At 36.9% G+C, this 111608-nt stretch overlaps 3 protein-coding genes across 6 annotated transcripts; 2 read left to right on the forward strand and 1 right to left on the reverse strand.

The window, feature by feature from the left end:
* Positions 1-837: 837 nt before the first annotated feature.
* On the reverse strand, positions 838-2609 carry LOC120767282. The gene is made up of 3 exons (XM_040093158.1): positions 2011-2609; positions 1784-1952; positions 838-1718 (listed from the first exon to the last, which is right to left on the reverse strand). The coding sequence occupies exons 1-3, from the start codon at positions 2104-2106 to the stop codon at positions 1030-1032; spliced, it is 954 nt and encodes a 317-aa protein (XP_039949092.1). The 5' UTR covers positions 2107-2609; the 3' UTR covers positions 838-1029.
* Positions 2610-8759: 6150 nt separating this feature from the next.
* On the forward strand, positions 8760-86103 carry LOC120767279. 4 transcript variants are annotated; one of them, XM_040093153.1, is made up of 12 exons: positions 8760-9436; positions 44792-44880; positions 68200-68726; positions 77900-78639; positions 80931-81395; positions 81455-81555; positions 81619-81805; positions 81874-82419; positions 82503-82917; positions 84024-84175; positions 84250-84376; positions 84443-86103. In XM_040093153.1, exons 3-12 carry the CDS (start codon positions 68401-68403, stop codon positions 85545-85547), a joined length of 4164 nt encoding a protein of 1387 aa, XP_039949087.1. In that variant the 5' UTR covers positions 8760-9436; positions 44792-44880; positions 68200-68400; the 3' UTR covers positions 85548-86103. The 4 variants fall into 4 exon arrangements, with proteins under 4 accessions (XP_039949087.1, XP_039949088.1, XP_039949090.1 ...); XM_040093154.1 differs by lacking the exon at positions 8760-9436 and adding an exon at positions 9677-9737; XM_040093156.1 differs by lacking the exons at positions 8760-9436; positions 44792-44880; positions 68200-68726 and adding an exon at positions 74252-74551.
* Positions 86104-102015: 15912 nt separating this feature from the next.
* LOC120768488 lies at positions 102016-105704 on the forward strand. The gene is made up of 5 exons (XM_040095204.1): positions 102016-102307; positions 104524-104829; positions 104915-105027; positions 105117-105413; positions 105477-105704. The coding sequence occupies exons 1-5, from the start codon at positions 102247-102249 to the stop codon at positions 105561-105563; spliced, it is 864 nt and encodes a 287-aa protein (XP_039951138.1). The 5' UTR covers positions 102016-102246; the 3' UTR covers positions 105564-105704.
* The last annotated feature ends 5904 nt before the right edge of the window (positions 105705-111608 follow it).

The raw sequence follows: 111608 nt of genomic DNA on the forward strand, positions 1-111608 counted from the left end.
GACAAAATAAATATTGATAAATAATAATAAAAATATTGATAAATAATAATAAAAATATTGATAAATAATAATAAAAATATTGATAAATAATAATAAAAATATTGATAAATAATAATAAAAATATTGATAAATAATAATAAAAATATTGATAAATAATAATAAAAATATTGATAAATAATAATAAAAATATTAAATATTTTGCGTTTTATTTACAATTTTGCTTAGTTGTAGAGTTTGTAGAGTTTTACGTGTACTGTGGTAAAAATGTACACATGCAGAAAATGTTACAAATATATGTATGTATGTATATTCATAAACTAATAATAATAATGCAAATATGTATATTGTAATAAAGCAATCGCTTGACCTCAGAAAAATTTAAAAATTCCGTAAAAAGTTTTTCTGATAAACTGAAATAAATTTAATGCTAGATTTTTTACAAAAATCTCCAGTGTTGTAAACAATGCCACGAATAAGACTTATGGTTTCTAAATTATTCAATAATCGTTTAATATATTATATTATGTATTAAATTATGCAAAATCTTTGATGATTGCCCTGGCGCTAGCAATTGCTTTGGTTTCCATATTCTACTTCATTACTCCGTATAACTGAATACATGTATTGCTGAAATGCATTCGTTCGAATATCTCTCTACACAACACATTCTACACAATAACACCGATTTAAAATAATTCTCAAAGATATTTGAGACTTTTGCAATAGAAAATATTTATGTTGTTATTGGCTAACGCATTTAATTAAATTTTGTTTGTAATTCCGAAAATCTTAATTAAAAATAAGTTTTAAGTCTAAATACCGGTCTGAAAAAAAATGTTATCACAAGCATATAATTAAGAATTAAAAAAATATATATATGTACATATTTTACATTTATAATTTTTTGGCGTTCCTTCTTTGTGTAACTCTAAGAACAAAACAAAAAAAGTAGGTTATACAACAAACTTTCAAAGCAACATAAATTAGACAGGAATAAAAAAATTTCAACCCAGAAAATGTTCATGACCACTAATCTGAGCGCAGACTATCATTGTGTCCATTATATTTCAAATTCAATTCATATTTAGCGATTCGTTCGCTTTTCTCAATCTCCATGAGTTTTAGCTTTTCATTACTCTCTATTTCCATTTTTCTTAATTCGAGTTCTTGCTTTTTCAACTCCATTTCGGCTTCGAATTTCTGTTTGACAAATTGAAATTCCTGCACGAATTTATATTCTTCAAATTTCAATCGTAGCCGTTGCATTTCATTGCGGCTTTCCTGACTTTGACTTAAGGCGGAGAGTGAATGTCGCAGCGATTCTTTTTTTACCCGCTTTGCAATCGTTTGTTCGTTGCTCGCATCTTTGGCGTTGGGCGAAGTTTCTGCAGCTGCCGTTTCGTCTGCAATTAACTGTTCATGTAATACATCGCAGAGTGCTGGTGTAGAATTGGTTGACATTTGAGTAATATCCACTTCTGGGCTTAATTTATTTTCAAAATTCATGCTTTCAGTTTCATCTGGACGAAGGTTTTCAAATGCATTGTAATCAGCGTATACCTTTACATCCACCGCCATGTCATTATTTTCCTCAAATTCATCAATATAACAATCGGCAAATGAGTCGTTCGAGTCGAGAATCTCCACAACTTGCGCTTGTTTCACACCAAATATCTTTCGCAAACGCTCATAGTTGGGACATATTTTCTGTATACGCTCTGAAATATAATTAATTTCATTATAAGTTTTCTTTTCAACTTTAAGTCTAAGACTCTTTATTTACCAACAACCAGTTCCTCACTTAGTGATTCAGCTTCGGGAGAACTTAACCATTGATTCGCCTTTGCGTACAGTGTTTTCAAATAACGCACCTTCCATTTTATTAAATCCCAAGTTGCATCGATCGGCGTAATTTCTAGGAATGTATCATAGTATGCTCGCGCTGTTGGTTTCTAAACTCAACTTTCGTTAGTTTAATTAATTACGTGATAAAAGTTTAAATGTAAATACCTCCAAATTTCCATGCTCTGCCATATAGTCAATAATTTTACTTATTTCGCTTTGTGTCCATCTTTTAATTCTTTTTTGTTGTAATTTCCTCTTCATATTTTATTAAATAATTTGGACAGCACGCAAATTTTTGCACGAATTCAGTAGTAATTAAAAGTTCTACAATATTGCCATATTCAGTTAATTAGTGCAAACTCTACGTTGTGAATGTTGCAATTTATTTAACTCAGTGTTTTTGAGTATGGCAGCACTGATGATTAATTTTGCACTTTTGCAACGCAATACCCCGTTCTTAATAACCGGATTTTTACCTTGTACTGCGAAGGTGCAAAAGCTTGCTTTGTTTGCAATATCCAATACTTTCTTTATTCTTTATAATTTTATATCTGTATAGAACGCAATTCACTGCATCTTCCAATTGGCGTTATACATACTTACATATATTCTATTTTCTTTTCTTTTATAGATGAATGATAAAGAAGTTTACTGTGTAAACCATAGGTAATGATAATGCTTGAGCAGTATTTGTTTACAATTTCACTCATCTTCTTCACTTTAGTTTGCACAGAACCTTTTCTTAATTGCTTTTTACTTGTAATATTGAGGGCACAGCAATGTATCAGCTGTTTAAATGAAAATACATAAAGGTCTGTTCACATACGTCTTTCTTTATTATGCTTGAAATTTCGCAATTTGCATTTTAATATTTATGAGAATTTGCTTTATTACAGGAATATTAAAATACTCCGATTTAACGGAAACTTTTTCTAACTTTGTTATAGACATAATACAACCTGCAAAAGCAAATAGACACAATTTGTCTGTATAAGCTAAATTCTTTTTAGGGTATGTCAGAATGAGCGCTCTATTTTCCGTCATAATCGTTAATGAAAACGGCGGTTATTGGATGGTAAAACAGAAAAAATAATAATTGTTTTGTTTTGATGTGAACGTACGAACGAAAGTCAAAACAAATGTCTGATGCACGGCAAAAGTTCTGGGTGAATCCATAAGGGGATTCTCTTGCTCTTGCAAGATTGCACAATGACACAAAATGCAAAAACCCTATAACGAAATTTGCAAGGATATGAAAGCACCCATTGCAGAATCTAGTGAACCAATAACGGCTATATCGGTCAATTCATTGAGGCGCACATTCTGTATTCATTTTGAACAAAAAACTATAACAAATTTTTATAATTTAAATAGAAATTATAAAATCTATTTAAAACCTTTAAACAATTTAATGGTGTAATATGTCTTTATGTAAAATGACAGCTAAAACAGGGTTGCAATTATATTTTTACGTGTCATTACACCAAAATAAACGTGGGTTTTGGTTTGACCTATTTTACAGCCATTGCAAATATTTTTCCTTGTGTGTTTGTTGTTGTGCCATTGCACCAAGTGGAAAATTCTGCAGTTCGTGCACCGTGCAAGGATTTTGCAAGATCAAGAGAATACCCTTGCACGGTGCATGAATTGCATATCTTGGTGCACCGGCACAACAACAAACATACGTCGAAAATTATTTGCAATGGCTGTAAAATATGTCAGACCAAAACCCATGTATATTTGCGTGCAATGTCACGCAAAAATATAATTGCAACCCTGTGTCACAATAATTTGACCGAATCAGCTGTTCCCGGTATAGGATTTTTGCATTATGTGTCATCGTGCAATCTTGCAAAAGCAAAATAATCCCCCTATTATGTTGCTGATAAAGTTTTGGTTAAGCGCTTAAGCGCTGAGAAAACACGCTTACACGGTCTTTATCTTTTCTGTAAGTAAATTTTCAAAAATTCCAGGTAAAGGGTTTCATATACATACATATATAAATAATCAGGATGACGAAAAAATTTAAATCCGGGTAACTATCTGTCTGTCTGCCCGTCCGTTCGTATGTCCGCGCAAGCTGCACCTTGAGTAAAAATTGAGATATCTTTATGCGAGTTCAACTACTACCAATTTTTGAATAACGTAATCATAGGTGACGAGTCATGGATTTTTGATTATGATATCGAGATTTTTTTGTTCCCTTGCCTGAAAAAGCCAATGGCAAGCATTTTGAGACGACAGAGGGATCCAAGCAGCGTGCACCTCGGCTCTCAAGACTATACCGGAGCATGCCTTCCGTGACACCTTCAATGCTTGGAAATCGTGCGAGCTCGCTGAATCGACGCAGAAGGAACATATTTTTAAAGTTCTTAAAGAATTGTAGCTATTGTTTCAATAAATTTTTTGAAATGGACTCAGACCGCTGTAGTATTTTTCAATAACGAGTTTTGCAGTTTAGGAATTTAGCAATGGAATTACTGCTACCTAAATTGCATGTAGTGCAGTTTCTTTCAGAGAGGTGTGTATTAAATCTGAAATAACGCAATCGCTAGAAACTGATGAGCTTACAACAAAGGGCTCCACAGGCCTGTTGCCTTTTGGCAATGGCTCTGTGAACATTATGTGAGCTTTGAAAGCATTGGTTAACCAGCACCACCTGTGCATCAGTTATATTTTTCTGGATCAAAGCGGAACATAAGAGGCCTGTTTAGCAAGGTTGACATCGTCGAAAAGATGTGTGTCCTAACTGAACACTGTCTTATTGGGTCTCACGCGGTACAGCGTCCATTGTCCAACTGGCTGAAGTACCTCAGTAGTTACCTTCTACGAACCAGGCAAAGTGGCTGGAATTGATATTTGTCGCCTCAACAAATTTTTGGCAGCCTTACGACGCTTTGTTGATATGCGACGATCGTTTAATTACACTGAACCCACGTTCTAGCTGTCCAGAAACGTTCGTAATTTAAGGAATATCAGCCTGATAAACTAACCTAATTTAACTTGTGGAATTTGATTGATAATGAAATCTACTAATCTATCCAATACCAGTACAACCTTCGCCCTGAAACCTCAAACACATATAAAATAGTCAATAAAAGTATTAAAATAGAGCATCAGCAACTTCAAAAGAATTGGAACTATCCCTGAAAAGCCTACTTCTAATCCTTTGTAAGTTGAAGCCATTACTTTCAAAAACTCTTAGAGCACGACTTATGTTCATTCCAGAAAATTTAAATTTTTGGAAAATAAAATATTTACATATCAGTTGAAAACAAGAGTTATTTGCTTCAACAGCTGTTTTATGGCAAATGTAAAGTTTTCAAAATAAACTAAATCAATCGGTTTCTGGGATATGCCCGCATATTTTATTATTGCAATTCCTCTCTTCCTTGTATGTATATTTCTATATCGTCACCTAAAATGCAAAATAACGTAGTTTCGAGGGCTGCTATATATATTCTTGCCTAAGGCAACACTAAGTGTTGCCAGGTGCAATCTGACATTTCCATTGGAAAGTTTGACATTTTTTAGCATAACATCACTCAGAACGTTTTGTCATTTAATCGTGAATTGTTTTATTTACAGGGATTTAAAAAATTCATCTCGGCCAAAAAATGGAAATTACTCGTGAACATTTTCTTGCGACTATTTTTCACAACTTTCGACGTGGATTATCACGACAAGAGTGTATCGATGAACTAAAATCTTTGTATGGCTATGAAGTACCATCCCATAGCACTGTGAAAAACTGGTACAACGAATTCAATCGTGGCCGACGCTCGCTCAAAGACGAATTCCGTGAAGGTCGTCCAAAAACAGCCGTTGTGCCAGAAAACATCGATGCCGTACGTGAACTGATAATGCAAGACCGTCATGTAACATACCTTCAGATAGAGGAATGCCTATGCATTTCTCCCACCAGCATACATTCGATATTGCATGAACACCTGCCCGTAAAAAAGGTTTGTTCTCGTAGGATCCCGCACAATTTGACAATCGCTCAGTTTTAACCAATATTTAAATTTTGTTTCACTTATGTTTCATTTTATTACGTGTTTCATTCCTTCCTCTGTAAATTTCCGAAAATGTTGTTACGTTATTTTGCATTTCAGGTGACTATATGTACATACTTATGTATATATTCGTGCGTTGTCAAAATTTTATTCTATGCTTATTCTATCACTTGAATTCTCGACGAAAATGGAAAAATGTTATTCTCATCTGTCAGAATTTTTATTTTTTTTACTGTAAATGGAAATATTAATGCCATCGATGCCATTTGGATGAACTTATATCTACATGCAGAGATTTTATGCCCTTGAAGCATCGTAGATTTTTCTCAATAACAAGTTAAGTAACTAAAATTTAAATAAATTTCACTGTCATTATGACCGTTGTAGTTATGACAGAGAACTTAAAAGTGAGTGCTTTTATGTTCTCTGGTTATGATATTCTGTTTATTGATTTTTATACTCTCGCAACATGTTGGTACAGAGTATTATAGTTGTGTTCACCTACGGTTGTTTGTATCACCTAAAACTAATCGATATAGATATGAAATCATACATATATATTATAAATTATCAGGAATGCGAGACGAGTGACTGCCTGTCCGTCCACTCGTGCCAAATTAAAGTTGTATGGCTGTTCCTTGCCACAATAAGTCTTTTACGCCCTAGCTTTTTATCGACAATAGCGGTGAATATTTGAGGTCTAGTATTGATATAGGGAAAAAATAAATTTATGATATAGGCATACCTTGTGCTAAAAATGGATGAAATCAGGTCAATACTTTCCATAAACCCATATTCCTAATATCAAGAATTTCGAACTTCGGGTTGGCTTTATACCGCATAATCGGTTAATATTTAAGATATCTTAATAGTCTTGGTGACTAAAATGAATAACATACCGTCCCTAATATAAGGATAGTTTGGTAGTGAAATTTATCGTGCCGTATGAAGAAACAGCTGTTCCAACATATGTGTAAACATGCGATATATGGCGCATTTTGCTTATTTTAATAGTTTTGAATTGTAAATCCATTGATAAATTATAATGTGATTATTAAAATCAACATTTTGGTATTTTCTTGCTTCCTAGTTTTCCTTTTTTTTACTTTTTCGTTATTTTGAAATTTGTGAGAATATCCTAATAGCTAGCTGCTCTTAGTAGCTATGATACACACGAATTGTAAATCGTACATATTAATAAACATTGGTTCTCTTCTGTGAGTCTGGAACTGTCGGAGCAAAAAACTGAAGTTTTGCTCATAAGCACCAGGAAGGTAGAAGAACAAATAGAGCACACCATACGGGAGTGCGAAATTACTTCGCAGCACCAGCTGAAGTATCTGGGAGTAATATTAGATTCTAAATTAAAATTTAAAGAACACCTGGAGTATTCCTCCAGTAAAGCAAATAAAATTTACAATGCTCTATCGAGAATGATGACCAATACAGGCTGTGTGCGTTCCAGCCGGCGATTCTTAATAGCGAAAGCAATGAGCTCCGTAATACTGTACGCAGCACCAGTATGGATACAGGCAATGGATATAAAAGCGTATGCTAAACAAATGATTGCAGTGCATAGGCTTTCTGCAATTCGAGTAATAAGTGCTTTCCGGACTACATCAACTGACGCTGCTGAAGTATTAGCCAGCATGCCGCCCATTGACATCCAGGGAGATGAACTCGAGCGTTTATATATTTATATATATTTATATATTTATATCAGCGCCTAAAACAGTATCGGCAAGGACAGAGGAGAGGGACAAAAGCATTAAAATGTGGCAGGAGCGGTGGAATTCCTCATCCAAAGGGCGTTGGACCCACCGACTTATACCGGACATGCACTCGTGGATAGACAGACGACATGGGGACCTAGACTTTTATCTGACCCATATACTTAGTTGACATGGGTGCTTTAGAAGCTACCTTTTCAGATTCTACAATGTCATAAGTCCGAACTGTCTGACACGTACAGAGCATATAGAAGACTCTGAGCATGTACTATTTTATTGCCCTCGATTTTCAAAAACAAGGGAAAAACTAAAAACCACACTCGGTGGTGGTTTTACGGTCGATAATTTAACGACACTCATGTGTCAGTCGACTGATAATTGGAAAGCTTTCAGCGAAGCGTTAGCATCCATAATGACAAAACTGAGACAAACTAGGCGTCCGTCAGTCCGCACAAGTAATACTTAGTCCCTCCCACGAAGTAATACTTAATCGGTGGTTCCGTGGGAGAGCCTTGAGTTGGGAGTAGGTGAGGTTTAGCAGAGTAAAGTTCCGCACTCCGGTTTTCGATGCTTCCCCCTACTATAAAAACAAAAAAAAAAAAAAAACATACTAATAAAAATGTAAACAAGAAATGCATTAGAAAAACATAAATGCTTTTTTTTTACATGTTTGGATTAAAAATCTTTTTTCATAAGACAAAGCACGCTCCGGAGTAGCAGAACCTCTATATGGAATTAACTGAAGTTCTATATAGTTAAATCATGATTAAAATCTTGCCTTTTGACAATTCACATCTCGCCAAAAAATTGCACTTGTGCTCTTATTTGTGTGACGTTCAATCGTTTTAACTTTGAACTCATATACTCGTATTTGATCGATTTCTTACTTTAACGTCAGATTCTTTATAAATAATACGGAAATTCTCAACACTCAACCCTAACTAATAGTTAGCATTCATATAACGATTACAATAAATTTTAAACAATTTCGTTTGCACTACTCTGTGCAACTTGTTGTGAATATCCCTTTTATATTGTCTCAGCTGTTAGTTGTCGTACTCTGAACGCCGTATTATATTGTTTTGCATAGTGCGCATGTGGCAAAATAAACAAAACGGAAAGTCAATGAGAAGAGGAACAACAAAAATGGTGCGAATTGAAATCTAATAGGAATCTAGTGTACTGCTACATACAAAATACAGTTATTTGACTTATTTTTAATGGATATTAATTTCACATTTATACAACTAATAAAATACAGCACGTTATTGGAAATAATAAAAGCGCGAATTTATGCTTACAAGTATTTATATTTACTCGGACAAGTCGCACGATTCACCAAATGTTGTCAGCACAGGGTGTTTCAAGTGTTAACTAAACGTTAGTGTGAAGCTAATTGGACGTTCATAGCATCGTTTGCTTTGCCAGTGATTTTAGTTTAGTGTTGCAAAGTGTCGGTGTCGGTTGTTTCGTGTACGCGTCCCGTAGTGTGAATTGAATATTGTGCGAGACAAGAGTGCGGAAACGGATACCAAGCAATAACAACAAACCAATACAAAAGAACAAGCGCAGAAGAAGTGTTGTTTTTTTTTACAAAATAATTCGCAGATACATATTTATATACAAAAATAGTTACGTTGCAAAATATGTGTACAAAATGAAAAGACGCGTGTGAGTGATGTTGCCAAGAGTTAAGCAATAAAATAAACTAGAGCAGAGAGCATAAGAAATAATAATAATAAACTGATATTGGCTAAAAGGTCAGTCAACCGATTTTGGCAAGTTTATGAAAAGGTTAGAAGAAGGCAGCGATAGTGGCATAAAAGCAGCAACAAATATTTCAAAGTAAGCAGTGTTTATATTATAAATTTTAAGTGAAATTGTAAGAAAGTATATAAATAATAGTGCACTGTTAATGTTTGTGGTGTGTGTGAGTGTGTGTGCGTGATGTATAGTTGAAAATAATATGTAATGTAAAGTAAACACAAGAATAACACGTGAAAACAAAACAGAAAAATTACGAAAAACATTATGAAGAGCAAAACAAAATTGCATACATGCGCTGCACAAGCATAAATAAGTATGTCTGTGTATATGTAAGTAGAATGCATATATCGAGTAGCAGAGCAGCTTATGGACCGATATGGTATGTAGCACTTAATGGCTTAAGTGCCAGCAGCAACGCAAAGATATATGTACATACGAATATATATACATATATAAACGTAAGCGTGTGCGCGTTGGCCAAATAGCACTTAAACGTGTTTCGGTACTTGTTTTCCACCGCAGCCACGTCGCCCACTTAAACGCCAATACCTTATTTGTTGACTGCTTGCTGGCTGCTGGCTGCTGCCTGCTTTGCTCCCCCACAGCGGCGTAGCGAGCAGAGCAGACGACAGCGAGCAACTAACTCAGTTTTTGCACCATGCTGTGTACGCACACATGCATAAACAAACAGAAGTATGCATTTATTAGGTACATATGTTTGTATAGTATATGCATATCAGAAAAGCTGAAGCTGCGGCTGCGGCTGCGGCGACCGCGGAATCAAATGTCAACGCTGCTGCATTTTACCAATGCGTTGTTGTTATTTTTATTGTTCGTGCTATTGTAACAGTTTCATATTGTCATTGTCGGTCGCAACGATACGATTGCATGCATCATCTCATTGTTGGTTCGTTTCGTCAACCATTTCCAGAATCGGCTAACAAAGGCAGTTTATTGGAGTTTAATGAATTTAGTTGCACACACACACACACTCACACAAACGCAAACGGGCACAGAAACACGGCAAAGCAATAAATTGTATGGCATGCGTGTCGTATATTTGGTTTGCGTGTGCAGTCACCGCTTAGCTCGACCACTCCACCTCCTGCTTCACCAATTTCACTGAACTTTGCGTGCACTGGTGTGTCGACATCTGTGCATCTCATGCCCAGCAAGTCGGAGATTATACATTCACATTTGCGGTTTGGTTGTGCGAAACCGCTATGTGGCGTACATTGTGTTAGAATTGCAAAAAATCGATTATAACAACAAATCAGCTGATGAATTCCCGAATTCAGAAGGCATTGTTATTGTTTGATTGAGTCCAATGTGTTTGGTGTGGAAGGCTTACAGGCTTTATGCGGTAACTTTTAAGCATTGCAGCAACAAATTTAAAATTCTAAAAAAAATTTTGCTGCTCGTGTGTATATTTGACATTAATAAAGTCACTCGAAAATCCGGTATCGGACGAAAAGCGCATAATGCTGCCATACCATACAAACTGAACCATCGGAATCAAGAGGTTGTATGGAAAACTTTTTCATTTGACACGATGTCATTACGAAATTTGACGATTTAAGACAATACTTACAATAAAGAAATTGTTCATATCGGATCACTATAGCATATCTACATATACAAACTGAACGTTCGGAATCAAGTGCTTGTATGGAAAGATTTTTCATTTCACACTTTGACAAATTTCATTTTCACCAAATTTGGCATGTCTTATCTTCTAAGCTAATAGTTTCATCTCCGAAGAAATTGTTTAGATCGGTTCACTATTGCATGTAGCCGCCATATAAACCGAACGAATGGAATCAAGTGCTTGTATGGAAAGATTTTTCATTCGACAAGATATCTCCACGAAATTTGGCATGCTTTATTGTCTAAGAGAATAATTCAATCTCCGATAAAATTGTTCAGATTGGAGCACTATAGCATATACATACATACGTAGTTTTCCAAAAATAATGCAACACGATTTGTCAAAATGCCCTGTATTTATGCTTATGACCTAATTTAAGCTGCCTTAATCACTATTTATAGCTTACTTTATTGTATAAGTATTTGCTTTAAAACTTTTGTCCAAAGTACGGTCTCTGATTTGCTTCGCATTCCCTCTTGATATGCTTTGCTAATAGACTTTGTCGTCACGGTTGCAGCGGTGATGGCGGTTGCTGTGGTTTCTATCGCTATTAAAAGTAAAATGCCAGACAAGAATTTCATGTTATATGAAAAAATTGTAGCATTTGTAGCATTTCCTCGTTTTCATGTACTAAATAACACATGTGTGTACATATATATATGTATGTTTACTTACATACAGACATTTGTGCGTGTTATATATTTACAATATTTACACAATATTTATACAGCGCCACAACACAAGGTATATAGACTTCACAATAATCACAATGACAGTGTTACATAATCAGTAAAAAATATATGTACGTCTGAACCACTATGGGTTTATTTGTACATATAAGTATGAATACAGTTTGATAGCTTCGTAAAATTTCATAACCGAAAAATCGTACAACGATGTATTTCTCAAAGTTTTTGCTTCCGAACGAGTTCTAGTGTGAGTTTTCGGAAACAATTAATTGCCAATTCAGAAAATTTGGTACTCGAAACTCCAAGAAAAGTGTGATAAATATTTCCATTTATGTAAATTAATTATACCCTGAACAGGGTATATTAAGTTTGTCACGAAGTTTGTAACACTCAGAAGGAATCGTCGGAGACCCTATAAAGTATATATATAAATGATCAGTATGTCGAGCTGAGTCGATTTAGCCATGTCCGTCTGTCTGTCCGTCTGTCTGTCCGTCTGTCTGTATATATACGAACTAGTCCCTCAGCTTTTAAGGTATCGTTTTGAAATTTTGCAAACGTCATTTTCTCTTCAAGAAGCTGCTCATTTGTCGGAACGGCCGATATCGGACCACTTTAACATATAGCTGCCATACAAACTGAACGATCGGAATCAAGCTCTTGTATGGACAACTTTCACATTTGATAAGATATATTCACGAAATTTGGTACATATTATTTCCTAAAGCAACAATGTAATCTCCGAAGAAATTGATCAGATCGGTTAACTATAGCATATAGCTGCCATACAAACTGAACACATAGTTACTAACAGAAATGCACCTGTGAAGGGTATTTACCTTCGGTGCAACCGAAGTTATCGTTTTTTCTTGTTTTTTTTAATACTCTGCCTGGAAAATTAGAAAATCTGACATACAAGGTTATCGTTTCTCCACAAAACGAAAAGAATTCAAAACGTCATTAAGTCAAAGTCAAAAAAGAAATTTTCTGGAAGCCTTTATAATAATGTCTAGAGGTCGAATAATGTATTTTCTCCTTAGTTGGTTTGTTCTTTGATATACCATCTTTAAGAAACTCACCTCAAGCTATTTATATGGCATTTATCTAAGCGATGACCTATGTACGTGATGATGCCTATAGATAACTTTTTAGATAAATGTTCCCACTACTTCGTCTGTTGCCATTTACCCGATGCCCGCTTTTGTGTACGAGTTTAAGATACAATTACGACGAATCACTTCACAACGATAAATAATAGAATACCGCCATCCTCTGGGTTAAGGTTTAAAATGATATTTTCAGGTACTTTCAGGTTTCATCTCCTTGAGATCTTGCGTTCTACCACTGGACCAATGAACCTCGCGTGCGCTTAGCAGGCTCTGATTGACGACCCTCTCCTGTGCGATTGTAAGCTTCTTTTGATCGTCGGCTTTGCAGTTTCCAGGAATTCCGCAATGATTATCAACCAAACGAGTTTGCTTATGGAGTACCTTGGTGATACTTTTATTGAGAACAGACCAGCTTTGAGCGCACAGTTAGCCAGCTCAGCTACCCTTCCATCTTTACCTACTAACTTCGAACCATGCGCGAAAAAGCTCAGTGCAACTCTTCTCCAGCGACTCCTCCACATCCACACATCTTTTTACACCAAGTTAGGACTTAAATGTTACCTGAAACTTTCTTTAGAATTTTTTTCATTGCCCATCAATTGCTTTTTCTGCAGGGTACACTAAACGTACCTACACATACAGCATGTCTTCATGAATAGTATTCTGCTGCAGCGTTGACAGCCGTAAATGTTGTGTTGCTGTTGGCCAAATGGTGGTTTTCATTCAAAACTTAGCACATTGATCATATTTTGTGAATTTTTGAAGCTCTGTGAATCTGTGCTCGTATATACACACACACGTATTAGATGTTCTTCGTATGTACATATGTATAAATATTTCTATAAAAATAAAAATAATGCTTTTTTAATTTATTTCTGGTTAGCGGCAATTGCGCAGGACCTTCAGTAGCAGATCTGTATATGAATTCATGTAGTTTTGTAATTTTTTCAAATATCATTATTCGTAGCTTCTTTTATGTGTACAATTAAGATGTTTGTATATTACAAATGTACATATGTACATGTAGTATGTTTTTGCTTTTCTCATTTCAATAATTATCTGTTTACAAATTCAAAATGAGCTTAAGCACCTGCCTTTAATAATTCACTTATTAATGATGGCATTAAAAGATGTTAAAATTTTAACTAAACGGTACAAGTACCTCTGCTTGTATGCTTTCATTTATTTAAATATTTCTGAATTTTTGTAAATATGCCATTTCCACCTATTAGTTAGACATTAGTAAAATTAGTTATGAACGCAGAACAAGTTTTTCTCCTAACTTCATGCTTGGTTTCTTCTAATTAGTTAGTTAACCAACCAAAATTCCTTCGATTTGTATTGTGTAAGCGGAATGTTGACGTTTTGAAACAAAGATCGCGAAATCGTGTTCTTCAAAAGCATGTGTCATAAATGCACAAAACTAGAGTTTTTGGAATAAATTACGCAAAATGTAAATAAACTAATCCACGCAATTTTTTTGCTCCACTTTTACATAAGTTGTGACAAAAAAGTATTGAAAATAAAACGCAAAATATTTCATTTTTTATTAATATTTATATTGTTGACTTTAAAGTAATCCCTACCAGATGTAATACAGTTATGCCAAGGATTTTTTCAGTCCTCGTAACATTTTTCATGGGATTGCCTTCAGCTTCTTCAGCGAATTTTTTTCAATCTCTTCGATCGACTGAAAACGGTTTTCATTGCGTTGATTGTTGATTTGTTTGCATGTCAAACTCATAGACCCATGTCTCATCGGGAGTTAAAATGCTCTCCATGAATATGGGATCAGAATTCGTAAGATCAAGCATGTCCAAACAAACCTGTTTACGGTACTCTTTTAGACGCGGTTCAAATCCTAAAAAAAATAACCTCCAAAATCATTCGAACGGACTCGCGAGAGATGTCGAGCCTCTTGCCATCTCTCTAACACTTGCGATTTTCAAGTACCCTATCCTTCACTTTTCTAATATTTTCATCAGTCGTCTAAAACGAAAGATGTCGTCAACGATCTCTCGACCGTCACGAAATTTGGTTACAAACAAAAAAATTGAGAGAAATTCTTTGTTTGATACAATGTAAAAGTCACAACGCACTACTGAGGTGTACCGACTTAAGCAGCTGCTGTAAACAAACTTTTTGGCTTTTATTTGGCAGAGTAATTAAATACAGTTAATCTACAAGGTCTGTCGCAAAAGAAAGAGGACTGTTAAAAAAACAACAAAAAATTAATATTTTTCAAAAGTTATATTTTTTTATTCAAAATAGTTTCCTTGTGCTTCGATACAGCTTTTAGCCCGGTCAATTAGCATTTCAAATGAGTGTTTAAGACCATTTTTCGGAATGCTCTTGAGAATATCGGTCGTCACCTTTTGGATAGCTCAAATGTCCTGAAACCAGTGTCCTTTCATGGGCAAATGAAGTTTTTCAAATAGGTAAAAATCACAGGGTGCCAGATCAGGTGAGTAGGGTGAGTGATTAATGGTTAATATGGAGTTTTTTGTCAAAAAATCAGTGACAATCGTCGACCGATGACACGGCGCATTATCGTGCAACAGGCGCCAGGACCCTGCCTCACGGTATTGTGGTCAAGCACGATGAATGCGTGACAAAAGACGCGTCATAACACCAAGGTAAAACACAGCATTAATCGTTTGGCCAGGTGGGACGAACTCTCGGTGTACAATACCCTCGGAATCGGAAAAACAAGTCAGCATTGTCTTTATTTTTGACTTCTGAAGACGACCGACTTCTGATCGTCTCAGAGGTCCTCACGACCTTCTTGGAATCGCTTAAACTACTCATGCACATTACTACGGGATAGACACTGATCACCATAAACTTTTTTCATCATTTGAAATGTTTCAGTAAACGTTTTCCCAAGTTTAAAACAAAATTTAATATTTGCTCTTTGTTCAAAATGCGATTTACGACAGATGACCAAAAGCTGCTGTCACTTTTTGATCGATAACATCGATTGTAGTTATCCAATTGTCTTAAAATATTTACGAAATGTCAACAAGAGATCAAACTTTTTATTTCATATACCCACCAATAGGTGGCGCCACCAGAAACAGTTATATTTAAAAAGTTCTGTTTCTTTTGTAGGAAAAAATTCAACATTTTTTTATATAAAATAATTTGTTAAATTAACTGTGAAGAATAACAACATCATTGACCTTTTGGTTATAAAAGCTTGAATTCGGTTTGGTGAATGCAATTTAGGGTAGTCGTTTGCCTTTAAATGTCGGGTTTACTACACATAATTTTTACAAAACATGTTTTTATTTCACGAATAGTTCCTAAATTGTGAAATATACGTTTTTTTTTTTAAACGCTGCTTTTAACGGGCCCTTGAAAGTTCCACTGTCGGTGGAATATTGTTGACTTCTTGGAATTATATATTATTTCAGGTGTAAGTCCTTCAAACCAATTTTTTTTGCGTAGTGTTTAAAACTCCAGTTATGTATGTACAAGTATGTTTAGCCACGAGCTTTTTTGAGCTTTTCAAGGTTTTTTATATGGCAGCGAAAAAAAGTGCTTTTTTTTAACTTGTTTTTCGATGTAAAAGACTGCAAATAATTGTGTCGTCGCACGTGGTCAAACAAAGCGAGATGTTTTGTGAATCAGTATTAATTTACAGATTTTGATTCTGTTAGAATCGTGTGAGCGCAGAACACCATTGTTGCAATCAGCAACTATCAACTCTTTCGTAAAGTTTTGACATACGAGCGCTATTTGTGTTGTTTACACTAACTTAAAATATTCAGCTCGGCCAAAAAATGGAATTAAATTCCCAACAATTTCGCGCGATTATCGTTTAACGATGGTATGGAGAATTGAATAGAGGTCGTGGATCCCTCCAAGACGAATTTCGTGACGGTCGTCCAAAATCACTTGTTGAAAACTATTGATGCGGTGCGCAAACTGATATTGCAAGATCGTAAGATAGAGACAGCTATAGACATTGATGGGACCAGCATGCATTCAATATTGAATGAACATTTGATTGTAGAAAAATTTTTTCACGTTGCATGCCATACAATTTGTCGTTCGCTCATAAAAACACAAAGCAAAAAAGAGGCTTATGTCGATTCGTCGAGAGGAATGTTAAAAAACTACAATAGATGTGCTCCTTGCTATTGCGATCGCCTGTGCGAAATTACAGTTTTATATCTAATTTAGTGCTTAGTTTTGATACTTTATAAGTTTTCGGTTAATGACGTTTTGTGGGCGTGACAGTGGTCCGATTACGCTCATCTACGAACTCGTACTTTTTTTGTCAAGAAACCGGCATACCAAGTTTCATTAAGATGATGACTTTTTACTTAAGTTACAGCTTGCACGGACAGATAGTCAACCGGATTTAAATTTTTCTAGTCATCCTGTTCATATATATGTATTTATATAGATATTCCTATATCTATCTCGGTTATTTTAGGTGATACGTACAACCGTTAGGTAAATACAACTATTATGCTCTGTAGCAAAATGTTGCAAGGGTATAAACATACAAAAGACAGGCCTGATAATTAGTGTTTTGAAAGACAAACTGGCTGTTGTTGAGAAGTCAACTGTTTTTGGATAGTTTAAATACATGTTATCATAACACCGGGGAGAAATCATTTTTCAAATATTTATCTATTTCCATACAAACATATGTCTGTATAGTTATATGTATGAACATACTTAGCCACAAAAGATTTTATGTGACTCATAAAACGTAAACAAAGCAACAAAGTCGAATAGGAAATTCGCAAATATTTCAACTAAACCAAAAAAGTCAAACCAAAAGAGTCAGCAAAATCAAATTACCCGAAAATATTTCACATGAATAATGTTTTGTTGCCATGTTAAGCAACTTTCTCCCGCGAAATAAATTACTGAGCACAAATTTGGGCAAACGCTGTTAGAATTTCCAAAAAAGAGGTGCGTGTGCCAAATAAGTGGATGTGTATACGTACTATAAGGCATTCGCTTATGCGGCATTAAAAAGTGAAGTGAAATTATGTCTCTAAATGGAGTAAATGGTTTATAAGTATGTGCGGATGTTAGTATTTATGTGAGAAATTATGCAAATTAGTTTCTGTGTATTTTAGGTATGTTGGTTTTATCTAACCAGAGCAGAGACTTGAAAATTAAAAATAATTAAGGTAATAATTTGAGGTTGATGGTTTTTTTCAAGATCAGAGCTGCTTTTTAGCAGCCCTACATTCACACTATGAAGTGATCTCTACCATTAAATTGTTACCCGTATTTACGTGAAAGATGTAAGGTTATTTTTAGTCATTATTGTTTTCAAATATGTTACTTACTGATCGGGCATTCGAAGGCCTCTGTTTTCATTTCCAGTCCAATAACTACAGATTACTAACTTCTTATATTATTAAAATAGTGTATTTGGAAAAATTTTGAACAAAAATTTTGGGCAAATGTTTAAAAATTAAATAATATAAGGAATGTTAATTCAGCAGCTAGGGTTTAAGACCAGATTTGCCGTGAAAGAACTGCGTATAAGATAACATAGCCAACCTGAGCGGCCTATAACTTGTAATATACTGAATTATTAGATACATATATTAGCCACCTTCGATTCGCCATATCTCTGCTAGTTATAACTCTGCGCTCTTGCCAAAATTTACAAAAATGAATGAAATCATGTTGTCAAGTTGAATTTAATACTAAATATCTAGATATTTAGCTCCACTTATGGTTGTTACATTAATCTTTATCATCGTTTTTCCTGGCAAAAAAGGAAGCGCAGGGTCTCACTGGGAGAGCTATGAATGGTGGGTCTTTTTGATTGACAAAACTACTTGATATCGATGAATCGTTTGACCCCACCACAAATTTGTTAACTCGGTCAATATTAATCTCAGCCAGTTCGTTAGGTTTGGGTTTGATTCCACCTCGTCTTCCTGCATACTTTTTAGGTAATTTGCATACGACAAGGAAGGTATTGTGTATTCAGAACTCCTACCATAGCGGCAAGTAGTTCAGAGGACAACTTGCGTTCCACTCTGGGCCGCAAGAATTTTATAGCCGCACAAGAGAAATTTATAGAACTAATATTGGAGCGCAAGAGAACAGTCCGCTTAATATATATGTATGTAACTATTTGGTGTTTTAGAGCATCAATTCTGTTTTACAATGAACTTCGGTTGCTTGTATGACAAATTTGTCGTGATAAATTTCGAACTTTCTGCCAGGCTAAATGGTTTTAATCATTTACAGAAGTATACAGTGGAAAATTCTCTAATAAAAAATTCAAGTTTACACAACATGATAAATCCTACATATGTATGAATGTCTATGAGTTTTTCTTATGGAGACTACAACGTACAATTCAGGAAGGAATTTCAATTATGGCTATTTCAAAAGCTTGAAGAAGTATGAGGCTAATACCAATATTGTGTAAGGCAACTTGTTAGTAGTTTCCATTTTGATTTAAAATTATATCACAATTTTATATTACGTTGGGCGACTGCCCAGAGCATACTTAAATTATAAACGGAATACTTCTCCAGCCTGCTGAATGGCAGCGAACGTACAACGCCAGGAGAAGGCGAACCCGATTCCTCAATCGATGACGATGAAGCAGACGTTCCATTGCCCGACCATGAAGAAGTTCGAATAGCAATTACCCGCCTGAAGAACAACAAAGCGGCGGGGACCGATGGATTACCGGCCGAGCTATTCAAACACGGCGGCAAAGAACTGATAAGGAGCATGCATCAGCTTCTTTGTAAAGTATAGTCGGACGAAAGCATGCCCAACGATTGGAATTTAAGCGTGCTCTGCCCAATCCACAAAAAGAGAGACCCCACAATATGCGCCAACTACCGTGGGATAAGCCTCCTCAACATCGCGTATAAGGTTCTATCGAGCGTATTGTGTGAAAGATTAGAGCCCACCGTCAACAAACTGATTGTAACTTATCAGTGTGGCTTTAGACCTGGCAAATCAACAACCGACGAGATATTCACCATGCGCCAAATCTTGGAAAAGACCCGTGAATTGAGAATCGACACACACCACCTCTTCGTCGATTTCAAAGCTGCTTTCGACAGCACGAAAAGGAGCTGCCTTTATGCCGAGTTGTCTGAGTTTGGTATCCCCGCAAAACTAATACGGCTGTGTAAACTGACGTTGAGCAACACGAAAAGCTCCGTCAGGATCAGGAAGGACCTCTCCGAGTCGTTCGATACCAAACGAGGTTTCAGACAAGGTGACTCCCTATCGTGCGACTTCTTCAACCTGCTTCTGGAGAAAATAGTTCGAGCTGCAGAACTAAACAGAGAAGGTACCATCTTCTATAAGAGTGTACAGCTGCTGGCGTATGCCGATGATATTGACATCAGGTGCTACTTCGGACTGAGTAGGCAATTGAAAAGTAAAGTCCTCTCTCGTCGATCAAAAGCCAAACTCTATAAGTCACTCATAATTCCCGTCCTGCTATATGGTGCAGAGGTTTGGACGATTACATCAACTGATGAGTCGACGTTGAGAGTTTTCGAGGGAAAAGTTCTGCGAAAGATTTATGGTCCTTTGCGTATTGGCCACGTCGATATTCGCATTCGATGGAACGATGAGCTGTACGAGATATACGACGACATTGACATAAGTAGTTCAGCGAATTAAAAGACAGCGGCTACGCTGGCTAGGTCATGTTGTCCGGATGGACGAAAAAACTCCAGCTCTGAAAGTATTCGACGCAGTACCCGCCGGGGGAAGCAGAGGAAGAGGAAGACCTCCACTCCGTTGGAAGGACCAAGTGGAGAAGGACCTGGCTTCGCTTGGAATATCCAATTGGCGCCACGTAGCGAAAAGAAGAAACGACTGGCGCGCTGTTGTTAACTCGGCTATAATCGCGTAAGCGGTGTCTACGCCAGTAAAGTAGAAGCAGAATGGCGACTGATATCACTATGCTGGAAAACGCAGCTAATAACCCAGAGTTAACATTTTTGAGAGCACCGTTTAAATTAAGAGGCAACATTGCTCAAATTATGCATAACACAAATTTTTATATTCAGTTGCATATTGGCTACTAATAATCGCGTTAGTACTCATATAAAGATAGGGTTTTGCTTTAGTAGCTCGAAAAATCAGTAACGGCCTCTTAACCTAACCTAACTTAACTTAATTCGAAGAAAGGGAGCAAATTTAAAGATGTTGAATTTTCTTATTTAAAAAAATTACAGTAAATACAGCGGATCTTAAAAAACCTTTAAAACAGCCTTCCCATAAGAAATGTTACACAGAGATTTTTAAAAAATATTAATTTAGAAGTTAGCAGGTACGAAACTCTATCTGTTTTTAGTTCTAAGTGTCTCTAAACATTCAAATAAATAATAAATAATAATTTCATTATCAGTCTAATAGCTTCCGAAATGCAAAAAGAACACTTGTGCTCTACATTGTGTCCTCGTATTCTTATCGGCATAGTATTCGCTAATCATTGGAAATTTCAAAACTTAGCTTAAATGTAAACAAGGGCCCGATAAGAATCCCATTTACGGTAGATTGCGAGAACGCGCTGTAATTTCCACTTCCACATTTTTATAATCCTGCAACATGTTGCTACGGAGTATAATAGTTTTGTTAACCTAACGGTGGTATGTATCACATAAAACTAGCGAGATAGGGTTATATATATACTTGTATGTATATAAAAGATCAGGATGACGAGACGAGATGAAATACGGATGAGAGGGCTTTGATGGAGCCGGGCCAAAATCGGACCATAGGCGTGGCGCGGCCCACTTTTAGGTGGATTCACATATCTCAATGAATAAAATTGGGTAGAAATCACCCTAGACTCCTTATAACTAAGAATCCTTATGTACTTGAGGCACTCCCCTGGTTTTAATCCTTGCATGTAGCAAAAGTATGAAATGTTCGGTTGCACACGAACTTAGCTCTTCCTTACTTGTTTCAAGTAATAATTTATACGGAATTTTGGGAACGCAATAAAGCTTTCATAGTTGTTTACATACAAGTTTATAATCTCTGCATTTTATTACGCTCAAAAAAAGAGATAATGGTTTGAAATGTTAATTCATAAAAGTAGTTTTTGCTGTTATTTCTGCTTTCATATTTAATTTACTGACAGCGAAACAGCACAAATAATTTACAAGCTTACATACATACGATTACATATGTATCTAAATACCTATGCAAATATATACTTATACACATAGGTTTGTTTTGTTGTGTGAAGTCGTAACTGCAACCCTTTGGAAAATCAAATTTACTTTAACTCCGATAACAGAGCAGCAATGGTGACCTTATTCTCGTTTTAATAGTAGGTTGGGAACGGGTTGAAACCCCGCTGTCTTCACACCGTTTGATACTGGATTGTTGGTCTTAATAGATCCTAAGAGGTCTTAGCTATTCGTGACAGAAAATTATGCCGGTGGCCACAAATCTAAGTTGTTTATAAGATGTAGAATCATCTTGGCATTTTTGGATCTGGATAGATTTCGTAAAATTGAAGTTGGGATCGGTTTTCACAAGAAAAATGATTCGTCATAGGAACCGATGTAGGTTAGGTAAATGCATATGAGCATCCCAATCAAGGTTCTGGAGCTTACTATTAACGCAGGGCATACGCCATTGTCGTGATGAAACACAATCCCTTTCCAATTACTTCCTTCAGACGATCCAATTAATGACAATATACGTCAGGATTACGAGTTTGGAAAATCAAAGTTTGTTTGTAGGGAGCGGCTAATAATAGTTGATTTCCTTACAATAGTTAGTACCAAACATACAGGTAACCCTATCTGACAGTCAATCCTAGATTGGCTACCATTTGTTGCGGCTTACCATAACCATTATCGCTTCACATTGTCGTAAGTGAGACCATTTTTCAGCACTAACGACCAACCGTTTCAGAAATTAATCGATTTATTTCCGATTCAGCATGGGATCGCAGTTAGATCGCGGTCCATTATCTATTAACTCGGGAGGTACCCATACAACTGGCTTCTTTTTGTAACCAGTTTTATTTAAATTATTCCGAACGATTGTATATGCAAAGTTTAGATCCTCGGCAATCGAGCGCTTATGAGGTAGTCGAAATCGTAGATTTCCATTGACCTATCGATATTTTCAATATTTGGCCTTCTAGAGCGTGGTACATCTTGGCGCGTGATTTGCTGTTACGCATAAGATCCATAAAGACTATTCACATTTTCATTTGCTGGTGTCCATCTGGAGGAGTGCTCACACAATACGAAATCAAGCAATCACAGAACTGTCTGAAAAGATTGTTCAGCATGAAACCTTATCTTTCTAACGCCATATTTTGTAACCCGATTGCACTTATACATCGATTATATATATGTAAAGTTCTCCTTCAGTTTTTTAGAAATTTTGCACACTTCCTCCTCTCACCAAGAATCTGTTTATTTGACGGAACCGCGGATATCGAACTGCTTTAGCGTATAACTGAATGATCGCAATCAAGTCAAGCCTTTTAATTTCGAGATATCTGCAAGATATGCTTGGCATTAGTTTTCGAAAATGATATTAACTCTCAAGAAATTGTTTAGATCGGATCACTATAGTATATTGCTGCAATATAAACTGAACTATCGGAATCAAGGCTTGCATGGTACACTTTTTTATTTGGCGAGCTATTTTCACGAAATTTGTGATAGATTATTATTAAATTCATCGCTACATCTCTGAAGAAATGGTTTAATTTGGACCACTATAGCATATATGTATGTATGTAGGTGCCATATAAACTCACCCATGCAAATCAAGATAAATACTTTTTATACTCTTGCAACAAAGTTGCTAAGGAGAGTATTATAGTTTTGTTCACATAACGGTTGTTTGTAAGTCCTAAAACTAAAAGAGTCAGATATAGGGTTATACATATATACCAAAGTGATCAGAATGACGAGTAGAGTTGAAATCCGGATGTCTGTCTGTCCGTCCGTTCGTCCGTGCAAGCTGTAACTTGAGTAAAAATTGAGATATCATGATGAAACTTGGTTCACGTATTCCTTGGTTCCATAAGAAGGTTAAGTTCGAAGATGGGCAAAATCGGTCCACTGCCACACCCACAATAAATAAAGATATTAAAGTGAGATTTGACACAAAGCATCGTATTAGGGAGGGGCATATTTGGACGTAATGTTTTTGGAAAAGTGGGCGTGGCCCCGCCCCTTACTAAGTTTTTTGTACATATCTCGGAAACTATCATAGCTATGTCAACCAAACTCTATGGAGTCGTTTCCTTCAGGCAGTTCCATATACAATTCAAAAATGGAAGAAATCGGATAATAACCACGCCCACCTCCCATACAAAGGTTATGTTGAGAATCACTAAAAGTGCGCTAACCGACTAACGAAAAACGTCAGAAACACTAAATTTTACGGGAGAAGTGGCAGAAAGAAGCTGCTCCCAGGCTTTTTTTAAAAATTGAAAATGGGCGTGGCCTCGCCCACTTATGGACCGAAAACCATATCTCAGGAACTACTCTACCGATTTCAATGAAATTCGGTATATAATATTTTCTTAACATCCTGATGACATGTACGAAATATGGGTGAAGTCGGTTCACAACCACGCCTTCTTCCAATATAACGCTATTTGGAATTCCATCTGATGCCTTCTCAGTATAGTATACAAATTGATCAAATTGAGCAAAATAAAAAAATATGTAAATGGCGGACAATGAAATCTCGATTATCACTTTGTCATGCGAGAGTATAAAATGTTCGGTGACATCCGAACTTAGCCCTTCCTTACTTGTTATATCCTATTATGCGTTTTATGCTTTAAAAAATGCACCTACGAAGGGTATTATAGTTTCGGTGCAGTTCAAGTTATTTATTTCTTGTTTAGTTTCACATATGTCCTATTGTATATTTTTCCTACTGGGTATTTAAATATGCATATAAACTTTATTATCGCTCGATTTTTTGCTAGTTTGTTAATTAAGTAAACTTGGAAATCTTTTTATAACGATTAAGCAATTTCATTTATATAGACATTCGTAAATGCATATTGTATGTATGTGTATGTATCTGTGTATTTGTGTAAACAATTGCACCTGTGTGCGCTTATGCGCTCATTATTTGTAATTTTACTATTTGCATGAGTATTATTTCGGGAAAATATTTGTAAACTGATTATCTTTGCTGTTTATTGTTCTATTTCACACATACAGTATATTTACATATGCATGGATGTGTGCACGTAAAATGCATTTGTAGGTGGAACTTCTACAAGATGCCCCTTTTGTTTATTGCTGCTAAACTTGGCTGTCGGAACTCAATTGAAGCACAAAAAAATTACTATTGTCCTCTTTTGAATTCAAATGATATTCCTCTAATTAATTATAGATACTTATGTATATATATACAAACACCAGTATATATATGTACATATGTGGTTTTTAGCAGGAAAAGTAATATCTGATTTTCCCATAATTTTCATAGAATTTTCAACAGTTAAATTGAAACAAGCAATTTACTCAAGAGCGCATTAATTAAGTGCGAAGCATTGTCGCATATTAAAAATGTGCGGATAAATTGGAAAGAGATCAATGATAATAAATAATTGGTTGCATGTGTTTGTAAGTATAGAAGTGAGTTTTCCATCTTGAATGTGTTTAAAAAGTCGACTTGAGTGGTTTCGAAAAAAATCGAGCTGTCAAGTGCAATGAACATACATTTATGCAGGTATGTATGGAAACTACTGCTTGCCTACGTATTATATATTTTTATACTCTCGCAACAATGTTGCTAAGGATAGTATTATAGTTTCGTTCACATAACCGTTGTTTGTAAGTCCTAAAACTTAAAGAGTCAGATATAGGGTTATATATGCCAAAGTGATCAGGGTGACGAGTAGAGTTGAAATTCGGATGTCTGTCTGTCCGTCCGTCCGTCCGTGCAAGCTGTAACTTGAGTAAAAATTGAGATATCATGATGAAACTTGGTACACGTATGTATTTCTTGGCAAAATCCGCCCACTGCTACGCCCACAAAATGGCGGAAACCGAAAACCTATAAAGTGTCATAACTAAGCCATAAATTAAAGTGAAATTTGGCACAAAGGATCGCATTAGGGAGGGGCATATTTGGACGCAATTGTTTTGGAAAAGTGGGCGTGGCCCCGCCCCCTACTAAGTTTTTTGTACATATCTCGGAAACTACTATAGCTATGTCAACCAAGCTCTACAGAGTCGTTTTCTTCAGGCATTTCCATATACAGTTTAAAAATGGAAGAAATCGGATAATAACCACGCCGACCTCCCATACAAAGGTTATGTTGAAAATCACTAAAAGTGCGTTAACCGACTAAAAAAAACGTCAGAAACACTAAATTTTACGGAAGAAATGGCAGAAGGAAGCTGCACCCAGGCTTTTTTTAAAAATTGAAAATGGGCGTGGCCTCGCCCACTTATGGACCAAAAACCATATCTCAGGAACTACTCGACCGATTTCAATGAAATTCGGTATATAATATTTTCTTAATACCTTGATGACATGTACGAAAAATGGGTGAAATCGGTTCACAACCGCGCCTTCTTCCAATATAACGCTAATTTGAATTCCATCTGACGCCTTTTCTGTATAATACGATATATCGGGACTGATTTTTTAAGAGCTTGATAACTTTTTTAAAAAACGCATAAGATTTGCAAAATCTCATCGGTTCTTTATTTGAAACGTTAGATTGGTTCATGACATTTACTTTTTGAAGATAATTTCATTTAAATGTTGACCGCGGCTGCGTCTTAGGTGGTCCATTCGAAAAGTCCAATTTTGGGCAACTTTTTCGAGCATTTCGGCCGGAATAGCCCGAATTTCTTCGGAAATGTTGTCTTCCAAAGCTGGAATAGTTGCTGGCTTATTTCTGTAGACTTTAGACTTGACGTAGCCCCACAAAAAATAGTCTAAAGGCGTTAAATCGCATGATCTTGGTGGCCAACTGCCCATGCATCCCGAAAAATGCACTGTTTGGTGTGGTTTGTACGCTGGTGGAACTTATTGACCGTATTTTTTCTATTCCAGCTTTCTAAGACAACATTTCCGAAGAAATTCGGGCTATTCCGGCCGAAATGCTCGAAAAAGTTGCCCAAAATTGGACTTTCCGAATGGACCACCTAAGACGCAGCCGCGGTCAACATTTAAATGAAATTATCTTCAAAAAGTAAATGTCATGAACCAATCTAACGTTTCAAATAAAGAACCGATGAGATTTTGCAAATCTTATGCGTTTTTTTTTTAAAAAAAGTTATCAAGCTCTTAAAAAATCACCCGATACATTAGGAACCAATGATGATAGCGGAATAAAACTTTACAAAAATACGGTATTTGAAAAATATGTAAATGACGTATAATGAAATCTCGATTATCATTTTATCATGCGAGAGTATAAAATGTTCGGTGACACCCGAACTTAGCCCTTCCTTACTTGTTCACTATTACACTTATTATCGAATAAATATTTAAATATCTAATTTTTAAATATATGTAATAAATTTTAGTGTGAGCGCTAATAAATCAATTTCGAGGTTATTTACTTTTTTATAGAAAACTTAGAAACTTCAAATTTAATGGGGAATGTTTGTTATTATTCGAAAGAACATTCTTTGGCATTTATTTTTTGAAGATTATCGCTTTCAAATAAGGCTACGGCTACGTTTCACATGGTCCATCCGTTGAGTCCAATTTTCGATGACTCGTTCGACCATTTCGACTTGTAGTAATTGGCGAATAACACTCGTGATGTTTTGTTGCAAGGCCTCATCCGAAGCGGGACGTATACTTTAGACTTTACATATCCCCACAGGAAAATGTCTAACGGTGTGATATCATGCGTTTTGGGTGGGCAATTGACCGGCCTAAAACGTCAAATTATCTGCTCACCAAAGTGTTGTCTCATCAAATCCATTGATTGATGCGATGTGTGTGAAGTGGTGCCGTCTTGTTGAAAACAAAAGTCGCCGAGATCACGCGCTTCAATTTCAGGCATCAAGTAGTCCGTTATCGTGCGATAAAGATCGCCATTGACAGTTACGTTCTCACCGGCAGCATTTTTGAAGAACTAAGGACCGATGATTCTTTCGAACCCTGAACAGGATTGTCCCTATCCTTTTGAGATACCGATATATTGCCTACAACCCTTTTCCTCTAAGAAGCTACTTATTTGACAAAACTGCAGTTATCGAACCACTATTGGATAAAACTGCCATATAAACTGATCGATCGAAATCAAAATCAAAACGATTTTATACTCTTTTATGCCATACGAAATGCATAAATTCAACTAAGAGACAAAATATTTAGTTTTTCGATTTAATTTTCTGCTGTAGATGAAAATACAGGGAGAGTGTCGGTACCAAAATTGGTGGAATGGACCTAAGTCTTCTCTCTCCCTTGAGGTAGGTAGATAGGCAGAGTGACTGTCCCACAGCGCACCTAGGCCTTTAGGAAGCCCATTGTGAAATAAGGTAACTATTAGGTAATAAATTGGTCGAAACAGGACACAAAGATGTTTTGTAAACAGTCTACATTTATATCAACTTCCTTCTTATAACGGATGTTTTTTTTTTTAATAATGAACATACTTACTCCGGAGCAATGTTTACAAATCGTGCAAACTTAATACCAATATATTGGTTCGGTTTACGCGGCGCATACGACCAGTATTCGGTCGACACAATCATCCAGCAGAGTCGGTAATTCAAGCAACCATGAATCGGTTTTGCACCACGTAGATAATGCGCGTCCTACCTGGCGCCAGATAGTCAGCACCAAAGACGCTATTGCTGCTGTGGAGCAGAGTATCGAAGAAGACACGAATGAGTACATTCGAAATCTCGCGCAATACCATAATTGGAGCTGTAGCACTATCACTTTATGGAAAATTTAGTTAAGGGATCTTGCTTTGCGGGCTAACGAAATCCAACTCGTGCAGTTCGGTGCATTTGGAACGATGATAGTCCACAAGCCATTGTTGAGACGGCGCAACAACCTCAAAAAGTCACTGTTTGGTGCGCTCTCTAGTCCACATTTATTCAAAAATGAAGCCGACCTTACTGTTTCTGTCGATGGGGCACGTTAAAGAGCCATGATTACTGACCTTTTCATGTCCGATTTAGAGGATGTTGATGTGAATAATCTTTGGTTCTAAGAAATTGACTCTACATGGCATACAGTCAACGAAACAAACAATTTATTGAAGAAATATTTTGTTGGGTGCATTATCTCTCATCGTGGACCTGTGGCTTGGTCTGCAAGATTATGCCTTTTAATACCGCTGAACTTTTTTTTTGGGGGTTATGTGAATCCCCTTGTCTACGTAGACAAGACCAAGACGATTGACGACTTCGTAGTGAATATTGGGCACCACGGCCCCAATTTCCGTTTATAACGAAAAAATATACAGAAATCCTCGTATCCGTTTATTTTTATAATCACATCGTTCAATCATGTGTTAATCGATTAATACTAATTTTTTGTCAACGCTAACTACGTTATGCATTTTTAAACGCAACCCAAAATAATTAAACTTTAGAGTCATTTTTTATATGATCTTGAAAGGAACATTAATTAACATTTATGTAACGAAAAAAGCAGCAGCGCAAAGTACACCGATTTAATCACCTTTTATCTGACAAAATAGCGTACAACGTCCGCCTATTTGAGAAGTCAAGGCTTCTGTTTCGTTTCTTTGTCACTTTTTGCTACTTACGACACATCAAACTTTGTATTATATTTATGATTTTTTATTAGTTTTCGCCCATCATGTTTGTTTAATGTCTAACGTGTGCTGTCAGCGATTTTTGCCGTATTTAGCCAAATGCTGTCGTTAAAACTTAAGACAAATGTCAATTTTATTGCCTTTGTTAACACATATTTTTGTTGTTTTTGGTATAGCTTTGCAATTTTATCATTTGTCGGTATGAGTTTTGTCAGCGGACACGTGGTCATGTCCGAGTGCGGCGTGTGAGTGGACTTCTGAAATTCAACAGCTGTTGCGCGCCCACCAAGAAATAAAAACAGAAAAAAATCGCGTTGGAAGTGACACGCTCTGTTCCGGTTTCAAAGCCAGTTTTTTTTTGCAATTTGAGGGTTTATTGCGATGTATGCATGTATGAAGGTATGTGTATTTTTCTGCTCTAGAGCTGACTCGAAAATCTGAGAGCTAAAATTAACTAGAGTAGTCTTCACAAAAATAAACCTTGATATTTCTACCCTTTTTTTTTGAAAAAAATATGTGTTTTACACAAATTGTTTGCACTTTGCTTAAAGAAATTAACTTCAACTAAATTCTGGCATATCTTAATATGCGAAGAGTGTTAATTGGAAAATAAAGTTTGTAGCACCCAGAAAAAAATGACGGAGCGTCTATAAATTATAAAAAATGAGAAGCAGGACGAGCTGAGTTGATTTAGTTGTGTCCGTCTGCCTGTATTTGAGCGAATTACTCCACTTTTTTAGTTATCGATTTTCCTCTCCAAGAAGCTATTCATTTCCGGCACCGCCGATATCGGACCAGTAGAACAGATAGCTGCCATATAAACTGAGCAAAGATCGATACACACCACCTGTTCGTCGATTTCAAAGCTGCTTTTGACAGCACAAAAAGAAGCTGACTTTATGGCGATATGTCTGAATTTGGTATCCCCGCAGAACTAATACGGCTGTGTAAACTGACATTGAGCAATACCAAAAGCTCCGTCATGATCCAGAAGGACCTCTCCGAGCCGTTTAATATCAAGCGAGGCTTCAAACAAGGTGACTCCATATCGTGCGACTTCTTCAATCTATTGCTGGAGAAAATAATTCGAGCTGTACAACTTAATCGAGCAGGTACAATCTTTTATAAGAGCGTACAGCTGCTGACGTATGCCGATGATATTGATATCATTGGCCTCAACAGCCGCGCCGTTAGTTCTGTTTTCTCCAGACTAGATAAAGAAGCGAAGCAAATGGGTCTGGTAGTGAACGAGGGCAAGACGAAATATCTCCTGCCATCAAATAAACAGTCGTCGTACTCGCGACTAGGCTCCTAAGTCACTGTTGACCGTCATAACTTTGAAGTCGCGTGTAGATAATTTCATTTATCTTGGAATCAGTATTAACACCAATAACAATGTCAGTCTCGAAATTCAGCGCAGAACGACTTTTGCCAACAGGTGCTTCTTCGGACGGAGTAGACAATTGAGAAGTAAAGTTCTCTCTCGACGAACAAAAACCAAACTCTAAAAGTCGCCCATTATTTCCGTCCTATTATATGGTGCAGAGGCAAGGACGATGACAACCTCTGATGAGTCAACGTTACAAGCTTTTGGCTACGCTGGCTAGGCCATGTCGTCCGTATGGATGAAGACACTTCAGTTCAGAAAGTATTCGACACAGTATCCGCCGGGGTAAACAAAGGAAGTGGAAGACCTCCACTCCGTTGGAGAGATCAGGTGGAGAAGACCGGGCTGGTATCTCGAATTGGCGCCAAATTGCGAAAAGGAGAAACGACTGGCGCACTATTGTTAACTCTGCTATAACCGCGTCAGCGGTGTCTACGCCAGTAAAGAAGAAGAAGCCGTTAGAGAATCGATGCTAAGAGAGAGAGTGTGAGATGGAAACTGCTGTCGACAACTCACCGTCAACTCTAATTTCAGACCACCAGGTCAATACAGCGTATTTTAGCGGCAGTGGCAGCTATAAAGGCAGCAGTAGGTGTACTGTCCGAAGTGCAATTTCCTTCAGAGCAGTGTGTATTCACTCAGGATATCCGACCGGCTATACTGACATTGAGCTCGATGGTTGTAGTGAATTATCGATGAAAGTATAGACACCCCATACTCAGCACTCCTATCGTTCTATCATTACTCTTAAAACCACATTCAGTTCATGTACATCAGTTTATAGCTTTTCCATCCATCAAATATTTGATGATTTTGACGGTTCTTACTTGCTTTCCTACTATTTGGTCTTCTTTTATTAAATTCTAATTTCTTTGTCCATCATAATTTTAATGTACCGTTACCAACTTTTGCAAAGCGAGCGCTCAATTAATTTTGTTTGGACTATGGCGCAGTTTTAGAAAAAAAATTAAAGAAATGACCCACGAGTACCTTGCGCAGGTGCTCACTGAACTCGCCAAAACCAGTTCTCCGCTAGTCGGCTATTATATTTTCTTTAGCTGCTTTAAACTGTACTTTTACTTCGCAGTTTTGATTATTCTTTGTCTTCATTTGTATATACTTACGTATCTATGTATACTTTTGATCGTTGATCCGCTGACTCAGCTGCAGACTGATCAATGGAACTGACAGACTTGCTGCGGAAAGCCACATTAAGCACGCCAACTCCCTTTAGACTGCTATTCGGTTCGTGTATTTTAGCCGAGTGCTTCAACTAATTAAAGTTGCTGATGTTAGCTAGCCCATTTTTTGCACATACACATTCATATGTACATACATATGTATATAGTTTAAAACAGTATTTCTTGATTTATTCTCATTTCACGTTTTAAAGCTAAATTCATGAATTTTAAGTTTGTATGTTGAGTTTATTGCAATGTTTCTTCTCTTCTTTTGGTAATATTTTTTTCACGATTGTATTGTATTAAGGTCGTCAAGTGACGAATTGTCATGCTATATAGTAGTAGTGAGAAGAATGTGTGTTTTTGTATTGTATTTGTAATCGCCTTAAAAATTTGGCTCAAACGAAACGAGTTCATTGCGATTGCTTACATTAATAGAAATGACCCAAAAGAAACGAAATATGGATAAACACGAACAAAAAGCAAATAAATTAAGTAATTGGATGAAATAATATTGTGCAAAAATATATCCACAATATATGTTTGTTAGATTTTTGAAAAAAAAAAATTAAAATTACAATAGCATTTTTAAATCCCGGGAAGTAAGTTTAGAGAGAGGAGGTTGTTGTAAAGGCATGGCAACTGTGTGAAACACGCTAAGGAAGGAACTAGTGCGGAAATATACTGTCCGGAACTAAACATAATGCGGCCTTTTATGCTGTCGGATCATAGCAGTATATTTTAAGCAAAGGTTTTTGCTATTGGGAAAGCCGCGGAGCTGGTCTCCAATGCATCAGCAAGCAACTCCGGGGTTAAAATCTACATATGTAGACAGCCAAAGCCATAACTTCATTTCGCATATCGAAACGAAATGTCTTGGGAAGCAGGAAGCAGGGCAGCAGTATAATGTGTTATCAGGAACTAGCGACTTCACTTCTACTGAGTGCCACATGCGCATTGTATTTACAACGATCTGGACAGGTGCAAGGCAAAGAAGGCCAAAAATAAAATATACAAAGTTCCTAATCACTGTTGAAAGAAAGAGCATGATTGGAATAGTCACTGCTCACAGGCTGGAGGCGGCACACGACTGAAGGATGGACTGACAGATTTCGATGGCTGCAGGAAATGTCAAGAGCAAGGCACTAGAGTAGGAATGGAGCATACCTTGTGCATTTGTCCTGGACGAATGCTATGAGATACTGCTGTGATATCGTGTTTGATGCCTTGGAACCTATTGAAAATTACGTCTTTCAATGAATTAATTCGTGCTAATTCGGCACTTCATCTGGCATCGCGAAGGGCTAGTCTGGTCTTTGCAGTTTGCCTGGTAGCTACATGCTATAGTGTATCGATCTAAATACAGTTCAACGTCTATAACTCGAAGTTCTCCATAAATCGAATACTTAAATTGACAATAGTGTTTTAAAGTTGTAGATAGTTTCGTCTATTTAGGAACCAGTATTAACACCACCAACAATGTCAGCCTGAAAATCCAACGCAGGATTGCTCTTGCCAACAGGTCCTACTTCGGACTGAGTAGGCAATTGAAAAGTAAAGTCCTCTCTCGACGAACAAAAGCCAAACTCTATAAGTCGCTCATAATTCCCGTCCTGCTATATTGTGCAGAGGCTTGGACGATAACAGCAACCGATGAGTCGACGTTACGAGTTTTCGAGAGGAAGGTTCTGCGAAAGATTTATGGTCCTTTGCGCATTGGCCACGGCGAATATCGCATTCGATGGAACGATGAGCTGTACGAGATATACGACAACATTGACATAGTTCAGCGAATTAAAAGACAGTGGCTGCGCTGGCTAGGTCATGTTGTACGGATGGACGAAAACACTCCAGCTCTGAAAGTATTCGACGCAGTACCCGCCGGGGGAAGCAGAGGGAAAGGAAGACCTCCACTCCGTTGGAAGGACCAAATGGAGAAAGACCTGGCTACGCTTGGAATATCCAATTGGCGCCACGTAGCGAAAATAAGAAACGACTGGCGCGCTGTTGTTAACTGGGCTATAATCGCGGAAGCGGTGTCTACGCCAATTAAGAGGAAGAAGAAGTTTTGAAGTAAAATTTTACACAAATTTCGTTCCATAACTCGAACTCTTGAACTCTGTGATAGAAATTTACTTCCATAAATCAAACCCTTGAATTGGCACCTGATCCCCTAAGTTGCATTTTTCGGAGAAATCCCACTTTGTAAACAGCTGGTAACATTTTTTGACAGGTCACGTGTGAGTCGTATCAAGCTATCATGTTACTTTTGTGCAGTATTGTTTTTATCGTATAAAAACTTACGCCTCAACAACGTTCATAAATCGTTAAATTTTATTACGAAAATTCACGTTCTGTTATGAATGAGTTTCGCGCACTTTGCTCAACTTATACTTGCCCACCATTCATTATTGAATAATATTCGACCGAGTAGACCACGTCCAACACGCAGTGAAGAAATTATAACAGCCGTTGCTGAATGCTGTTGTACACGAAGACCATGGAGAGTCGATTAGGCGACGACTTATAGCATTTTAAGTCGAGATCTTAAATTGAAAGCGTACAAAATACAGCTTGGGAAAGAACTGCGGCCGCTCGACCTACCCAATCGACATCGCAGCGCTCTATGGGCTCTTGGAAAGTTCTATAAAGATCCGTCGTTTTTGAGCCATATGTTTTTTTTTAGCTATGAGTCCATTTCTAGCTCAATGGGTATGTAAACAGGCAAAATACGCCGCATTTGGAACGAAGAGCAACCTAAAGATATTCAAGAGCTGCTATTTCATCAAAAAACTACGGTTTGGTGTGGTTTGTGGGTCGGTGGAATCAACTTTCCACATTTCTTCAAAAATTACGTCGGTGAGAACGTAACCGCCAATGGCGATCGTTATCGCGCCATGATAACCGACTATTTGATGAAATTGAAGCTCTTGGCGATAATTGGTTTCAACAAGACGGCACCACCTTCCACACATCTCATCAATCAATTTATTTAGTGAGAGAACACTTCGGTGAGCAGATACTTTCAAGTTTTGGGCTGGACAATTGGCAACCGAGATTACACCGTTAGACTTTTTCCTGGAGGGTGTGTAAAGTCTAAAGTCTGTGCGGACAATCCCGCTTCGATTCTGATCTTGGAGCAAAACATCCCGCGAAATGCTCGAAAAACTGCACTCAACGAATTGACCATCTGAGATGTAGCCGCGGCCAACAGAGATAATCTTTAAAAAATAAATGCCAAAAATGAATGATAATAAACATTCCTCATTAAATTTGAAGTTTCTGTGTTTTTTCTTTAAAAAAATGAAATGGATCACCCTTTACTATATGTACATAACATATTTTTTATGGAGGCCACTAGCCGCAGCATTGCCAAACAACAACAATGTCGGAAATTGATTGTATCATGCCGGCTGAGACCCTCATTTTGAATCTGTGCCCTCGGCTTCATTGTTTTGACTGCGGAGAGCGTATAATTTCGGCATATACATATAAATATTGTATAAAGTTTGCAAAAGCACCAACTGATAACGTTGCGGGCATATGAAAGAATTGAAGGCGATTTTTGTATAGATGCGACGCACTAAGTGTGCAAACATAGAGATGTGCAAATAACTGTGTAAACTGTGTGACAACAAACATAAAAAGTCACTTTGGTACATACTTTATAGAATTTCAGCTAAGGCTTTGTGTATATGTATGTGCATATGTAGACAGGGGGGATATTTTTATTGCGGTACAATTCCACAAATATTATATGCAAAATAGTAGACACCTATGTATGTGTATGTCATATATGTACGATGTATACATATGCACATATTTATTTATACTTATGTATAATGTACATATATCTGTTAGTGCATATTTTGCTCTGATATTGATAACATTTTTATAGGCAGTGATATCTGCCACTTTTCTACAAATATTATAACCATGTATTATTTGCATGTGTACATACATACATCCATATTTATATATACAATATCGCTAATGCGGTAAATTTTCTATAGACCACTGATTTATTGATTTCTTATGTGACCCAGAGAGTATTAACCTCGTCTCTAGCCGTTGTATACAGACAACTACCATAGTATATGCATACAGCCAAATATTCAACTATATATACATAGATATGGTATATTTCGTTACGGTTTCTATCTACCTGGATGTGGACATCTACATATGTACATATGTATGTATACATATGTATCCACATAAATGTATCAACAAAAGTAAAGACTTTTATGTGCGTTTTGTATTTGCGAAAAAAATGTCCAAGAGAATTCTCGTTTAAAGCTCTTTTTCGTGGTACTTTACACACATTTTTATACTCTCGCAACAAAGTTGCTAAGGAGAGTACATATTATAGTTTTGTTCACATAACGGTTGTTTGTAAGTCCTAAAACTAAAAGAGTCAGATATTGGGTTATATATACCAAAGTGATCAGGGTGACGAGTAGAGTTGAAATCCGGATGTCTGTCTGTGTGTCCGTCCGTCCGTGCAAGCTGTAACTTGAGTAAAAATTGAGATATCATGATGAAACTTGGTACACGTATTTCTTGGTTCCATAAGAAGTTTAAATTCGAAGATGGGAGAAATCGGCCCACTGCCACGCCCACAAAATGGCGAAACCGAAAACCTATAAGTACTAAGCCATAAATAAAGATATTAAAGTCGAAATTTGGTAACAAAGGATCGCATTAGAGGGGCATATTTTGAAAAGTGGGCGTGGCCCCGCCTTTCTACTACCAGCTTTTCTGTACATATCTCGAAACTACTATAAGCTATGTCAACCAAACAATCTATAGAGTCGTTTCCTTCAGGCACTTCCATATACAGTTCAAAAAACGGAAGAAATCGATAATAACCACGCCCACCTCCCATACAAAGGTTATGTTGAAAATCACTAAAAGTGCGTTAACCGACTAACAAAAAACGTCAGAAACACTTCAATTTTACACGGAAGAAATTGCAGAAAGAAGCTGCAGCCAGGCTTTTTTTAAAAATTCATAAATGTATCAACAAAAGTAATAATAATATAATTTGAATTCCATCTGATGCCTTCTCAGTATACATAGTATGTATATACAATAGGAAATGAAAATACAATTCAATACTCAAAGTACACAAATTGATCTAATCTAATTAATTTTACAGCAAAATTATTTTCTGAACACGCTGATGACATGTACGAAATATGGGTGAAATCGGTTCACAACCACGCCTTCTTCCAATACTATAATATAATAATAATATAATTTGAATTCCATCTGATGCCTTCTCAGTATACATAGTATGTATATACAATAGGAAATGAAAATACAATTCAATACTCAAAGTACACAAATTGATCTAATCTAATTAATTTTACAGCAAAATAAAAAAATATGTAAATGGCGGATAATGAAATCTCGATTATCACTTTATCATGCGAGAGTATAAAATGTTCGGTGACACCCGAACTTAGCCCTTCCTTACTTGTTATATATGTAAGTATGTATGCATGAATAATATTTGAAGAGTTGATTAAGGTTCAAAAATTTATTCCATTATCGTATTTTATTTGTAAATATCTACGTCAAATCCACATTTGGCATTTATATGGAATTAAAGTTAAAATTATCTAGCAGCGAAAAACTATGTTGACAGCCGCAATTGTCACATTGGATATTGACGAACGATAAATAAATAATGTTATTAACCATAACGACAAAGGAATTCTGGAAAACGAAAAGCTGATGAGATTGTCAAAATGCCATGCGTCTTGCTACCGAATCAGTACAGTTAATGTAATGTATGTCATGAAAAACGATAAACAACGAAATTTTCGGAACGCCTGACAGACGGATCAGGGGGAAATGTAATGCCTTAAAGATATTGAAGATCGCCAAGATCATGTGCAAGAGCCGCGAAGTAAAACAATCATCACACGGCCTCTAAAGGACTGTTGGACGGTTGTTGTTTTAATGACAGGTCACAACCTACTGACAGCAGAAGCGAACCTGATGGGCGTTAGTAACAAGGAAGTAGGCATGAGAGAGACGCTGCAACACCTCCTACGCTTCTGACCAATTTAATTTAGAACTCGTTTAGATATCTAGGAGCTGCGCAGTTCAAGGGACTAGATAAAGTATCAGAAGTAGATATCACGCCACTATTGAAGTTCGCGAAAAGTGTTAATTTCCTATATGACTAATACTTTAGTTCAAATTTAACTAAAGCTCCATCTGGCATTACTAAAGACCAGTAGATCTATGTATGGTGTGACGAGCGGCTAGTATAACTTAGCCGACCCTAGGTTAGGTTAGATGGCTGATCAAAGGTAGCACGTGGACTGCTATATGTGGATCTTTGTGAAGCAATAGAAAAGAAGTACTTTTGTGTTCGAACTTATAAATTAGAAAAACACTTAGTAGCCAATAAAAATTTGCACAGGCGTTTAATTTCCATTCCCGTCAGTTCGGTAAGATGTCTGAATGTATGCGCTCCTAAGTGTTTAAGTCTTAACCTTCCAAACGCGGGACAGTCTGCAGATGGCGTCTGGTAAGATTCCCAACCATTCAGCATGGCTGCCTGCTTAAAGCCCCACAACTAGGGAAAGGCTAGCTTTAATGAGGGCAAAAAGTTCACTAGATCTCTTGCAATCGATCCTGGGTCAAAGGCTTTTGCGACAGCGCATGTACCGATGGTGACACAGCGCTGACTAAGCTTCCGCGAAGCTCAGCTTTCAAGTAGTAGATCAAAAGAGGATACGCGAGCACTGACCCTTCCTAGACCTGGTGCTGGGGTGTCTTTCCTGTCTAGCTCATCAGCTTTGCATTTTCCTGTGATTCCGCTACGAGCTGGCACCCATACCACTCTTAACACAAAAACACTCGATGCTATTAATAGCGAGGTCAGGCATTCCACGACCAATCCTGAACGCACTGTTAATGAGTTCAAGGCTAGTATCGCCGCTATGCTATCTGAGTGAATGGTTCTCTTAAGGAGCACGCACTCTGGAACACTTTAATGGCTACAACCTCGGCTTGGAAGACATTGCAATAGTCAGGAAGTCTGAAGTTGGATTAAATGAGTGCTCCTGATAGCAAACTCCTCCACCAATAATCGCTCCAAGCTTTGAACCATCCGTAAATAAGCTCACAGCCCATTTCCTCCAAAGGCTTCTTCCTACCCACAAAACCCTTGTCGATATATGGGCAGAGTAAGAGTTCGGTTTGGCGAATCCATAATCCAAGTGATCCGGTATCAAGTCCAAAGTGTGTGATGATATCCGAGTATTCAGATACGTGTTCTTTTAAGAACCCAGATTCTCTGAGTCTGATAGCAACTTTCGCAGCCATACACCTTCCGACTATGTCTACGGGCACTATGTGCTAGATGGAGTTAAGTGTCATGGTTGGAGTGGACCTGCTGATGAACCCCCGACCGTTGAACGCTTTCGAGTTTCTTTGCAGGTGCGGTCTTTTCTAGAGTCCTCCATCACATAAAGACTCCTTAGAACATAAGGACCTAACCGACTCTAAGCAATCCTCAAATTGCGATCCTTTGATTTGAATATTTTTCGAGTTCATGTGGTGAATTATTAATTTGAACGACATGCGGGATTTAAAAAAAAAAAATTTGGATGAATTTTCATCCAATTGTTCGGTGATTTCTATTTCCATTTGTCGTTTTCTAGCTCAAGTAAAAACTTTGTGAATGTTTCCAGTCTCAATTTTTTTTTTAATTTTTGTTTTATGTATATTCTCTTAATTTCTTTCTAATGCTTTCATAATGAGGTTTACTGTTCTAAATTTGTCCTCTTACGACCATTACTAAAATTTATGCAACCACATTGGAATTTATGCTGACGAGCTCTTATAATATTAATACACATTTTCTTCGCTTTTTCATGATGACGTAACTTTTGTGCCGCTGTTTTTGATCTTTATCGCCATTTGCGAAATTGTATTTTCTTAATATCCGCCAAAAGCAAATGAAATGTCATCGTTAGTAATTGTCAAACTTCAGTATATCGTCAATGTGGCTATGTAAAGTTAGGTTATGTCATATTAGTATAATTTTTTTCTACTAAAATAATGACTTTTCACAAATTATATTTTAGAAAAAATTTTGGAGAAAAGAATTGCAAGGCTGTAGTTTCTAGAAACTATTGATTTGCTGCCGTCATAAGTTTAACTCTTCAAAATAAGTACTGTTATTTCTATAAACAGCTGATCTTGTGGTATTGAAACGGTAAATTTATAAACGGTATTACAAAAAGTTTAGCTTCTGTACTTATTCTGTTGAGTAATCGAGTGAAATATATATGATTTAATTTTTTACATTGGCTGTGCTTAAAAAAATAAAATGAAAAATTTTTTCAATCTGTAATTCCACAGGTGAAAGTGTCACATATAAATTTTTGCTCAAATTGACAATTGTTCATGCCGTGTCACCCTTTGTTATAATTACACACTGAACAGTTTGCCACAAAGTTTGGAACACCCAGAAGGAAACGTTGGAGACCTTTCAAAAATACACATGAACTCTCAGCATGACGAGCTGAGTCGATTTAGACATGTTCGCGTGTCTGTCCGTCTGTTTGTATATTCGCGAACTTGTCTTGTTGTCTTAGCTTTTGAGATATCATTCTGAAAATTTTCAACCGTTCTCTGTCCAAGTAGCGTTCAGAATGTTGAAAAAGGCCTTTGGTGATAATTGTTTGTCGCGAGCAACTGTTTTTGATTGCTACAAATTACCCAAAGAGGGTCGAGAACTCGTTGACGACGAACTAAATACGTCCAGGACTGCCATCAACATCAACTGATGATCAACATGTCAATAAAATAAAATAATTAGTGCTTGCAAATCGACGATTAACAATCAGAGATCTTACTGGCATAGTTGGAAAATCGGAAGGATCAGTGAAAACTATTGTGAAATATCATTTGGGCCTAAGAAAAGTGAAAATACGATTGGTTCCAAAATCACTAAATTTTTTCGAAAAAAAAGCGTCGCGTTAACGTCTGTGTAACAATGCTTTCCGACTACCGGGATGTCATAAAATGTATTAATACAGCCGATCAATCGGCCAAATATCGTGGCATAGGCGATGCCGAAAAACCATGCCAAAGCAGGTCAAAAATTAAGGTCATATTGATAGTTTTCTTCGATTATCGAGGTGTGGTACAGTGCGAATTCCTTCCGACCCGGCAAACTGTCAACAAGGAATACTATTTGAGTGTTATGTGGCGTCCCCCCATAATGAACATAAATAAATTTCAATAAGTATGCTAACTGTAGGATTCACCATTAAATTATTTTTAGTTGTTGTTTTTTTTTTCATCTTATCAGTTAAGTATAACAATGTAATGTCGTCCTCCAACAATCCGGCCATCGAACTCAAATGCTTTGTATTCTTTGTATTTTTACGGTGCAAATCCTCGTATTTCACAGTTACAATACGCCTTTTTCAAGCGACCATTTTGTTTGTTTTGTTTTCAGCGCTTCAAACACGCTCCATTTCTCCCCTGTACCCACATACATATGTATGTATTTCTAATATTTCTTATTTGCATAAGTTAAAAGCAGGCTTGCAAGCCTCTTTGCACAGGGTTTTATATTTTTCCGAATGCCTTGTCATGTGTGGAAACCTTTCAAATGCGATAACTTGTGAGATTTTTGCAAATTAGCTGTAGACATACAGTACATCCACACTTGTATAGAGTCCGTCGCGCTTCAACAAATAAGACTTGTCACTTTGTGTTTTTGTTGCTTTTTCGCAAGTGCGAACGGCTCATTATAAACTCATTTGCATGCACATTTGCTTGGACAAGAAGAATTGTGTAGTAAGTGTATTGCATTGTAGGCATTTTGTGGTTCACGAGCTTTTCCTGCAGCCACCATATTTTCCTAAGCGAATTAGCACATGAAAAATAGCTTAAACTCTAATTTGCATGCAGATGTGGCGAAGTGCGCAATATTTGTTCAAAAGGCAACATTTTTGTTTATTTGTGTTTTCGTATTTATTTTCATATCCAACTTTTACACGCGTGTTTTCTTTTTTTGAATTTCTTGTTTTTCTTCTTTTTTGTTAAGTTTTAGCGCTGGCATCCCACACTCTCTAACTTTACGCCTCGTTTATTAGCAAAACATTGATTGCCGTTTGGCGTTCTGCTGCAGCAATAAATGATCTTCACACATTATTTAGATTTTCGCCTGCTTTGTATTTAGTTTTATTACAGTTATTAATGATTTTATTACAGTATCTATTTGTTTCGTTAATTTTTACAAATTTTTCTTTCGAAAAACCCGTTTTTGCCACACGCTCGTAAACAATACAGCAGAAACAGGTTAAAAATGATGTGCAAACACACAACATAACAAAAAGAACTTTAATAACAATCGAAAAAAATTAAAGAAACGTCTCATTGGCTTGCACTTAAGCAACGATTTGTGGCCATTAATGAATTTTGGATGACGTTACACCTGTTCTCAAGCTCCCAAAATAAAATAAAATAATTGAAAAAAAATAAAATGAAATAAAAAAAAAAGAAATAAAAATAATTTCGGTAACAAATAAAGAAGGTTTATTTCGTACAGGAACTGTATTTTGATCGGTCGGTTATTTTGCTAAGTGGGTAGGACTGTCCTTAATTGCTATGCCAAATATGACGGCGATCTGTCAACCAATTTGTTTACAGCAGCTGCTTAAGCCGGTACACCTCAGTGAATAAAAATATCGAATAAAGAATTTGTCTCAAATTTTGTATTTCTAGCCAATTTTCGTGTGCGGAATCGTTGTGAATGTTGGAAAAGTCTTACGTTCATTCAGTATTATCAAAAACGCAAGCCTACGAGTGGTACAAAGCCCTCAAAGACGGTCAAGAGATCGTTAGAGACATGTTTCGTTCTGGACGACATTCGACCTCTTCAACTAATGCAAATATTAACAAGTAAGGAAGGGCTAAGTTCGGGTGTCACCGAACATTTTATACTCTCGCATGATAAAGTGATAATCGAGATTTCATTATCCGTCATTTACATATTTTTCAAATACCGTATTTGTGTAAAGTTTTATTCCGCTATCATCATTGGTTCCTAATGTATGTATATATTATACAGAGAAGGCATCAGATGGAATTCAAAATAGCGTTATATTGGAAGAAGGCGTGGTTGTGAACCGATTTCACCCATATTTCGTACATGTCATCAGGGTGTTAGGAAAATATTATATACCGAATTTCATTGAAATCGGTGTAGTAGTTCCTGAGATACGGTTTTTGGTCCATAAGTGGGCGAGGCCACGCCCATTTTCAATTAAAAAAAAAGCCTGAGTGGAGCTTCCTTCTGCCATTTCTTCTGTAAAATTTTGTGTTTCTGACGTTTTTTGTTAGTCGGTTAACGCACTTTTAGGGATTTTCAACATAACCTTTGTATGGGAGGTGGGCGTGGTTATTATCCGATTTCTTCCATTTTTGAACTGTATATGGAAATGCCTGAAGAAAACGATTCTGTAGAGTTTGGTTGACATAGCTATAGTAGTTTCCGAGATACGTACAAAAAACTTAGTAGGGGGCGGGGCCACGCCCACTTTTCCAAAAAATGCCCCCTCCTAATTCGATCCTATGTGCCAAATCTCACTTTAATATCTTTATTTATGGCTTAGTTATGACACTTTATAGGTTTTCGGTTTCCGCCATTTTGTGGGCGTGGCAGTGGGCCGATTTTGTCCATCTTCGAACTTAACCTTCTTATGGAGCCAAGAAATACGTGTACCAAGTTTCATCATGATATCTCAAGTTACAGCTTGCACAGACGGACGGACAGACGGACGGACGGACAGACAGACATCCGGATTTCAACTCTACTCGTCACCCTGATCACTTTGGTATATATAACCCTATATCTGACTCTTTTAGTTTTAGGACTTACAAACAACCGTTATGTGAACAAAACTATAATAATCTCCTTAGCAACATTGTTGCGAGAGTATAAAAACGTGAAGGATATGGTGTCTCTCATCCGAGGCTGTTTATACCTATTCACTGGGGGTGTTTTTTTTACGTGGCAGGTCCCAAACCCAGCGCACAACTCTATGCTAGGGATATTTCGCCTTCTCACTTTAGCTCGCCTTCAAACGGATGTTCTTAGGCTACCCAGAGGATACTTGGTCAAAGACCGGAAGTAGTGAGCTGCTTGAGCCATGTGTAAAAGAATCGTTTCTGGCCACTCCCAAGGGAATGGCGATCAGAGAACTTCTACAGATGCTATCCTTTCGTAGTCTAATCTGAACAATTTATTCAGAGATTACAACAATGTCATTGCAACAACAACTCATGTCAAATTTTATGAAGATATCTCGCTAAATCTAAAATGAAATGAAAAAGCTTTTCATACAAAAACTTTATTCCGATCGTTCATTTGTATGATAGCTATATTTAGCTATGCTATAGTAGTCCGATGTCGGCGGTTTCGACAAATGAGCAGCTTCTTGGGTGAAAATGATGTAAGCAGCTGCTTGGAGAGAAAAAAGCAGGATTGTAGCGCTGCCTTGAGCAATCTATGCCAAATTTCGTCAAGATATTTTCTCAAATAAAAAGTGTTTCCATACAAGAACTTATTTTGATCATTCAGTTTTTAAATAAAATATATATGTATGTATATTAATAATTTTTTCCGTTTTCTTGCAGAAAAGTGAAACCTTGTTCATAATTTCTAGCTCATCCTGGTGGTTTATACGTCGATACATGTATTATTAAATAGATGTATGAACAATAAGGTGGGTAAATATTTATTTGAATATCTTTTACTGATACTTATACATATAAACTATTCTAAGGTATGGTAAAGTGATGAAAAAGTATATTCGTTTGATATAATTTATGCCACATTCGGTATTTTAAATGCATATATTTTTTTTTTTTATTGATTGCTTGAACATCAATAATCTCTTATAAAGTTCCTGTAATAGTAGATCTCAACTATACCAGTTCTAGGTTCTCAATGCCATACTTCTTAATTAGCACTATGCATATTCCCACGTTTGTCGAGCTAGTTACTTTAAGTATGTTTTTTGTTTCTAAAACAACAAACAACAGTACTATCTTCCCCTTCAGTTCTCTTGTACTGAATAAATATACTATTTGTCCATACCTTCCATTTTAGAGCAATAACTTTCTAATATTTAATTGTTGGATTTTTGCATTTCTCCTCATCAAATGCCAGCTTCTCTTTGCACTGGATTAATTTATATGTAAGATTTCTAGAAGTTTTCTGTCGAAATTTTGAAGCCTTAAGCTACAGATGACGCATACAGAAAAGATCTGTTGTAATAATGGCTTGTGTTGTAATTCCTCAATCATTCGAAAATACCATATAAAAATACCTACAATAGTGTTACTTTCTTGTTCATGTTGCGATGCGGTCAATTCCTCATGTCAAATTCGAACGAACGAAATTTTGAACCACTTCCTAATTTATTGAAGCTTTCTTTCAGATAATGATATAATTATATCACTGAGAGATACATAAAATTTTCTACGTTCTAAACTCTTTGAAGGCCTAGGATGCTCGATTATTTTGTAAACAAGTAAGGAAGGGCTAAGTTCGGATGTAAGCGAAGATTTTATACTCTTGCAACTTGCAAGACTCAAAGTCCGAGAAATTCCTTCAGGAAAATATGGATTAAAGTCACGCAGATATTCGAAAATTTTGAGGATACATACATACATATATGTACATACATACATATGTAGATACACTATTACGAATAAAACACTCTCTCTCTTCTCAGATATTTGCCGATATATCCAGAATAAAGTTATCCGAAAGTTCGTAAATTTTTATATTAAAAATATGGGGGCTCATGGAATTATTGACCCGATTTAACCCATTTTTAATATACAGTAATATTATTAGCAGTAGACAATTTTGTCTGAATTTTTTTGTATATCCGATACATTCACCGATAATTTCGATCAAAAGTCAACTACAGATAGTGGAGTCCACAATTCAGGTATTTGGGGCTTGAACACTTTTTGTTGGATTTGGACAATTTTTGGTCATAAGGTGGCATACCTTAAAGAAATTATTAGTGGAAAGTTTAATCTTGTCATATCAATTGCTTCTTGATTTGTGTACAGGAAAGTGTACTGAAATTTAGAATAGTGCTATACGAGAAGTACAACTACGCCGTAGTCCAATTTCGTTAATTTTTGCACTATAATATAAGAATGTGAGAAAAATGTGTCACACCAAGTTTAGTTGAAATCGGACGTTCGGCTCCCGAAATTTTAATTAAAAGGGGGGCGTCACGCCTATCGTTAAACTTTTGCCCCATTAAGCTCTCTCATACCATATCGGGGGTAAAAGTTTCTCCGGCATATTTCGTCATTGATTTACATATTACTACCAAATGTGTTTTTAACAGTACCGTTTTATGGGGAGTGGACGATTACCACTTCCGATTTCAACCATCATTCATTTTAGTGTTCTAGGGGGCCTTTAGGGATTTATCCTGAGTGGATTTGGCTTTTGTGGCTTTAATGGTTTAGGCGCTATGTACATTAAACCTTTTATAGGGCGAGGTTACGCTCACTTTTTAAAAAAAATTAGCCCAGAGGTCCTCTTACCTACTTCGATCCCCTTTGCCAAATAAGAGTTCTGTATCTTATTTTAGTGCTTAGTTATAGCACTTTATATGTACATTCTCTGTTAATGACGTTTTGCGGTCGTGGCTGTGGTTGATTACGCCCATTTACGAACTCCGACTTACTTTTTTGCCAAAAAAAATAAGAATCAAGGAATTAAAGAATTTTGTCTTAGTATGCATTGAAATGTTGATACAAATATTTTTAATATTATTTCGTTTTCTTAATATTTTCGAAGGAGCGTGGGGAAACGTCATAAAAATGCATTTATTGATTACTCAGATGCGTGCAAAACTTCTTATAGTGCAGCTGTATGTACATACATACATATATATGTACATGTATGTATGTTCACACATGTGAATGCCCACTATGCATACTAATTTTATTGCCAATTGATATTACGTACTATACAAGGTCTGTCGCAAAAGAAACAGAACTTTTTAAATATAACTGTTTCTGGTGGCGCCACCTATTGGTGGGTATATGAAATCAAAAGTTTGATCTCTTGTTGACATTTCGTGAAAATTTTGAGATAATTGGATAACTACAATCGATGTTATCGATCAAAAAGTGACAGCAGCTTTTGGTCATCGGTCGTAAAATGCAAAGAGCAAATATTAAATTTTGTTTTAAACTTGGGAAAACGTTTACTGAAACATTTCAAAGGATGAAAAAAGTTTATGGTGATCAGTGCATATCCCGTAGTAATGTGCATGAGTAGTTTAAGCGATTCCAAGAAGGTCGTGAGGACCTCTGTGACGATCAGAAGTCGGTCGCCTTCAGAAGTCAAAAATAAAGACAATGCTGATTTGTTTTTACGATTCCGAGGATATTGTACACCGAGAGTTCGTGCCACCTGGCCAAACGATTAATGCTGTGTTTTACCTTGGTGTTATGAAGCGTCTTTTGTCACGCATTCGTCGTGCTCGACCACAATACCATGAGGCAGGGTCCTGGCGCCTGTTGCACGATAGTGCGCCGTGTCATCGGTCGACACTTGTCACCGATTTTTTGACAAAAAGCTCCATATTAATCAATAATCACTCACCCTACTCACCTGATCTGTCATCCTGTGATTTTTACCTATTTGGAAAACTTCATTGCCCAAGAAAGGACACTGGTTTCAGGACATTTCAGCTATCCAAAAGGCGACGACCGATATTCTCAAGAGCATTCCGAAAAATGACCTTAAACACTCATTTGAAATGCTAATTGACCGAGCTAAACGCTGTATCGAAGCACAAGGAAACTACTTTGAATAAAAACATATAGCTTTTGAAAAATATTAATTTTTTGTTGTTTTTTTTTAACAGTCCTATTTCTTTTGCGACAGACCTTGTATGTACATGCAGTAACCCGATAACACTATGTATTTTTTGTTGTTTTATGATGAATTTCATAATTAAATAAGCGAAGTTCAGCAAACTCCGAAACATGTGATGACTCTGAAATTTGTTAATTGAATTAATTCTGCTTCGTTTGCTTCCGTGAAGATACATAAAGTATAAATATGTGATAACGGTACCTGTATGTGTCAGAATGCATTCTTAAATGCTCCGTTATATATACATGTAGAAGTTTGTATAAATATTTTTAATTTAAACATATATTTTTATTTGGAATATGCTAACGATTTCCTGATTCAATATAATAAATAATAAAATTTATACAATTGAACGATAAGCTTTTTCGGCTGCCATTGAATGTGACTGACTTCATATATGCACATTAGGGTAGTTCATTTGTTTTTGTAAGAGCAACGGAAATCAGATGCTGAAATCATTTCATTGTTAGAATGAAACATAAATGCAGCAATACAGGAACAATAAATCCAAACATGTATGTATGTATGTATATGGAGAAAAGGAAAGACCTCTTGATAATATTTTTATAATGTTAGAAAAGCCTGCCCGAGTCCCCAAAGAAACAAAACTTTGCAATATATTCCAGAGCATGATTAACGACTTGCTTGTTTCTTGTATTTAATGACTTCATGACCTTTCCTGAATGTTGTGTGCCACTCAAATACTTTTTTTGTGATAAAGTAGACTCTTTAAATCACATCTGAAAGATTTTCAATCATTTCGTAGCAATGATTCAATTGGAACACAAAAAATTTCCAGCGAACTCGTTGTTAAATTTTTTTACTTGTTAAAAATCTCCAGACAAACACTTATGATGCTTTGAATGAATGTAATTACAGGTTTTTTGCTAAAACCATAACCGTAATATGTTGCAACGATCCCTAAGAAACGTTGAAATCCTCCGCGACATCTTTCACCAATCAAGGAAATTTGTTTTATAGTTTCGATTTGTGGGCACAGTCAATTTTGATCAGATGGTTGTGAAAGAAAAGTCAAGCGGCTTTCTCTTCTTTTCAATGCCTGAAGGTATGCGCTCCCAAATATTTAAGTCTTGACCTCCCAAAAGAAGGAAGTGTTGAGTTGTTTCCATCTCATCATCTTCCATACAGCTTCTGCAGATGGCGACTGGTAGAACTACTAGTCTTACTGCGTGAACGCCAATAGGGCAAAGGCCTGTTAAAAGCCCAAAATCTAGCCTTACTGAGGGTACAAAGATGACTATATCTCTTGCGATCGATCTTGGACCAAAAGGCTTTGGTACAGCGTATGTATCGATGATGGTCCAGCCTTGGCCAAGTTTCTTCCTTCTCTGAAGGAGACTGCACTTCGGAGCAGTAAATCGACTGCTACTTTAATGGCTGCAGCCTCGGACTGGAAGACACTGCAATAGTCAGGAAGTCTGCAGCTGGAGTTGATAGAGTAAACCCCTCCATTAACCTTCCCCCCAAGCTATGACCCATCTATTAAGAAGCTCACTGCCCCTCTCCTTCATCGGCTTCTTCCCACCCCACAACTCTCTCGCCATTATATGGGTAGAGAAAGAGCCGCCATAGTTCGGTTGGCGGTCCATGGTCCAAGTGATCCAGTACGAAGTCAAAGGGAGTGAGGCTTTTCGAGTGTTCAGTTAGATTTTCTTATTACTAAAAGCAAATACTGCCAGCTTATATAAATTCATATTCAGTCTATGCCTTCAACTTTCAGGTTATGCATCATCGCAGAGCTTAGGTTGCAATTAGTTCCATTTAGAGCCTAAGTTACATTTTTATGTCATATAAAGTTGAATGCATTGATTTGTTCTGTGTAATTTTCATTCGTGGAGACACTTTGACTTTTTATTGTTCCCCAAACTTACTTTAGTCACTCGATTTGAGAGATGATTGCTGAAGTGTTCGTATATTAAATAACTGTTTTCAAGTCGCTTTATTATGCTTCACGGGCTTAAAATTAATAAAAAAATACTAGCTAAAATTAGTCTGCAATAAATTTAAACCGTTTCAATCCAATAACTGGAGTACAACTATGTTTAAAGAATTAAGCACAGAATCACTAGATCAACAGACTGACTTCTAATTCACCATAGCATACCTCTACTGATCATATCTTCGACTTACTTTTACTAATTTATCTGTGCCACATTACTATTGTTAGCATTTTATATTGGCTTTTTAACATTGTCGTCGTCTCAGGAAATTTTTTACCGCAATTCAAAGAACCTTCCTAAAAGTTAACGGGAAAGAAATAGGTCAAACAATTTTTTTTTTAATTTCAAAAAATACGACCCTTCCTAGTACATATACTCATTGTAGTTATGTATATGTACGCGTATATTTTTTATAACTTCATTATTATTTAATGCCGATAATTGATATGCCTATATTATAGAATTTACGTCACATAATAGATTTACTTAAATGTCGCTATGTGAATGAGTAAGTAAATGAATAGAGATAAATGTGTGTACAGTGTATATTGAAATGGGATGATGAGATGCGCAATTTATTGATTGTGAGGAAAGCAATTTGCATGCGCAAACTCATCCTAATCTGCTTAACTCCATCCATTATCTATTATAGTAGACATATACATACATATGTATGTACATATGAATGTATTTTGTAATATGTTCTGTGGATATTTATGTACTTATGTATGTATGTACATATTTATGTAAGTATGTCAGGAAGACTTTTGAGGTATGAATAGACGAGACAAGTTATGATATCCTTCACAAATAAAAACTTTATCAAATAAAAAACAGTTCACCATACAATAACTTGATTTGGATCGTTAAATTTTATGGAAGTTACATAAGTATGTATGTACATACATTACGTTATAGGAAACCGATTTAAACAATTTATTCGCAGATTGTCAGTCGGTTTTTGTATGACAGCTATAGGGTGAACTATTTCGAGGTTCCCTACTTTTGTAAAGAAAACATACATATAAACTTCCAATTTAATGGGAAATGTTTATTATCGTTGGAAAGAACATTTTTAGCATTTTTTATTTGAGGATTATCTCTTTCAAATGTTGGCCGGGACAACGTCTCAGATGAACCGTTGCGTCCACTTTTCGCTGACTCGTTCGAGTATTTCGACTTGTCACTGGTGATTAATAACGGTGATGGCTTGCTCTTAAGTCCTGAATCAAAAGCGGGATTGTCCGCATAGACTTTTAAACTTTACATATGGCCACAGGAAAGTCTCAAGGATCTTTGGTGGCCAATCGACCGACCTAAAACATAAAATTATCTGCTCACCGAATAATTCTCTCAATAAATCAATTGATTGGTGTGATGTGTGGAAGTCGCTCCATCTTGTTGAAACCAAATGTCGCCGAGATTATGAGCTTCCACTTTCAGGCAACAAATTGCTGTTGCTTTCTCACCGGCATTATTTTGATGAAATATGTAAATACCGATGATTCCATCGGCCCACAAACCACACCAAACTGTTTTTTTTCTGAATGAAATGGGAGTTCAATTTCTTCAGGTTACTTTTCCTTCTCAAATGAACTTGATTCCCCAGAAATACATCGATCGTTCAGTTTGTATGGTAGCTTGATTCCGATCGTTCAGTTTGTATGGTAGCTATATGCTATAGTTAACCGATCTGACCCATTTCTTCGGAGATTACATTGTTGCTTTAGAAAATAATCTGTGCCAAATTTGGTGAAGATACATTGTCAAATGTGAAAGTTTTCCATACAAGAACTTGATTCCGATCGTTCAGTTTGTATGGTAGCTATATGCTATAGTTAACCGATCTGACCCATTTCTTCGGAGATTACATTGTTGCTTTAGAAAATAATCTATACCAAATTTGGTGAAGATACATTGTCAAATGTGAAAGTTTTCCATACAAGAACTTGATTCCGATCGTTCAGTTTGTATGGTAGCTATATGCTATAGTTAACCGATCCGACCCATTTCTTTGGAGATTACATTGTTTCTATGGAAAATAATCTATGCCAAATTTGGTGGAGATACATTGCCAAATGTGAAAGTTTTCCATACAAGATTTTAATTCCGATCGTTCAGTTTGTATGGTAGCTATATGCTATAGTTAACCGATCTGATCCATTTCTTCGGAGATTACATTGTTGCTTTAGAAAATAATCTATACCAAATTTGGTGAAGATACATTGTCAAATGTGCAAGGTTTCCATACAAGAACTTGATTCCGATCGTTCAGTTTGTATGGTAGCTATATGCTATAGTTAACCGATCCGACCCATTTCTTCGGAGATTATGTACATTGTTTCTATGGAAAATAATCTATGCCAAATTTGGTGGAGATACATTGTCAAATGTGAAAGTTTTCCATACAAGATTTTGATTCCGATCGTTCAGTTTGTATGGTAGCTATATGCTATAGTTAACCGATCTGACCCATTTCTTCGGAGATTACATTGTTGCTTTAGAAAATAATCTATACCAAATTTGGTGAAGATACATTGTCAAATGTAAAAGTTTTCCATACAAGAACTTGATTCCGATCGTTCAGTTTGTATGGTAGCTATATGCTATAGTTAACCGATCCGACCCATTTCTTTGGAGATTACATTGTTTCTATGGAAAATAATCTATGCCAAATTTGGTGGAGATACATTGCCAAATGTGAAAGTTTTCCATACAAGATTTTGATTCCGATCGTTCAGTTTGTATGGTAGATATATGCTATAGTTAACCGATCTAAATAATTTCTACGGAGATTACATTGTTGCCTTAAAAAATAATCTATACTAAATTTGGTGAAGATACATTGTCAAATGTGAAAGTTTTCCATACAAGAACTTGATTCCGATCGTTCAGTTTATATGACAGCTATATGTTGTAGTGGTCCGATATCGGCCGTTTCGACAAATGAGCAGCTTCTTGAAGAGAAAACGACGTTTACAAAATTTCAAAAGGATATCTTAAAAACAGAGGGACTAGTTCGTATATATACAGACAGACAGACGGACATGGTTAAATCGACTCAGCTCAACATACTGATAATTTATTTATATACTTTATAGGGTTTCCGACGCTTCTGTCTGGGTGTTATAAACATCGTGACAAACTTATTATATCCTGTTCAGGGTATAAAAAGTACCTCTACTTGGATCAACACGTTATGTATATTATTATTACCTTCTGCGGTAAATTAATACAATAAAATTGCATTATAAACTCGTTAGTGTTATTTACCTACCAATTAAAAGGAATATAACAAAAACAAAGTATTATTTGACAGATGTCACATACTAATTATTGAAGAAAAATTAAGTGGGAATACCAAACCGGATGGGCCAATCAGCATCTTAATTGTCTTAACTAGTTGAACAGCTTTAACATGGTAAAAGTCAGTATTACTCATAGATTGGGACTAATGGGCTATGCCACGATTATCATGTCGTAAGGCCTTCAGAGTTCTTATTTTTGTGTAACTATCTTAACTTCGTAAGATTTGAAAATGTGTTTTGATATGAGAAGTTACAACCGATTTCCGGCATGTCTCATTGTACCGCTATGTTCAAATCTCAAGCTTTTTAAAGCCATCTGATAGTGTATTGTACGCAGAGATATTACTCTGACACTGTAAGAGAATGTGGGCCAAGCATAAACCGCAAACTACAGTTTTATTACATCCATGTGTACGGGTTTACGGCTGCGTAGGCGTCCATTTACTCGTACATATTTATATACATACGTATGTATGTAAGCACACTTCATATCATACTGTAGTATAAGACATTTATTTATACAGATAAATAATTTATTTACTCTGTGACAACGCGCTCTGGCAACTGCCAATGCTGGACCACAATGGGAAATTACGAAGTCGGGCGTCTGGTTGACTAGTACGTCGGTTGGCTTGTGGCACGAGTCACAAACTAATACCGTATAATAAATTGCACAGCACAACGCGTTGCAGTCGATACATTTCAACAAGCTATAAACATTCGCACTCAACTACTAAACAAATATAGCTAAGTATATCTATACATACATACTTATGTAGATATATCAACAAAAGGTTGTGTTTTACGTGTATTTCACCGGTATCGCCAATCAATTTAATTGAATTAAATTGAGTGGATTTGTTTGAAATATGCTCGCACTACTCATAAATTGTTTGTTGAATGGTGTTCAAAAAGTGCTACGTGTTGTTGTTGGATATTACAACGCCCTCAATTGAAGAGGAATTTGCCGCTTTTACTAAGGTTTTACGTGCCATTCACAATATGTAAGTTATTAAAGTAGTTATGTATACACATACACACATACTTATGTACATAAGTATGTACTTATATAAGTTGGTGGCCTACAATTCAATATTCTCTTCAATTTATGTAGTTTGGGTAATAAATTGGGTCATTGAAAATGCTGGCAAATATTAGTTTCCTATCTTTGGTTACATAAATGGTTAAGTGTATTTACTAAGGTAAACCTTAAGGTAGTAGTCTGATAACTTGGGTTCAAAAAATTGAAATTTTTTTTTGCTTAGTTTGAAAGTACAATGTCTTGAGAATATACTGTGAGAATTTCAGACAGAAATTCGAAATATTTCGGCAGTTATAAGGAGTTTCCTATAGCGCCTCGGAGTCCAACTTTTTAGGTCGACCGAACTTTAAACGCGTTTTTCTCAAAAGATTGTTTTTCTGGTCGGCCCAGGTCCCAACTTTTTTTCTACTGAACCGATTGCTTTAAAATTTGAACAGGCTGTTCTACACACTTACAGTTCTCGTCGCTCGTAAACGAGCATTTTTTTCACCCCTAACTTTTTATTTTACAACGCTTTCTTTGCTAAAATAAAAGGACTTTTTTTCAAAGTCCGCCATTTTGTTATTTACCCTTGAAATTTAACTTCAGTAGTTCCGACCAGAATGACATATCTATAGATTAAGAATAATCAAGAATATTTCATTTCAGATAACATCAAGAGCCAAAATCACTCGGGCCACCCACGTGCATTTTTTTCAGGTTTCAACTTCGAGTGACAATAATAATAGTAATAAAGTATTAAATTTTTTCAAATAAATTTTTTTTCATATTTTCAATAGGAGTATTCAGACCAGCCTTGTTCATTCGTTAGTCGTTATTCGGTAGTATTTTGTTTTTGAAAAATTAACAGACTACCGGGTAACGAACTATCCATCTGGCAAGCTTGATAATTGTTTCGTTACTCGGTATTATCACATCAGCTGTTCTCCTGCTCCTCTGTACATCAATTTAAAGTACTTACCAGTAATAAATTTGATCTGCTCCACATAATTTTCAATTAAATGACTGAAAATTTTTATTTCGCACTTTAATGAGGCATTTTTACTCTTTAATAAAATTGAATCAGCTGTTTCGGAATAAGATTCATCATACTACAGAGGTAGAACAAAAAGTATGTTCACAGTTAAGCCTTTTAACGAAGCATCAACTAACGAATTACCAAATTAACAGGGTTCGGTCTGAATACCCCTAGTATGTTTCGCATCGATCAAATATGTTTAAGAAACTTTAATCCAGGTTAGACACTCAAAATATCTTCACGAAATTTGACAAAGATTAATGTAAAACAAGTAAGGAAGGGCTAAGTTCGGGTGTCACCGAACATTTTATACTCTCGCAGCATGAAAGTGATAATCGAGATTTAATTATCCGTCATTTACATATTTTTCAAATACCGTATTTGTGTAAAGTTTTATTCCGCTATCATCATTGGTTCCTAATGTAGTATGTATATATTATACAGAGAAGGCATCAGATGGAATTCAAATTAGCGTTATATTGGAAGAAGGCGTGGTTGTGAACCGATTTCACCCATATTTCGTACATGGCATCAGGGTGTTAAGAAAATATTATATACCGAATTTCATTGAAATCGGTTGAGTAGTTCCTGAGATATGGTTTTTGGTCCATAAGTGGGCGAGGCCACGCCCATTTTCAATTTTTAAAAAAAGCCTGGGTGAAGCTTCCTTCTGCAATTTCTTCCGTAAAATTTAGTGTTTCTGACGTTTTTTGTTAGTCGGTTAACGCACTTTTAGTGATTTTCAACATAACCTTTGTATGGGAGGTGGGCGTGGTTATTATCCGATTTCTTCCATTTTTGAACTGTATATGGAAGTGCCTGAAGGAAACGACTCTATAGAGTTTGGTTGACATAGCTATAGCAGTTTCCGAGATATGTACAAAAAACTTAGTAGGGGGCGGGGCCACGCCCACTTTTCCAAAAAAATGACGTTCAAATATGCCCCTCTCTAATGCGAGCTTTTGTGCCAAATTTCACTTTAATATCTTTATTTAAGGCTTAGTTATGACACTTTATATGTTTTCGGTTTTCGCCATTTTGTGAGCGTGGCAGTGGGCCGAGTTTGCCCATCTCGAACTTAACCTTCTTATGGAGCCAAGAAATACGTGTACCAAGTTTCATCATGATATCTCAATTTTTACTCAAGTTACAGCTTGCACGGACAGACGGACGGACAGACAGACATCCGGATTTCAACTCTACTCGTCACCCTGATCACTTTGGTATATATAACCCTATATCTGACTCTTTTAGTTTTAGGACTTACAAACAACCGATAAGTGAACAAAACTATAATACTCTCCTTAGCAACTTTGTTGCGAGAGTATAAAAACAACAACCTCCTGTGCTGATCGGATCACTATTTATGCCTTCGGTTCGGTCTCTGTCGCTGCCTCTTTTTAGCGATGTGCTGTTCTATGCGAATGCATGTGGCGAAATGTATCCGGTCGTTTTTCATCACCATGCCTTGTAACGCATGGAGGAACTATGCTTGGCTTTTTCCGGGGTTTTCTCTTGTTGCCATATTTGGAGCTCACATTCACCTGCTCAGGAGAGCACAGAAGCTCTTCTTATTTTTTCGTGTTAATGCTGTAGCGCTTTCTTGCTCCAAGCCTACATGGACTGTAGCACCCATACGCTGTAGAGATGGCTTGGCGGTAGTGCTACCATCGCCGCAATCTGCACCCGTTGCAGATGAGGTGTGAGCACTGGCGCCACAGCTTGTCAAATCGCTATGCCCGTCGGTAATAACAGAATTTTCTCTCGCCGACTTTGTGGCTGATATCCCAGTCCACTTCATAATTATATTTTTTGGACCTTTACTAATACGATGTCTAAATTGTTTTCTAGGTTAGAGCGTGCTTGATTTGTGCGCGACCATAAAACCGTGCCGGGTCAAAAAATGTCAAATATTGCGATATAAGTACGTACATATATTCGATTTGTGAAAGCTTTGCATGTCAGAAGCTTGAGATTCCATCTTTCGCAATTCTGCTCAAGTTTCTTCATCTAATTTACCTAACGGATACGTTGATGAACTACCCCAACCGCTCTCATTAGAATTGATAACAAAGAGCTCTCTTAGTAAGATAATTTCTTCAATTTTGTGTGGTATTCCGCTCATTTCAAATTGGCGCCATCATCTATTGATATTGTATTAAAATCATACTCTTTACTCACTCTATATGTACTTTTATATCTCTCTCTCTCTCTCTCTCTCTCTACCTCTCTTTCCAACATATTTTTGTAACTGTTTCATTCATATTAAAGCTACTTGCCGTACTTGTAAGGTCCTTCGCCGAAACTTCGCAGTTACCTTTAGAGTGCTCAGTGTCTGCTTCGTTGAACTTGACCGAAGTGCATTATGACAAAGTCATCACCAAGGACTTCCTCACCAGTTAACTTGCCGGTAGCAGCCGGCTTAAAATACGGTTAGCATACAGTGTATATGTATGTACTTACATACATACTACATATGTTTTTTATGTAAATAGTTTTCCACGGCCGCTTCGTAATCACATTCACCAGTACTTTGTTTACATGTGCTTGTCGTTACTCATATGTACATACGTATTCGTATATATTTTTATCTGCTTCTTTCATATTGGAACTACAGTACACATACATACTTATCTACATATATGTATTCGGAAAATGTAAACTATTCAGACTCGTGGTGCATCCTCACGTGTGATTCGGCATCATCGCGCCTACAAAGAACGCATGTCATTCACATATTTCATATTATAACTGCTTACATATGCATATACTAGGAAAGAGCCATGTCTTATGCAAATAGCCTTGTGTGATGAAAATAAAATACATGACTATGCATAGAGGTACTTCAGTGCTGCCGTTTACCAAATTAAAGCACTTGTCAATATGAAGTACATACGTCATATTTCATTTTTAAATTCCGAAGGGTAGAAATTACTTTTGTCTACCTAAATCTATATAAATTTTATTATACGGAGGCTGCTATATATATTTATGGCCTAGGTCACACTAAGTGTTGCCAGGTGCAATCTGACATTTCCATTAAAAAGTTTGACATTTTTTAGCATTAAAAAATTCATCTCGGCCAAAAAATGGAATTAACTCGTGAACATTTTCGTGCGATCATTTTTCACAACTTTCGACGTGGATTATCACGACAAGAGTGCATCGATGGACTAAAATCTTTGTATGGCTATGAAGTACCATCCTATAGCACTGTGAAAAAGTGGTACAACGAATTGAATCGTGGCCGACGCTCGCTCAAAGACGAATTCCGTGAAGGTCGTCCAAGAACAGCCGTTGTGCCAGAAAACATCGATGCCGTACGTTAACTGATAATGCAAGACCGTCATGTAACATACCTTCAGATAGAGGCATGCCTATGCATTTTTGCCACCAGCATACATTCGATATTGCATGAACACCTGGCCGTAAAAAAGGTTTGTTCTCGTTGGATCCCGCACAATTTGACAATCGCTCAAAAATAGGCTCGTGTGGATTGGTGTAAAGAAATGCTGAAAAAATACGATCGCGGTGCTTTAAAAGACGTTTATAAGATCATCACAGGTGACGAATCATGGATCTATGGGTATGAGCCCGAATCAAAACAGCAATCGACCGTGTGGGTCTTCCAAGACGAGCCAAATTCAACGAAAGTTGTTCGTGAAAGAAGCACTTCGAAGCAAATGGTTGTCTGTTTCTTCGGCAAAACTGGTCGTGTGGTGACTGTTCCGCTTGAGCAACGTAGGACGGTCAATTCTGAGTGGTACACCACCATTTGGTTGCCTGAAGTCTTCGGAGAAATTCGAAAAACGAACAAGAGAAGACGAATCATTGTGCACCATAACAATGCGAGCTCTCACACATCGGCTCAAACCAGCGCCTTTTTGACCGGCCAAAACATCGATCAGATGTTGTTAACGTCCATGTCTCTGCGCCATATAGCAGGACGGGAATAATGGGTGACTCATAGAGTTTGGTTTTTGTTCGTCGAGAGCATCTGTTGGTAAGAAGTATTCTGCGTTGGATTTCGAGGCTGATATTGTTGTTTGTGTTAGTACTGGTTCCAAGATAAATTAAATTATCTACATACGACTTCGAAGTTATGACGGTCAACAGTGACGTAGGAGCCTAGTCGCGAGTGCGACGACTGTTTGTTTGATGACAAGAGATATTTCGTCTTACCTCCGTTCACTACCAAACTCGTTTGCTTTGCTTCCTTATCCAGTCTGGAGAAAGTAGAACTAACGGCGCGGATGTTGAAGCCAATGATATCAATATCATCAGCGTACGGCAGTAGTCGTATAGAAGTTTGTATCTGCGCGATTAAGTTCTGCAGTTCGAATTATTTTCTCCAGCAGCAAATTGAAGAAGACGCACGATAGGGAGTCGCCTTGTCTTAAACCTCGTTTCCTAAGGGAGATTTTGGAATTGCTCAATGTCAGTTTACACAGCCGTATTAGTTTAGCAGGTATACCAAATTCAGACATCGCGGCATAAAGGCAGCTCCTTTTCGAGCGGTCAAAAGTAGCTTTGAAACGACGAAGAGGTGGTGTGTGTCAATCCTGTTTTCACGGGAGATTTGGCGCATGGTGAATATCCGGTCAGTTGTTGATTTTCTAGGCCTAAATCCATACAGATAAGGTCCAATCAGTTTGATTGCGGTGGGCTTTAATCTTTCACCGTAAAACCGTATATGCGATATTGAGGAGATAACAGTTGGCGCAGATTGTGGGGTCTCCCGTTTTGTGGATTGAGCAAAGCACACTAGAATTCCAACCGTCAGGCATGCTCTCGTTCGACAATATTCTACAAAGAAGCTGAAATTGGGTCTATCTTTTGAAAAAGATTCACTAAACGTTCAGATGACGTTTAAAAAATTATAAACGAAAGCATCAACAAATCTACTGAATTATTTGGTTTGATCGTAAAATAAAATAATGAGGACACCAAATTCACTACAAATATCAAAACTACGTGTTAAACATATTGTTCATAAATATTTTGGGTATGCTCTGTAAAGCTCTGTGCAAAGAGGGTTCAACGTGAGCTCATAAGCGGCACAAAGTCCTGTGAAATGATAAGAAAATGACTTCGCATAGCTTCTGCACCAACAAACTTTTCGGGCCTGGCTTACAGCGAAATTTTGCTGTTCTGAGACTTCACTAAAATGGTCGCGTCAAAGTTATTGCCGAGACTGAGACCTTTCTTAGACAAGAAATAAATCGTATTACAAAGGTAGTTTTCGTTTTACTCGTATTATACTCTCGCAACAAAGTTGCTAAGGAGAGTATTATAGTTTTGTTCACATAACGGTTGTTTGTAAGTCCTAAACTGAAAGAGTCAGATATAGCGTTATATATACCAAAGTGATCAGGGTGACGAGTAGAGTTGAAATCCGGATGTCTGTCTGTCCGTCCGTGCAAGCTGTAACTTAAGTAAAACTTGAGATACCATGATGAAACTTGGTACACGTATTTCTCGGCTCCATAAGAAGGTTAAGTTCGAAGATGGGCAAAATCGGCCCACTGCCACGCCCACAAAATGGCGGAAACCGAAAACCTATAAAGTGTCATAACTAAGCCATAAATAAAGATATTGAAGTGAAATTTGGCACAAAGGATCGCATTAGGGAGGGGCATATTCGGACGTAAGTTTTTTGGAAAAGTGGTCGTGGCCCCGCCCCCTATTAAGTTTTTTGTACATACATATCTCGGAAACTACTATAGCTATGTCAACCAAACTCTATAGAGTCGTTTCCTTTAGACATTTCCATATACAGTTCAAAAATGGAAGAAATCGGATAATAGCCGCGCCCACCTCCCATACAAAAGTTATGTTGAAAATCACTAAAAGTGCGTTAACCGAAGAACAAAAAACGTCAGAAACACTAAATTTTACGGAAGAAATTGCAGAAGGAAGCTGCACCCAGGCTTTTTTTAAAAATTGAAAATGGGCGTGGCGTCGCCCACTTATGAACCAAAAACCATATCTCAGGAACTACTAGACCGATTTCAATGAAATTCGGTATATAATATTTTCTTAACACCCTGATGACATGTACGGGTGATGGATATGGGTGAAATCGGTTCACAACCACGCCTTCTTCCAATATAACAATATTTTGAATTCCATCTGATGCCTTCTCTGTATAGTATATACATACATTAGGAACCAATGATGATAGCGGAGTAAAACTTTACACAAATACGGTATTTGAAAAATATGTAAATGACTGATAATGAAATCTCGATTATCACTTTATTATGCGAGAGTATAAAATGTTCGGTGACACCCGAACTTAGCCCTTCCTTACTTGTTATAGTTAGTTTCATGATGGGCTTCATCAACTAACAGTCTTAATAGACGATCTGAGATTTACATTATTAATAGGGCATGAGTTGGATCATTTCTCATACAAACTGAAGGACGGCAATGGAATGCTCTTATGAAAGACATTTTCATTTGAGAAGATGTGTTCACTAAATTTGAAAAGGATTATTGTCTGAGACTATGGTACAATCTCCGAAGAAATTATTCAGATCGAGTCACTATAGCATATAGCTGTCATACAAACTAAACGATTCGAATCAAGTGCTCATATGGAAAACTTTTTCATTTGACGAGTTATTTTCACCAAATTTGACATTGGTTATTATCTAAGATAATGGTGCAATCTGCGAAAAAATTGTTCAGGTGTAGCCACCATAATTTATAACCGTCATACAAACTGAATGATCAAAATCGAGCTCTTGTAAGGAATCTTTTATATTTGTGCAAGTTTGGCATCGGTTCAACCGAAATTAACGGTCTTTTGGAGTCTGCGCTGAACTGCAACTCCAGGTACTAGTTGGCAACACATGTCAACTGGTGTTATTTTTACACAATCTGTCATGTCTCCCAAGTGTTCTCTGTACTCATATCCGTATAAGTATGCGTGTGCATTAAGGTGAATATGTATTAATAGCATCATATGTACTATAGGTTTTGTTGTTGTAGCTGTATCATAATAGGCCTTCACTTCATTTTCTATTTCACTGCCTCCTACCGTTACCGGCAGTACGTAATAAGTATTTTTAATCAGCTCTCCTCAGCTCAACGCAATTTCGCTCTGTAACGGTATAGCTTAAATTACAAATAAGTGCCTAATCATTTTTACCTACCGGTACAGTAAGATGGCTGGTAAAGTGATCCAAAATTGACGCTCTACTTCACAATAATGTTGCCATACTGTCATGCAAACACTATTCACATAAGTACATTCATACATATACATATGTATTTATATATGGGAGTGTATGCATGTACATATGGAGATGTGATATGTTTGCAGTATTTATGTAAGAAGCATAAAGAACGTAATACATTTACCATACAGCAATATAAAATATTAAAATTGCATTAAATGTAACGTCTCGGCCATAATAAGCGGAAAGTGTCTCCAAGCCAACATGTATGTATGTACTACTTATATGTACATATGTATGTGCTATGTATATTTTTACTGCTTTATTGATATGCCAGAGACTTAGTTTGAAGAGGAGTTCGAAATAGTTTGCAGATTTTTGATTCTACTAAATACTCAAAGGTTAGGTGAAAAATTTTTTGAAACTGTGCAACCTCATGGAAAGCAATTATAAAAGTCCCGCTAAATGTTTCGATCCAGAATAGACCTTTTAGAAAATGTTTTATCTCATATTTAGTGAACTTGAAACTATGTTAGTTCAGTTTATATGGCAGCTATATGCTACTGTGGTCTAATATCGGCAATTCTGGCAAATGAGCAAAAGATATTTCAAAAACTGAAAACTAGTTCCCGTATATGCAGATGGATAGATGAACGAACATTGATAAACAGACTCGGCTTTCACGCTGATCACTATGTGAGGTCATACCATACATAGACCTACTGATCCTTAGTAATTCTAGAGTTCAATTTGACCCGAAGTATTCGTCATGAAGGGTGCCAATGCTTTTGGCGGCGAACAACTTTATATTAGATATCAATATTTGATACTTCGTCTAGTCCCTTAAACTGCGAAGTTCCTTGATATATAAGACTAGTCCTATATAAGGCTGGACAGAAGAATAGCGGGTGTTTAAGTATTGCTTAATGTCAGTTTAAACAGTTCTATTAGTTTTGTGGGAATACCAAATTCAGTCATAGCGGCATAAAGGCAGCTCCTTTTCGAGGAGCTTTGAAATCGACAAAGAGGTGGTGTGTGTCGATCCTCTTTTCATATGATGCTAGTAGCTTGTGATCTGTCATTAGATCAACAACCATCCTTTAGCACAGTCCTTTAGAGACCGTATGAGTAATAAGTATGAGTATTTTTCGATCACAATCAGTTTGATTGCGGTGGGCCTTAATCTTTCACACAATGGATGTTGAGGATTCAGAAGAGAGGACAGAAGAATAGCGGGTGTTTAAGCTACGCTCTTATGTCGACTTTCCTGCACGCTCTGTATGTATCGTCACTACTTCTGATCATCCGGCTCGCAAGTGATGCCGTCCGTCTTGATAGTGACGTACGTATTTTCTGTGCTGGTTCGATAGCCAGACGGATGGCACTTTGGCAATCTAATCATCAATTTCGTTTCCAGGAATTCCTTTATATGTGAGTAGCACGCATGTGCGTTTCTTTTTAGGGTTCTTGCAGGTGATCTTTGCGATCCTGTATGTTTTTAGGGCACTCCATCTCACTCTCAACTGTCTGTCCAGTATTTCGTTTCCCATAATTCCTTTGTGGCCTGGAGCGCAGTATGTCTACTGCTTCCCTGCTTCTAAGAAAATTATCTACGTAATGCAATGAGAGTTGTTACCATAGATTTTCGTTTTGTTGTTTCCTCCGTTGTTAGCTAGCTCAGCCGTTTTTTTGATCGCAAGGACATTCGCCTGGAAGATGCTGTAGATTTTCGGAAGCGTGAAGGGTCGCCTAAGATCCAGCTCCGAGCTATATATTGTGACATCCACTCTATTAGTCAGTTTTGATCAGTCTGTGTACGTGGTATATTTTATACAACACCCGCTTATTGAGCTCTGCCTGCAGGCCTTTGTGTCAGTGATACAGGCGAATAATATTTCTGAGACATTAATGTATAACCTTTATAATAACCGTTATAAGGCGAGTTAATAATTGGAAAACGACTCTACTACTTGCTTTTGGCATGTTGTCCTTAGCACCTCGCAGTATTCTTAATTAGTTTAAAGCTTTACATAATCGTTTAGGTAGAAGTACATATGTATACTCATATGCTCAGTTTTCCTTCTCATTTGTATTTATTGCCGCTACGCAGTGTTTTTCCACTTCTAAGTGGGTCCAAGTTACAACTAAAGATAGGAATGTATATACATACATATGTACATAAATATGCCTCTATATTCGAGTTGATAGCAAAGTCAGACAGCATTCTTGTTTTGTACAATCGCTGGATTTTGCGTATTTGCTTATGAATGAAAATGTAGTCTACGTGTCTACGTGTGAGATAAGACAACAAAATTTGCAAGTAAGTCAACAAGCAAACAGTAATTCAAACAATACAAAATATTTACGTGCATATGAGTTCGGATTACAATATGTGGTGTTACAGGGTGCTGTCATTCTGTTATAGTTTAAATAAAAGTTAGTAAGAGGAAATGTATGACCATGTTGCTAGATATGTAAAATTACAATGCAACTGAAGTTGCCATATTGTGTACATATAAGTAGCCCTCTGTACCAAAGAGGATGTAGGATGGAATCAATAATAAGACAACGTCATAACACTGGAATACAGAGAGGACTGCAACTTGAAACGTTACGAAACGAACGTCATAATAATCGTAAACAAAGTCATCGACATCTCCCGTTCACGACTGTATCAATATTTTTTTCTGTAAAAACATTCCAAATCTCCACTTTTAACATTCTTTGTTAGATGGAAGTTGGCAGACAACCGCACATAGGTCATAATTAGGCCCTTTGTGCTGCTGAGTGGTAACCAAATTGAGCGTTGTCCAGCAACTCCGATTTTTTCCACACCAGCCTGGCCAATGTTTCTTAAAACATTGGCTGTGGAATATATCCCGTCCTATTAGCATACTCTATATTCCATCGAATCCACTTTACCAATTTTTGAAGGTGGAATCTTAGAGTTGGTGCCGTGACAGAACCCCTTCAATATTAGTAAGTTCCCTTTTGCCTAGAAGTAGGAGCATTTTGGTCTGACCACTATCAGTACTACCCCAAAGTAACATTGTGGTATGCCCAGTCTTGCTACTGTTCCAAGACTTGTAGTATTTATATAGAATCCTTTGCTTCAAACAACCCTTGAAGGATCTTAATGGTCTGAGGCAGCTCAGGAGAATTTTGTGCGACTTAGTTCTGACGCTACGGATAGCATTAACAAGGGTTTTGGAATGTTAGTTAGATTAAAAGTCTAAGTGGCACTTTCTGTTATGCGCACAATTTCGGCCTGGCATACTGAATTGTAGTCACTTAGCTTAAAACTACCTTCTGAGTGTGGATTACTATAGAAGAAGCGCTCTTCTGTTCCTATTACACTCTTTGTTCCGTTGGTGAATATATACTATAAATTTAGCCGTTTGGTTCCATTGCCCTAAAATTACGAGTCGGCTAGTCGAAAGCATTGCCTCACACTTTATTTGTATATGTATTGACTTAGCAACCCCTTAGTTATATTTTCTATAAACTATGTATAACTGATTTTTGTCTTCAGTTTTTAAATACAAAAAAAATTAAAATAATATTAATACTCTTGAGAGCCTCTATTATTTCCTAAATGTTATGATGCTTTTGCGCAGTTTCCACCAAATTTTCGATAACGTCGTCTTCAGTAGATGTAGATGGGTGAAAGCTTAAGTCAAGATCTTTATATTTTACTCTTAGAATAACCTCTACAAAAGGAATATAGTCAAAATATCTTTTTGCTCTTAATAAGAGTTCGTTTGATATGCATTTTGTGTTTCCATTGTGCATAGGTGACACAGAACTGATCTTTTCGGGGGGGTATGTAGACTTTATCGGGTGACTGTAGATAAATTCAGTTCAGATCTAAAACACTATTTGATAAAACTCACAACTTTAAGACTCTTGTCATCCAATAGTTTTTCGAAGGTTTTACCTCATATTTCTTAATTCGCGCTTTTATTAGATTTCCGTCAAAACAACTCAAAAAAAGCAATGAAAAGAAATCACTCTCAATTTAAAATAGGCTTGCCGGGATGAGCTGAGTCGGTTCAAACATGCGTACATCCCTTCTACCCAAAAAGTTAATCATTTATTAGAACAGCCGACCGGACCACTTTAGCATGTAAAGGGTGATCCATTTCGAGGTTCCCTACTTAAAAAAAAACACAGAAACATCAAATTTAATAGGAAATGTTTATTATTATTCGAAAGAACATTCTTTGGTATTTATTTTTTAGGTATTTGGTCGCGGTTACGACTCAGATGGTCCATCTCTTGAGTCCAATTTTCAATGACTTCGTCGAGCATTTCGACTGGTAACTGGCGAATGACACGTGTGATATTTCGCTTCAAGTCCTGAATCGAAGCGGCATAGTCAGTTATCATGACGTATTAACGGTTACGTTCTCACCGGCATCATTTTTGAAGAAATATGGACCGATGATTTCACTGGCCCACATACCACATACCACCAAACCGCTTTTTTTTTTGGATGGAATGGCAGATTTTTAATCTATTAATGTTGCTATTCGTCCCAAATGCCAGAAAAGGACCTATTTTGTACGCTTTTAATTTAAGATATCGACGTAAAATGCACCAAGTCGTTCCATACGTCAGTCCGAGTTGTTGCGAACAGCGCCGAATCGATTCCCTCCGGTCTTCGTCTACAATTTCAGCTGCGGCCGCTGTATTTTCTCCACTATGTGCTGGACATGGTCTATTCGAATATTATCCAATAATAAATGCTGAATCTCAAGATGAGTGATGGTGTTGCGAATAGTGCGCTCAGTTGGCCGATTATGTTGACTATAAGTTGATCGAAGCGCGCGAATCATAACCTTTATAAAACGAGAAATTTTCATAATAAAGTTGAACGATTTGTAAACGTTGTTCAGGCTTTCCATGATGAAATGCCAAACTATACTGAACAATAATAACATGAAAGCTTGACAGGAATCACGCTTGATTTGTCAAAAAAGTACTATTGAAAAAGTGCCTCTACTTGGATCACCCGTTAGCTATCATACAAACTGAGAGATCAAAATTAAGTTCTTGTATGGAAACTTTTACATATATTTAACAAGATATCTTTATGCGATTTGGCACATATTTTTATCTAAAGCAGCGCTACAATCTCTAAATACATTGTTCAGATCCAATCAATATGGCATATATGTATGTAGCTGCCATGTGAACTGATCGATTAAAATCATGATAAAGACCTTTTTATATCCTTGTCCGCTATCGAAATGCATTTTTGAAAAGTATTGAGAATTTTTTCTAATGAACAGCTGTAAGTTAACATTAAGCCCCGGATGTCGGCACTAATAGCGTGAAAGAGATATTAATTAAATTTCTCTAGCTCCACATTAGCAGTTGCACCCTGTACATACACGCAATTGTAAAAGATAAATATTATGTAAATCATTGCAATAAACTCCTACAAAACTCAACACAATAGGATAAGTGTGAAGAAAAAAAAAACAGCAGATATGAATGTAAATCTTGAAACAACTTAAAGTGCACTCAATAAAAACGACACAGATTAATCGTAATTTGTAACATTTCCTACAATTTGCACTAAATTTTTCTGTTTTTTTTTTCAGCTCTCAACTATTCATTACAGGCGCAGAATAACGCAATTGTGAGCAGAGTATAGCAATTGGACTGTAGACGGCAAGAATGTAAATAAAAAGAGTCAACAAAACCTGCTGCTTCGCATTTCGCATTTTAATTTTTTTCCCCACTCGACTTCTACGTTTTTCGATGAATGCAACATTTCAACAAAGGCGACAACAACTACGAGTATGACAGCCAATCGACCAGCAACGCAAACCGAAGAAAGGTTGGCGGAACAGCAGCAGCAGCAGCAACAACTGTCACATCAACAATACACAAACACAACAAATCCAACAAACACGCCAAATGCCAATATGCCGTCGTCGGCGAACACTTTAGCTTGTAACGCCAGCGCCGGCTACGATGAAGTGGAGCATTGCGCCAGCCGCTACGGTGGTACGACAGCAAACACCGGTGCTGAGGGCAACTGCACGCATGTTGGCGTCGGCGTTGGCGAGGGTGTGTGTCGTAATCACAGCAGTGCGAGCTCAACAACGCATCGTCGCGGTCACAGGTGAGTGAATTTCGCCTAAATTTGGCGAATTATGGCGTATGTGTGGGGCGTTCAAGAGATGCGTGGCGAATATAGGCTTGTCATGTGAATTTCACGCAAAATAATAATTAACCATTTACCTAATGTTGGTCAAGCGTGGCTGTGAAGTATTGAAATGTCATGTAAAGTGGCGTGATAAAATGTAAAATATCAAAATAATTTATTTGTTTTTCCCTTGCGTTGTTAGTAAAGGTGTGTAAGGTCAGGAAAGTGAAGTGGAAACTCACTTGTTTTGTTTTTAATTTCATTAACATAAATTATAATTTGATGTTATGCAAAAGCAATATACGAGGCGGACTACAAAATTGGTATCATTTCTAGGCGAGTTTGCCACATAAATTGTATGATTATGTTATGTAATTAGATCTAACCTTCAAAAGGCACATGGCAGGTTGATTTCCAGGGGAAAAAAACGCAAAAAACGAATAGAAATTTTGGAAATATTCAACGGATCATTCTTAACAACTTTGTCTAAAAACTATGGGTCTTAAACCGGTTTCGGGATTCTAAAAAAAAATATTCGAAAGAAATTTAATGCGTAGGTGCATTTTGATATTATATTGCTAAATTTTCAGAACCGGCCAGATCGGCCGATAAAAAGTTAAGAGCACGCCATTTTGCAGAACTGTCCTATAGGTTACCTACTATTTTAAATAATCATTCGAAAGAATATTCGTTTTTTGAAGATTATCTATTTCAAATGTTGGCTGCGGCTACGTCTCAGATGGACCAAACGTTGAGTCCACTTTTCAATGGCTCGCTCGAGCATTAAGTAAAAAGTTAAGAGCACGTCATTTTGCAGAACTGTCCTATAGGTTACCTACTATTTTAAATAATCATTCGAAAGAATATTCTTTGGCATTAAATTTTTGAAGATTATCTATTTCAAATGTTGGCTGCGGCTACGTCTCAGATGGACCATCCGTTGAGTCCACTTTTCAATGGCTCGCTCGAGCATTTCGACTGGTAATGACATGCGTGTTATTTTGTTCCCAGGTCTGAATCGAAGCGCACAGGAAAAAGTCTAACGGTATGACATCAAACGATCTTGGGGGCCAAGCGACCGACAGATGATTCCACTGACCCACAAATCCACAAACCCCCAAACCGTTGTTTTTTTGATGAAATGGCAGCTCTTGAAGCTGTTCAGAAATGGGCCTCATCGCACGCATTCGGCACGAAAACGTCGGCTCTTCTTGAAACTTTTCAAGAACCCATTAGAGCGAAGCAATGTCGCTGTGGAAGTTCTAGCGACTTCAGTTCATTCACAAGCTGTATTTTATACGCTTTCAATTTAAGATCTCGACGTAAAATACGCGAGTCGTTCCATATATCCGAGTTGCTGCGATCGGTGCCGAATCGACGCTCCACGGTCTTCGTGTACACTATCAGCTACGGCTGCTATATTTTCTTCACTGCTGCTGGACGTGGTCTGTTCGTTCGAATATTATCCAATAGGGAATGCTGGGTCTCAAGAGGGTGATGGGGTTGCGAATAGTACGCTTAGTAAGCCCAGTATGTTGATCATAAGCTGAGCGAAACGCGCGAAACAAAATTTTTACAGAACGTGAATTTTCATAATAAAGTTGAACGATTCGTAAACGTTGTTCAGGCTTTCCATGATGAACTATACTGAACAATAATAACATGACAGCTTGACAGGAATCACGCGTAATCTGTCAAGAAAAAGTTATTGAAAAAATAACCTCTACTTGAATAACCCGTTATAAATGAAGCATGCGCCTCTAACCTTTTACCAGTTATCGCTTTTATGCTACTTATGCCTTGGATACCCTTTGTCTTTGTCCATGACAATCGAAGAACGCCTTATGGATATAAATTATCAAACTCCTTTGAATTTATACCACTTTGCGACATAAAGCTTTTTAAATTAGCTTATATATTCGTGCTCCAAATAAATGAATCATTAACCTAATTTTGCTAAAGAAATACAGAGTTTGTTTTTAAAATAGTCGGAACTACTTTGCCTGACTGTTATTCTGCTTACCTCTTATAGCCTTGACAGACGGCAGCGTTAATCCGGATTAACTGCGCACTTAATCAGATCCAAATTTGTAGGTGACAGACGGCAGTTATGCGAGTTTGAAACTCTGATAAACAGCTCATTGTCCTTTTTATAATATTTTCAATGAAAATTGATAGAAGATAAACATTACGGTTGTTAGCCGACCAATTATTACCAAACCATTTTTTATTACAAAAGCATATCAACACATTATTTTTAAAACTGCATCATAACATAGAAGTTTTATTGATATTATATTGAGAATTTGATAAACAGCTGTCAGGGTTGCTTGTATTTCATTCACAATAGATGAAAATTGGCCGTTTTTAACAATGTTGCCAACGAAAATCTCACAGACTCCCTAAAATTTTGAGAGTTATTTTTGGATTCAGCAACGGAGTTAGCTGTGGTAACTCCTGAAATAATCCCGAAAAATGCAATTAATCTGGTTTAACGCTGCCGTCTGTCAATGCTATTACGAACCTCCATCGAATATAAGTGTCTAGACTTCAGTTAACAGTTAAAAAAGTTTAAATTTAAAAAAATATCTCCGATAAATTGAAAATTTATCCCAAGAATTTTTTCTACAGATAAGAGTTTGAAATTATGATTTAAAAATAATTTCGGACAAGTGATCTCCGATCGCAATTGGGGCTGTATGCCAGCAATATCGCGCCGAATATTCTCTTCCAAGATGTTAGTTGTTTCAGAATTCTTATCTATGTAGACAAGTCACTTCGCATAACCCCACTAGTGCAGTGGTGCTAAATCACATAACAAAATCTTTGCAGGCCACTCTGCAGGCCTACTACGCGGCGGTTCTCTGTATCAATGGTATAATGGCTAAGTGAATTTGTTGGAGGTTTCCATCTAAAATTAAGTTTTCTTCCCTCCAGTTGCAGCTCTTCGATGATAAAGTGTGGAACTTTATTAAAAGATTCCGTCTAGATCTTGTTTCTTCGAGCTTTGAAACAGAAGTTTTAATCTCGAAAAATAAAATTGCCTTTCATCAATCATCTCATTAATCAATCCAAAGTACCAATCATTGATTTAACTATAAATAAGGAGTGTACATACAACTCATTCATATACTTATGTACAACAACAACAGCAAGATGGTTGTAAAGAAAAAAATCGATTAAATTACTTTACTTCACTTTAATAACATTTAAGTAACGATATGGACAAGACGAGAGTGAAAGTATTTTATAAATATAGTATGTATGTGTATACACTGTTATTTATATGCATATATTTTTGTGCATATATGCTTGTATGCATATGTAGTTTGTGTTTTGATATGTAATAAAAGCACATCGATTTAAGAACTTGCCAGCACTAGAATGCGGCAGATTTAAAAGCCTATATCCAGCTATAAACATAGTCGTACATAAATATGTATGTATGTATGTATAAATACACACTACGACTATATAGAGGAGTTGTAAAGCGCAGCGCGATTTCCGTATTATTTCAATGCCTTTTCGCTTTTACTTCAACTAAGTTATGTTTGTAAGAGTCATCGATTACCATTCCAAAAGCAGTCACATGCCTCCATACAAACCTAAATATTTATGCATGTTTGTATATAGTTCGCTTTTTAGTGTTATTACCTACATCTTTACAGCACCAAAGGAACAGTGTTTGCCGTTTTATGACGAACACCGCTCGTCACGATAGACCACAGTAGACAGTGGACTGTTTTATGTGAATAACTTATATTAAAATTATAGTTTTCTGACGCAGAAGTTAGTTCAGGCTCATTTCTTGTAGGAATATACATATGTCCCGTTTGATTTGAGTCAAAATCATCAGTTTCTTCTTGGCGTTTCATTCAACTTTCGGTGGACTCAGGTTGTTTCAATCCACAAAAGTGAGACCCCACAATATGCGTCAACTACCGTGAGATAGAAGTCCTCAACATCGCATATAAGGTGCTATGGAGCATATTGTGTGAAAGATTAAAGCCCACCGTCAAAAAACTGATTATATTTTATAAGTGTGGCTTTAAGCCTGGAAAATCAATAATTGACCAGATATCAAGTGCCAAATCTTAGAAAATACTTATGAAAAAAGGATCGACAAACACCATCTCTTCGTCGATTTCAAAGCTGCTTTTGACAGGTGCCTTTATGCCGCTATAACTGAATTTGGTATTCCCGCAAAACTAATACAGCTGTGTAAACTGACGTTGAGCAATACCAAAACCTCCATCAGGTTCGGGAAGGACTCACCGAGCCGTTGATTACCAAACAAGGTTTTAGACAAAAACAACGTCAGTTTCGAAATCCAGGACTGAGTAAGCAATTGAGAAGTAAAGTCCTCTCTCGACGAAAAAAGACTAAATTCTACAAGTCCACTCATCATCTCCGTCCTGCTCTATGGTACAAAGGTATGAACGATGACAATATCTGATGAGTCGGCGTTACGAATTTTCGAGAGAAAGATTCTGCGGAAGATGTATGGTCTTTTGCGCATTGGCCACGATGAAAATCGTAGTCGAAGGAACGATTAGATGTGTGAGATATACGATGACATTGACATAGTTCAGCGACTTAAGAGACAGCGGATACGCTGGCTAGGTCACATCGTCCGAATGGATGAAAACACTCCGGCTCTGAGAGTATTCGACGCCATTCCCGCCTAGGGAAGCAGAAGAAGAGGAAAACCTCCACTCTATTGGAAACATCAGTTGGCTACACTTGGAATTTCAAATTGGCGCAAAACTGCGAAACAGAAAAACGATTGGCGCGCTGTTGTAAGCTCGGCTAGAACCGCGCAAGCTGCCTATGCTAATATTGAAGAAGAAGATTCAGATTGAAAAATATTGATGTCCTACCGTCGGTCAGTTGACTCAACGGTTTAAAGTCCTTCTTCGTAAAACTTCATATCTTGGGTTTTTTTGCCCTCACAAAAGACCAACATTTCAATTGTTCAGATGACCTTAACAAATATCATGTTTGAGCTGAATCCTAACCCTATTTGCTGAACGAAATCTGCAGAAAGATATTCCAATTATGAGGTACTTTAAAGTATGATCTTTCTTCTGGTAGTTGATATGTTTTCTTCTAAGATTATAGTTTGTCAACTTAATTTTTATACAACAATGAATCACTGTGCGACATTAAGCTCATTGGACCACTACATTCGAACTCCAATTACATGAATACCTTGCACGGTTGAATGAAACAAAGAAAATGGTGAATAAAAGATGAGAAGGTAGAATAAACATGCCACACGTGCTTCAACTGCAAGGCAGGTGCTTTGGAGGCTAGTGAATGGGCTACCAAGCAAGACAGACGAGTCTTCAGCCGACTAACAGACAGGCGAACAGACGTCGTAGACGACGTAGCAACACCAGCCAACCAACCAACTATACTCAACCAGTTAGCGAGCCAACTCGAGGCGCTTCATTGATTTAGTTAGCAAATGAGTATCGGCCGTGCGAGTTGCAAGAGTTCCACGTGCTACCAAGTTGGCTCCGGTTGAATAGGACACAAAAGAACAAACATAGTAATTGTTTATTTTTTAGCCTTTATGGAAATTGAAATATGCGGTTAATGATTTCTGTTTGAACTTTATATTCTTGTAATATCTTCATGGTGCCTCTGTGTTGTTTTTGCGCGAGTTCATGAATATGTTCGTTTATTATTTCGAATAAGAGCGCTTAAGTTGCAAATAATGACCAAGTGCTAGTGTGACTTTGCGAAGGCTGCGGACGCCAATGGCTTGAACGCTGAAATGTTAGAGCATCGTGCAAGTAAGTCATTTAGTCAGTGAGTGAAAGAGTGAGTTGGAAAGCATATCATAAATCAGACAAATAATTGTAAATATATACTTTTAGTATATATGTAGCACATGCATTGGTGTTTTGGCTTTCAAAACGTATCCTTTAATGGTTATGGAATCACGGATGCCGTTGTCATGCCAGTGCCATACTGTTGAAACCGTTAAGAAATGAACTTGACACTTTGGCCTTCGGTTGACATGACGTTTGACCTCACGGGGAGTTACCGCACACACAGGCAGCCACATTATAAGCATATGTATATGTATGTGTATCGCCTACAGTGACCACAAATATTTACATTTAAAAATAATATAAGTGGGAAGAGAATGTGAATGAAATATAAAACAACAAAAAACGTTAATATCGGTTGCACGGAACTTTTAATGAAATAAAAGGGTATAAAAAGACCTTCATTCTGATTTTGATTGACCAGTTTCTATCGCAACTACACATATCCTATGGTTGTCCGATCTGAAAAATTTCTTCGGATATTTTAGCTATGTTTTCAATAGAGCTTTCCATACGAGAACTTCAGTTTGATCGGTCAATTGTATGGCAGCTGTATTTTATAGTTGTCCGATGTGAACAATTTCTTCGGAGCTTGTAGACAAGTCGTGGATAATAATCCATGCCAAATTTTGTGAAGATACCTTGCCAAAACTAAGACTCTTTCCATATAAGGGCTTGAGTTTTATCGGCCAGTTGTATGGTATCTAATATGTTATAGTTGTCCGATCTAAACAAGCTCTTTAAAGAAACTGAGGGACTAGTTCGCGGATATATGATACAGACCGACGGCCGGGCCGACGATTCTTTCCGAAAATTATAAACTTCTACACCTCGGCGGACGTCATTCCGAGAAGAGTTGTCGACAGAATAATTTACACAAAAACTTGGCTTTGGAGAAGCTCGATGAATACTGCATATTAATCGCCATCTAAAGTTTCCTTTCATCCGAGGCTGTTTGTCATTTTTCATTGGGGTAGGCTTTTTACGTGGCGGGTCCCAAATTCAGCGCACAACCCTATGCAGGGGATGTTTCGCCTTCTCACTTTAGCTCGCCTTCGAACGGATGTTCTTAGGCTACCCAGAGGATACTTGGTCAAAGACCGGAAGTAGTGAGCTGCTTGAGTCATGTGTAAAAGAATCATTTCTGGCCACTCCCAAGTGAATGACGATCAGAGAACTTTCCTCACTTGCGTGAACTTCTACACATGACTCAACTCTCGGCTATAATTGCGTAAGCGGTGTCTACGCCAATTAAGAAGAAAGTTTTCTTTCAAGAAGTCCTCACAAACTGTATTTGCATATATTTATATGAGCGTTCGATTGGTAAAGTTTTCTATAAAAGAGAAGAAAAGCTGAAGATGATATAGAATATTTGGATACGTTTTTTCTTAATTTAACAGACATGTCGAACATTAGAACTGAAGTCTCTGACTCTTTAAACACAACCATAATTCGACTTTAATGGTTTGGGAGCTTCAATTTCAATTAAAGTAATATCCAAAATCGACTAACATCTACCAGATCACTGACAAGTAGTTTGCTCAGAACACGGAATACATATATTTCTATATAAAGATAGCCAAGCGGTCTTGGATTTACCAAAGTCTCTTAGGTTTTCCTCGAAGGTAATGAAAGAATGCCTTGAACTCTCGGTGGATCTAACATTCTTTTTCACGGTAAACCTGCAGTGAGTTCAGGACGTCGTAATATTCCTGGTAACTGTGAAGCAGATGAACTAGCCGGAGCAGGCACCACACATAAGACTGCAGAAAAGAGGGAGTTGCTTCTGGTTACTTGTAAATATTTAATCGACACACATGCTATATGTTGTATATAGCTGAGTCTCGCTGGAGACAGACCCTAACTTGCTCTGCAAGCAGGCACACGTGGCGTGAATGGAATATGGGCCGCATATGCCGACTACTAAAATTCAAAAGAAATTACATAAAAACTCTAGCTGGAGTGCTAACAGGTCAATGACCAATTGGCAGAAATGCCAATAGACTGGAAACACTACACACTGACTACTGCAGAATCTGTCAGGAATTAAAAGAGGAGACTGTAAAATATCTTGTATAGGAAAATACTTGCAGTTACGTACGACGGTTTCTTGTCGATGTTTTGTATTGATGAACTTACTCAGAAACACGAGGTGGTTCAGGAAAAACACAAAGTCACTATACATTTTAGTTCGGTGGTTTCAAAAAGTCATCTTAAAGGCCCAGATGCGTCGTCAGACATTCACTCTAACTACCTACTTACATATATACGTTAGATTTAGTGTTTAAGGCTTGTTTCTATTCTTGGTTGGATCTACTGTGTTTAGATAGCTCTACAGTTGGTCGCACATTGGTACAGCCCTGAAAATAGAGAACTTCTCTTGACAGCAACCCCAAACTGATGAATCTAAATCGTCATGACTCCAACCCCAAACTAATGAATCTAAATCGTCTATCGACTTTCAAAATACTTGTTGTCAAAAAATTTAAATTAATCGATTAATTTTTGGAGTTACTGTGCGAAAATATAGTTTCGAGCGAATGCACTCATAAATCTACATACGTTCACACGTGTCCTTCAACGGCCTTTGCCTTGCCTCTTTTTCAAGTATCGTGCCTTTTCTATTTACAATTGTTTTTGGAGAGAGTTTTTTTTGTCAATATCCTTCGGTAAAGGCCTGCCAGTAATCGTTTTCCAATACGGCCACAAGCTGACAAGCGAACACATATGTTTTTGTAAGAAACAAAAGCAGTCGACGCGAAGTAAATGGGGGGGGGGTTTAAAAAAGTACTTACATAAATAAATAAACAAGCGGGCAGGCTGGCTAGCTCGAGGCACGTTTAGGCCGTGGGAACATGACAATACTTTTTCCACAGTACAATTGCACTTAAGCAACCGTTATTCATATATTTTATTTTTCATTAAATTATATGCACCTTATACTTTTCACTTATACTATTTTTGTGAACCCTGTACACCTGCCCCATCACTCAATTGTAAACTGGTACATGTCATCTTGAAATATCAAAATCATTAAAGTGTTTTAGAAAATAATCAATACGTGAATTTGCATAAAATTCAAATGTTTTTTATGCCCGGCTAAATGCGCATAACACCATTGGAATTACTAATAACAGCCGCACATTAACACGAAAATGGATTATCGCATGCAACGGTATAATGATTACTTTCCGATGAAATAACAATTTGCAGAAGCACCCACATACTCCCAGCCACCATCCACCCACTCCCCACACATATTTGTTTCCATACAAATTTATATCTAAATGTTTCATTCTTTTCTTCCAGACGCCAGGAGTCCATGTACCAGATGACGGGCCTCTACTCGGAGACGAATACGAGCGGTGATGATAGCAGCGTTGACGCTGCCACACAAGACTCTCAGGTCAATTTGGGCGAACTGGTCAGTTGCAGCGCCGCTACGGCGCCTAACATTAATAATATGTGCGCCAACGTAGCGTCACGTGCCACCTGCAACTGCCACAACCAGCATTATCATCACCCAGCAACGCATCATCAGCACAATCATCTGCATCACCCACATCATGGCCATAACAATTGCCAACAACCAGCGGTGTGCAGCGGTTGTTGCAATGAGATTCTGGCGAAAAGTCACAGCCGTCAGCCATCGGCGAGTATTGCTGTGGGAGCAGGCAATGTTGGTGGCGCCGTTACAAATAATAATGCGACGACGACGCCGGCTGCTATGCTGTACGAATCGGAGTATGATGATGATGACGAATTGCAGTCACGTGATTGTGGTATTCTCAATTATCGGCCCGGTCGTATACAGAAATTTGCACGCATCAAAGTATTCGTGCTGCTACTGTCGATTCTAGTCACATTGCAGCAGGCACTGAGTTCCGGTTATATAAATTCCGTTATAACGACGATTGAGAAACGCTTCGAAATACCTTCGAGTTATTCGGGTCTGATAGCGTCCAGTTATGAGATTGGCAATGTGATAACAGTCATATTTGTGAGCTATTTGGGTAGCCGACGTCACATACCCGTTTGGATTGGTATAGGTTAGTATTATTTTTTTATTATAGGTTAGTATTATTTTTTTATTATAGGTTAGTATTAATTTTTTTTAAGTATTGAATTACGTAACAATTGGAAGATCCGGAGAATTCATTTACAACTTGCCAAAAAGTGTTTAGAAATACTGCCGAGTAAACAATCTTTGGGTTCAGTTTGCTGGCAGACCTAAAGTTCTGACTATGATGGGAGGCGGACTTGCCTAATTGGTCAGACCGGGAAAAGAACATTGCTTCTCTAAGCCTAAATATGATAGGTTCGTAACATCAAGGGATTTTTGGGAGAAATTTGGAGTATCAATTCGTTGATAATTTTTAATGAATAGGAACTGCAAACCCTGGGTGTCTCAATCGCGCCCTACTACCATACTAGTACTTGGGGTCCATAAGGACGATACATAAAATTGGAATCAATAATTTGAGCATTCCTAATAAATAGGGACTGCAAATCCTAGTTGACTTAATGAGTGCTCAACATAAGTTCAGGCTACAAACAGTTACGATCAAATTCATAGTAGTGCTAGGTATTCTTTTAATATATGTGACCTGGTCTCCGAAAAGGAGGCTAACGTGCGAAAACTAGTTTTCTGGGAAAAGGTGTTAAAAATAATCGTCAGTTTCTCGTTATCTCATTAATTGTTCTCCTTTTTTTTGACACCTAAGCCCCCTTTTCGTAGACAAGGTCACATATGTATATAATATCATACTTTCTATTATCTTTTTTGTGGGAATCACTTTAAAATCCGTTAGCTTCAGATGTTGACATAAAAACATGCAACGACTAGTTTTGCTTCGCTTGTTGTTTTTGTTACAATTGCAAGAACCTTTATTTGCAAAGCATTTTCGGCGTGTCAAAATAGATTTCTGAGGTCAAAACTTATGTCGAAGTTCGCTATATTATTGATTGCTCACCCACAATGGTACGTAACGCTATCAGGTACCAACTAAGTAATAAAAAACTTGGACGGAAGCCAGCAATGTCAGCGAGAAAAGTCAATTCCATTGTCAGATACTCAAAGCAGCTTCCATTTGCGGCTGCTACAGAGATAAAAGATGCCTTGAATGTAGCTGCAAGTACTGAAACTGTACGCCGACGTTTTCAGGACCACGACTTGAGTGCGCAGAGTCCAAGAAAAGTGCCCTTATTATCTAAAAAGCATGTTGAAAAAAGACTTCGATTTGCCAAAGAACATTTAAATAGGTTTACGACATAATGGCGTAACTTTTTGTGGTCGGACGAATCGAAAATTGTTAAATATGGCGGAAAGGGATCGCGTCAATATGTAAGACGTCCACCCAATACCGAATACCAGCCGAAATATACAACAAAAAGGATAAAACATGAAGGTTCAAGCATCATGGTTTGGGCATGCTTCTCTTGGCAAGGTGTAATACCTATTTATAAAATTAAGGAAAACATGACTGGTGATCCATATGTCGAAATACTCCAGAAAACCATGCTCTCGTATGCCAGTGAAAAAGTGCCGCTTGCTTGGACGTTCCAGCAGGGCGATGATCCCAAGCACACAAGTAAAGCTCCTAAAAAGTAATTTGAGGAAAGTAATGGAGTGCCGTGTCGCAGCGGAGAGAAAACAGACTGCCTACCGCGCAACGTAACGATCGACCACAACACGTGCGGGATGGGATAGATACCGAGAGTTGAAGAGAGAAGCGAGACGCATTTGCAGAAAAGAAAGAGGCCGAAATGGCCGACAGGGGTAATGCTCGAAAATTCTACGAAAAAATGCGGCGGCTTACAGAAGGTTTCAAGACCGGAGCATACTCTTGTAGAACCCCCAAAGGTGATCTAGTCACCGATGCCCAGAGCATACTTAAGTTATGGAAGGAACACTTCTCCAGCCCAGTGAATGGCAACACCAGGAGAAGGCGAACCCGATTCCTTAATCGATGGCGATGGAGCAGATGTTCCATTGCCCAACCATGAAGAAGTTCGAATAGCAATTACCCGTCTGAAGAACAACAAAGCGGTGGGGACCGATGGACTGCCGGCCAAGCTATTCAAACACGGCGGCGAAGAACTGATAAGGAGCATGCATCAGCTTCTTTGTAAAATATGGCCGGACGAAAGCATGCCCAACGATTGGAACTTAAGTGTGCTTTGCCTTCGGGCAATCGAGCCTATCAGCAGATAATTTTTAATCTTTAATATTTGGTTTTTAGGTTTCTTTTAAAACACAATTCTTAATCTCGAAAGAAACGATTATGCTTCCTACATTTACAATAATATGCTATATTAATTTACAATTATTACTTTTCAGGCGCCGCCATTATGGGCATTGGCTCACTGGTTTTCATGGTGCCACACTTTACCGGCGAACCGAATCCCGGCGTCACCATTATGAATGATTCAAGTGATAACATATGTCGTAGTGCACTGGTACGTGATCAAGATATGGACTTAGGCAGACTATCGAGTGGTCTCTCCAATCCACCATTGGCGCCGCATACCTTACGCGAAGATAATTGCCTCGAAGGCAAATTGTCAACATTCGGACCGGTTTTACTTTTTGTGATTGCACAGTTACTGCTCGGTTGCGGTGGTAGTCCGCTCTTCACGCTCGGCACCACCTATGTGGATGATCATGTCAAGACGGAGAGCTCGTCAATGTACATAGGTTGTATGTATAGTATGGCGGCATTTGGACCGGTGCTGGGATTTCTGCTCGGCGCCTACCTGTTGTCCTTTCACATGGACTCACTTTCGTCCACAATTATATCGATAAGTATGTGAGATGCCGGAATTTTAAGTGAATTTGCTAATGTAATTTGACTTCATTTCCAGATCCGGGTGATCGTCGCTGGGTTGGCATGTGGTGGGGTGGTTTCCTACTTTGCGGCGTTTTGCTGCTTATCGTGGCTGTGCCGTTCTTCTCCTTTCCAAAGGTAACCATACACTCTCAATAGTAAGTAGCCCGAATTTACTTAATATTACTTTTATCACCGCAGGTACTCACCACCGAGAAGAAAAAGATACGGAAGAGCTCCGTTATACAACCAGCTGTGCCTAACAATTCCAATAGTCTTCCACGCGGCACCGATCCAGCCGGTAAAGTGAAAAAGGAAATAGTGGCGGTAAGTGCGAAAGAAGACGATGAACCGCGCGTGGATACCGGTTATGGCAAAGACATTAAAGGTGCGTACGAACTAGATTTCAATAATTCACGTGCGATTTATGTATGTTCAATCTTCAACTCTTTGCAGATATACCACAATCGATGTTACGTCTCGTGACAAACCCCGTGTATATTGTCACTTGTTTGGGCGCCTGTATGGAACTGTGGATAGTGTCTGGCTTTGTGGTGTTCCTACCAAAATATTTGGAGACTCAATTCAGTGTGGGCAAAAGTCAAGCGAGCGTCTTTACTGGTTCGATAGCTGTGCCGGGCGCTTGTATTGGTATCTTCATCGGCGGCTGCATATTGAAACGTTTTCAGCTGAAACCAAAAGGCGCCGTACAGTTTGTTATCATCTCGAACGCAATATGCCTTGCGCTCTATGCGATGCTGTTTTTCCTCGGTTGCGATAATCTGAAAATGGCTGGCACCACAATACCATACTATCGCAGCGCCAAGCATGGCGTCATCGAACCATTCCAAGTCAATCTAACGGCTGCCTGTAATTTCGGCTGTGAATGCCTGACCACAGATGTGGAGCCGGTGTGCGGCAATAATGGTTTGACATACTTCAGTCCCTGTCATGCAGGCTGCACCGCATTCTCATCCACATCAAACTACACCAATTGTGCTTGTGCGTATTTTATCTAACTGTGTTTTTTTGTAGTCTCTTTAAATTTCAATGGTTTTATGCTATATTATTTCCACCATTTACAGGTGTTCACTCAAATATATCGAGCAGCATTTATATGGGTGCTGGCGGCAGTCAAGCTCAAGCGTTAAACGCCAACGAAGATTTCGCCGAAGTTACTGTGGTTCCTGTTGCCACTGCCGGTCCATGTGCCACACCCTGTCGCACCATCTATCCCTTCCTCATATTGCTCTTCTTCATGACATTTATTGTGGCTTCGACGCAAATGCCATTGCTGATGATTGTCTTGCGTTCAGTGTCTGAGGAGGAGCGTTCGTTTGCGCTCGGCATGCAATTCGTTATATTCCGTTTGTTCGGCTACATACCGGCGCCCATACTTTTTGGTAACTTAATCGATTCGACGTGTTTGCTGTGGAAATCGACATGTGGCGAAAAGGGTGGCCGCTGTTTGATCTATGACATTGAGAAATTTAGATACAAGTAAGTATGAACGAAGCCTTCAAGCTCTGTGCTGATGGGATGGTAGTTAACTCAATTTTGAATAAATCACCTTGAACTTCGTTGCTCATTTTCATATCTGTTGAATGGTTAGTCTCAGATTTAAAGTCGTAAGTTGTAATGACCTCAAAATTTTCGCTACTGCACGAAGTACATGAAACGAACCGTCTATGTTTCGATGCTATCAAACTCAATTTGAGATCCTGTGATCGCCATCACAGTTCTGAATTTCAATTAGCTGCTTTCTTTTTACTTAAGGACAGACATTTAGTTAAAGATAGATAAAAACTGGCTTGCGATACACAAAGGTTAGGGTTAAGTCGTAGGGTTCATATTAATTGATGGATCTCACTTGGTTAGAAACTCGTTCTTTATGGATTACCAGATCTTCATAGATCGACGAAGCGTTTTGAGCTTACTACTAATTTGTTTAGACGGTTAATATAAATTCAAACTACTTCGCTAGGTTCGCCGAAGGTGTGTCTAGCCAGATCTTTCGATCTCAGTCTAGCAAAAGGCGGGTTTTGGGTAGACGGTAATCTTTGGCAAATATCGTCCTACAAAATATTTAGTCGCAGCACTTCTGTATCTATTAGACATTTTCCAATCACTACACTTACAATTGCGGTGAGTTTGACTATGTATATAGTTCGGACAACCTCATAAAGTCCACTCTGTGCGAGAAGGAACTCGCAGTCGCATAACTTCTGGTTGTTGACCAGCGCCTGCCGAGCTCACTGAAGGTCACATGACATCGGGAAGCCGACTCGCTTCCAATCGGATGAAATTGGGGTAAGGGTGGCATTACTAGTAAGCTCATTGGTTTTGAAGTTTTTGGCGATTCCGCTGTGGCCAGAGGCCCATACAAGTTTAATATGGCAAAAGCTTGATGTTATTGTTAACGAGGTTTTGCAGTCCTTGACTAGTTTTGAGATTTTTGTGATTCTCCTACTTGTGATACTGTATACATAAGTGGTTCATTTGCTTGGCATAATAAATATGTATGTAAGGTACTGACTTAGTCGGAATATTATACAGAAAATCAATTTTGTTTTACTAAACAAAATATTCTATTACATTTTATGTAGATATGTGGGACTCTGCGCCACTGTGAAAATCGTGGCGCTCGCCATATTTATTGCTGACTGGTGGTTGGTAAGAAGGAGAAAGCAATTAGAGAAATTGAAGCCTATTAACGCAAACGATCCGATCATCGGTTCCATTATAAGTTTGGATAAACGTAAGTATTTCGGGAAATATTACTCGTACAATGTAAATAAATAATTTTATATTTTTGTTTTGTTTTCCATGCAGTCTTTGAGGAAAAACTGACGACTAACGACACGAATCCACAATACGGCAGTAATGGTGAGATAATACTGACTTCGGACGCATTGCGACATTCGAGAAATGATTCACGCACCATACAGTTAGAATATGGGTTAGTATTACTTTTAATATACAGTTTTTTTCTACATAAAGTATATTTCGTCACTCTTCCTTGCAGCTATGACAAGTGTAATAATGCTATCAACTCGTCGGGTCTGTCGACGCCGCAAACGAAATCAAAGAAACATTTCCGTAGCGCATCGTGTGACGTCAAGATGATACGTAGCTTCTCGAAAGACCAAAATATAGCGCCTGGCACGACTTCAACGGACGGCGGCATGCATGAGCCAATTAAAATCAAGAGCTTAAAACGGTTTCAAACACATTCCCGCAACAATTCTAGTGATTTAAACAGCGATTTCCGACACAAACTCACACATTCACGCACAAATTCACGCGATGACGCCGGTGCGCTCAATATACGTTATATACAAAATCAGCTCAAACCGCAAGAGGATGAGGAGGACGACGATGAGTTGACAACCGGCTGTGGACATTTCGTGAAAAAGCATGCGCGCAATCATTCCTACGATCAGATTTATATGCCCAATAATATACGTTTCGATGCCGACTTCTTTCGCAATCATCACAATAACAAGAACAAGAATGTGAATGTGCTGAAGAACGTAATGAATAGAGATGAGAATCGTGTGAAGAACTCAAATGAAACAGAGGCGGCGGCAGCAGCAGCGTTGGCAGCAACGGCGGTCAGTTCACGCGGACACTCACGCAATAATTCTAAGGACTTGAATACACGCACAGCGGCCACAACAGCAAGCAATAATTCCAATGCAACAACACCAGCGTGTATAGGTGGCGCGGCTGTGGGTGGCGGAGCCGGCGCCGTTGTTGTGGGCGCGGCACACAATGTCGCCGAGGCGGCCTTAAACATACTACGCCATCGGCGCACCAATTCCAAAGACTTAAATTACACGCTCTGCACCGGCAGCGAACGCAATGACCTGGGCAGCAGCACGGCCTGCAGCAGCAATGCGTCCACGCCAGCACATGGCAGCGGTGGCGGTGCGGCAGCCGTTTTGCACTTGAAGCATGCACATGCGCGCAAGGCCTCCCATCACAAAATACAAATCGACGATGAGCGCAACGAGTTGATCAGTTCGGCGCGCGACGATGAGGACGACTCTAATGCGGAGGAAGCGCAAAATGACACATCCACTGCTACAGGCGCGGCAAACCGCAAGGATATCGAATCATTGCGTTGAGCTGATGGAGAGCACTGAGCAAGCCTACAATATTAGCAGTAACGCAGTACAGTGAGTAGTTCTTCGGACACATGGCACTAAAACGCATTTTTTTAGCCAAGCAATTTGCGCAAGTTAATGCTAATGTATGGATGAACGCGCAAACTGATATCAAACTGCACTTATCGTTTAACTTTGCTAGGTCACGCGCAAAATGCATGCGCGCTCGCGTCTCGGTTAAGTCATTCCATAAAAGCTCCGGATTATTTCATAATTTCTGTTGTCCTAAAATGTAATGTCTACAAAAGCGTACTTAAATTATTTCATTTAACGTGCAACACTGGACGCCTACAAGTACATATACATACATACTCGTGTATACAATATTCAATTATGCAATGTATTTTAGGTATCGCCAAGCGATTTTTATAGAAATTCAATACATTTTTATTTACTTGTATAAAACTGTAGAAGCAAAATGTTGGTAAATCCTATTTTGAAGGGCAAAAATAATAATAATTTCGTACGCAACAACTTATTTGTATTTGTATATACCATATATGTAGAATAAAATAGTGCATAGAAAAAATGTTAATGTAAAATTAAAGCAAAAAAAAGAAATAAAATTTATTATTTCTAACTATATAAATATTTATATGTATTTATAAAAATAAACAATTTCGTTAATTTGAGTTTGCCGGCTGCCTTTAGAGAATAGAAAACAATTGAATTTCTTATTAAAACTCATGACTTATGCATGTGTTCGTATAAATAATTAGTTAATATTTATTATGATGCGCGTTAAATAATGTAATAAATAAATTAAACCGTAGATTTGTAAACAAAATTCATTTCTAACCTTAAAATGTGTTTTTGAAAACATTTTGTAATTGAACATCTAACAAAAAGCGGATTTTAACTACGGTTATTACGTTTTCTTCGACTCTCACTGTGCACCATTATGTTTAGAACGATTAATAAAAGTTAGGTTTCAATTCTTTATATGTGACCTGGTCTACGAAAAGGGAGCTAACGTGCGAAAACTAGTTTTCTGGGAAACAGCTGTTAAAAATAAACAACTCGTTTCGTCAGTTTCTCGTGAAAATTGATTTTTTGACACCTAAGCCCCCTTTCCGTAGACCAGGTCACATATATTTAAAAAATATAGATATAAAAAAACGTGTATCATAAAATATGCCGCCACTTTAGACCGCATGGCAGTATTAGAGTTCTAATTGATTTTGAATATTCGAAAATGTGTTGAAGTGACTTGGTACATCCATACATATATGTATGTATGTAAATACGTATACATAGTATGTACAGACCTAAGTTTATTTATAAGCGAAAATATAAAAAATATATATACAGACTTGTATGTGTATATAGAAATAAAATGTTTCAATTTGCTGAATAAAATGAATTTAATTAATATTATGATGAAGAAAACTGATTGTAATTTTAAATATTTCTACATTTACACACACATACACAAACATTTTTACACCTACATGCATATGTGCAAACACACATACAATATTTGAATGAAAAACTATATCGCTAATTAGGATTTTAATGAAATATTTACATGCATATATTCATTTATTTTAAGTATATTAAGAAAAAAGTAGTCAGAGAACGCAGTAACGACATCTAATTATCACAAAAAAAATATATATAACAAATATTAAAAATTAAGTAAAGTAAAATAAAATAAATAAAATTAAATTAAATAATTAAAACAAAATAAATAAAAAAATAACTAAATTAATACTAAAAAGAAATGAAATAAAGTAAAATAAAATAAAATCATAATAGTATTTAATATTATATATTATTATATTATTTTTAACAAATAAATTTAAAATAATTAATAATAAAATGAAACAAAAGGAAATAAATTAAAATAGAGCAAATAAAAATAATAATAAAAATCCAATAAAATCATAATAATATTTAATATAGAATGAGTTACAAATATTAAAGATAAAATTAAAAAAATATATATGTACAGATAAACTGAATAAATTATGTAAGAAGTAATAACGGTAAAATTAATAACATATAACAAATGAAATAAAAATTAATGAAATATAAAAAAATTAAATATGAGCAACTAACAAGTTTAATAAAAGTTGATTATAAATTATTTTAAATAAAAAAATAACAAGTAAAAGCAGTTATACGAAACTATAATACCCTTCAATCAAAAACTTGTTTTTGATCGGTTGTTGTTGTTGCCGCTACAACAACATTTTGATCGGTTATTTTATACTGCAGCTGTATGCTCTAGTAATATGATTTGCAAAATTTGTTTGGAGATATTATACTTGTCTTCGACAATAACCGATTCTAAATTTCGCGAAAATCTCTTGACAAAAAAAGTTTTTCATAAAATTTGATTTTTAGCGTTTTGTTTTGTATTACAGCGATATGCTAAATTAGTTTCATTTTGAAAATTTCTACAGATATTCTATCCTCTTCTTTAGCAAAAATTCATGCCAAATTTCGTGTAGATAACTTGTCAAATGAAAAAGTTTGCCAAAAATTCGATTTTGATCCGTGAGTTTATATGAGTGCAATAGGCCATACTAGTTCGATCTTGAAAATTTCTTTGCCTTTGAAAATATTTTATCCAAATTTTTGTGAAGATGTCTTGTCAAATAAAAAGGTTTTTTCAAGTGCTTGAATTTGATCGTTCAGTTTGTATGCCAGCTATAGGGGTTCTCTCTGAATAATTTGTAAAAAAAATTGTAATGTTGACTTGGATAATAATACATGCCAAGTTTCGTGAAGATATCATGTCAAATAAAAAAATTTTCGGAACAACAATAGTCAACAATAGTTGCGTAATGAACTCTTGTCAAATAAAATTGTTTCCATACAAGAACTTGATTTTAATCGCTCAGTTTGTATGCCAGCTATGTATGTAGCGATGAGTTCTATAAAAATTGGCGTCTCCGACATTTTCTTCTGGGTGTTAGAACTTCGTGGCAAACTTAATGTAGTCTATTCAGTTTATAATAATAAATAAATTTAATGTTTTAATAAAATTCTAATAAAAAATATAATATGTTAAAATCATATAAAAATTAATAAGTCACGTACTGAAGTAATATAATATTAAATAGTTACAGAAAATAATTTCAATTGAATATGAAATAAATTAAAACTAATGAAAATAATAAAAATATTAAAAAAAATACAATAATAATTATTTTAAATAATTTTGATATTAAGGAATAATATTAAATGCGAAAAATATTAATTAAAATTATTAAAAAAAATAAAAAACTAATAAATAATCATAATATTAACGCAACAAAAGTTAAATATTGGAGGCACACAAATATTAATTTGTTAAAAAATAATAAAAAATTAATAAATAAACATAATATTATTACTAATAAATTAAATAATGTGCAATTAAATGAAATACAATTTTCTTAAATAAATATTCCTTAAATTTAATGATAATAATTTTTTAATTAAATATTCTTTAAATTTAATGCAAATAATTCTTTTAATTAAAATTCCCTAAATTTAATACAAATAATTTAAAATGCAAACAACATTTTGTTAAATAAAAAAAGTAATTATAAGAACCTAATGTATATGAAAACAATAGTTCAGTTGGAATCTCAGCTCTTTTAGCAGTGCGCCAATTTAATAACTAGGCAAAGTCGCAAAAAATATATTTGAAACAAACTTATATTGAACTGAACCTAAAATTACGCGAGAAAACGTTTAGCAAAATTGTAAAGTTAAAAATTAAAAATGGCTGTAAATTATGCGAAATAAGTTATCATGATTACTGTGTGCCTATTTTAACTCTTTTTTAATTTTTTTTTTATTTAAATTGTTTTGTTTATTTTAAAATTTTCGATAATCTCTATTATTATTATTATTATTCTCTATTTTTTCGTATTTTATTATTTTTAATCAGATTTCCTGAAATATTTATACCCTTATAGTTATTTTAATTTTTGACACTCCATACTATTATAAATTTTTAAGCACTAAATCTTTACATTTGTTATATATTTACTTATATTGTAAAGAATTTTTATTATCATTTCATTTTTTTATTAATTTTTAGTAAAATTTATGGGCTTGCTTAGTGCGCAGGCTCGATTATAATTATGTATATGGGCTAAAAGAGGTTTTCAGAATTTTTGACAAAATTCAAAATTCTAGAAATTAATTTATTTTGACTCCAACGAAAAAAGTAATCGTAAGCGCATTACTGCTAGTAATAAACAATCTTTATAATGCTTCCAAGCTATCAACTTAATGTGTGAAACTTGAATTGGGCGAGAAAAATCTGACAATTGAGCATATTCTGACAATTGATCTTTGTGAGCGTACTTTGAACTGTTCTCTGAAGGGAAAATCGCATAATTGGCAATTTTGAGGGCAGTAAACCTAACAGAGAAAATTATTTTACTGTTCATTTTGAGCGTAAATGTTTTACAACTCCACACTTCAGAGAAAAATCGAATACTTCGTTATTCTGTGAGTAAATATTCCAAAAATTAGAAAATTTGTTAATTGAGCTTTATATTGAGTTATGTTGTTAAGATTTGGCTGGAAACATAATTTACTTTTTAATTTAAACAAAATAAAAAAAACACACACATTCAAATACACGACACATGACACAAATACATTAACAGAAATCAATTGAAATTCAAGAAGTCTTAAATGGAATGCAAGCATACTTTGTCAATGAAATTTTGTGCTGTGAAATATGGATCTGCGGATAAATTATTGTAGCATATGAGTAATTAATTTTATCAAAAGAAAACAAATAACTGCATTATATATGAATCAAATCAATCACAATATTTTGTGATCGTAAAGAAACTGAATAAAAATAAAAGTAGCGATTAAATATTAAGCAAATCAAATGTGTTATTAATGTTGTTTTATTGCATGGCACTGCATATACACACATACATATATACATGAAAAATTTTAAAACCTAGCAACATTGAGCAGAAAAATATGAAAATACAACTGCAACAGTTTTAGTCGATTAGCAGATGGTACAAAGAATTGAAAAAATAACAAAAGCAAAAACAAGTCAATGGCTAAGTCCTGCAATATTTTATGAAAAACATAATAATAACAATAATTTGTTGGGTGCAAGCGCTATACAAAATAACAGTTAAGAGCCACACATGCATAAACAATATTATATTAAATATATTGTATGTAGTTATGAAAAGGGAAAAGCAAAGTAGTTTTAAGAAAGTAAATTGTAGACTCACTAGCGAATTATATAGCGTAGCATATCAATAACAATTAAATATATACATGCATACATATACACAATCTTATTTATAAACAAATATGGTAAGTTGTTAAATCGAAATTTTGACATGAAATTTATAATGCTTCGGTTAGCGATAAAAAGATTAAACAACTTATATCCTCATTTACACACACATTTACAATATTGCATATGAAAAAATATTAAAAAAAAAATTAAAATAACAATTTTGAGGTAAAATTAATTTTTTTAAAACAAATTTCAAGTTTTTTTGTAAATATTATTTAGAAAAAATTTAATTCAATACTGGTTTTTGATTGAAAATTTTGAAATTACACTTTTAACACAAATTCGAACGCAGCATTATGCAAAATTATTGTATAATATTACTTTTTTTGTAGGAAAAAAATTTAACTCAATATTAGTTTTGATTCTATAATTAAGGGCACACTAAAAATATATAAAGGGTGATCGATTTCGAGGCTCTTAACTTAAAATTTAATGGAGAATATTTATTAGCAATCGAAGGAACATTCTTTGGCATTTATTTTTTTTGGATTATCTCTTTCAAATGTTAGCTGCGGCTACGACTCAGATGGTTCATACGTTGAATCCAATTTTCGTCGACTCGTTCAAGCATTTCGACTGATAACTGGCGAATGATACGCGTGTTGTTTTGCTCCAAGGCATGAATTGAAGCGGGATTGTCCTCATAGACTTTAGACTTTACATAACAATACACTAAAAAGTCTAACGACGTGATATCACACGATCTTGGCGGCCAATCGACCGGCCCAAAACGTGAAATTATCTGCTCAATGAAGTGTTCTCTCAATAAATCCATTGATTGATGCGATGTATGGAAAGTGGCTCGGTCTGGCTGAAATCAAATGTCACCGAGATCACAAACTTCAATTTCAAGCATCAAATAGTCGATTACTATGTCGCTATAACGGTTACCATTGACGGTTACGTTTTCACCGTCATCATTTTTGAAGAAATATAGATCCATGCTTCCACTGGTCCACAAACCAAATCAAACCGTTGCTTTTTTTGTATGAAATGGCAGCTTTTGAATCTCTTCAGGTTGCTCTTCGTCCCAAATGCAGCAATTTTGCTTGTTTACATGTTCATTGAGCGACAAATGGGCCTCATCGTTGAACAAAAATTGGCTCAAAAACGTCGGATCTTATTGAAACTTTTCAAGAGTTCATAAATTTAACGAGTCGTTCCACGCGTCAGTCCGGGTTACTGCGAACAGCGCTCAGTCGACTCTCCACGGTCTTTGTGTAAACTCTCAGCTCGGTACTGGTCTCAAGATAAGTGATGGGGTTGCGAATAGTACGTTCAGTCGGCCGCTTAGGTTGGCTGCAAGTTGAGCGAAGTATTCTTTACAGAACGGAAATTTTCATAATAAAGTTGAACGTTTAGGAAACGTTGTTTAGGTGTACGTTTTTCCATGATGAAATGCTAAGAAATACTGAACAAAAATAATATGACAGCTCGACACGACTCACGCGTAATCTGCCAAAAAGTATTGAAAGAAGTTAAACATTTTTTTCGGGGGGAGGTTAAGAAAAATACCTTCCGCATCATAATTGCGTCGTCAGAGCTCTAACCCAACCTAAGACTGCCTTCGCATTACTTTGGGTTGGCGTTCCATATTTCTCATATTAACTGCCTGCAGGTCTGTTTTGTTACCCGCAGTACGTTTTAATGTAATTCTTCGGGTTCTTCAGGTTTTGCTCGTTTTGAAGTATGACAGTTTTGATGCTGTTCACATTTAGGGGGCTGACAAAGATGTGCCTGATTATAGTGACTATCCAATTTTTCAAATTCTGCTCCGATCATCAACTTGTTTAACTTCCTGTTGTCTGCGTAGGCAAATAGTTTAGCGTCGTCGGGAATATCGAGCCTTTTATGCTATTGTAACTGACTTCTGGGCCAAGAATTAATCCCTGCTCAACCCCTGATGTGAGTTTTAAGTGTCGCGATCAGTGGTTTTATACAGCAATCATCAAAAAAGGACTGTACCGAAAAGAAACTGTACACAATGTTTTATTTGTAACGTAACGGATTTTATTATTTTTTGCTTATAACTTTTTTTAATAACAAATAGAAGAGTTTTTATCCAATTTTATTTAAAACTAGTAAAAAAAATATTCTCTTAATTTATGCCGAATTTTTCCTTTAATTCCCTTCGTTAAATTCAGCACACCTTCTTTTATAACATCTGTACTTGCCTTGAGCCAGTTTTTTTTAATTCGCCGTCGTTTTCGGCAACTCGATGATCCTTTTTCAAGTTTTGCTTGAAAATTGCCTAATACTTCTCTATCGGAAGAAGTTCTGGAGCGTTTGGAGGGTTCTCCTCTTTTTTAACAAAATTGACATTGTTATCCTTCAACAAAGCGAAAGTGGAGTGAGCGTAGTGCACAGTGGCTAAATCGGGCCAAAATAATGTTGACACTATGTGTTTTTTATAAAATGGTATTAGGTGACGGTTTAGATACACCTTCTTATAATTGTCGGCCGATATAGTACCCATTCTGAAAAATGGAGAGGTCTTAAGGCCGGAAGATCAAATAGCCTGCCAGATGAGTATTTTCTCGCCAAATTTTTCTATTTAAATTGTTGACACTGACTGGTCGACAGTACCATCTTTTGGTTTCGTATAGAATTGGGAACCTGGTAATGTTCTTGAGTCAATTTTTCGTATGTTTTAGCTTTTTTCGCCAAATCGCGCACAGACCAATGTCTGTTTTGGTTTATTATGGCCAACACCTTTGCTTCAAGATTTGGATCACTAGGGCCTTTTTTCGCCAACTTTTTGATACATCATTAAGAGAATAGGTTTCATTGAACTTTATTATAATACTTTTTTACCATTTACACTAAATTTAAACCGTTTTGCCAGCTTTCTGTATGAAATCCCTTTTTCAGTGTAGCAATTGTGCACAATTTGCCTACGCACATGTTCTTTGATTCGAGCCATCACGAAAATGATATCACATATTACGTAGAAAGAAAAAACAGTAGAAGCAGAACTGATCATGCTTTCTAACGGTACTTACTGCAATGCGATCAAACGGCTACTTCCTGAGAAATATTGAGTTGAAAGTGTGCAGTTTCTTTTCGGTACAGTCCTTATATAGCTCCTCACCATTAGTCTGAGTAATGAGGATATTTCAAGTTTTTCCTCTCGCCGTATACTACTTGTATTTCATTGCCCTCGATGCCTTTGTGACCTGCACCCAGTAGAAGTTGAGTTCCTTGCTTCTGGAAACATTTCTGGCCGATATTCGGTACCGCCTTGATTGTTGCTTGGCTGTCTACGCAGATGTGGACTCTGGAATTGCCTGCAGATGCATTAGCGGCCAGCTCCGCGATTTTCGCAATATCAAAGACCTAATCTTGAAATACCCTGCAGTGGTCCAGCAACCGTAAAAACTGCCTAACTCTGGACAGTATATCCCCACACCAACTTCATCCTCCATTTTCGTGCCAACCGTATAAATGTTTAAGAGTGTTGCGCGCAGTTAACATACCAACCATTAACATACAAGCCAACCATCTTTTTCTACCTTTACTTTGAACATTCTTTTCCAGTTGAAACGTGGGATCAAGTTGTCGGTGCTTACCGAATCGCCATTACCCACCGAGCTATGTCGAAGGTTCTATATTTCCCTGTAGCCAGTAGCCGTCCCGCTGATTATGCTGCGCGTTTTTCAGCGAAGAAGTCTATACCAGTAGGTGGCAGGTTTAGTACCAGTTCAAGAGCCGCCATTGGAGTTGTTCTTAAAGGACCCGTTATGCACAGGGCAGCGAGTCTCTGAACGCATTCCATTGGCTTACGGTAGCGGATTTTGATTTTGAACGGTATTGTATGTTTTCGGTTATTTATTTGTTGAGCCATCGAGTGGAAACTCTATTTTTTTTACAGAAACAGTACAGCTTTGTTATTTTTGCAGTATATAATCATTGAAATAGTTTCAATATCACATAGTGAAGAATTCGTAGGTATTCAGCATACGCTCGGTCATCCCATAAACTTGTAGGGTTCTGAAAGCCATCCGATCTTTGTCAGGTTTTATTAGAAAACTTCTTTTTTATCATACATGAAGTATGTTGCTATCTTCATTTTCACATATTATATTTAAGTTATAAAGATATCCTTTACATTTTTTTGGTATGATCGTCTTCAGCTTTTATTCAATCGGTACTAGTAGCTGGTATCCAACCATTGAAGCATCACTTTAGTCTAACTTCACTCGATTAATGCTTTTTTATTGTAGGATATTTATATTATGCCATAATTTGACGTACACATACTTGTACAATGGTTCATTTGGATTTAGAACGAGATTTCTCTATAGATGTTCGAAAAAACTTTTCCGCCATCATATTTCTTCCAAATGTACTCGTAACAAGATCAGAAAATTTTTTTCACTAAAACTCGTTGCCAAAAGTATCACAAACTTCGAAATAATGTTTACTTCCTTTTCAGAATTATATGTGAAAGACCCTTTATCACTTCAGAATAAATATTAAATAATAGTAAGCAGGCAATAGAGCCCAATGCATGGTCCAATAATATAATTTTGTAAACATATTCTATCAATATGTATAAGAAATGTGTTGCTGTAGTTTAGTTTTATAAGATAGCGCAGGAAATAGGGATAAATACATAATAGGTTTTTCGAAATTGATTTCGAAAACAAACGAAATGAATGAGTAGTGTAAGCAATAGAGTGATTCAAAAAAAAAAAATTTTTTTTCGTTTCGTACTCGGAAAAATAGGTTCCAGACACCTCTAAGAAAGCCTCTCCAAACATGAGTTTTTAATTGTAATGGGAAGGTCCTCCTACATATGTACAGTTTTCTATTTTTTCTTATTATCAGATAGAAAAATTTATATCTCGCTTCCAACTACTTGAAAAAATATCTTGTTTCTTAGATTTTGTGGAAAATTGAATGCTCTCCAAAAAAGGTCTACTATGATTTTTTCGTAAACCCAAACGTTTAAAAGATATTAACAGTTAAAATTTGATTATTTTTTTCTTTCTTATGAATTTTATAACTCAATGAAAAAAAATTATTAAATAGACCTTTTTTGTAGAGCATACAATTTCCTACAAAATCCAAGGAACAAGATATTTTTTCAAGTAGTTGGAAGCGAGATATAAATTTTTCAATCTGATAATAAGAAAAAATAGAAAACTGTATGTAGGAGGACCTTCCCATTACAATTAAAAACTCATGTTTGGAGAGGCTTTCTTAGAGGTGTCTAAGAACCTATTTTTCCAAGTACGAAACGAAAAAAAAAATTTTTTTTTTTGAATCACTCTAGTAAGCAAGTCAGTTTGAAATAATATATATAGCACCATATACCTATATACATATATTATAGTTACTTATGTATATATTATATACATTTAAAGTGTATACTATGCAGGTAAATGCACTTACATACATACATATTTTAGCATGGGTCAAAGAAAAACTTGTATTATCTTTTCGCTACATACCGTGAAATTATTGTCAAAATTACGAAAAAAATGGATAAATTTTATTTATATGAGGAATCCAAAATCAGAATGCGCCAGCTGTTAATACTAATATTTAGTTTATGATTTTTTATTATTAATTTTTTACCCTGAATAGAATGTATTAAATGTGTAACACCAGAAACACTCCAACGTCGGATACGCTATAAAACAAAAATATAAATATTCAACATGACCAGCTGAATCTATTTAGTCAAGTCCGTCTGTCTGTGCGTCCGTCCGTATGTATATACGCAAACTAGTACTTCAGCTTTTGAGATAACGATCTGAACTTTTTCAAACGAACTTTTCTTCCCAAGAAGCTGTTAATTTGTCGGAAACGCCGATCCCATGCAAACTGAACGATTCCATTTGATTGAAATATTTTCTATTTGACGAGATATCTTCACAAAATTTTTTATGTCTTATTTTCCACGCCAATAGTTCAATTTCTGAAGAAAATTTTCAGATCAGATCACTATTGCATGTATCGGCCATACAAATTGAACGATCGGCATCAAGAATTGTATGCAGAACTTTATCATTTGCCAAGATATCTTCAAGAAATTTGGCATGGGTTATTGCCAAAGGCGATGGTGCGATCTCCGAAGAAATAGTTCAGTTCGAAACACTATAGCATATATGTAGCTACCATACAAACTGAACGATCAGCATTAAGGGGGTATTCTGGTCTAGACGCATGAATTTTAGGCATTTTTTAAACTAAGATAAAAAATAAAGAAAAACATTTTTACTTTCCATTTTTTTATATGTTTTTTATTGACATTTTAATAATATAAAAAAAATTGCAAGAAAAAAAACCAAAATTCGTCGAGATACGGGCCGGTGGAGTGGGGGCTTCAAAAAAAAACGGTGCGTCCTGGTTGACGTGATTTCAACCCTTGTAGAGATCTAAAACACAATTTAAAATTTAAATGTTTAAAATTTAAAATTTGGTATTTCTGTTCAGTAGAACTTGATATCTCACGTCAACCACCTCAAAAAAAGTAGTTTCGAGAAAAACGCGTTTAAAGTTTAGGAGACAATTCTAATGAACACGGACGCCATGTCACAAAATCGGCTGTATCTCCGAAAATAAGTCGAATTTTTAACAATCCTTCCAAAGTCATATTTTTGAAAGTCTAAACCTTCAAAATATGGAAAAAAATCGATTTTTTCAAAATCCTAGACCAGAATACCCCCTTAAGCTCTTGTAAGAAGTATTTTGTATTTTTCAAGAATATATAGCATCGGTCCAAGAAAGCACTTTTTCTTGTCTTTTCGTCATTTCGATCGATATTTTCATGGTATCTATGGAAAAAATTTAAGTTCTTTTGGCCCACCCTAATATATAAATAAACCTACGAATGAGTATAAATACATGAATATAAACTATAAAGGAGCTGGGAGCATAAATAACAATTAAATTGCCTTAAAATTACATATATACATTTACACACACATACATACATGCATATACGAGTACACACTTATACATACAACATACATATACATACATAAAACATGAAATGCTTGAAATTAAAGTATGAATTACATGAAATTATAAGTATAAACATTTTATAAAGACTATGACAAAATGCACCATAATGCTGCACCCTGTATGAGTAACTAAACTCCGCTACGTTTTGCAAAATCCAATAACGATCTGATACATCTAAAATTGAGTCCAAGGCAAATTGCAATTTGATGACAAAAAGTAACTGAAAGTGAAGGGACAACCAATAAGTCGTCTCTGCAAGTAGTTTTAATAAATGTGATTTTAAAAATAAAATAAATATTATGAAATAATATAATGAAACACACACACATACAAATGAAACTGATGAATTGTAAATGTAAACTGATGTGCACTTTTGTATTGCCGTTTATTAAGCAAAACAAAACAAGAACAAACAAAAAAACAACAAACAAAAAAACTATTTAAATGTTTATGAAACTGTACTTTAAGTGCTCTCTCGTCGGCTGCAAAGTGAGAGAGAGAGAGAGAGTGGGGGAGGGAATTTTAGTGTGCACACACACATATATATTTAGCCGATCCTAGCAAATCTGCAAATATAATGCAATAGATATTTAAGAAAAATGCAATAAAAAGAGTGAAGAAAATTAAATGGAGTTTCGATTTTTAATAAGTATGATGAAGTGCAGACTTAGCGCCGTCTGGTGAGTATACGTTAAAATACTGAAACCTTGAATAAAAGTTTGCTAAAAGAGCTCAAAAATGATTTTTAAGCACTTAAAGTACCGTTATGTATATAAATGACAAGTATTTCGTTGATTTCGAGCTCCTCAGAGTAATAACTTTATCGAAATTTTGTGTGTTATATTATTTGACATTCCGATATTAGGCTGTGGAAATGGACTAGATCATGCTATAATCACGCCCAATCATACTCTAACTTTTGAAGAGCTCAGGCTAATATTTCGTGCAAATGACTGATTTTTTTTACGTAAAATGTGCATACTTAGAACGTTTTGACATAAGAGCGCTATTTGTGTTCTTCACAGTAACTTAGAATATTCTTATCGAAACATTTTCGTGTGATTATTTTTTGATTATTTTTTTCTTTCGACGTGGATTAACTAATCAAGAGTGCATAGATGAATTTAACTCTATTTTTGACAATGAAGCTCCATCAAGAACCAGTTTTTACGATGGTATGGCGCATTCAAGCGAGGTCGTAGATCACTTCTAGACGAATCGTCGAAAATCAGTTGCTGTTTCGGAAAATATTAATGATGTGCGCAAACTGATATTACCACATCGCCATGTGGCCTATAGTGAGATTGAGACAACTACGGGCATTTGTGGGACCAGCATACATTCAACATTGCATGAACATTTGATTGTAAAAAAAAAATTGTTGGCGCTGGATCCCATACAAATTGATAATCGCCTAAAAAAAGACTCGTCCCGAAATGTTCTTAGACTTCGTGACCGGTGATGAATCCTGGATTTATGCATGTGAGCCCGAAAGTACACCGTAGTTGAGTTTGGGTGTTATAAGATAAGCCGAATGCAACAAAAGTTGTTCGCGCACGAAGCACTTCCAAGCAAATGGTTACCTTTTTTTTGAAAAACTGGATATGTTGCAACCTCTTCAATGGAATAATGCAGAACAGTAAATTTTGAGTGTTATACAATCATTTGTTTGCCAGTTGCCTTTCAAAAAATCAGAAAACCAACCGACGAAGACGGATCACGCTTCCTCACGACAATGGGAGCATTGATACATCAGCTGAAACAACTGCATTTTTGAGCACTCAAAGCATCGATTTGGTGAGTCATTCACCGTATATAAATCTTAATGAAATTCAGACTAATAACAGTTTATCCGCTTACTTAAAATGGATGATTTCAGGGCAATACTTCCCATAGTCCTCATATACCTAACTCATGTCAAACAAACTTACTTGTTTTCATACGAGTACCATATATTTATGTGTATCGAAAAATATATATATTTGAAAATATTCCGAATTTTCAGGCTGCTATGAAGTATATGTTTTTTTCACAAAAAAGGAAGGAGTTTTATAATTCTGCATCTGGAGGAAAAGTAAGTCGGCTATCTTCGAATTTAACTAAGGAGAGATCCAGGAAATAAGCTGTTTCAACGGGATCGGACACTTTAGGTTAGTGTAATGTAAGCTCCATTTGCATTCAGGACAAGTTCTAGTCTGGTTGAGTAGTAGTTTATCCTCCTAAAATATTCAGACCGAAGTTGGGCATCACACTTGGCTTAACAGTTACAAACAAGTTCCTTTTGATGCCGGAAAATTCCTAAAGTTGGTGTCATGTATCGACAAAGCGCCCTTGTACCCATCACAAATTGAGTTCTTTCTCTTATATGGCAAAGAATCCTAGAAGTTTCAGGCTAAATTTCTCAAAGGTTGGAGAGGCATATAGAAATTTTGAACTTGTAAAGGGATTGGACAACAGGGGACCCCACAATCTGGGCCAACTACCGTGGGATAAGTCTCCTAAACATCGCATATAAAGTTCTATCGAGCGTATTGTGTGAAAAATTAAAGCCCACAGTCAACAAACTGATTTGACCTTATCACTGCGGCTTCAGGCCTGGAAAATAAACAACCGACCAGGCCAAATATTGGAAAATACCCGTGAAAAGAGAATCGACGCACACCACCTCTTCGTCGATTTCAAAGCTGCTTTTGACAGGACAAAACGGAGCGGCTTTGCCTGAATTTGGTATCCCCGCAAAACTAATACGGCTGTGTAAATTGAGCAATACCAAAAGCTCTGCCAGGATTGGGAAGGACCTCTCCAAGCCGCCAACGCAGAATAACTCTTGCCTACAGGTGCTACTTTGGACTCAGTAGGCAATTGAAAGCCCTCTCGACGACGAACAAAAATCGAACTCTATAAGTCACTCATTATTCCCGTCCTCCTATATGGTGCAGAGGCATGGACGATGACAACATCTGATGAGTCGACGTTACGAGTTTTCGAGAGAAAGATACTTTACGCCTTGGCCATGGCGAATATCGCATTAGATGGAACGATGAGCTGTGTAAGGTACATATAAAAACAATGACATAGTTAAGCAAATTAAGAGAAAATACGCTGGCAAGGAAAAGAAAAAGAAGATAGAGGATGGTGAACTTTTTTGGTTTGCCCCTAACAGCAATTCCATTAATGGTAGTTTTCTCTATATTTGAAATTATTCCTAAACTTTAAATTTCGAACCTACCCAAAAAAATTACATATATAACTTACTGCAAGAATCTCAGTATATGTGCTGTGTGTCGAAATTTTATTTTATTTTTGCTGAAAGATTATTACTAATTAAATTATTTCAGAAAAGGCTCTATTTTAATCTTATTATGCATTTCTCGAAGGTTGTAGAGCGCTTGAAGCCTAAGTAGTTGGTTTAATAAAGACGCGAATCTAGTTTTAATGGACAGTGAGTCGTGCTTGCAAATAATGTGGTATCTAAGTGCATAGCCAACCACTACATAAATTATCTTTTAAATCGGTCCATTGTGTGATTGAACACTGTCGTTAAAGGTCTGACTTGGAAGTTTTGTTTGAAAATTACAGGGGAAACCCACAAAGCCTTTAACATGATGTCAACAATGAGAGAACGAATAAAATTCCGGAAGATTGTTTCAAAATTGTTCATCTATTTTCGAACTATGTAGCTTATAAGGCTTACTCACTAATCTTAGTTAGTAAGGTATATGGTATTTCCTTTCGAGATTGGTAAAACTTCTGATTTTATTCATAATGTAGATTTAAACAGGTCTCGATCATTTTGAGTTATTTTGATGACAACTGTATGATCAGCTGATCGACAGAAATCACCCCAGTAATTTTTGTAAGCGAAACAAGTAAATGAATTTAGCATATAAGAAATTAAAATGTCTCTAAGGGCGAAGCTTTTGAAAAATATAACGAAATAAGAAAGGCACAAAAAATTTAAGTTTTTATAGCAATACATATATGTGAATTTGTTACCCAACGCACCCTCAAATTAGCGCTTTGAAAGTTTGTATAGATAAAACTCCAGTGGTTGTGAAAAAGTAAAAGCTTTCGTTCTCGCGAGTAAATGGAGATACTTCATTTTGGGCCAATACGTTTTCACATGCATTGCTGCTTATCAGTACGAATTTAACGCAACCGATAAGCGATATTTCTCGCAACGTAAGTATATTTTCTACCAAAGTACACAATAAAATACACAAGCCCAGCGAAGTACACAACAAATAGAAAACAAAGGAGACAGTGCTAAAAGTTGATCGTGATTAAATTCTCCGATATTCGTCTGCAATTATAAACAGAAAATTAATGAAAACAGTTTGGTATAGTTATTGATTTATGTAGAAAATAAAAAGATAGCGATTAATTTAAATTGAAAAAATTATGGCGGAGCCACAGCGTAGAAATGCAAGCGATCAGTTTTTGCGAGCACAATTGGAAGTTGGTGAGTGGCTAATCATTTATTGACTTTACAAATATCCAAACATACTAATATGCACAGAGTGAGTAATCTATTGTGTGTAATAGAGCGATAATTCGACCAATAATTGGAGCTAATTAAGGCAATTACATACATATATCGATTTTGTAAAAAATATCAATGTGAAGAGGTGGGGAAGATCAACATTTTAATATTAAATGGCTGAAAAAATCTGCAGGGCTCATTTCAGGTTCTGAATATTAGTGGAGATAAAATATTTTATTTCCTTTCGCGATCAATTCGCGGATATCTGTTTTTATTTTTATAATTAGTTAACCCATGTACAATCGCGGGCAAAAAATAGTAAGATTTTTTATCCTGTTGCAAGATAGTTGCAATCCTCTGTCCTAAATCGCAGTTCTATATCTTAATTTAGTGCCACTTTGGGCAAAAAATTTTAAAAACGTGGTCGTGGTCCCATCCTCTAAAAAGTTTAATGTATATACCTAGTATATCTCTTAAATCACTTAACCTACAACAACCAAATTCGTCTAGCGCAAATACTACAAGAACTCTTACCCAAAGTGTAAAAATAGATGAAATCGCACTACCGCCACGCCTACTTCACATAAAGCAATTCCATTTGAAACTAGCCCCGCACACTCTCTACATAACGGTACAGTTAAAAACGACTTAAATAAAAAAATAACTAAATATGCCAGAGACATTAAACTTTATCCGCGAGATGGTGTGACAGGGCTCTAATGGAGCCGGGGTCAATATTGGACGAAAAGCGTGGTAACGACCACTTTCAGGCGAAATATCTTGAAATTCGCCCGCCCATTTCAACAAAGTTTTGTACGTGACGTTCTTATGTTATGGTGTCAAAATGGGCGAAGTCTGACTACAGCCACGCCTACTTCCCGTAAAGCACAATTTTAAATTCCATTTGAAACTTTTACTTTCCGGTATACAAATCAATAAAATAAAAATAAATATCAGGATAAGGCTTTGTACGAATAGTGAATTTGAGAAGACACCCCAAATTTAGTCTTATGACCAAAAATTGCTGAAAAACTGCTCAAGCCGCTAGGCAATGAACTTGTGGATCCAGTGCTAATAGTTGACTTTATACCGAAAATATCAGTCAATGGGTGAGACATATAATGTAGAATCAGGAAAATACTTTCCTTAGCCCCCATATACCTAATATAAAGGTTTCCGAACTTGTGGGTGACTTTATACCGCATACATCAGCTAATATGTGAGCTCGTGTTCATATGTAGTGTGCCGTGTTTTTCTTATAAGGGTGCATATTTGAGCTCAGAATGAATAATGAATGAATCGGGTGAACACTCGCCCTAGACCTTATATAACCAACAAGCCTTATGTTATGCGGATTCAAATTTCTGGGGCCGAAAAGTTCAGAATGCTTGAAAAGACTTTGGAGATAATTGTTTGTCTCGATTGGGTTTTTGATTACAAATTATATAAAGAGGATCGGGAACGCGTTGACGACGAACCACGTCCAGGATGGTCATCAATATCAATTGATGATCAATACGGTTATAAAATAAAGGATTTACTGCTTGAGAATCGACGATTAAGAGTGAGAGGTCTTATTGACATCGTTAGAATATCGGAAGATTCAGTGGAACCACTTTCAAAGTTCATTAGAGCAAAGAAAAGTGAAAGCATGATCGGTTTCAAAATCACCCAATTTTTTCAAATAATAGCGTCGCGTTAACGGCTTTGAAATAATGCTTTCCGACTACCAGGATGTCATGAAAGCAATTATTACTGGCGATGAGTTTTGGATCTATACCTACGACCCAGAAGCATGCCTACGAAAAAATCACGTCAAAGCAGGTCAAAAGTCAAGGTTATGTTGACAGTTTTATTCGAGTATCGAGGTATGGTCCACTCCGAAACGGGACTTTACAGGAGGAACTATTGTCTTGTTCCGCCTAAATGGACAGTTCTTTGTCTATGAGGCTAGTTTCTTTTTTCAGGTGTGATATTCTCTTTTCATTGGAATTTACCTTGAGCCAATAAAAGTATTGTTTTTGTGTTTCGTCAATTCGGCTCGATGTTCTGTAAGTATTAGAAAAATTCATTCCAGGGACAGATATTAAGAAGTATTTATTTTAAAACATTCATGAAAAAATACCTGTGGGGCTGATATTAATAACAAATATTGATTAGACGCATAATTGTGCTTCTTTCTTTTCCTATTTCAGTAACCGCTCAAAATGTACGTCTACAAGAGGAAAATAATTTACTGCGACAAAAGCTCTCACGTCTCAACGGCGATAGTCGCTCTGCAGCTGCCATTAATGTGGAGGCAAAAATTGAAGCTTTACGGCTCGAAGATGAACGTGATCAAATGTATGATAACTTGGAGAGATTGAAAAGAAAATACAACAAATTGCATACCGCGTATTTGGAGAAGGTGCAGCGTTGCAAAGCATTGGAGGAGACTTTCAAGCGGCAAAAAACGTTGTCCGGTTTAGTGATGAAATCGGCACTAAGTCAACGCGCTCAAGGTAAGTGGGGCATGTGGATAATATATTTTGCCACTCCCATAAATAAAATATGAAAAGATAATTGAAGCAATTATAAAATACACATTGTTGGCTGACAAGACGCAAACGGAAAATCTGGAAAAACAGGTGACCAAACTGCAGACGGCGCTGGACGAAGCCTATGACATAATTGATGAACTTGAATTTGAATTGGAAAGTGTATGAATTTCATTTTTATTTACACTTTAGATAACAAAAGTATAATTTAACGCTGGATTTTCTCTGTTTCTCTTTCGCTTTGTATGTAGATCGACTATATGGAGCAGGAAATGCAACATATGCGCAGCGAGTTATCTGCTCTGAAAGCCAAACAAAGACACACTACGAGTGCGACTTCAAGCTCAATACCGCCAACGGATCTTGAGGAACCCTTACCGGCTTATACGGCAGATGTCGCAGACGGTGTAAGTGCTCCAGCAAGGCGAAGGTCTCGCAATGTACATAGTATGCTACTTCGCCGTGCCGCTTCCTCTTCTTCCAACGAGTCTTTGCCTAACGATGATGGAGATAGCGAAACACTTGAACGAGCTGCCATGACACATGACGTAAGAGTAAAAATTATTAAATTCTTTCAAGAATACTCTCCAAAGAAATGTTCTTTGTTGTAGTTGCTCGAGAATGCGGCGGCCGAAAGTAATCAATTGCGACGAGAGCTCTTAAAATCTCGTCTACACAACAGGTTTCGACCGAACTGAGACACAATGCTTCCGATTTTTCATTATACATATAGGTATTTGAAGCAATACTGGACAATAGTTATTAACTTTTCTTAGTATTAGTTTTCATTTATTAACTTATTATTCTAACTGTGAAGTATTAAACAATAATATAATAAGACCAGGAGCGATCCTCGTTCTTATCGGGGCATCAGTCTCCTTCCAGTACTTGGAAAAGTGCTGGAAATAGTAATGGTGGAACGGCTTCAGGAGCTAACGAGGGGTATGTGGTCGGATAGGCATTTTGGGTTGAGGGAAGGACGCAGAGTAGAGGATGCTTGGATGTATGTTTAGAATGCTGTTAGGGATAATGTCAACAAATATGTCCTTCTGGTTGAAAGTCGTTCGCGGTGTGATTTAGAATGGGCGGGAGGACAATTTTTAGAAATTGTAAATTCTTGGGGTTTAGGTGTGGGGGTTGACATACCGATGGATAAAACGGTGGCAATGCTGCTGAAAGGTAGATTGTCGCCGGTTCGTCCACCGATTGTTCGTGTGAATGGGATCAGTATCAGATATGTGACACAAGTCAAATATCTGGGGCTGACTATGTGTGAAAGAATGTGTTTTACTCCACACTTGGTTAGGATTAAGGAGCGCATACTGGCGGTCATAGGCAAAGTACGACGCTTCTTAAGGAGTGATTGTGGTCTTGGGCGTAGTGCTGTTCGCACCATATATCGTGGCTTGTGCCACTTATGGAGCTGCTGTATGCTGGGAGACAGCAGTGGCGGTTTCGGGTCGCCGAAGACTCCTCTCGGTGCAACGTTGATGATGCTTGCATGTCTGCCTGTATGTCGTACTGTTTCGACGGGGGCTTTACAAGTTTTGTTAAGAGCACCCCCTCTTGACTCGATTGTCATGCAGCGTGCTGTTGCATTCAGGTTAAGAAGGGGTTAAAGTGTTTCCTTGCTGCTGTGTGATTGGATCTCTGATGATGATGTGGAGAGGTAGAAATATCTAGGGAGCAAGAGGCTTCTGGATGATAGGGTTAGGTGTAGGCGGCAAGAGCGTTGAGACAATTGTCCCAATGGCCGAGTGACATATCTATGAGTACATTTGGGATGTTGGGTTTGTTGCGGATAACCCAGACTTCGGATTTTGTCTGAGTCTGGGTTTTTTGCTTACGGAGCTATCTGATCGGTCCGGTTATTTTTGTGGGGCCCGGGGAGAATATTGGGTGCATGGAATTGATTTGGAGGGTATGGGGATTAGCTGGACGAATGGGCATAGAGGTTAGTTGTGTGATCTCCACTAGTCGGAATACCGAATTGTTAGGGTTGTATGCGCGTGAGTTGTTTAAGTGGCGAAGGCCACATTTTGTGTGTCAGTGGGGTCCAACTCCACCTTCTATACTGGCCACCAGTCTAGAGCAGTATGGAAGCTCAACTGGTAGTAGTTTCGGCTACGAGGTCTGACCGGAGACTTAATTCTGGTACCTTGGAGGTAACTCCAACCTGCTCATGCGGACTGGCCCCTCGGGGAGTATCGTGGTGGTTGTGGTTTATACTCAAATGCGGGTAGAATTGACTTTTTGTCAGTTCGATGTGAAATTGCATTGCAACCGGGTGCCGGACTCATAGTATGGCAGAGGTTTTAGACGAGCCTCGAACCCTATGGTTAGTGTATCCATTCCACAATTCCAATTGGTACTGAAAAATCCTGGCCTTTCCAGGGCGTTGATCAACGCATTGATTTGATCCGTTGAACTTTTGAGTACCGGGGTAAGGCTGTCGTCAGCAGGTACCTACGTTAAACATTCCGGTTGTTGTCTCTTTGTTCAAATAATTTCCTCTAAGTACTTCTGAAGTACACTCACCTGGTAGGGCCTCGAATGTTTTCAACTTCTTGAGTTTATTGCTGTTGTTGTAGCGGTAGTAACCCTGCCCCAAGTGGAATATTGAAAAGTTAAAAACCTTTTGGCCAGATCTAATCTGTTCCGAGTACGTTAAACCTACAAGTAAGCAACGGAACTTCTAGAGTTCTTTCATTTATGCATATTGAGCATAATTTAAGGGTGAGTAATTAGGGAAATGTCTATAGAACTTAAAACTTAGCAATGATTACACGTCTCTAAAATCTAAGAGTTCAGGGCTTCTAGAAATGTTTTCTATGCAGAGAGCATTCTTACGGTTAGAGTCCATACCGCCTTATGGAAAAGTAGACTTAGATACCTGGTATTACATGTATGTATAGGTGATGTCGCGTTCATAGCTACGGACCGACTTCTTAAACGGAGATATCTAAGATCTTGCTTCTCATAGTTACAGATATGATCGGTACACCCAAAATATTTATAAAAAAAAAAAGAATCTGATCAAATTTGCCTCGGACTGGGGCTATAAAAATTTGTCAAAAATTAGCCGAACCACGTCAAAGTCGGTCAAAAATCAAGGTGGTACTCATAATTTTCTTTGATTACGGTGATATGGTTCATCATGAATTCATTCCACAGAGTCTACTTGACCATTTTGGGGCATCTATGTAAGCAATTCATCCCCAACACCCGAATTTGTGGACTGAATTCATGGATCTTTCATCACGATTATGCGATACATTACGTTTTTGACTTTTTAGCCAAACACGAATCCAGAGTCGTCGCTCAGCCACCGTATTTGCCAGATTAAGCTCCCTGCGATTTTTTTCTGTTTTCGCAGTCATTAAAAGTCATTCGCTGACGGCGCTTGAAGGTCATCACAGCCGAGGCTTCTAACAAATGCATCAAAAATTGTATACTAGTATTATAAGGGTTCCCTTGAAGATGATAATAAAAATGTATATTAAAATACGTGAAAATATAGTGTATTTTCCAATTCGGGTCAAATGGGGTTGAATGGTAAATTGGAAGAAATGTATTGAGCAAACTCTCTGAAAAAATTATGTAAGTCCAATCCAAGACTTTTGTAAGACACTTAACACACAACTATCACTTTACATGAGAAACGAGAGAAAGAGAAAAGGGTCAGTAGAAAGCACTCCTGACAACAAATGCATGGGCTTCGAACAGGCGAGACTGCTTCTGGGAGAGTTCGATACGAAACGGTTCCAGAAACAAATTAAGGAAGCGTATGGGATTTTATACAGGTCACTGCAGGATGCGGTTACATCTGCACTGAGTTTGCTCCAAAATCGCGAGAAGCACTAAAGCTATTAGGCAAATAAATCCGGTTAGTGAACACATTACAACCATTAACCCAGGAACCTTATCAAGACTCTTTGGTTTGACTAGGTTAAACGAAGTTGAAAAAACAAGAGAGGGTATAATAGATCCCAGGTTGCTCTGCATTCCTCAAATTTCAATCCTTTTATCAAATTCTATTCAATCCTTCTATCCTACCGACAACTACTTTAAACCACATTGCAAACTGTACCAATAAGTAGGATAGAAGGATTGAAATTTGAGGAATACTCGTACACAGCAACCTGTGATCTATTATACCCTCTTGTTTAGAGCTACCCCTGATCGTAGTTTCGAATTTCAGCTGACTGTGGTTCGGAAATTATTAACATTGTTTTGGCGTCAGAAAATATTATCCAAATAATTTGGTGGATGCTGCCAAATATAGAGTTCTAAGTCAAATAAAAAGCTGAGTCCATTCCGATTGCGTGGACAAAGACCGGCATTCAGCTGAACTTTTAAAATGTCTCAAAGGGTCTCTCTTTTGAATAAAAGCTCTGCAGGAAATATTTGTAAGCCTGGGCATAGATATTTACTTACATAATATAATTTATTATGCCCACATAGTTTTTGTCCCCCACGAAGCGCGAAATTTGATTTCTTTTTATTTACCAAAAATCTATTGATGCCCCACTTTCGAACAAGTTATTAGCCACAAGAACGAGATACTACACTTAAATATTGCAAGACCATGGCGTGTTAACAAAATAATTTGAATGATTAAATTTTCCAAAGCAGTTTGAATTAATACCGCATAGAGCACAGTAAAAGGCAATAAAATCGATGGAAAAACGAAGTGATAACACGAAACTGCTGCAGCACGCTACCGGCATTGCCTAAGTCGAGGGGCAAGAGTGGACAGCCGTCAGTATATTTTACACTTATTAACATACATTTACCGTTACCGGCACGTGTTGGCTGGCATGCGTCCTCTAGTTACTACTTCACGTCCTTTTTCTGCTTATTCGTGCCAAATAACGCGTAGACAGACGGCGCTGTGTGGGCTGCTGGTTAGTCGACTTAGATAGTAAATTGTTGCTAAATATTTGCATATAGTGTTGGCTGTCTATACAAGTTACTGAACTCTCCCGCAGACAGCATGAATTCCAAATTTTGTCACACTCGGACCTATTTACATACCGTTATACTCGTACATACAGAATTAGATACATTACTTTGCCGTGTTAATTGCTTAATCAAGCTTCTGCGACGAATTCGACAGTTGATTTGAATTTCAAACAAAAATTTGTCTCAAACTAAATTACCAAATGTCATTTAGTTAATTACGAAATAAGTAGCACGTCATAAACTGTGCTAATGATATGCATTTAGTAATTGCGTCCGAACATAAATTCTCAAAATTATGTAACCTCTATGAGCTCCTATGAGTTTCCACTTATAGTACTCCTTTGTAAAGAATTTCTAACAATTGTCCATCCGGTGGTATTCCAATTAACATGTTTTAACGCTCTGAAATCTTACCCGAAAGCATAGATAGGTCGGAGTTCAATAAAACTACTTACATACATATATCCATTTTGCTTTGGTTCTCTTGGTGCATTGCGGTCAAACCATCTGGTGCTCTTGATGAAATTACTTACATATACCCGTTATGCTTTTCGTGAATAGCCCTCAAGGTTGGCTGCCTGAAGGGTTTCAAATAATTTGTGTCTGTAAGTTTGTCTTGTTTTTTGTTTTTTGGGTCGGGCAGTGAACGAGGGCAAGACGAACTATCTCCTGTCATCAAACAAACAGTCGTCGCACTCGCGACTTCGCTCTCGCGTCACTGTTGACAGTCATAACTTCGAAGTCGTAGATAATTTCATCTATCTTGGAACCAGCGTAAACACCACCAACAATGTCTGCCTAGAAATCCAACGCAGGATAACTCTTGCCAGCAGGTGCTACTTCGGACTGAGTAGGCAATTGAGAAGTAAAGTCCTCTCTCGACGAACAAAGACCAAACTCTATAAGTCACTCATAATTCCCGTCCTGCTAGATGGTGCAAAGGCCTGAACGATGACAACAACTGATGAGTCGACGTTGCGAGTTTTCGAGAGAAAACTTCTGCGAAAGATTTATGGTTCTTTGCGCGTTGGCCACGGCGAATACCGCATTCGATGGAACGATGAGCTGTACGAGATATACGACGATATTGACATAGGTCAGCGAATTGAAAGACAGAGGCTACGCTGGCTAGGTCATGTTGTCCGAATGGACGAAAACACTCCAGCTCTGAAAGTATTCGACGGTGTACCCGCCGGGGGAAGCAGAGGAAGAGGAAGACCTCCACTCCGTTGGAAGGACCAAATGGAGAAGGACCTGGCTACGCTTGGAATATCCAATTGGCGCCACGTAGCGAAAAGAAGAAACGACTGGCGCGCTGTTGTTAACTCGGCTATAATCGCGTAAGCGGTGTCTACGCCAGTAAAGAAGAAGAAGAAGAAGTTTGTATATACTATTTCTGAATCTATTTAATAAGTGCTTAGCTCTAGTCCTGTCATACTTAAGCCATATCAGCTTTGTTATCTTTTCATCTTTCCCAGCGGGCATGATATTAAATACGCCTCGGTTTCCTCTGAAGAGGCTGCCAGCTTTGCCAACTCATCTGCCTATACGATGTCGAGAATGTTCCTGTGACCTGGAACCCAAATTATGGACAAGTGGAGTTTAACTGCCAGTGAACTTAATGCCTTCCTGAAATTGTTGACTATGCTGTAGTTAATCTGCGATGTCGACTAAGCCAACAATACCAACTAACTATCCGTGGTTGTTTTCTCTATCCTACCGTAGTTATACAATATAACTCCCTAGGACTTCTGTGTACCTAGTACGTCCGCTCGCAT

This window comes from Bactrocera tryoni, chromosome 2 (assembly GCF_016617805.1).
Source record: "Bactrocera tryoni isolate S06 chromosome 2, CSIRO_BtryS06_freeze2, whole genome shotgun sequence".
NCBI lineage: Eukaryota > Metazoa > Arthropoda > Insecta > Diptera > Tephritidae > Bactrocera > Bactrocera tryoni.

Coding starts and splice junctions, on each gene's coding strand:
- LOC120767282 (XM_040093158.1), bottom strand. CDS start 2,106: ATGAAGAGGAAATTACAACAAAAAAGAATTAAAAGATGGACACAAAGC. Junction 1,953..2,010: donor CAGAGCATGGAAATTTGGAG/GTATTTACATTT, acceptor AGTTGAGTTTAG/AAACCAACAGCGCGAGCATA. Junction 1,719..1,783: donor AAGTGAGGAACTGGTTGTTG/GTAAATAAAGAG, acceptor ATTATATTTCAG/AGCGTATACAGAAAATATGT.
- LOC120767279 (XM_040093153.1), top strand. CDS start 68,401: ATGACAGCCAATCGACCAGCAACGCAAACCGAAGAAAGGTTGGCGGAA. Junction 81,806..81,873: donor TTATGGCAAAGACATTAAAG/GTGCGTACGAAC, acceptor AACTCTTTGCAG/ATATACCACAATCGATGTTA. Junction 82,918..84,023: donor ATTGAGAAATTTAGATACAA/GTAAGTATGAAC, acceptor CATTTTATGTAG/ATATGTGGGACTCTGCGCCA.
- LOC120768488 (XM_040095204.1), top strand. CDS start 102,247: ATGGCGGAGCCACAGCGTAGAAATGCAAGCGATCAGTTTTTGCGAGCA. Junction 102,308..104,523: donor GCGAGCACAATTGGAAGTTG/GTGAGTGGCTAA, acceptor TTCCTATTTCAG/TAACCGCTCAAAATGTACGT. Junction 104,830..104,914: donor ACTAAGTCAACGCGCTCAAG/GTAAGTGGGGCA, acceptor TAAAATACACAT/TGTTGGCTGACAAGACGCAA.